The following is a 141974-nucleotide window of genomic DNA, read 5'->3' as shown; positions in this document are numbered from 1 at the left end:
ACTTGCCTTAATAGAAGGAACCATGAATTCTGCTCTGTATCAGAGAATTCTACAGGAGAATGTCAGACCATCCGTCTGTGAGCTGAAGCTGAAGCGCAGCTGGGTCATGCAGCAAGACAATGATCCAAAACACACAATCAAGCCTACATGAAAATTACTAAAAAGCAACAAATTTGAAGTTTTGGAATGGCCTAGTCAAAGTCCAGACCTAATCCCAATTGAGATGTTGTGGCAGGACTTGAAACGAGCAGTTCATGCTTGAAAACCCACATGTCACTGAGTTAAAGCAGTTCTGCATGGAAGAGTGGGCCAAAATTCCTCCACAGCGACGTGAGAGACTGATCAACAACTACAGGAAGCATTTGGTTGGAGTCATTGCAGCTAAAGGTGGCACAACCAGTTATTGAGTGTAAGGGGGCAATTACTTTTTCACACAGGGGAATTGGGTGTTGCGTAACTTTGTTTATGAAATAAATATGTAATTGTTGTGTTATTTGTTCACTTATGTTCCCTTTATCTAATATTAGGTTTTGGTTGAAGATCTGATAACATTCAGTATCACAAATATGCAAAAGTAGAGAAAATTAGAAAGGGGCAAATACTTTTTCATAGCACTGTATATATATATATATATATATATATATATATATATATATATATATATATATATATATATACAGTGGGGAAAAAAAGTATTTAGTCAGCCATCAATTGTGCAAGTTCTCCCACTTAAAAAGATGAGAGAGGCCTGTAATTTTCATCATAGGTACACGTCAACTATGACAGACATATTGAGAAAAAAATATCCAGAAGATCACATTGTAGGATTTGTTATGAATTTATTTGCAAATTATGGTGGAAAATAAGTATTTGGTCACCTACAAACAAGCAAGATTTCTGGCTCTCACAGACCTGTAACTTCTTTAAGAGGCTCCTCTGTCCTCCACTCGTTACCTATATTAATGGCACCTGTTTGAACTTGTTATCAGTATAAAAGACACCTGTCCACAACCTCAAACAGTCACACTCCAAACTCCACTATGGCCAAGACCAAAGAGCTGTCAAAGGACACCAGAAACAAAATTGTAGACCTGCACCAGGCTGGGAAGACTGAATCTGCAATAGGTAAGCAGCTTGGTTTGAAGAAATCAACTGTGGGAGTAATTATTAGGAAATGGAAGACATACAAGACCACTGATAATCTCCCTCGATCTGGGGCTACACGCAAGATCTCACCCCGTGGGGTCAAAATTATCACAAGAACGGTGAGCAAAAATCCCAGAACCACACGGGGGGACCTAGAGAATGACCTGCAGAGAGCTGGGACCAAAGTAACAAAGCCTACCATCAGTAACACACTACGCCGCCAGGGACTCAAATCCTGCAGTGCCAGACGTGTCCCCCTGCTTAAGCCAGTACATGTCCAGGCCCGTCTGAAGTTTGCTAGAGTGCATTTGGATGATCCAGAAGAGGATTGGGAGAATGTCAGATGGTCAGATGAAACCAAAATATAACTTTTTGGTAAAAACTCAACTCGTCGTGTTTGGAGGACAAAGAATGCTGAGTTGCATCCAAAGAACACCATACCTACTGTGAAGCATGGGGGTGGAAACATCATGCTTTGGGGCTGTTTTTCTGCAAAGGGACCAGGACGACTGATCCGTGTAAAGGAAAGAATGAATGGGGCCATGTATCGTGAGATTTTGAGTGAAAACCTCCTTCCATCAGCAAGGGCATTGAAGATGAAACGTGGCTGGGTCTTTCAGCATGACAATGATCCCAAAGACACCGCCCGGGCAACGAGGAGTGGCTTCGTAAGAAGCATTTCATGGTCCTGGAGTGGCCTAGCCAGTCTCCAGATCTCAACCCCATAGAACATCTTTGGAGGGAGTTGAAAGTCTGTGTTGCCCAGCGACAGCCCCAAAACATCACTGCTCTAGAGGAGATCTGCATGGAGGAATGGGCCAAAATACCAGCAACAGTGTGTGAAAACCTTGTGAAGACTTACAGAAAACGTTTGACCTGTGTCATTGCCAACAAAGGGTATATAACAAAGTATTGAGAAACTTTTGTTATTGACCAAATACTTATTTTCCACCATAATTTGCAAATAAATTCATTAAAAATCCTACAATGTGATTTTCTGGATAGTTTTTTCTCATTTTGTCTGTCATAGTTGACGTGTACCTATGATGAAAATTACAGGCCTCTCTCATCTTTTTAAGTGGGAGAACTTGCACAATTGGTGGCTGACTAAATACTTTTTTCCCCCACTGTATATATATATATATATTTTGGTCCTCCTGTAGCTCAGTTGGTAGAGCATGGCGCTTGCAACGCCAGGGTTGTGGGTTCGATTCCCACGGGGGGCCAGTATGAAAAATGTATGCACTCACTAACTGTAAGTCGCTCTGGATAAGAGCGTCTGCTAAATGACTAAAATGTAAAATGTAAAATATATGTTTCAGTAAGATTGTATTTTTAGCGTTTATAGCAATGGTTATTAATTGTAATGCAGGGATGGAACGCAAGTCGAAGAAAATTGTGGCTGTGTTGGCAACTGCAGAGAGATTTGGGTGTGCGAGACTTGACAGCAGAAGAGTTAAAGGGAGTGTTAAGTGGTGATGTCTCATCATTTCAGGATGAGGGCATGAGGTAGGAGTGAGTATATTTAAATAGTGGAGAAGGGTGGGGTTAATTATTAGTAATAGTTTTGAATTTGTAAGTGTAAGTGTAGTGTTAGATGGTAGGGTATTTCTTTGCTTTGTTTTATTTTTCAAGGAATAGATAAGGGAGTTGTACTCCAGTCTAGTAGGTGGCGGTAATGCAACAATTTGGATGCCAACCGCCGTTAAACCTCATAGGAGAAGAAGAAGATTGGCTATTTTGTGAACAGACGTAACCGGAAAACCAGGAAGTGCAGTGTGAAGGTTAGGCAAGCAACAGCGCAACATGGGGGTGAAAATAGAGGTGTTTCGTGTGAGTAAGATATGTTTGTTCAATCATAATGACTTGATAAATAGCATACACGAGGGTACAATGTATCGTTTGTAAATGATCCTAGCTGCAACAAGAAAAAAAGACGGCAAGCGAAATGCTCAATAGTGGTAGATATAGCTACACGTGGATCGTTACAGTAGCTAATTTGCTAGATATCCAGCAAAGTGGTGACGTAACATCATCCTCGTCAACACTGATGTTATTTTAGGGGACACAGTCTTTTAACACCACTTCGATAGTGATTTAAGCTAACCCTAACCCTTTTCCTAACCGTAACCTCAGTCTCATAACTGCAACGTTAATTCTGCTAACCTGCTGTGTAAGTTCTCCTAAATTAACCTGCTACGAAAAAGGAGGGATGTCAAACGTTCAGGCTGCTGCACAGACACTATGGAGGCTCTAGTCTTGAGCGCTGATTGACATAAATGTCATTCTTTCAATAGTGTGAGTCGGCAACATACTATCATCTTAAATGAACATTGTTAGTGTACACCTGTTGTTTACGAAGATTGTGACAAGTAACATTTTATTTGAATTATTTTGCTATATTAAATTATTGTATATTGTGCTAATTTCCCTAATGTGGACAGTTTACTACTTTACACAAGCTTGCATTTTCACCACTTTACATTTTGTGGAATTACACATCCTTCTTGCCTCAGATTGGTGATGTTAGTATAAAAGTTTATAGTCATCAGGATTACATAATATTGATTGCTTAAAGGTGCAATATGCAGAAATCGCTCTGCCATTTCCTGGTTGCTCAAATTCTAATAGGTTTCCTTATTTCAGTTTGTGACGAAACAGAGAATCATTCTACCATCTAAACCGCTGTTTTCAATAACCATAAATATTGAATTTCAGGCTGTTAAAAGCTGTTGTACAAAAACGAAACTTAAGAACTGGAAGCATAGAAATAGTGCACATAGAACAGATCTACAGCTTCTCATACCTGCATTCAATTAGAATGAGATCTATAACTCACATTTCTATGTTAATTTGGTAGGGTCCCGCAATAAGTTACATATTGCAGCTTTAAAACAGATCAGTGTCTTTGGTTTTGTACCATTGATTTTGTTACATACGCTGCGGCACGTAAAATTCGGTGCGGTCTCTATAAAAGTCGCAGGCCACAAACCAATACATGGATTTGACAGTCAAACTAGGACTTAAATAGCACCCAACCATTGTCACTGTTGATATCCTATGCCGCGTCGTGATTCGTTTAAGTTAACAGAAAAAGTGGTCTGTTCCCGTTTCCGTGATGGCAGCCTCCCGAAATCAACATCCGACACTCCAAAATATAGATATAAGCCTTCTACAAGTTCTCATCTAACCAACCATGTATAGGTTATTCCAAGTTTCCATGTGGCCTTTGAAAAGTGTTAGTTTAAACAGCGCTACACCCCAAACGTTTGCCCCCTGTTCTATTTATTTCAGCGTGATATCGATGGAAGTGATTAACTAAAAATGGTTACGTGGCCACCCACTTGACTCAAAATGCAACACTTCCAAATGTAGCTAGCTCTCTTCTACAAATTGTCCTCTAACCAGCAGGGCAGTAACCAGGGTTTGAGTTTAGTTGAGTTGGGGTTATTTGAAAGTTGAACCGCATTTACTGAATTTCTATACAATTAAACACATTTAAAAATGCTATTTGGAGAAAAGCATAAACAAGGAAAAATGACCCCAGCCATTATCACATTGGCTGCAGTAGGTTCATTCACTTCAGTTGATCTACAAACACATAGCCTAATAGCTATACAATTGTAATGTTATACCCCAGAAAGAGGGGAAATATGAGAAACGATTCACACTGACACATAACATCATTGACGAAATAAAAACGTATGACCTTTTTAGAACTGTATTGTTTGCATTTTAAGGTAGGCCTATAGCGAAGATAGACCATGTGGATAGGTTCATATCGAAATATATATATATACACAAACACACTACCAGGCAAAAGTTTGGACACCTACTCATTCGAGGGTTTTTCTTTATTTTTACTATTTTCTACATTGTAGTGAAGACATCAAAAATATGAAATAACACATATGGAATCATGTAGTAACCAAAAGTGTTAAAATATATTTTATATTTGAGATTCTTCAAATAGCCACCCTTTGCCTTGATGACAGCTTTGCACACTCTTGGCATTCTCTCAAACAGCTTCACCTGGAATTATTTTCCAACAGTCTTTAAGGAGTTCCCACATATGCTGAGCACTTGTTGGCTGCTTTTCCTTCACTCTGCTGTCCGACTCATCCCAAACCATCTCAGTTGGGTTGAGGTCGGGGGATTGTGGAGGCCAGGTCATCTGAAGCAGCACTCCATCACTCTCCTTCTTGGTAAAATAGCCCTTACACAGCCTGGAGGTGTGTTGGGTCATTGTCCTGTTGAAAAACAAATTATAGTCCCACTAAGTGCAAACCAGATGGGATGGCGTATCGCAGCAGAATGCTGTGGTAGCCATGCTGGTTAAGTGTGCCTTGAATTCTAAATAAATCAGTGTCACCAGCAAAGCACCCCCACTCCTCCTCCATGCTTTACGGTGGGAACAACACATGTGGAGATCATCCGTTCACCCACACCGCGTCTCACAAAGACATGGCGGTTGGAACCAAATATCCCCAATTTGGACTCTAGACCAAAGGACACATTTCCACCTGTCTAATGTCCACTGCTCGTATTTCTTGGCCCAAGCAGGTCTCTTCTTCTTATTGGTGTCCTTTAGTGGTTTCTTTGCAGCAATTTGACCATGAAGGCCTGATTCACACAGTCCCCTTTGAACAGTTGATGTTGAGATGTGTCTGGCTTGAACTCCTGTGTAGCTCAGTTGGTAGAGCATGGCGTTTGCAACGCCAGGGTTGTGGGTTCGTTTCCCACGGGGGACCAGTATTAATTCTTTTTTTTTTTCTTCAATGTATGCACTCAACTGTAAGTCGCTCTGGATAAATGACTAAAAAAAACCCTCTGTGAATCAATTATTTGGGCTGCAATTTCTGAGTCTGGTAACTTTTTAATTAACTTATCCTCTGCAGCAGAGGTAACTCTGGGTCTTCCATTCCTGTGGTGGTCCTCATGAGAGCCAGTTTCATCATAGTGGTTGATGGTTTTTGTGAAAGTTCTTAATGTTCCATATTGACTGACCTTCATGTCTTAAAGTAATGATGGACTGTCGTTTCTCTTTGCTTATTTGAGCTGTTCTTGCCATAATGTGGCCTTGAATGAGTAGGTGTGTCCATACTTTTGACTGGTAGTGTATATTTTTTGTTCCTAACTTGTTTGATAAGATTAGTACAGATTTTCTCAGGGGACCCCCCTCATGTGGCCCAGTCCTCACGTTTGGGAACCACAGTACCCTCCTCTATCTCCTCTGCTCCCTCCTGCATGCATTCAGCCTGCCTCAGCCTCACCACTGAGCACCACATCACTGTCTGTGTCAGTAGCCTACTCTCTGTAAAGCAAAGTTTGTAGCATATTTTTTGCTCCTGCTGAGGTAGGCTACGTTTAACGTTAGCTTCTTACGTCATCCTTCAAGCTGGTTAAGTAATACTAGCCAGAGCCCTTCAAAGTTACTGCAATAGAAGTCTGCCGGCAGCTAGCCATCTGAGTGACGGACAAATCTATATATAAGTGACTATTTACCAGTTGTGCACTCATTCTCAGAGAGTCTGTTTTTGTTTCTTTGGGGATGTCTGTAGAGTCGCTGGACAGTTTTAAAATGCCCTTTTGTCCGGCATCTCGCAAACACTGTCAGCAGCATCTCAAGTTGCCTACTGCGAGCTGGGGTAGTTCACCTCACGCCTCGATCACACCGACAGCGTTATTGCGCAAAATGGTCTGCAGCATCATCTGGATATGTGTGCAACAAAAGTTCAACATTCACCTTCTGCTACCATTTCTGTCAAGCCGTCTATGCATACAGTTTGATGCATACGTTCAATAAATCCAACGTATGCAACACACAGAATGCACTGCAACTGCCTCTCCAACGCAAACGCAGCGTTCGATTGGAAATGAATGTACTTCTGGTGTACCAAAATGCAATGACGCTATCGGTGTGATCGAGGCGTCAGGCCATCGGCCTGTGCCGCGAGAGGGCGGAGTTAGCCGTTTCAGAGAGTTGTGAATGTGCTGTTAAAAAGGCAAATCCGGGGAATGCAGGCTTACATAATGAACAAACCACTGTTCATGATTCCACTCGTTCGCAAAGAGGCAGGCGAGATTAGAACTCAGTCAGATCAATGTAAGCATTCTGAGTTTTGATCAACGCTGGGAGCAATATTTAGATGTTGACCCGTAAATACTTTTCTTTATTGTGTATAAATATATATTTTTCTAAATTAGAAAAAAATACAGAGGTCCGGACCTCTGTGTCCTCATATGTACACTGAACAAAAATATCAACGCAACAATTTCAACGATTTTACAGAGTTACAGTTCATATAAGGAAATCAGAATTGAAATAAATAAATTAGGCCCTAATCTATGGATTTCACATGACTGGGAATACAGATATGCAACTGTTGGTCACAGATACCTTAAAAAAAAAAAAAGGGGTGTGGGTCAGAAAAGCAGTCAGTATCTGGTGTGACCACCCTTTGCCTCTTGCAGCCCGTCACATCTCCTTCTTATAGAGTTGATCAGGCTGTTAATTGTGAAACACGCTGTCGTACACGTCGATCCAGATCATCCTAAACATGCATCAGTGGGTGACATGTCTGGTGAGTATGCAGGCCATGGAAGAACTGGGACATTTTCAGCTTCCAGGAACTGTGTACAGATCCTTGAGACAAGGGGCTGTGCATTATCATGCTGAAACATGAGGTGATGGTGGGGGATGAATCTCGTCACGGTATCTCTGTGCATTCAAATTGCCATTGATAAAATGCAATTGTGTTCGTTGTCCGTAGCTTATGCCTGCCCATACTATAACCCCACTGCCACCAGGGGGCACTCTGTTCACAACGTTGACATCAGCAAACCGCTCGCCCGCATGACTCCATACAAGCTGTCTGCCATCTGCCCAGTTCAGTTGAAACCGGGATTCATCAGCGTTCCAGTGGCTATCGAAGTTGAGCATTTGCAGCAGGAAGGTGAGCACCATCTGGTAGCCATGACTGCGGTAGATGGAACTGCATTAACCCCCTGAATGTTGGTTACGACGCCAAACTGCAGTCAGGTCAAGACCCTGGTGAGAGACGAAGAGCACGCAGATGAGCTTCCCTGAGATGGTTTCTGACAGTTTGTGCAGAAATTCTTCGGTTGTGCAAACCCACAATTTCATCAGCTGTCCAGGTGGCTGGTCTCAGACTATCTCGCAGGTGAAGAAGCCGGATGTGGAGCTCCTGGGCTGGCGTGGTTACACGTGGTCTGCTTTTTTTGGGGGGGGGGGGGGGGGGGAGCTCTGACTGGGAAACATCGTTTTGAACGGGCATCCAACTCAGAATTCCAAGACGGATACTCTGGCATCTTTCTAGAGTTCCGATGTTTCTACCTGAAGATCACTGACGTCATGATTTGACGTCGTTTTTTTTCTTCCTGAGGTCCCAGTTGTCTTGAAAGCAGCAACTGCCTGATTGTTGACTGATGACAGGAGTGGTAACTGATAAACAAATCAATGTAGCGATCTATTATATTGACTATCATGTGACATGTCTAACAAAGAGATGGTAGTGACTTGATATAGTCGTTTATTTTGTCTGTATTCTTTTGTGATCAGATGATGCTGTATCTGTCCTTCCCTGTGACCATGTTCTGGATCTCCAACCAAGCAGAGTACTTTGAGGAATATATTGTGAAGAGAAAGGTTAGTGTTGTCTTATCTGGATTGATTGGTTGATTGATTGATTTCTTTTATTTCATGATTAAAAGTGCATAGAACTAAGGTTGCTTCAGCCGGAGACAACAGTAGCTACATACAGTACATAACAATTGTTGAAGCTAATACACAATAAAGCCCAATGGCTTATTAGGCTCTGGTTCATTCTTTCAGTGCTTTAAACTTTGTTTAGGTTACATATTATTAGATTGTGTAGACAGTCTGAAAAGGTTGACAGTACGGTCTGGTAAACTAAAGCTAATTCTGACATTTTGTGTATGACCATATCATAAGTAGTTTTTACCTGTTCATTAATGTTAAACTTTCCTTTCCTCTTTCATGGTGATCTCTTCTACGACCTTCAGAGGGAGATTTTCCCACCCGATGAGAAGATGCATGTAAGTGTGTGAATAATGTCACGTTATTATGCCAACAGTTACACATTTCTCTTGATTTAGGAACAATGAGGTATGACATCAATGCCTACCAATAGTGACACTTTTGGAGGGGGAAGATTTGAGGTTAAAGGAATATCCCACTCCCAATACAATTGAACATAATATGGAATATCCCTTTTAAGAACTTTTGATTTGGTGGGAGATTGAAGGACTGGGGATGTTGTATTTGTTAATGTCTCTGTCCTCAAAGTTGAAAATCTATAAATAGTTTTTTTTTTTTTAACGGTTTTGATTGACAGTGGTAGATTATGACTGAATGATCTGTGTTACAGAGGAAAGAGCTGGAGGACTTCAAAGAGCGGATGCGAGACCGCAAGGAGCGGCGGCTACTGAAACGGATGGCCTTGGAGGAGGCAGAGAAGGAGTGAGGGGGACGATGACCCCAATACCCAATCAGCAGCCTGTTTTTTTCTACTTGTTGTTCCACAGGATGGGGGAGCAGTGTCTCTGTCAGGCCCGGGGACTGGAACATGTGCTGTGTCACAAAAGGCACCCTATTACCTATTTAGTATACTACTTTGACCATGGCCCATAGGGCTTTGGTAAAACGTAGTGCTCTATATAGGAAGAAGGGTGCCATTTGGGGTTGGAGGATTTTGAATGTCGTGGAGTATGAAGGCTATACTAGACACCCTTTGGGAGGGTGTGCTGTGCTTGAGGGCGACCTTCAAGTTACCCCTTTGAACTGAAAAGTCTCACTGAAAAGCTTTTTATGAAATGCTTTATTTCACTGCAATCAAACTACAACTTCACTGTTGAGGATCTGCTCTGCGATGGTGTTAATGTAAACCTTGGGTGTGTATGATTGTCTCATAAAAAAGATGTGTGAATGAAATATGAGGACAGAATCATGTGGCTTGGAATATTATTTATTTTTATGATTTAGAATGTCTTTTGTACATGGATGTTTCAACACTGTCCTTCATTAAAGTTAAAATGTGTCTTTGCTGAACATCTTCAGTTTGTTTTGTGATGACTTAGTTCGGAAGATGACCATTCTGGTCTAGAAACAGTATGATGTCACAAAGCCCCTGTGTTGTGATTTGGACCATGCTATGATGTCATTTTATGGCTGAGTTTAGAATCTGGCAGGTAATAGCTGAAAATATCCAATGAGAACACAGATTTTCATTTTCTGTCGTAAAACGTTTCACTACAGTTTGCGCTAAAGAACACAACCCTGCATGTAGTTACCTACTGTATCTGCCCTCTAATAAGTGAAGTTGTATAGAGGCCTGTGGAGACAGGACAATGGAGGCTAGTAGGCGTTTGGCAGCTCTCCTGCATACCCGCACAGTGCTCGGGAAACACTTCTGGACGCACAACTTCTCCGTCTCCCTACTTTTGGATGAGCTGGGCAATGTGCCACGAGTCACGGGGTTGATTTTCTGCAAAGTTCGCTTGCTTGATGGCTCCTTTACTGAGGAATCTCCAAGGTGAGCATGGAGGGGGGGTACAGCAGAAATATGGTGTTGTCACCAACTCGAGAGCAAGGGAGCTTGTAGTTAAATCTCAAGTCTTTCCTCGATTCCTCACGTTCTCTCGTCTCCTGAAAATGGAAGCAAGGACAGCATTAGAGTCAAACATCCAGCATTTGAAGAAAAACTTAAGATTCACCCACAGTTACAGAAATACTATTTCAAGGTGTGTTTGTGTGTAACCCACAGACTGGAAGTTCTGCACAACTCCGTGCAATGGGGAAAGATGTTTGAATTTGAGTGCAGAATTGCAGTCAACAGCTTGTCTGGAGTCTTGGATGACTGCATGTGTAGACTGTCAGTTCGCAAGGTTAGTTAACTTATCATAAATAAGAGGCTCTCCCTGGAAAACAGTGTATGTGTCCCCCAAATGGCACCCTATTCCCTATATAGTGCACTACATGGGGAATAGTGTGCCATTTAGGATGCATAATGGCAATTGTTACGAAGTGGAGTAAAATTAGATAAAATCTCCCATCTAGGTAAAACAGCATACAGTGAGGGAAAAAAGTATTTGATCCCCTGCTGATTTTGTACGTTTGCCCACTGACAAAGAAATGATCAGTCTATAATTTTAATGGTAGGTTTATTTGAACAGTGAGAGACAGAATAACAACAACAAAATCCAGAAAAACGCATGTCAAAAATGTTATGAATTGATTTGCATTTTAATGAGGGAAATAAGTATTTGACCCCCTATCAATCAGAAAGATTTCTGGCTCCCAGGTGTCTTTTATACAGGTAACGAGCTGAGATTAGGAGCACACTCTTAAAGGGAGTGCTCCTAATCTCAGCTTGTTACCTGTATAAAAGACACCTGTCCACAGAAGCAATCAATCAATCAGATTCCAAACTCTCCACCATGGCCAAGACCAAAGAGCTCTCCAAGGATGTCAGGGACAAGATTGTAGACCTACACAAGGCTGGAATGGGCTACAAGACCATCGCCAAGCAGCTTGGTGAGAAGGTGACAACAGTTGGTGCGATTATTTGCAAATGGAAGAAACACAATAGTACTGTCAGTCTCCCTCGTCCTGGGGCTCCATGCAAGATCTCACCTCGTGGAGTTGCAATGATCATGAGAATGGTGAGGAATCAGCCCAGAACTACACGGGAGGATCTTGTTAATGATCTCAAGGCAGCTGGGACCATAGTCACCAAGAAAACAATTGGTAACACACTACGCTGTGAAGGACTGAAATCCTGCAGCACCCACAAGGTCCCCCTGCTCAAGAAAGCACATATACAGGCCCGTCTGAAGTTTGCCAATGAACATCTGAACGGTTCAGAGGAGAACTGGGTGAAAGTGTTGCGGTCAGATGAGACCAAAATCGAGCTCTTTGGCATCAACTCAACTCGCCGTGTTTGGAGGAGGAGGAATGCTGCCTATGACCCCAAGAACACCATCCCCACCGTCAAACATGGAGGTGGAAACATTATACTTTGGGGATGTTTTTCTGCTAAGTGGACAGGACAACTTCACCGCATCAAAGAGACGATGGACGGGGCCATGTACCGTTAAATCTTGGGTGAGAACCTCCTTCCCTAAACCAGGGCATTGAAAATGGGTCGTGGATGGGTATTCCAGCATGACAATGACCCAAAACACACGGCCAAGGCAACAAAGGAGTGGCCCAAGAAGAAGCACATTAAGGTCCTGGAGTGGCCTAGCCAGTCTACAGACCTTAATCCCATAGAAAATCTGTGGAGGGAGCTGAAGGTTCGAGTTGCCAAACGTCAGCCTCGAAACCTTAATGACTTGGAGAAGATCTGCAAAGAGGAGTGGGACAAAATCCCTCCTGAGATGTGAAAACGTGGTGGCCAACTACAAGAAACGTCTGACCTCTGTGATTGCCAACATGGGTTTTGCCACCAAGTACTAAGTCATGTTTTGCAGAGGGGTCAAATACTTATTTCCCTCATTAAAATGCAAATCAATTTACAACATTTTTGACATGTGTTTTTCTGGATATGTTTGTTGTTATTCTGTCTCTCACTGTTCAAATAAACCTACCATTAAAATTATAGACTGATCATGTCTTTGTCAGTGGGCAAACGTACAAAATCAGCAGGGGATCAAATACTTTTTTCCCTCACTGTACATAAAATGAGACGTTCCAGTTCAGAATCTTATTCAAATGTGCTGAAGGAAAGATAAATTATGAAAAAGATGAAACAACCTGTTCTTCTCTTCATTCAGGACACAAAGGGAGGAAAGTCATACCAAAAGGTACGTTTGAGAGGAGAATGACCACTGTTCCACATGTTCATGGGCAAGCTCCCAACATACAGCATAGTAGGGGCTTGCTTACACTTATCCAGACCCTTTAGATGGGCAGATATGGAAGGTATAGATGCATGAGGGTTGTTTTTTCCGTAGTGCATCAGTTTTTCTCACACCTTCAGTCATAATATCGCCCCAATTTCCATGTTATTTGTATTAGGTGGGTTATGCCGACCTCAACCTGTCTGAGTATGCAGGCTCTGGGTATGTGACCCGACACTGCCTCCTAGAGGGATATATGAACAAGGACAACAAGCTGGACAACTCCCTTCTCAAGGTAAGTCAATTATTTAGGTCCAAATGGGACCCTACTCCCTTTATAGTGCACTCCTTTTGACCAGAGCCCCATAGTTCCTGGTCAAAAGTAGTGCACTATAAAGGTGAATAGGAAAAGTAGACAGTCCTTAGACAGCACTGCTTAAGTCATAGTGAAAGAAAAAAAGTGTGTGCTCTTAGAGAAATTGAAGTTTGCAGTTGATAAGTACATTTTGTGAAAACAAAGTCTTGCAACAAAACCAATCCTGTATAACATATTTGTAACTTATTGGTTACCTGTACAGGTGGGCCTACAGATGCAGCTGCTTCAGGGAGACCCATGTTTCAGAGTGTGAGGATATTATTAATTGCATTGATCAACTATTATTCACTAATACGGTATTATGGATGTTATTGTACATAAACTACCAATATTCAACCATCTTTTCATTTATATTAATTTCCCAACTTTGATTACAATATGCCGATTATAGTCTTTGTCATTCTCCTGTTTGTGCTCTCCTCAGTCCTACCCACCATTCACTTCCAAACGGAACTTTGTCATCTGAGAATGTTGAGCAGCCCAGAGAAAGCACATCCAGTCACTCTGAGCCTGGTATGTGTAACCAGCCAGGGTTTGGACCCGTGCTACAAGACTGTGTTAAGCTGCTGAGCTAAAGCCTAGGCATTAGCTCGGGAAGCTAACACAAATCTGTAGGTCTTAGACTTGTGTGGTTAACCTAACGACCTCTGTTTAATATGCTTGTACTTATCAGGCAAACACACCAACTCACAGAGATGCACCAATTAACTATCCTCATCAAACTGCAACCACCAAAGATCATTTGGCATTTGAAGTAAACCCCACAATGTATTTCACTCAGGTTAAAATCAAATCAAATGTTATTGGTCACATATATACGTGTTTAGCAGATGTTATTGCGGGTGTATCTCTGTAAGTCGCTCTGGATAAGAAAATGTAAATGTAAATGTAAATGTAGCGAAATGCTCATCAGAGGACACCCTGAGAAGGCAGCTGGCGATGAAGGGTGGGCTGCTGCTGGATTCCATGCCCAGTCAGAACCCGGAGGCGCAGGAGAGGGCCAGAGTTGCCGGTCAGTTGACTCGGGTCGGGAACACACGGGTGGATGCCAAGGATGTGGTTGAAAATCTCTGTCTGGAGAGCTTGGGCTCAGTATTTGAGCTCCCTGCTCCCATGGAAGGTACTTTGAACTTGATGCTGGTTTCAAGAACACAGATTAGTAAAAGCATGGCATACTACTCAATAGAGAATGCTAATGCTTAGTATCTATATCTATTACAGAAGCTGGACTTGCACTCTTTGTTGGTCAGGATGGCACCACAACCCTTGGTGTCAGTCACATACAGAACCGGTAGCCTATTGGAGATGGATCTCAACTGATCCTTGAAATGTCATATGTTGATTCTAATGTAATGAGATTACGATTCTTAATTGGATTTCTAGTGATGCCCCACTCTGTCTCAACAGGGACTCCCATGCTGGAAGTTTAGAGAATGTCATCATAATGAAATAAAGATGTTGAAATAAAGATGTTTCACACCCAAACAACAAGAAAATCGTATTTTCTTTGCGCCTACCCTATATCAGAGACCTACTGTAGATGACAATGTTTTAATGAAAATTAACTAATGAAGAATATGAATAACACTTTAGTCAAATTGGAATTCTAATTTACTTATTTATTTTGAGTGCATTTTAATGTACTTCTAACACTTTTCTATCTTTGAAAAACGAAGCGGACATGACGTAGGTGTTATGATGATGTTAGCCAGTTAAAATGTTTCATTGAAAAAGAATCGACAACACGGAAGTGTCAAGATGGCTCCAAGCGGACTGAAGGCGTTAGTCGGAGAGAGTAAGTGAAAAAACTTGTCAATTTTATAATTCTCAACTCTCTAATGTTCGACGTTCCGCGGTAGAAATCGTGCCTTTTTGATATCATCATGCTTTTAGTTTGTTGTCACTAAAATTAAGAACATAAAACATCCAAACAAACTGCCTGGCTAGTTAGCGATACACATAGCCTTCGTCACTCAAGCAAGTTGCTTCCTTAGTTGTACGCTAGTAATGCCTGGACATGGTATATTGCTTGCTGTCATTAGGCTATTTAAAATAGAAATATAAAATGTGACTGGGAAGGGTATGCCTCATCACTAGTAGTTGTATTTCAAGTAGGCTCTAAAACTTGAATGTTTTGCTGACTTTATCATGGAAGCTATGATGGGAACAATAGGGCAAGTTGGGTGTAGCTAGTTGATTGTGGGCTGTCTTGTGATCAACCATGCATGTGAACGAAGACAATGTGTACCTACTACCTGTGTAAGTTCATTTTCCTTAGCCTTTTACTACCCAATTAGTTACTGTTTGACACTGGCTAACAAACTCCATCTGGGTCAACTTTAAGAGATCTCTGTAAAATATGGAACCAGGAAAAAACAGATTCCAGACCCTAGACTACTATTGTCTATTAACTTATTTTTTGCCTCTTGCCAGGCCATCATTGTAAATAAAAATGTGTTCTTAATTGACCCCCCCCCCCCCCCAGGTAAAATAAACACCACTACTCATTCTAAATCTAAAATGTAACATATTTGTTGGACAAATTTCAGTTTTGTTACTGTAATATTTCATTCTTCCTCTCGTTCCTCATCTCTTAAGAAATCCTGAATGGAGTTATCAAAAGTGTGAAGAAGGATGGAGAATGGAAGGTATTGTAAAACATTTTTTTGCGTTGCTCTGAAAAGATTCAGGTCAAAATACATAATGTCTGACTCTGTCAAATTGTCAATCATAATAGCCTAAAGATCAATTGAATATTAATGAATAACGCACATCTCTGTTTGTCCAGGTGCTCATTGTGGACCACATCAGCATGCGAATCCTGTCCTCCTGCTGCAAGATGTCAGATATCATGGCAGAGGGGGTGACTAGTAAGTGTTGGGATGGCCAGTGGGCTAAGGCTACTTTTATTTGTCAATAACTATTTATTATATCAAGGGACACCCCAGGCATCGGTATACCTAAGTTCAAATGTAAGTATACCTGGGTTCAAACAGTATTTGTTTTCTTTCAAATACTTAAGCTGCGCTCGACTGAGATTGTCTGGTGCAATGGAATAAATAAATAAATACTATTTGAATCCAGGTATGGGTCAGAGTATGAGGAGGTGAGAGTCTGTGGAGATGTTCTTCAGTTAGGATGCACAGTCCCTAACTGATCTACCTTTTCCTACCCCAGTTGTGGAGGACATCAACAAGCGCAGGGAGCCCATTTCCAGCCTGGAGGCCATTTATCTGATCTCCCCTTCAAAGAAGGTGAGAAGTGTGTTTCCCCTGCCATTCCCCCTTTAACTATGTCATCAACTGCTATATCCTGTACTGCTGTAAAGCCATCTTACGCTCTTTGTCTTCTTCTTTTTCTCTCACCTGTGTGTGTGCGCGTGTGGAAATTCTCAGTCGGTTCATGCTCTTATCAACGACTTCAAAGAGACGGCTTTCACCTACAAAGCGGCGCACATCTTCTTCACAGACAGTAAGACCATTTGTTTTAAAGTGTTATAAAACTTCATCAAAACTATACTCTTCCATCGTCTGATACCAAAAAATGTGGTGTTTTGTCATTTTGGTCATGTCTCTCTTGAAAGGAGATTCTAAATCTTAATGAGATTAACCTTGTAAAATCTCTAAAAGCATGAATATATTTTAAAAGAATACAAAATAACAGTTGGTTTTGTGCCAATCACCTATCCTGCAGATTGCCCAGATGCTCTGTTTGCTGAGATTGGGAGGGCCAGAGTTGCCAGAGTCATCAAGACTCTGAAGGAGATCAACGTGGCTTTCCTGCCGTACGAGTCCCAGGTGGGTACCTACCTACAGCACCTTCTTTGAACTTCGCTCAACTCTGGTCCAATGGCCAAATTGCCGAAGGTCCAGTGAAGTATCCAGTGACATTGCCCAGTAATTGTAGTCTGGCTGAGGGAAGGAGGTTCTCACCCAAGATTTGACGGTACATGGCCCGTCCATCGTCCCTTTGATGCGGTGAAGTTGTCCTGTCCCCTTAGCAGAAAACCACCCCCAAAGCATAGTGTTTCCACCTCCATGTTTGACGGTGGGGATGGTGTTCTTGGGGACATAGGCAGCATTCCTCCTCCTCCAAACACGGCAAGTTGAGTTGATGCCAAAGAGCTCTATTTTGGTCTCATCTGACCACAACACTTTCACTCAGTTCTCCTCTGCATCATTCAGATGTTCATTGGCAAACTTCAGATGGGCATGTATATGTGCTTTCTTGAGCAGGGGGACCTTGCGGGCGCTGCAGGATTTCAGTCCTTCACGGCGTAGTGTGTTACCAATTGTTTTCTTGGTGACTATGGTCCCAGCTGCCTTGAGATCATTGACAAGATCCTCCTGTGTAGTTCTGGGCTGATTCCTCACCGTTCTCATGATCATTGCAACTCCACGAGGTGAGATCTTGCATGGAGCCCTAGGCTGAGGGAGATTGACAGTTATTTTGTGTTTCTTCCATTTGCGAATAATCGCACCAACTGTTGTCACCTTCTCACCAAGCTGCTTGGCGATGGTCTTGTAGCCCATTCCAGCCTTGTGTAGGTCTACAATCTTGTCCCTGACATCCTTGGAGAGCTCTTTGGTCTTGGCCATGGTGGAGAGTTTGGAATCTGATTGATTTATTGCTTCTGTGGACAGGTGTCTTTTATACAGGTAATAAACTGAGATTAGGAGCACTCCCTTTAAGAGTGTGCTCCTAGTCTCAGCTCGTTACCTGTATAAAAGACACCTGGGAGCCAGAAATCTTTCTGATTGAGAGGGGGTCAAATACTTATTTCCCTCATTAAAATGCAAATCAATTTATAACATTTTTTACATGCGTTTTTCTGGATTTTGTTGTTGTTATTCTATCTCTCACTGTTCAAATAAACCTACCATTAAAATTATAGACTGATCATTTCTTTGTCAGTGGGCAAACGTACAAAATCAGCAGGGGATCAAATACTTTTTTCCCTCACTGTATCTCTAATATGGTCATACATTTGGCAGGAGGTTAGGAAGTGCAGCTCAGTTTCCACCTCATTTTGTGGGCAGTGTGCACATAGCCTGTCTTCTCTTGAAAGCCAGGTCTGCCTACGGCGGCCTTTCTCAATAGCAAGACTATGCTCACTGAGTCTGTACATAGTCAAAGCTTTCCTTAAGTTTGGGTCAGTCACAGTGGTCAGGTATTCTGCCACTGTGTACTCTCTGTTTAGAGCCAAATAGCATTCTAGTTTGCTCTGTTTTTTTGTTAATTCTTTCCAATGTGTCAAGTAATTATCTTTTTGTTTTCTCATGGGTCTAGTTGTGTTGTTGTCTCGCTCTCTCTCTCTCTGTCTCACGCCCTTCCTGTTCCTTCTCTATTCTAGGTATTTTCCCTGGACGATCCCAGCTCCCTGCACTCGTTCTACAGTCCAGTTGGAGAGGGGAATAAAGACAGAATGATGGAGACTCTGGCAGAGCAGATCGCCACCCTCTGCGACACCCTGAAGGAGTACCCTGCCATCCGCTTCCACAGGTACCTATACACACCATACCCTAACTTACAGACAGGTCTGATAAATACAGGCATGAAGGTGCTACCAGAGGTTTCAGTGGGAGTTGGGTGCTCATCTGAGTAAATAGATACTTTTAGTCCTCCAATAGTGGGCAATACCCCAATAGTGGGCAACACCCCAAATTTGCACTGCCCCCCCACCCCATCCTTTTTACGCTGCTGCTACTCTGTTAAGTATTTATGCATAGTCACTTTAACTCTACCCACATGTACATATTACCTCAACTACCTCAACTAGCCGGTGCCCCCGCACATTGACTCTGCAACGGTACCCCCCTGTATATATAGCCTCCCTACTGTCACTTTATTTTACTTCTGCTCTTTTTTTTCTCAACACTTTTTTTGTTGTTTTATTTTTACTTTTTTTGTTTAAAATAAATGCACTGTTGGTTAAGGGCTGTAAGTAAGCATTTCACTGTAATGTCTGCACCTGTTGTATTCGGCGCATGTGACCAATACAATTTGATTTGATTTGAATTGACACTTTTAGACATGTCTTTTTCAAAGCTCATCACACAGGTCTTACATACAGAGCCTGTCTTCAATGATCACTTTCTCTTGGGTACTTGAGTGTCTTGCAAGTTATATGCCACTTACACTCTCTCTCTCTCTCCCTCTACCATAGCGGTCCTGAGGAGAATGCCAGACTGGCTGAGGAGGTGTATCAACGTCTGAACGCCCATAAAGCAGACAACCCCAGCATGGGAGAGGTGAGGAGAGGAGACGCCAACGCCTCACCACCTCTCACAATACACAACACTTCTTTACGGTACTAATAGTACCATGTCTGCTTGGCTCAAAATGACCGTTCACTCCCTACGCCAATTGAAAATACACTGCGTTGAATGACTTCTATCTGAAACCATCAAACGCTTTGTCTTTATGATACTAGGCTTATGATATGGTTATTGAAGCATTTTGAAAGTGTTACATCTATGGGAGTTTCTCATAGCTCCTTCTACTTTCTCACTTGATTTCCTGTAAATTATCTTTCACACTCTGCTGCTCGGCTACTTTTTCTCTCCTTTTCTGTCTTTCCTAGCTGGCATTTCCTTAAGCCTGTGTTGGACATCTGAAGGCATGTATTCATTTGATATAATTTATCTTTCTGATCTTATCTTCTCTATGGTCCTTCTGCCTCAGTACCCAGCACAGTAACACCATTTTCACACTATCGTGCAGAACCGTACTGTGCTGGCTCGGATATGTTTTTTTCACAACAAAATATCCACTGTGGTGGGTACATAAGCAGGCCAGCACAGTACAGTGTGAAAAGGGTATTAGAATACACATGGCATAGATATTTTCTTGTTATTGTGAGGGTACTTTAGGAAAAAAATTGAATGTGTAAATGGCTGGGGGAACAAAACTCTTCTGAATGTGGTAAAGTCTGATAGTGGCACTGACTGGGCGACTTCTTGGTAAAACCTGTTACCCAAAAGCATTCCTGACATTGTATTGTGGAGCTAGAGACAATAGATTTGATCTAAAACAATATGCCCTGTCTGCCAAAGCATTGAAGTGGTTAACTGGTCATTAGAAAGTGACATTTCTAGGTATAATTTCTTGCCCTGACGTGAAATGTCTGATGTATTTTCAGGGTCCTGACAAGGCCAGGTCTCAGCTGTTGATTGTGGACCGTGGCTTTGATCCCATCTCTCCCATTCTGCACGAGCTGACTTTCCAGGCCATGGTCTATGACCTTCTGGACATCAAACAGGACATCTACAAGTAGGCTTAGTTTGGCAACCTATTCCTAATATAGTGCACAACTTTTGACCAGGGCCCATGATGACCATATGGAAAATGCTAAACAGACACTCCTGCAAACGATACTTAATTTCAGAATTGGTAAAAATTACTTAAGGTTAAGGGTCAGTTTTACATTTTGGTTAGTCGTTTTATAGGTTAGGAGTGTCCTAATAACCTTTCTCCGACCATATTATTTGTGTTGTCAATGTAGCTATACATAGTACCAATGTATACTTACGTACCATACCATCAGTAGAAGAAGGTATCTGTCATATGGTATCCCTGTATAACGGCTGTTATTGTGTGTGTTCTAGATATCAGACGACTGGGATCGGGGACTCCAAGGAGAAGGAGGTTCTCCTGGACGAAGACGATGAGCTGTGGGTCCAGCTGAGACACATGCACATAGCTGACGTCACCAAGTAAGACACACTATCATTAAGATTACCTACAACAAGTGTTTTTAACTGATCTAACCTCTAATAAGAGATTACATGATCCAGAGTTGTTTGAGGTAAGTTTAGTGTTCTATTCAGTGAATTGTAAAAATGTAATATAATGAATTCTCTTTCTTGAATTGAACACTGAATTGAACCCAACCCTGGGATAGTCTCTGTCAGATGTTGCTCATTGTTCGTGTTCCAGGAAAGTGACGGAGCTGCTGCGTGTGTTCTGTGAGAGCAAGAGGATGTCCACTGATAAGGCTAATATCAAAGACCTGTCTCAGATGCTGAAGAAGATGCCACAGTACCAGAAGGAACTCAGCTTGGTGGGTGTTCCTTATCTTTCCATCTAAAATCAGTTGATTGGTTGAGATTGGCTTTCATGACATGTCTCTCCAGTGATCACATACTGTCAGCCTAAATGTAAACCGATGATGTATTCACTTTTATAGCATATAGATAAGCACCCAGATTTTTTGGCAAAGACGTGGGCCATGTTCCAATGTGGGCCATGTTTTCTCTCCCTGCTACGCTGAAAGCTTAGTGCAAGCTACTTTATCCTATTGTTCTCTGGAGTGAATTTTACGCTCAAGGGGCGCGAGCCTGATTTAATTGAAATGAATAGGAGCGTATTACCCTCTGCAAACGTTGCGCATCCAGTGTAGCAGGCCACTTATAATGCATGCCCAATACATTTCTTCATTCTACAGTGCCTTCAGAAAGTATTCACACCCCTTGACTTTTTCCACATTTTGTTGTGTTACAGCCTGAATTTAAAATGGATTAAATGTAGATTTTTTGTCTCTGGTCTACAGACAATACCCCATAATGTCAAAGTGGAATTATGTTTTTAGAAACTTTTACAAATTAATTAAAAATCAAACGCTGAAATGTCTTGAGTCAATAAGTATTCAACCCCGTGGTTATGGCAAGCCTAAATACGTTCAGGAGTAAAAATCTGCTTAACAAGTCGCATAATAAGTTGCATGGACTCACTTTGTGTGCAATAATAGTGTTTATCATGACTTTTGAATGACTACCTCATCTCTGTACCCCACACATACAATTATCTGTAAGGTCCCTCAGTCGAGCAGTGAATTTCAAACAGAGATCCAACCACAAAGACCAGGGTGATGTTCTAATGCCTCGCAAAGAAGGGCACCTATTGGTAGATTTAAAAATATATATATATACTTTAAAAAAAAAAATTTTTTTTAAAGCAGACACTGAATATCCCTTTGAGCATGGTGAAGTTATTAATTACACTTTGGATGGTGTATCAATACACCCAGTCACTACAAAAATACAGGCGTCCTTCCTAACTCAGTTGCCGGAGAGGAAGGAAACCGCTCAGGGATTTCACCATGTTACAGAGACTGTGATAGGAGAACTGAGGATGGATCAACAACATTGTAATTACTCCACAATACTAACGTAATTGACAGAGGGAGAAGAAGGAAGCCTGTACAGAACAAAAATATTCCAAAACATGCATCCTGTTTGGAACAAGTCACTAAAGTAATACTGCAAAACATTTTGCTAACCAATTTACTTTTTGTCCTGAATACAAAAAGTGTTATTTGGGGCAAATCCAATGCAACACATTACTGAGTACCACTCTCCATATTTTCAAGCATAGTGGTGGCTGCATCATGTTATGGGTATCCTTGTAATCGTTAAGGACTGGGGAATTTTTCAGGATTATAAAAGAAGCAGAATGGAGCAAAGCACAGGCAAAATCCTAGAGAAACTTGTTTCAGTCTGCTTTCCTCTAGACACTGGGAGATGAATTCACCTTTCAGCAGGACAATATCCTAAAACACAAGGCCAAATCTACACTGGAGAAGACGGTGAATGTTCCTGAGTGGCCAAGTTACAGTTTTGACTTAAATCTACTTGAAAATCTATGGCAAGACCTGAAAATGTTTGTCTAGCAATGATCAACTATCAATTTGACAGAGCTTGAAGAATTGTTTTAATAATAATGGGAAACTGTTGCACAATCCATGTGTGGAAAGCTCTGAGACTTACCCAGGAAGACTCACAGCTGTATAATCACTGCTAAAGGTACTTACATTTACGTCATTTAGCAGACGCTCTTATCCAGAGCGACTTACAAATTGGTGCATTCACCTTATGATAGCCAGTGGGACAACCACTTTACCAATTTTTTATTTTATTTGTTTGAGTATATTATAGTTTTATATAGTTTTTATATAGTTTTATATATATTATTATTATTTAAAAACAATTGTGGGGTGGGGGGGGGGGGTAGAATGATTATTTTATACTATCCCAGGTATTCCTTAAAGAGGTAGGGTTTCAAGTGTCTCCGGAAGGTGGTCAGTGACTCCGCTGTCCTGGCGTCGTGAGGGAGCTTGTTCCACCATTGGGGTGCCAGAGCAGCGAACAGTTTTGACTTCTACAAAGTATTTACTCAGGGGTGTGAATACTTGTGTAAATGAGATACTGTATTTCATTTTCCCAAAAAAATCCAAAATGTATAAAAACATGTTTTCATTGTGTCATTATGGGGTAGTGTGTGTAGATGGATGAGAACTGCAATTGAATCCATTTTGAATTCAGGCTGTAACAACAAAGTGGAGTATTATGATCGTGTGGAGTGATGACATCAACTTGTTAGAAGTTAATAAGTAATGCGTTTGTTTTGATTTGCAGTACTCCACTCACCTGCATCTGGCTGAGGCCTGCATGAAGAAATTCAAAGCCTCGGTTGACAAGCTGTGTGAGGTGGAACAGGTCAGTGTTGCTACAAAACAAGTCACAAATGGCAGCCTATTCTCTATGTAGTGCACTACTTTTGACCAAGGCCCATAGGGATCTGATCAAAAGTAGTGCGCTATATAGGGAATAGGGTGCCGTCAAGCTCCCTCCCTCTCTTATGAAACCATACGCAAATGACCTGGCAGGTACACCCAGGAGCATGTTTTTGATTCTCTGATGTGGAAACGCAGCCTGTTTTATTCAACCTTTATTTAACCAGCAAGACCCTTGAGATGAATCATCTGTTTTTCGAGAGCGACCTATAGCATTTTAATTATATGTTTGTAGGTTCTTTTGATTTTTATATGTTTGTGTTCTATGATTTTCCCATATTTCCTGACATCATCCTTTCTACAGTGAAATGTTTCTTTTCCCAAACCGATATCCTCCTCTTCCTTGTTTTCTATATAATATTTAATAATGTAATATTATCTTGAATAATCACATCCCTGGTTGTAAGCCTTAGGTGGTTAAACCATGAATGACCAGGTCACCATGATAATGTTGTGCTGTTGTGTAATATATTTTAATATGTAGGATTATCGTATCATATAATAAGACTCCCACTCCCGCATACTCACCCCATCTAGCCTCCACTGGGGTGCTGATCTCCCCACGCTCCCATCTCTGTTTTTACCACTCTGTTTCTCTTAAAAGCTTCATAGGCTTCTGCATCCCAAATGTCACCCTATTCACTAGTGCACTACTTTTGAACAGAGCCCTATGTGTCCTGGTCAAAAGTAGTGCACTATATAGGGAATAGGGTGCCATTTGAGACGCAGCCGTAGTGTGACGCTGTCTGGCGGCCTAGCCGGCATCCACTTCACTCGGCTATCTTTATGTAGTAATGTTGTGTAAAGGGCTTGAGATGAGGCGCATCTGGATCAACTGTCCCTCTCTGAACCTACAGTAATGCACAGGAAGCTGTTATTATGTCATACCTAGTCTTTTAAAGACCATTAATGTTGCCAGGCTGTTATTACTGCATCCATCCATCATTCCTACACCATAAGGCATCATACATCTCAGACTATAACCCTTTTCCCTTCCTTGTTCCCAGAACAGCTCCTACTTTCTCCCTCAACACATTTACTGCGTCCCAAATGGCACCCTATTCCCTAATTTAGTGCATTACTAATAGCGTGCCTTTTGGGATGCAAGCATTGTTTTGGTCTTAATGGTTCTAATAGCTCCGCTCAAGTTTGTTTCATAGTCTTTAATATAGTAGGTTTAGTGGTCGATCAGTTGAGACATACCTAGCATGTAGCATGTCCAGGAGTGATATAATCTGGGTATGCTTGCGGGGTAAGGATCTGAAGTGTTAATGCACTGATGTGTGACTGATGGGGAAGACCTAAAGGCATCATTCTATGAGTGTTGTTGATTGTTGTTTTTCCCCATATGTTTCTCAGGACCTGGCCATGGGGACTGATGTAGACGGGGAACCCCTGAAGGATGCCATGAAGAGCATCGTCCCCGTACTCCTCAACACCGACATCGACCCCTACGACAAGATCCGCATCATACTGCTCTATATCTTCCACAAGAAGAAGGGTAGGTCAACAGAATAGCGCTGGCTGCATGATCCCAATCTCTGCTTTCTGTCAATGCATGGTCAAGATCCACTCAGCAGGTACAGCTAAATGAGTGTTTCTAATATGATACCACACAGCTACTACCTAACTGCTATTGAAATGAAATGATAGCTTTCCTGAACAGCTCTATAAGATCAATGAACTTGATCAAATTTTTTGGTGTGGATGTATATGTTTGTGGATGTTGGCCTGAGGAGCAGATGGGGATATTTTAGGTTGAGAGCTTGTGGTTACTGTTGATCCCTGGGGGATGACAACAGGCTAGCTAATGAAGCAGTTTTGATTCGGGTAATTTGGTGATGAGTCGTCACTCATTCTCCAGGTCTACTCTGTATAATGGGGGTCTCGTAACACACAGGCATTGGAGAGGAGAACCTGACCAAGTTAATCCAGCATGCCAATGTGCAGGCAAACAGCAACATCATCACCAACCTACAGCACCTGGGCTGTCCCATCATCGCTGGGGTTAGTAAGGCTCTGTCTCTGTCCTGTGTCTGTCTCTGTCTGTTGCTCTCTCACACGTTTTTGGGCTGAACAAATGCCTCTCTTTACAGTGAAGCCTTTTTTCCCTTGTTATATTTGAAGGATGTGAAATGTTGTGTTTCAGGCTCCCAATGCTGGGAAAACACTGCCTGAGAAGAAAGAGCGCAAGGAGAGCACGTACCAGCTCTCCCGATGGACACCCACCATCAAAGACGTGATGGAGGTATGGAGGAGGAAATGGATAAACAGACAGTGTGGTAGAGGACAACCAGACCCGTTCCATATAGACCTGGTCGGACCCGGTCCGATCAGAGTGAGGGAAGCAGCAGAAAAGTACATGTTTAAGATCCTTTATTAACCGGAGCTGATAAAGCGTGAGGGAGAGAGAGGTGCCGCTCTAGCAGGGGCCGTGCTGTGTGTGTGTACTCTGAGAGGGAGGGAGGGACGCCAAGCAGACTCGTGCTATAGTAGACTAATAGCTGCCATAGCTAGGTTATTTATCATTCAATATGGTTACGTAGTACCTGTCTTGACTGCATCAAACCGGAAGCTAGTCTAATTGAGGCTGCATGCACTTCCTCGTCCTAACAACTCCATTCAGATTATTAAGTAGCAGCCTACCTGTTGGCTCTTGGTCATTGTAGCCTTTCGTTCTCCTTTAACAATTAATTTCATCATTTTAATTCCATTGATTAGATATCGCCTAACTTTTGACCGACACGGAGGCTCTGACTGTAGCTTATTGCTGCTTTGATGACTTATGATTGGCCAACAACAAGCTCCATGGGCCACTCTGGTGAAAAACAAGAGCAGCAGCATAAATGATACAATTTCTCCCTCCTGCAGCAGCCGCGTTCGGATCTGTACGGGTGCTTCTGGACAAGTCAGTTAAAATTGCATATACCCGTGACAATAATATCAGATAAGACCCGTGACATAATTTAGAATTCTGGATCCGTCTCGGGTATTTGGGTACAGGTGGATCCGTGAACAGCTGACTGAAGACAGGACGGCCGGGCATTCGTGCAGTTGAGTCTGTTTCGGCGGTGACATGGACTCTAAACAAAGTGATTGCTGAAACAAGCAACAAAAAACACCCCCCACAATGCAGCATCAGCACACATAGAAATAGAATGAATAGAAGTGGCTTGGAACATATAACCCTGGCAATTTGACTGGTAAACTCATGGGTACATTCGCAATGGCTTCCTGATATAGACCCAGTCGGTATTAGATTTATGTCGCAACCCTCCCCGTCTGTGGGAAAGACAACCTGTGGTTACTCCAGTGGCTCACAGCAAAAACGTGACCTTTTTCAACCACAATTTCCTTGTTTTAGTCAATTACAAAACTACATTTAAGAAAAGTACATATCTGAAGATTACTTTTCAACATTGACTGCTCTCTAGCGTTCTCACGACTTAGAAAAACATACGGCTTCCCACATCCCCCTTTTCCGTCATGACGATGCTAGCTAGCAGCCACGTGAGTGAGTGAGTGCTAGCTACTGACCAAAACATTAAGCTAGCCAAGACCAACAACACAAACAAACGGACTATACACAAATCACCACACATATTGATGGGTACACTTCCTGCTTTTACTTCCTGCTTTGCTTCTATGGGTACACTCACAATGGCTGCCAGTGTACCCATTATGCCATCATTGACTTAAATGGGGACACCCGTTCTATTCATTCTATTTCTATGGCAGCACATGCAGTCAGGAGAGGAGAAAATGTGCATCTAAAAAAAAAAAATGTATTTCATTAAATGTTTTACTATTTGAAAGGTTATTACGAAGACCGCGGTCATTTGGCTAGCCAATTACTGTCATCCAAAAATGACCGTCACAGCCCAAGTCTGACCAACCGTGTGTCTATTTTTTCCAGAATGCCATCGAGGACAAGCTGGACAGGAAGCAGTGGCCGTTCATCTCTGACCCTGCCCCCATCAACACCATGCAGACGACTGTCAGGTGTGTATTCTGGATACACCACGGGGTGGTGGAGCCACAGCATGGAAGGGGGTGGGGTCGGACCGGGGACAGAGAAGGGGCATGGCCTTATATGAGGCAGATGGATAACCAGGGTCACATACATTAACACTTTAGTCTCAGTTGTCATCTTGAAAATAGAGCTTTGCCGTAGTTACGTGTGCTGGTGAAAAGTTAAAGTTGATCCAAACTGCCTATTAGACAGCTTGTGAATAATCTCCCCCGCCACATACCAGGAGTTTTTTTTATTTTTAGTTTGTTGATATAGCTTGTTCATGTTGGACAGTGCATTCGGAAAGTATTCAGACCTCTGGACTTTTTCCACATTTTGTTACATTACAGCCTTATTCTAAAATGTATTATCAAAACGTTTTCCTCATCACACAATACCCCCATAAGGACAAAGCAAAAACAGGTTTTTAGATATGTAAAAAACAGAAATACCTTATTTACGTATGTATTCAGACCCCGAAATTGAGCTCAGGTGCATCCTGTTTCCATTGATCATTCTTGAGATGTTTCTACAACTTGATTGGAGTCCACCTGTGGTAAATTCTATTGATTGGACATGATTTGGAAAGGCACACACCTGTCTATATAAGGTCCCACAGTCGACAGTGCATGTCAGAGCAAAAACCAAGGAATTGTGCGGAGAGCTCTAAGACAGGATTGTGTCGAGGCACAGATCTGGGGAAGTGAACCAAGAATTATCTGCAGCATTGAAGGTCCCCAAGAATACAGTGTCCTCAATCATTCTTAAATGTAAGAAGTTTGGAACCACCAAGACTCTTCCTAGAGCTGGCCGCCCAGCCAAACTGAGCAATCGGGGGAGAAGGGCCTTGGTCAGGGAGGTGACCAAGAACCCAATGGTCACTCTGACAGAGCTCCAGAGTTCCTCTGTGGAGATGGGAGAACCTTCCAGAAGGACTACCATCTCTGCAGCACTCCACCAATCAGGCCTTTATGGTAGGGTGGCCACTCCTCAGTAAAAGGCACAGGACAGCCCGCTTGGAGTTTGCCAACAGGCACATAAAGGACTCAGACCATGAGAAACAAGATTCTCTGGTCTGATGAAACCAAGATTGAACTATTTGGCCTGAATGCCAAGCGTCACGTCTGGATAAACCTGGCACCATCCCTATGGTATAGCATAGTTGTGGCAGCATCATGCTGTGGGGATGTTTTTCAGCGGCAGGGACTGGGAGACTAGTCAGGATCGAGGGAAAGTACAGAGAGATTCTTGATGAAAACCTGCTCCAGAGCGCTCAGGAAAATAGCTGTGCAGCAACGCTCCCCATCCAACCTGACAGAGCTTGAGAGGATCTGCAGAGAAGAATGGGAGAAACTCCCCAAATACAGGTGTGCCAAGCTTGTAGCGTCATACCCAAGAAGACTTGAGGCTGTAATCACTGCCAAAGGTGCTTCAACAAAGTACTGAGTAAAGGGTCTGAATACTTATGTAAATGTATACATTTTTGTAAATATGCACTACCAGTCAAAAGTTTGGACATACCTACTCATTCAAGGGTTTTTCTTTGTTTTTACTATTTTTTACATTGTAGAATAATAGTGAAGACATCAAAACTATGAAATAACACATATGGAATCGTGTAGTAACCCAAAAAAAATTGCCACCCTTTTGCCTTGATGACAGCTTTGCACACTCTTGGCATTCTCTCAACCAGCTTCACCTGGAATGCTTTTCCAACAGTCTTGAGTTCCCACATGCTGAGCACTTGTTGGCTGCTTTTCCTTCACTCTGCGGTCCGACTAATCCCAAACCATCTCAATTGGGTTGAGGTCGGGGGATTGTGGAGGCCAGGTCATCTGATGCAGCACTCCATCACTCTCTCTCTTGGTAAAATAGCCCTTACACAGCCTGGAGGTGTGTTGGGTCATTTTCCTGTTGAAAAACAAATGATAGTCCCGCTAAGCCCAAACCAGATGGGATGGCGTATCGCTGCAGAATGCTGTGGTAGCCATGCTGGTTAAGTGTGCCTTGAATTCTAAATAAATCACAGACAGTGTCACCAGCAAAGCACCCCCACACCATAACACCACATCCTCTGTGCTTTACGGTGGAACTACACATGTGGAGATCATCCGTTCACCCTCACCGCGTCTCAGATGACACGGCGGTTGGATCCAAAAATCTCCAATTTCCACCTGTCTGATGTCCATTGCTTGTGTTTCTTGGCCCAAGCAGGTCTCTTATTCTTATTGGTGTCCTGTTAGTAGTGGTTTCTTTGCAGCAATTCCACCATGAAGGCCTGATTCACACAGTCCCCTCTGAACAGTTGATGTTGAGATGTGTCTGTTACTTGAACTCTGTGAAGCAGGTTGGTAACTCTAATGAACTTGTCCTCTGCAGCAGAGGTAACTCTGGGTCTTCCATTCATGTGGCAGTCCTCATGAGAGCCAGTTTCATCATAGCGCTTGGTTTTTGTGACTGCACTTGAAGAAACTTCCAAAGTTCTTGAATATTTCCGTATTGACTGACCATGTCTTAAAGTAATGATGGACTGTCATTTCTCTTTGCTTATTTGAGCTGTTCTTGCCTTAATATGGACTTAATATGGACGCATTAAGAAGGAAAGAAATTCCACAAATTAACTTTTAAGAAGGCACACTTGTTAATTGTAATGCATTCCAGGTGACCACCTCATGAAGCTGGTTGAGAGAATGCCAAGAGTGTGCAAAGCTGTCATCAAGGCAAAGGGTGGCTATTTGAAGAATCTCAAATATAAAATATATTTTTATTTGTTTAACACTGTTTTTGGTTACTACATGATTCCATGTGTTATTTCATAGTTTTGATGTCTTCACTATTATTCTACAATGTAGAAAATAGTATAAATTAAGAAAAACCCTTGAATGAGTATGTGGGTCCAAACTTTTGACTGGTGCTGTACATTTGCTAACATTTCTAAAAACCCGTTTTTGGTTTGTCCTTATGGGGTATTGTGTGTAGATTGATAAGGAAAAAATAACAATTTAATCCATTTTAGAATAAGGCTATAACGTAACAAAATGTGGAAAAAGTAAAGGGGTCTGAATACTTTCTGAATGCACTGTATAAGAGCTCATCTGAATCTCATCTATGGACATAATGGTGTCCCAAATGGCACCTTATTCCCTATATAGTGCACTACGTTTGACCAGAGCCACAGGGAATAGGGGTCGAAAGTTGTGCACCATAGGGTGCCGTTTGGGACGTACACAGACAACTTCCTTCCTGTTCCTGTTCATAGAGCAAAGCACTTTTTGAGGGCAGGGTTTAAGTTCTTGATAAATTATTTATACACACACATCTTCATGGATGCGTCCTAAATTGCACACTATTCCCTTTATAGTGCACTACTTTGGACCAGGGCCCATGGGGCATTGGTCAAAAGTAGAACACTATAGGAAATGGGGTCCCATTTGGGACACACCTATAAAGAAATATATGTTATAGAGCAAGGACATCAACAGCTGTTGTCATATTAATGGAATACAGAAGTGTTCATCTGGTGATGTAACTTTGAACGTATATCAACATCCGGCAGCTGTTCTTGTGTGTGTGTGTGTGTGTGTGTATGTATGTGTTATGCAGTTGCTTGGATTATTCACATAGTATAACTACATAGCCCCTCGTTGATTATCCCGTACATGTTATAGACTTTTTTTGGGGTTATAATATACTATGTTCTATTTAATTCTGTGCATTAACCCTGGCCAGCCATCTTGTCAAATCATATTGTCGTGAGGCTTACCACCACCCACGTTATCTATTATATAATCCATCATTGTGGGTAATTGATATATATATATATATATATATATATCAATTACCCACAATGATGGATTATATAATAGATAACGTGGGTGGTGGTAAGCCTCACGACAATATGATTTGACAAGATATATATACAAGATATATATATTAATTATTATGATTGTTGGATAACTACATAATTACCAATATACAGTACATCACAGGAGGCTGGTGAGCGGAAGAGGGGAGTGAATGGAATGGTATCAAACACATAAAAACGATGTGTTTGATATCGTTCCATGTATCCCGTTCGAGCTATTTACTATGAGCACGCCCTCTCCATTTAAAGTGCCACCAGTGATGAATATGTTTTATTTTACTGCAGCAGATCATTTATACATAATTAGGAATGTACGTGTTTTATTTTGTTTACATTTATATCATACTGCAGCAGTGCTCGGTTCGGACAATGGCACAAGAACAAGTCTCCAACGGAGTATCGTTCCGGCCCTCGGCTCATCATCTTCATGATCGGAGGCGTGTCCCACTCCGAGATGCGCTCCGCCTACGAGGTCACTCGAGCCACCGACGGAAAATGGGAGGTCCTGATTGGTAAGGAATACAATATTTGGACTGAACCTTAGTGTACACTTTTATATTTTATTTAACCTTTTCTTTAACCAGCAAGCCAGTTGAATTTTGTATTTATTTACAATGACGACACACCATGTACCCTCGTTTGGAATTCCCCTGCTGGTGGCGCTAAAAGATCCTACAGTTCCTTCAGAAAGTGTTCATACCCCTTGACTTATTCCACATTTTGTTGTTTTACAGCCGGAATTCAAAATGGATTACATGGATTTATTTTTCTCTAGGCACAATACCCCATAATGACAAGGTGAAAACATGTTTTCAGACATTTTCGCAAATGTATTGAAATTAAATGTATAGAAATATGTAATTTACGTAAGTATTCACACCCCTGAGTCAATACTTTGTAGAAGCACCTTACACCTCTGGGTAAGTCTCTAAGAGCTTTCCACACCTGGATTGTGCAACATTTGCCCATTTTTATTATTTTCAAATTCTTCAAGCTCTGTCAAATTGGTTGGTGATCATTGCTAGACAACCATTTTTAGGTCTTGCCATAGATTTTCAAGTAGATTTAAGTCAAAACTGTAACTCGGCCACTCCGGAACATTCACTGTCTTGGTAAGCAACTCCAGTGTAGATCTGGCTTTGTGTTTTAGGTTATTGTCCTGCTGTCAAGTTGAAGCAGACTGAACCAGGTTTTACACTAGGATTTTGCCTCCTGTTAGCTCCGTTTCTTTTTTTATTCTGAAAAACACCCCAGTCCTTAACTATTACAAGCATACCCATAACATGATGCAGCCACCATTATGCTTGAAAATATGGAGAGTTGTACTCAGTAATGTGTTGTATTGGATTTCCCCCAAACATAACACTTTTTGTATTCAGGACAAAAAGTTAATTGCTTTGCCACATTCTTTCCAGTATTACTTTAGTGTGTTGTTGTAAACAAGATGCATGTTTTGGAATATTTGTATTCTGTACAGGCTTCCTTCTTTTCACTCTGTCAATTAGGTTAGTATTGTGGAGTAACTATACTGAACAAAAATATAAAAGCAACATGTAAAGTGTTGGTCCCATATTTCATGAGCTGAAATAGAAGATCCCAGAAATGTTCCATATGCACAAAAAGCTTATTTCGCTAAACTTTTGTGCATAAATCTGTTTACACCCCTGTTAGTGAGCATTTCTCCTTTGCCAAGATAATCTATCCACCTGACAGATGTGGCATATCAAGAAGCTGATTAAACAGTATGATCATTACACATGTGCACCTTGTGCTGGGGACAATAAAATGCCACTAAAATGTGCAGTTTTGTCACACAACACAATGCCACGCATCTACAATTTTGAAGGAGCATGCAGTTGGCATGCTGACTGCAGGAATGTCCACCAGAGCTTTTGCCAGAGAATGCAATGTTCATTTCTCTACCATAAGCCGCCAACAACATCATTTTAGAGAATTTGTCAGTACGTCCAACCGGCCTCACAACCGCAGACCATGTGTAACCACGTCAGGACCTCCACATCCGGCTTCTTTATCTGCGGGATTGTCTGAGACCAGGCACCCTGACAGCTGATAAAACTGAGGAGCATTTCTGTCTCTAACAAAGCCCTTTTGTGGGGAAAAACTCATTCTGATTGGCTGGGCCTGGCTCCCAAGTGGGTGGGTCTATGCTCTCCCAGGCCCATCCATGGCTGCGCCCATGCCCTGTCGTGAAATCCATAGATTAGGGCCTAATTAATTTATTTCAATTGACTGATTTCCTTATATGAACTGTATCTCAGTAAAATCTTTGAAATTGTTGAATGTTGCGTTTATTTTTAATCAGTATACAATGTTGTTGTCTCTCCCGAGTGGCGCAGTGGTCTAAGGCACTGCATCGCAGTGCTAGCTGTGCCACTAGAGATCCTGGTTCGAATCCAGGCTCTGTCGTAGCCGGCCGCGACCGGGAGACCCATGGGGCGGCGCACAATTGGCCCAGCGTCGTCCAGGGTAGGGGAGGGAATGGCCGGCAGGGGATGTAGCTCAGTTGGTAGAGCATGGCGTTTGCAACGCCAGGGTTGTGGGTTCGATAAAATAATGTATGTGCTAACTGTAAGTCGCTCTGGATAAGAGCATCTCCTAAATGACTAAAATGTAATGTAAAATGTTGTTGATCCATCCTCAATTTTATCCTATCACAGCCATTCAACTCTAACTGTTTAAAGGTCACCATTGGCCTCATGGTGAAATTCCTGAGCGGTTTCCTTCCTCTTCGGCAACTGAATTAGGAAGGACGCCTTTATCTTTGTAGTGACTGGGTGTATTGATACACCATCCAAAGTGTAATTAATAACTTCACCATGCTCAAAGGGATCTCTGCTTTTAATTTTTTTACTCGTCTACCAATATGTCCCTTTCTTTGCGAGGCATTGGAGAACCTCCCTGGTCTTTGTGGTTGAATATGTGTTTGAAATTCACTGCTCGACTGAGGGACCTTACAGATAATTGTATGTGTGGGGTACAGAGATGAGGTAGTCATTCAAAAATCATGTTAAACACTATTGCACACAGTGTGAATCCATGCAACTTATTATGTGACTTGTTAAGCACATTTTTACTCCTGAACTTATTTAGGTTTTCCATAACAAAGGGGTTGAATACTTATTGACTCAAGACATTTAAGCTTAAATGTTTTTATTAATTTGTAAACATAAAAAAACATAATTCCACTTTGACATTATGGGGTATTGTCTGTAGACCAGTGACAAAAAATCTCTAAATTCAGACTGTAACACAACAAAATGTGGGAAAAGTCAATACTTTTTGAAGGCACTGTATATCCCCCAGCATGTATGTTTCTTTAATGTTGATGCGCTGCTAAGTCTGTCTCTCACCATACATTTTCATCATGAATCTTCACTGTGAATGTAAGCATCTTTGGGTTTCAGAAAAGCGCTATATAAGTACTATAGTATTTGTCTGTTCCTCTCCTCTCTATAGGTTCGTCTCACATTGTCACTCCCACCAGCTTCCTAAATGACCTGAAGAAGCTGGACCTGGTTCCAACTCCTGAAAGCTAGATATAACCCTCCCTTCTCTCCTCGGCCTGGAAGGGAGCTGGTCTGAGTCTGCTGGGAGAATGGCTCTGAACACAAACCTGGATTCAAATTGTGTTTTTTCTTTCAAATAAGTTGAGAGTTTTGATTAAGTCTGCCGGGAGTACCAGACCAGTGGGATTTGCAGTTTGTACTTTTAGGACTATTCCAGTGGTTCCATTGGGTTAGACAAGCTCAATTAAGCACACTTAAAGTATTTGAAAGAAAACAAATACTATTTGAACCCAGGTCTGCTCTTAACGGAGTTGTTCATTATGAGATGCTTGTGTACTCTTCTAATGTTGCACAGTTTGAGACAGCTGTAAAACATAAAGTGCCATTTTAAGATGTAGTCATCATTAAAGGATAGTATCTTGTATTTTCAGTCTTTTATCGAATTTATTTTATTTTAATTATGCTTGAAGCAAAAAAAAATATGTAGATACGTATTAATATAATGCTGTGATGGAAATTTTTTGCTCTGAATATTTAATTAAAACAGTCTATATTATGAAGATTATTTGAATCGGTCTCTGTCTTCTACTGTAATTGAGTTACAAATATGTGAATCATCATTATTATTTTTCTCAACATTTCCCTTTTCCCTTTTATCTGTTTATCTATGTAGTAGTACCATCCCTGTTCAACAATACTCGTCTACAACTTTATACCCAGAATTCATTACATATTTTGATATATTGCCTGTTCTTTCATTCTCCAGATCAGCATGAAGGTATTTTTTTTCTCCCCAATGCTTGTAGGTATATCTATGAAGGATGCAGGAAATTAGTGACTGCTGTACACCAAAGAACCTTGGGCTGCATCTCAACAGTCTCAGGTGGCTTCCTCTCCTTCTGTCCTGTCAGTGCAAATGAATGAAAGGAGATAAGGAGCAGTGGCCTCTTTAGACTATTGAGATGCAACCTTTGTGTTGGGACCATTAAATACTTGTGTGCCTTTCCCGAGTTACATTTATTGTTTTCATCTGTCTGAATGTCTTTACTACTGTAGTGTGTCTTCCTCTGAAATCATGCACTTTTATAATATACGTTTTTATAAAGGAAGGGATGAAGTGTGGTTGTTTGGGCCTTTGTTTTCATTGTATTTTGGTCAAAATTATGAATAAACAATATGCTTATCCTCACCTCTTAATACTGCATTATGTCTCAGTCTGAATAGCAAATATCTGTCCCCCTTCAAAAATAAATACGTGTTTTAATGTGTAAAGGCTTTGAGCATTCAGGAGGTCTTCATAAACACCACATAGATGCTCCACAACTCATTTATAGCATTTCATATTAGATAATGGTGAGATAACAGGCCCTTACGTCGGTCGTTACATCTGGCATTTTCTATGGTCCACTGTAGCTCAGTTGGTAGAGCATGGTGCTTGCAATGCCAGGATAGTGGGTTTGGTTCCTGGGACCACCCATACGTAAGATGTAAGCATGCACGACTAAGTCACTGGATAAAAGCGTCTGCTAAATGGCATTTATATAATGTAGTATTGCTTGTAAATGATTTATGCAGCCTCTATGTAGCCTTATAAAGGTATTATGAATGCTTCAGTAAGCAGTAAAGGTAATGTTTTGTTGAAGGTGGGACTCAAATACAGTATATATTATTTAATAATGACTGGAATTATTGGTCAAGATCATTTAGTGTGACACTGAAGACAAGACAAGTCTGTGACCTGCAGTCAGCCTCTGTACAGACTGTCTAACCCTGACTTCTGACCTGTCACCCTGCACGCCAACCCTTCACATGATGAGGATGTGGGCTCGACAAAACACAAACAACATGCATACATGGATAGGGCTTTAATGATGTCAACGTCAGCTGAATGCGACCAACAGCGAAAAGATCATCCTTCACTGTCTAGAGGATAATATATTTTATCTGGGATCACAGATGGTGATATTGAAGAGGGATGGAGGGGAGCAGGGAGGATGGAGGTTGACAGTGGCTGGGGCACTTAATGGGGAGGGGTTAATACTTAAGGGCTTATGTGATCCTTAAAAAGTGTTCCCTCTAGTCACAAGCTGCTTCTTATGCATTGGTACTGGCAATATCAAACCTCGCAAACTATTATTCGAAGATCATACTCTTTTTAATCAATTTGGAATTTCCTATTACTTCTGTAAGAGATATTGAGTCGTATGTGGTGTGTTCTCTCGCCAGAAGTAGTTGTTGTTGTGTAACATTTGCCACTTTTCTACACTTGTGATTTGCTCTGGTCGATCTGGATGATGACAGCTGCTGAAGTGGGAGGAAACAGTATCCTGCTGGTATGTCGTAGTGTCATTAATATTTTTGAAATTATATTTGTTTCATTTTACATCAGGATACACTTAAAATGACAATACTTAGTTATTTTTTATAGCAGGCCAATATAAAAAATGTGAATGCTTTTGAAATTTGTAAGAAAAATTCTAATGTGGTTGTATGGGTTTATTTCTTTGATCAAGAGGTTTTCATTGTACTGAACACTCACCATCATTCTCTGTTGTGTCACTAGCTACCTAACTATGTTCATGTTACTGCCAGACCTGCCTGGGTTCAAATACTATTTACGGTAGAAGCTGACTTCTTCACATGGGGGGACTTGATAAATAAAGTGCTTTCATTTATAAACTGTAAAACAGATATGTGTGAAAATACCCTCAAATTAAAGGTGACATTCTGTACTGTCGCCTCATATGAAACACTTCCAAATACAAAATGCTGGAGTATAGAGCCAAATAAAATGTTTTAGATTTACTGCCCAAATACATAAGGTGTGGACTCTATGGCTCAGGTCCTGTATTAAAAAATGGCACAAATACTGATCTAGGATCAGGTCCCCCCTGTACATATATATAATCTTATTCATAAGGATCTAAAAGGAAAAAGCGATCCTAGATCAGCACTCCTATTCTAAGAGACTGTATGAAATGTATATAGTATGTACAGTATAAGCTGGAAGTAGAAGCTTAAGAGTTGTTGTCCATTAGTTTACTCCAATTAGGGGAGGGATAGTAGGATTAGGGGAAAATAATAAAGGAAAATATATTTATTTTACATATATATTTACAAAACAATATATGGGGGATTGGAAATGATGCAGACAATTACATAGACGGAAGCCTCAATCTATCTGCAATATAAAAGCTGATCTACACACAATACCCCATTTTATAAATTAATTTTAAAAAATGTTAAACTGAAATGTGTTGAGCAATAATGTGGTTTAACATGATTTTTGAATGACTATCTCATCTATGTACCCCACACATACAATTATCTCTGTAAGGTCCCTCGAGCAGTGAATTCAAGCACAGATTCAAACACAAAGACCAGGGAAGTTCTCCAATGCTTCGCCAAGAAGGGCAGACATTGAATATCCCTTTGAGCATGGTGAAGTTATTAACTACACTTTGGATGGTGTATCAATTCACCCAGTCACTACAAAGATACTTGCGTCCTTCCTAAATCAGTTGCCGGAGAGGAAGGAAACCACTAAGTCCAATGGTGACTTTAAAACAGTTACAGAGTTTAATGGCTGTGATAGGAGAGAACTGAGGATAGACCGACAACATTGTAGGTACTCCACAGTACTAACCTAATTGACAGAGTGAAATGATGGAAGCCTGTACAGAATAAAAATATTCCAAAACGTTCATCCTGTTTGCAACAAGGCACTAAAGTAATACCACAAAAAATATAGCAAAGCAATTAACTTTTTTTTCTGAATACAAAGTTATGTTTCGGGAAAATCCAATACAACACATTACTGATTACCACTCTCCATATTTTCAAGCATATTTTTTTAACTAGGCAAGTCAGTTAAGAACAAATTCTTATTTACAATGACGGCCTACACTGGCCAAACCCGGACGACGCAGGGCCAATTGTGCGCCGCCCTATGGGACTCCCAATCACGGCCAGTTGTGATACAGCCTGGAATTGAACCAGGGGGTCTGTAGTGACACCTCAAGCACTGAAGTGCAGTGCCTTAGACCGCTGCGCCACTTGGGAGCCCAAGTGGTGGCTGCATGTTATGGGTATGCTTGTAATCGTTAAGGACTGGGTAGTTTTTCTGGATAAATAAGAAACCGAATGGAACTAAGCACATGCAAAATCCTAGAGGAAAACCTGGTTCAGGCTGCTTTCCAGCAGACACTGGAAGATGAATTCATCTTTCAGCAGGACAATAACCTTAAGCACGAGGCCAAATCTACATTGGAGTTTCTTAACAAGAAGACAATAAAAGTATCTGAGTGGCCGAGTTACAGTTTTGACTTAAATCTACTTGAAAATCTATGTCAAGACCTGAAAATGGTTGTCTAGCAATGATCAACAACCAATTAGACAAGAGCTTGAAGAATTCTGAAAAGAATAATGGGCAAATGTTGCACAATCCAGCTGTGGAAAGCTTTTAAGAGACTTACCCAGAAAGAGTCACAACTGTAATTGCTGCCAAAGCTGCTTCTACATGACTCAGCTGTGTGAACACTTACAGTATGTAAATGACATATTTCTGTATTTAATTTTCAAAGATTTCTAAACACGTTTCAACTTTGTCTTTATAGGGTTTTGTAGATGTGTGTGAAAAAAATATATTTAATCAATTTTGAATTCAGGCTGTAACCCCACAAAATGTGGAATAAGTCAAGGAAAAGTACTCAGACTCCTTGACTTTTTCCACATTTTGTTACATTACAGCCTTATTTTAAAATGAATTAAATTGTTTTTTTCCCCCCTCATCAAGCTACACACAATACCCCATAATGACAAAGCAAAAACAGGTTTTTAGACATTTTTGCAAATGTATTAGACATTTTTAACTTTTTGTTAATAAAATACTTTTTCTGCTAACAGATCCCTCTTTACGTATTAAATTATAGTTTTTTATCCTGGTGCTGAAGTTAATCTGTGTTAATGTGTAGCGGCTAATTGTATAGCTAATAGGCTATGTGTTTGTAGATCGACTGAGGTGAATGAAGCTACAGCAACCATTGTGATAATGGCTGGGGTGATTTTTGCTTGTTTTTGCTGTTCTCCAAATTGCATTTTAGAGTTTGTCCAGACCTCACTAAAACTCAGACGCTGGTTACGGCCCTGCACACACATCCACTGTTTGTTTGCTGTTGTATTTGTGCTGTTGCCGGTGTCTTCTGTCTGTGTTGTCCGTTTTGGGGTTTTTCTGTTTTTTTTATCCCAGCCCCCGTCCCCACAGGAGTCATTTCGCCTCTTGCCGTCATTGTAAATAATAATTTGTTCTTAGTTGACTTGCCTGGTTAAATTAAAAGGTTAAATAAAATGTCACTGTTCATCTTTATTGATGTGACAGTCATGTCATCTTAGCTGACCCCTGACCCCTGAACACTGACCCCTGTTCTGTTCACACAGGTCCAGAAGTTGACCAATTCTTCAGCCTCCTGGCCAACACTCAGAGTCGTCGCCTTGATGACCAGCGAGTGTCACTTCCTGGGTTGCCAGGGATACAGGTACAGCCTCTATTGGTGATCCCATTGGACAAGCAAGTGAAGCATGTCCGAATAGAGAATATATAAAAGTAGACCGTTTTTTTTTTCTTAAGTAGCACCAGAAAGGATATAAAACAGAAAATCTGTCTTATATTGAGATAAACATAAAAAGGCTCTGAAATAAACTGAAAAGAATATGGACCATAAAGTCTCTTCTTCTGTCTTGTAATCTGTCCAGGTTTCCAGGATGACTGTGCCTCTCCAGACCAGCCTCTCCTACCCACACCTCCCCTCAATCACACTCTCAAGTATGGAACATTATAATTATTACTTGTGTTATGTATAAAGTAAATAAGTAGCCTTGTCCGAGCCAGAACGGCCCATAGGGCAGGAGCCTATCTCCTGTTTCTGTAGTGTGAGGTAGCTTCATGTACACTCCCCTAGACAGGATGCTAGGGCCTTTCCAACATGAAAGAATACTATAGTATAAAGATAAATTGTTCCATAACCGGTAGGTAGGTAGGTAGGTAGGACTGGGGTCTGTTCAGCGTTTCTGTTCTTTTCTATAACCTGTAGGGAACACAATATGGTCTATACTTGGCATGTAGTGGTCCTCTGTAGCTCAGCTGGTAGAGCACGGCGCTTGAAACGCCAAGGTAGTGGGTTCGATCCCCGGGACCACCCATACACAAAAATGTATGCACGCATGACTGTAAGTCGCTTTGGATAAAAGCGTCTGCTAAATGGCATATTATTATTATATTATTATGTAGGTTTCTCAATTATGGGTGGCACAAATTAGGATACGGGGGAGGGGAATGGGCAGCGTATATGTAAATAAATACTGTAGTATTTACTATAGTATTCTACAGTATATTACAACATTCACATGAGTGTAGTATAGTATTCTACAGTAAGTACTGTAGTATTCTATAGTAAACTGTAGTATTTTTTTCATGTGGTTTGTTATGTACAGTCATTTGCATTATTATACCTTTGTCTGGATGAGTTGGATAAATCATGATTGATTATTGATATTAAATAATGAACCCTTTTTATATTTACCCATTGTTTAATATTAGTTATTATTTATATTTTATAGACGACAAGTATTTGAGGTAATCTGGCCTATTGTTATTTGTCTAACAGGAAGCAGCACCAGCTGAGCAGGACAAGTTCCTCGCCATGATCAGTGTAGCCGTATCGTATGGACGAGCAGCGCTGTGTCTTGAACCCTAACAGGAGCACCCCCTCTACCCCCAAACACACCCCCTCTAGTACCATCCCCTCAGGTAAGTCGTGCACTACTGCAAATACATGTACAGTGGATTGCGAAAGTATTCACCCCCCTTGGCATTTTTCCTATTTTGTTGCCTTACAACCTGGAATTAAAATTGATTTTTTGTGGGGTTTGTATCATTTGATTTACACAACATGCCTACCACTTTGAAGATGCAACATTTAAAAAAATTGTGAAACAAACAAGAAATAAGACAAAAAAACAGAAAACTTGAGCGTGCATAACTATTCACCCCCCCAAAGTCAATACTTTGTAGAGCCACCTTTTGCAGCAATTACAGCTGTAAGTTTCTTGGGGTATGTCTCTATAAGCTTGGCACATCTAGCCACTGGGATTTTTGCCCATTCTTCAAGGCAAAACTGCTCCAGCTCCTTCAAGTTGGATGGGTTCCGCTGGTGTACAGCAATCTTTAAGTCATACCACAGATTCTCAATTGGATTGAGGACTGGGCTTTAACTAGGCCATTCCAATACATTTAAATGTTTCCCCTTAAACCACCCGAGTGTTGCTTTAGCAGTATGCTTAGGGTCATTGTCCTGCTGGAAGGTGAACCTCCATCCCAGTCTCAAATCTCTGGAAGACTGAAACAGGTTTCCTTCAAGAATTTCCCTGTATTTAGCGCCATCCATCATTCCTTCAATTCTGACCAGTTTCCCAGTCCCTGCCGATGAAAAACATCCCCACAGCATGATGCTGCCACCACCATGCTTCACTGTGGGAATGGTGTTCTCGGGGTGATGAAAGGTGTTTGCGCCAGACATAGCATTTTTCTTGATGGCCAAAAAGCTCAATTTTAGTCTCATATGACCAGAGTACCATCTTCCATATGTTTGGGGAGTCTCCCACATGCCTTTTGGCGGACACCAAACGTGTTTGCTTATTTTTTTCTTTAAGCAATGGCTTTTTTTCTGGCGCACTTCCGTAAAGCTCTGTGGAGTGTACGGCTTAAAGTGGTCCTATGGACAGATACTCCAATCTCCACTGTGGAGCTTTGCAGCTCCTTCAGGGTTATCTTTGGTCTCTTTGTTGCCTCTCTGATTAATGCCCTCCTTGCCTGGTCTGTGAGTTTTGGTGGGAGACCCTCTCTTGGCAGGTTTGTTGTGGTGCCATATTCTTTCCATTTTTTAAATAATGGATTTAATTGTGCTCCGTGGGATGTTCAAAGTTTCTGATATTTTTTGATAACCCAACCCTGATCTGTACTTCTCCACAACTTTGCAGAGGTGTGGACTCGAGTCATGTGACTTGGACTCGAGTCAGACTCGAGTCATGAATTTGATGACTTCAGACTCGACTCGACAAAATGTACAAAGACTTGCAACTCGACTTTAACATCAATGACTCGTGACTTCACTTGGACTTGCGCCTTATGACTCGAAAAGACTTGCTACTTCCCATGAAAACTGGGGAAAAAATTTTTCACACGGCCGCGCCGCTCTCCGTTTATCTGCATCTGTGAAAAAAATGTGCACCATCCACCTGTATGCATACAGAGAGCGCGCGCTGCCTGCACGTTATCCAATCACTGTAGTCCCACGTTGTTTTGATTCGACAGCATCTAAGCAGGCACATTGCAAGACAACCAATGAAGCACATCAAGCAACAACGCGCCAGTTGTCAAAATGATACCGAAGATAGTTTGGTTTGGCTATAAAAATTACGAGGTAGTCGACAAAAAACGAGTTGCAATCTGCAAAACATGCGGATCGAAGATTACAGACGGAGCTGCCACAACGTCCAACTTTGTTCGACACCTGAAGTTGCACAAAGAAAGGTAAGTTTTGAACGAATGCTACGCACCTTATCGGATGTACCGTAACTTACTAGCTAGCTGCTTACTAGGACTTGAAATGACTCGAAACTAAAATGGTAGGACTTTGGACTCGACTTGAGACTTGATGGCTTTGACTTTTGACTCGACTTGGGACTTGCCTCATCTTTGACTCGACTTGACTCGGGACTCGAGGGCAAAGACTTGAGACTTACTTGTGACTTGCATAACAATGACTTTGTCCCACCTCTGCAACTTTGTCCCTGACATTTTTGGAGAACTCCTTGGTCTTTATGGTGCCAATTGCTTGGTGGTGCCCCTTGCTTAGTGGTGTTGCAGACTCTGGGGCCTTTCAGAACAGGTGTATATATACTGAGATCATGTGACAGATCATGTGACACTTAGATTGCACACAGGTGGACTTTATTTAACTAATTATGTAACTTCTGAAGGTAATTGGTTGCACCAGATCTTATTTATGGGATTCATAGCAAAGGGGGTGAATACATATGCACCCACCACTTTTCCGTTATTTATTCTTTAGAATTTTTTTTAACTAGTTATTTTTTCATTTCACTTCACCAATTCGGACTATTTTGTGTATGTCCATTACATGAATTCCAAATAAAAATCAATTTAAATGACAGGTTGTAATGCAACAAAATAGGAAAAACTCCAAGGGGAATGAATACTTTTGCAAGGCACTGTATATACAATAGCAGAAACGCATACTGTAACGTCCTATCCATCCTACCATGGGATGATTTACCATGGGATGATTCAACAATGCCTGGTACATCCGTTCATGTTCATGGATACAGACACCTGCATTTTTTCCATTGGTAAATCATCCCAGAACTACACAGTATATAAATATTAAATGGGTATTCACCGCCCCTCTCTCTCTTTCTCTTTCTCTTTCTCTTTCTCTTTCTCTTTCTCTTTCTCTTTCTCTTTCTCTCTCTCTCTCTCTCTCTCTCTCTCTCTCTCTCTCTCTCTCTCTCTCTCTCTCTCTCTCTCTCTCTCTCTCTCTCTCTCTCTCTCTCTCTCTCTCTCTCTCTCTCTCTCTCTCTCTCTCTCTCGCTCTTTCTCTGTCTTTCTCTCTGTCTCTCTCTCTTCGTCTCTATCTCTCTCTCTTGCCCTCCCCAGGGCCAGGTTCTGAACAGTTCTTTAAACTCCTGGCCAACAGTCAGGGTCGTCGTCTGGACGACCAGCGAGTGTCCCTCGTCTCGTTGCCACGGATATGGAACGGACTCCAGAGCCTCCTGAGTCCCGGGACCCAGGCTACTACCTCCAAAAAGAGCCAGTCCAGACCCGCCTCTCCAACCCCGGCTGACTGCCCAGAGCCGGGCTACTCCGGCAGGGGGCCTGCTAGATCAGCCTCCTTCACCCCTGGATCAGACAGAGAGAGGCCGGAGGTCTGTAACCATAGACATACTGTATATACAATACATCATTATCTGTAACGCTCCATCCTGACTCCTTATAACCTGTTAAACTCTGAACCCCTCTGGTACCAGAAACAATGTGACTACTACAGAGCCCGAGATACAGCAGACTTGAAAAATGTAATATATTTGTATTTTCTTCGGGGGGTAGTGGTCCCCCCAATTGTCCCCATGTTGGGGAATAAGAAATTTGAACGTCTAGTTTTGATATAGAATATGTCGCCAATTACTGTTCCAAAAGAAATGTCTGATCTTACAGACGCACAAATATCATACCTCCAAGACATGCTAACCTCTCACCATTACAACAACATGGGAGGTTACCATTTTTGGGGGGTATGATATTTATGAGTCTATAATTTTCTCACTCATCATTATTCACAATTCATTCAGGATTATCCGTAATCATTGTAACATCCACATACATGTAGTAGTGTTTAGAAACATATTCTATTCTTATTTACAATAAAAGTGATTCCAAAATGACACAATACATTATTTACCATTAATTTCTATTTGGCACAAAATAACAACTAAAACAAACAGAAAATGCAGCCAATAGGTTTGTAGAGTCACAAGCTTGATGTAGTCATTGCGTACTATGAATGTGGGACCAAATACTTCTTACTACTTTAATACACATATAAGTGAATTTGTCCCAATACTTTTGCTCCTCTAAAATAGGGGCACCGTGTACAAAAGGTTGTCTAGTTTCTAAACGGTTCACCTGATATGGATGAAAATACCCTATAATTCAAGCTGACAGTCTGCACTTTAACCTCATAATCATTGTTTGATTTCAAATCAAAACTTTTGAAGTATAGAGCCAAAATAATAAGTATTGAGCCAAAATAAATATGCTTCACTGTCCCAATAATTACTGAGGGCACTGTAAATTATCAAATCAAATCAAATTTTACAGGTGTAGACCTTACAGTGAAATGCTTACTTACAAGCCCTTAACTGACAATGCAGTTTTAAGAAAAATAAGTGTTAAGTAAAAAATTGATAGGTAAAAGCTACAAATACAAAATAATTAAAGAGCAGCAGTAAAATAACAGTAGTGAGGCTATATACAGGGGGTACCGGTACAGAGTCAATGTACGGGGGCACAGGTTAGTCGAGGTAACCTGTACGGGGGGGGGGGGGGGCAATGCAAATAGTCAAGGTAGCCATTTGATTAGCTGTTCAGGAGTCTTATGGCTTGGGGGTAGAAACTGTTAAGAAGCTTTTTGGACCTAAACTTGGCGCTCTGGTACCACTTGCCGTGCGGTAGCAGAGAGAACAGTCTATGACTAGGGTGGCTGGATTCTTTGACAATTTTTAGGGCCTTCCTCTGACACCGCCTGGTATAGATGGATGGCAGGAAGCTTGGCCCCAGTGATGAACTGGGCCGTACCCACTACCCTCTGTAGTGCCTTGCGGTCGGAGGCCGAGCAGTTGCCATACCAGGCAGGGATGCAACCAGTCAGCATGCTCTCGATAGTGCAGCTGTAGAACGTTTTGAGGATCTGAGGACCCATGCCAAATCTTATCAGTCTCCTGAGAGGGAATAGGCTTTGTCGTGCCCTCTTCACGACTGTCTTGGTGTGTTTGGACCATGATAGTTTGTTGGTGATGTGGACACCAAGGAACTTGAGGCTCACAACCTGCTTCACTACAGCCCCGTCGATGAGAATGAGGGCGTGCTCGGTCCTCTTTTTCCTGTAGTCCACAATCATCTCCTTTGTCTTGATCACGTTGAGGGAGAGGTTGTTATCCTGGCACTACATGGCCAGGTCTCTGACCTCCTCCGTATAGGCTGTCTCAACGTTGTTGGTGATCAGGCCTACCACTGTTGTGCCGTCGGCAAACTTAATGATGGTGTTGGAGTTGTGCCTGGCCATGCAGTCATGGGTGAACAGGGAGTAGAGGAGGGGACTGAGCACGCACCCCTGAGAGGCCCCCGTATTGAGGATCAGCGTGGCAGATGTGTTGTTACCTACCCTTATGTCCTCTGTCTGATTCGCAGTTCTTCCACTAGATAGCAGTAGAAGATCACATGACGTCGCTTGGCCGCTTGAAACCAGGTGCGTCTGGTTTGGGTAGTGAGTCACTGTGACAAAATGGCTGAACAGATTTTCAAGCCTGACATTTTAAAATGACCTTAGCAATCAGGGCTTTGAAGTGATGGATATTTTTTACATAAGACACAGACAAGTGAAAAAGCTTCAAACTTATTTTCCCATTCACTTTTCCTATTGTAAACGATGAGCTAGCTAAACGACGCATGTGGAAGATGCATACAAGGTAATGTGGATGGAGAAGGAAATGCATTTATTTACAATGACCACCAGGGTGTACCCTTTCCATGCATACTAAATGTTGGCACTTGACCTACATTGCATACTCTATGAATATGTCCATGGCGCATGATTTATGGCCTTTATGGGTGAGGGGGGGGGGGGGGGGGGGGGGCTTCTTATTATACTGAACAAAAATATAAAGGCAACATGAAACAATTTCAAGATTTTACTGAGTTACAGTTCATATAAGGAAATCAGTCAATTGAAATAAAGTCATTAGGCCCTAATCTATGGATTTCACATGACTGGGAATACAGATATTAATCTGTTGGTCACAGATACCTTAAAAAAAGGTAGGGGCGTGGATCGGAAAATCAATCAGTATCTGGTGTGACCACTGACCATTTGCCTCATGCAGCATGACACATCTCCTTCGCATAGAGTTGATCAGGCTCTTGATTGTGGCCTGTTGTACCAATGGCTGTGCAAAGTTTCTGGATATTGGCGGGAACTGGAAAACGCTGTCGTACACGTCGATCCAGAGCATCCCAAACATGCTCCATGGGTGACATATCTGGTGAGTATGCAGGCCATGGACGAACTGGGACATTTTCAGCTTCCAGGAATTGTGTACAGATCCTTGCGTCAAGGATGAATGGCACGACAGTGGGCCTCAGGATCTCGTCACGGTATCTCTGTGCATTGAAATGGCCATCGATAAAGTGCAATTGTGTTCATTGTCCGTAGCTTATCCCTGCCCATACCATAACCCCACCGTCACCATGAGGCACACAATGTTGACATCAGCAAACTGCTCGCCCACACGACGCCATACACATGGTCTGCGGTTGTGAGGCCGGTTGGACGTACTGACATTCTCTAAAACAACGTTGGAGGCTGCTTATGGTAGAGAAATGAACAATAAATTATCTGGCAACAGCTCTGGTGGACATTCCTGCAGTCAGCATGCCAACTGCATGCTCCCTCAAAACTTGAGACATGTGTAGCATTGTGTTGTGTGACAAAACCGCACAAGTTAGAGTGGCAATTCATTGTCCCCAGCATAAGGTGCACCTGTGTAATGATCATGCTGTTTAATCAGCTTCTTGATATGCCACACCTGTCAGGTAGATGGATTATCTTGGCAAAGGAAAATGCTCACTAACAGGGATGTAAACAAATTTGTGCACAACATTTGAGAGAAATAAGCTTTCTGTGCGTATGGATCATTTCTGGGATCTTTTCTTTCAGCCCATGAAACATGGGACTAACACTTTACATGTTGCATTTATATTTTTAAGATTTGAGTTTGATTTCCAAAAAGACAAGACCTGTAGCTTTCAAATGATATGTCACTTTCAATTTTTTTAGGGGGGTACCCCCCAAACTCAACAACCTCTCAGAGTTTAAAAGGTTAATTGGTCGGCAGGCCCAAGCGGATTATTGTTGTTCAGTTGGCGACACACGTGTGCTTATCAAGGCTTTACAAGACTTCCTAGCAGAGCACCTGACCAGGTTGCTTGTGCCCCCTTGGGATTGAGTGTGGAGGTGGTAGTGTAGTGTCTAATTACGCTCCTAAGACCCTAAACTACCTAACCTATTCCACAAAAACACTAACTAACTAACAAACTATAGATCACAGGAGGCAGCTGAGAGGCTCATAATAAGGGCCGGAACGAAGCAAATGGAATGGCATCAAACACCTGGAAACCATATATTTGGTGTAATTAATACCATTCCACTGATTCCGCTCCAGTCATTACCACGAGCCCATCCTCCCCAATTAAGGTGCCACCAACCTCCTGTGGTATAGATGCAGTATTTTTCTTGAGCGCACAACAGCATGCCACACAATGCCTGGGTCAAAATTGCCTGGGGAAAAATATTTGACTGCATTACATATCAATAACAAATGCCCCATGTCCTTATCATCACCAAGGCAATTATATTATTTTGTGTAGGCTTGACTGTGTTTGATCACTTCTGCGCACTGGCTTTCTCTCACAGATTTTGAACCTAGTGAGTGCTGCATGCTGTGCTGTGAGGCTATTTAACAATTTAATCTGTGTTATTGTTATTATTGTCCAATAGGAGAGCAGGGCAAGTTCCTCACCATGATGAGTCACGCCCAACGCTGTCGTATGGAAGAGCAGCGCTGTGTCTTGAACGGTACCAGGACCACTCCCTCTTTCCCTAACAATGGAGTTAGTGAAACTACAGCTGGATAGGATTGTTACATGGTTTCCAAGGTCCAGGTAGGTCTCAGATATTACAGATCTGCTATCTTCATTTGATCACTCTGTTGTCGCAGATAATTTCCCTGCGCAGCAGAAAATGCAAATTGTAGTGAATTCAAGGTTTTAAAAGGCTTCTAAAGTTTGTCATTTCCACTTTAAAATGTCATACTTGATTTGCCCTAACGGAATATGTATTAACCCCTACAAAAATGTCCATTAATTATATAATCCAAATAATAATTCACATTTCCTGTTGGTGCAGGATTATTTTCCTGCTGTGAGAAGCAGGGTCTAATTAAGATCTGTATCAGAGGGACATATTCAAGTTGAAACAGTCTTCAGTCAAAAGTACTGCACTCGGGTGCCATTTCGGACTCTATATCTGCCAGCATGTATCAGTATTTAGCCTATCAGTAGTACCAAATTGTGATGATGAAAAGGTTCATATTGATATTGTTCATATATACAAAATAATAAATATTATTTATAACATATGTTTTCTTTAAGGGTTCCCGGATGGATGAACAGAGGTGTTCTGCCCCTCACATCCTCCAGAGCCTTGGTTCCCTTGCTCCCCCGAGGAGGGCCTACTCCAGACCTCACTCCCCCACCCCACCCCTCCCTGGGTCAGCCCAGAGGTCTCCCTCCCTCACCCCAGCCTCCACACAGGTCAGTCAGGGTCAAACAGTAAATACCTATCTAACTAACTCCATTATGATAATAGTGGTTTATTGTCCATTGAAACAGATTTTTTTTGTTGTTGCTGTAAATTATTCTTAGTAACCCCGCGACATGCATGCGTGCACACACACACACACACACACACACACACACACACACACACACACACACAATATTTTGCTCACTCTATGACTGTTTTCCCTCTATAGGAGATTGCACCAGCTGAGCAGGACAAGTTCCTCACCGTGATGAGTCACGCCCAACGTGGTCATATGGAAGAGCAACGCTGTGTCTTGAACCCTACCGGGACCACTCCCCCAAACACACCACTACTATACCCTCAGGTCAGTACTGTACTAACCTAACGTAGCAGGCATTAAAGAAATGTCTGAGCGGGGTCCTCACATCTGGTTTTCAGGGGGAAATGAAGCTAGGTTGAAGATACTCTATCACTGAAAACCGGATGTTTCTGGGGTTTTATGATGCCGTTAAGGGTGGTACTGTACTGAAAATGCAGAAACAGTGCATTCGGAAAGTATTCAGACCCCTTGACTTTTTCCACATTTTGTTACGTTACAGCCTTATTCTAAAATTGATTCAATTGTTTTTTTCCCTCATCAATCTACACACAATACCCCATAATGACGAAGTAAAAACAGGTTTTTAGAAATGTTTGTACTGTTTAACCATACAATTGTCCCCAGAAAAAACAACATGAAAAACCTGTCCAATCCTCTCACATACACAGGAGTGCCAAGGGAGTAGGTGCTATGCTTCATTTGGAATTCTGCAACAATCTAGAACTTACTCTGTAGAGCAGGGGCTCTTTTCCCCCCAGGAACCATATTATATACACCACCAAAAAATTATGTCTAGACCCGATTTCCCCAAATGTTTTTCCACTACCAAATATGTTTTATTATGACAATTTACATGAACCCTCAATTTAATTATACATATTCTCTTTTACAGAAAAAATGTCTGACCCCTAGGTTAGAGCATAAAGCAACAGCAGTGATGTGTTAATGATGTAATCCATCCTCTGTATTTTCTGTCAGGGCTCCAAGGTAGATGTGCCACCGTGGTGTTCCACACCCCATAAAATACCCCCCCAAAATAAAAGATCATCCTGACTGAAGGGACTCCACTCACACTTAGGAAGGCCTACTCTAGACCAGATTCTCCCACCCAGGCCATTCCTGAACCAGCAGACTCCCAGAGAGATCCACCAAGATCAGCCTCCTTCAGCCCTGGCTCTGACTACAAGACCATGCAGGATCCCCCAGCTCAAGTAAATATATTCACTTGAAATGTTTATTGCTTTTGTGGGTTAACATCACATGAAGGAAAAACATACAAATTTGAAACAAAAAAGAAAACAGATACAGAGGTATTCATATGTGTGGTAGGTAGGCAAGTCACTATGCAACAGCTGAGCTCAAATAAATATATTCATGTTTTCTTATAATAATAATATGCCATTTAGCAGACGCTTTTATCCAAAGCGACTTACAGTCATGTGTGCATACATTTTCACGTATGGGTGGTCACGGGGATCGAACCCACTACCCTGGCGTTACAAGCGCCATGCTCTACCAATTGAGCTACAGAGGACCACAATATTTTATATTTCATTTTCATTATATATTTTCATTCTCATTTTGATAAACAGATGTCTATTGATTATGGATGCATGTTCATTTGTTCACTTGGCTTCTTATACATTCCTACCATCAGGCGCTTGTATTTTTAAAGCATGATTAAATCAGTTTGTTCTATGCTTGCTTTATTCAACACTTGAACTCTGAAAGAATAGCTGTATTGTTGTCTGTATTGTTTTTTAATGACAACAACAGTGATATTTTCTCCCTGAAGGTAACATTGAGGTTGTACATGTGCTTCACTCCACAACAGGTAAGCTTATGCATGATGTTGGTGACAGTCTGCTTGATAGAAGAGTGTGGTCATACAGTATGTCAGTATTGTGGTCAACAAGTAAAACGTCACCCAACAAGACTGTGTTGATTACTCATTTGGGAACTCATAAAGGCAGTTACAGAATGCAATTATAAAACTAAGAATGCAATAGAATTCACATTACAATTCGTTTTCAGTTTCTGTCACTCAGGGACGCAAGGCCGACAACCAACTGCCATGCTCCTTACCAGAAATGTTCCTCGATTTGGGACCCCCAGGAGAAGCTCTGGTGGTCACTCTGAGCCTAACCCCAGGAAGACCCCTATCCCACAACCTCAACCTGGTCCCCAAGGAGGACTATATCTCTGGACCCTCATCCCCTCACTGGGATTCCCCTAGGCAGCCCCACTCCAGACCCTCCTCTCCTAACCCAGCTGGAGGATCCAGACAGCCACACTCCAGACTGGCCACACCTCACATGGGAGCACAGAGAGATCCTCAACCAAGACCGGTGTCTCCTCATCGGGGAGCACAGAGGCACCAGTCCCCTAGCCGTTCGCCTCCCGTGACCAGCCCCATAAGCCCAGATGAAGACTATTTCTACCTGATCCAGAGCCGACAGTGCACAACTCCAAAAGGGTCTGGGACTAGCGGGGGAGAAGGGGAGAGGAGATCTAGGGAAGGGAATGGGAAAAGAGGATCAAGGAAGGGGGATGGAAGTAAAGACAGGAAGGAGGGAGACAGGAAAAGATAGTTGGCGATCAAAAATGTGGAATATCTGGAGATGCAATAGGTTGAGCTGCAGTACAGAGATGACAGATTGCAAGTTGTTTTTGCAGGGGTTGATATAAATACAATCTTTGTTCATAGTTTTTTGTTGTTTATTTATCATTGTCTGTTATTGTTGTTTCTGTTTGTCTTTGTGTGAAAGTGAAATGAGCCAAGCAATTCCTGACAACTTTGTCATGCTCAGGGAGGTGAAGTTAGTGTGGAAAATGGGTCCGTTCCAGGTCGTGTTTATTGCAGTCATGTTGCACAGATGATCAGATCTCATAAAGCCTGGTGAAGTGTTCCTATGTGTTTTTATCTTCCGAGATGTGCATCCCCATTGATAAAACGGAATACCTGGAACAGCACCACCGTATCAGAATCTCAAATCTCTTGCAAATGTTGTATGTAATATGTGATATACTGTATAGTCATATTTTTCAGCCAATTTATGTATTTTATACTGAGCTGCAGGCGAGAATGCAGCATTATGTGAAACTTCTTGTTTTGAACAGCACGAAGTTGTCAGTGTAATTCTTGTTAATAGCTATCCAATAAAAAATACATGATTGGTTGAAATTATATTGCTTCTCGTTGATGAATTTTGAATTCATGCCGAGTCCTTTTTGAAGAATGGCCTAGAATGTATTCAGTCATGTCAAATGTTCAGAACCTTGCAGATAGTAGCTTAGGTTCAGTCTGCAGCATCACAGTCAAAGGCCAAACATACCATGGAAGTCTCTCAATCACCAATGGGAATGGAGAAAAGCAGAATAGCACACAAATGAACGACTAGTTGAGATTGAGAACAAAAATGCAAACTTTATTGTTGAGAAGATTATTTTCATTCCAATCATAACAGGTCAACATTAGATCTAATCTATACAGATCAGTTCTGTGGTCGGGTTTGCACAGGCCTGGATTTGGGTTAGGCCGGATCCAGTCTGCCAGTCAATTAAATGCGTCCCACGGTGGATTTAGTAAGCTCGGCTGTCAACAAGTTACAGAATCTGCTGCTTTATAAAACACAGGCACATAAATTACCTCTGATGTCTGCTATTTGCGGTTGGTAAACGAACTAACGGCTAATGGTAACTAACAAGTAACGGTAACTACTGCGCTGATTCCATAATGCAATGCATCTGTCCTGAAGGGCTGTTCTCCTGTCCAATGGCAGTTACAATTTGGTTAGAATGTGCCTCCATCTACTATCTGTTACCGTAACCCATACAAGGCACTGTCATGTTGTAGTCTCCTTCTTGTTGTGAACACTCTTCATGTGCCTTCTTTGGGATTCAAGCGCTTTGAAGCGCATACCGCAATCAGTGCACACATATGGTCGTTCCTCATTGTGCATTGTCTGGTGCTTATTCAGGGAAGTTAACGTGGCAAAACATTTGTAGCATTCAGAACACATATACGGTCTCTCCCATGTGTGAACTCTCATATGCACTTTCAGGTTATCTCGTCTGTTAAAACCACGGTGGCAAACCGGGCAAGGAAATAGTTTGTCCCCTGTGTGAATCCTCCTATGCTTTGTCAGACAATCACTCGACCTGAAGCCTTTGCCACAGTCACTGCACCGATGGGGTCTTTCCCCTGTGTGAATCATCATATGTCTTTTCAGATTACTAGTCCAGTTGAAACATTGACCACATAAGTGACAAAAAATATTTTTCATGTGAGTTTGGAGATGGTCTATCAGAATTTCTTTGGACTCAAAGTGTTTTCCACAGACACCGCAAAGGCAATCTAGGTCTATATCCTCTGTGTGTTCTTGTGTATGTTTTATTAAAAAACTCACAGAGTAACATTTATTTCCACACACACCACACCAACAGGGAGTAGTAAGGCTTTGACTGTGTGGGTTCAGATGGGATGACTGTGGATTTCCTTCCTTTTTTCCAGATACCGGAGCTTTGGCTTGTTATTTTCTGTGCTTTCTTTGATTTGAGTGCTTTAAACCTAATCCAAGGTTATTTTTCCTCTTCATTGACACCTTCCCTGTATTCACTTGGGGTTGGAGAACAGTCTGGATTTACTGCAGAGAGGGGCTGAGAGTCACTCCTTAGTTCTAATACTATGTAGCCCTCTACATCAGGTTCAGCTTTGATCTGTTCCAATTAGGTGCTAGGTAGAGAGGCTCCCTGTTCATATTCCTCACTTTGGGTTTGGTAAAGATGTGAGGGCTGACATGAGTCCTCTTCCTGATCATAGTCACTTTTCACACGGTCATTTGACCTAATTATGAAGAAGTAATTATGAAACTCTTCCTCCTGACTGGTCCTGTGTTGCTCCTGTTGTTGCTCTTTAATCTATTTGGGCTCTGGGTCTTCTTGCCCCAGACTGGGGCTCCACTCCTGCTCACAGTGTTGCTGCTCAGGGGGAACCTCCTCTTCGAAGACAGTGAGAGAGAGCTGATGGAGGTCTGGAGAGAAGGAGAAACGATTAAACCAAAATATCAAAGCTGACATGATGAGAAAATAATTACATTTATATGAATGAAACATAATACAAAATATGTCTTTCAGCAAGACATGATGTGTTTCGTGCTCAAATTTAATAAAATAAGATTGCCAATGTCGCATAATATTAACGTAAACAGGTCAAACGTAATAGCTAGTGACAAACCTGTCCTATGTAATTGTATTTGGTGGTTTGAACACGATATCAAGCTGCCTCTGTAGACGGCCATTCTCCTATTTTGAACGATAAACTTCTTCCTGGTACTCTGCTATCGTTTTCGCAACAGCCCCAAATTTCTCCTCTGCGGCTGCTGTTAAACGCTGGTTGAGAAACACTCTCAACAACTGTATTTTAGCCATTTTAGAGAATCCAAGTAACCTACGAGGCTGGCTGGCTAGCTGGCTAGCTAGCTAGCTAGCGTGTTTGTCGGCGTTTTGGTAACCTTTCACCTTAGTTTTGGCCATGCACGAGCCTATCACATTTTGCACTGTCGCCACCTGCTGGGCTGGAACATAAAGTGTTGTCTTCGATGACTAATGATCTGTTAAGTGACGGTTGTACTACCCAATGATATTTCCACAAGGGGCGGGATGTAGTGTATTCTACGTTCTGAACACGTTGGAGGAGTCAGGAAGTTTAGTAACGATACATACATTTGTGGGAACCTTTGACACTGCGTTGTTTTGGTCTTTAAAACAAAAATGCCGTCTCTAAATGGGAAACCGGACGTCCTGTTTGTAAGTTATTTCATGAATATTGATATTTTGTTGTAGAATTGTTCTCAGCATGTTGTAATATTTCCGCGGCCTCCTCGGCTGTGTCGATTTGAATTCCCGACAATCCATATCTATCTGACAACATATCTAGATTATCGTTCCTTGAGATACTGTACAGGCTACTGTTTGTGAATTTACAGCCTCTCGTAGCCCTTTCTATCCTTCGAACAATGTTGCACTAGTTCTGAGAATAGTGTAACGTTTTTCGAAGGAGAGAAAAGTGTGTAAGGTTGTTCGAAGGAGAGGAGGCTACTGTTAGGCCTCCTGTTGACCGTTTTGCTGTGTTGGTGGTGGGCTTTTTCAGGAGGAAGATGACCTGCCTTATGAGGAGGAGATCATCAGGAATCCGTACTCGGTCAAGTGCTGGATGCGCTACATCGAATTCAAACAGAACGGCGCCAAGTCCATCCTCAACATGATCTATGAACGAGCTCTGAAAGAGCTACCTGGCAGGTAGAAGCAACGTTTCTACATCTAGCTAGATGCAGTGTTTCCCAATCATGGTCCTGGGGAACCAAAGGGGTGCCGTGCATAGTTTTGTTTTTGCCCAAAAATACACCCCCCTGGGTCCCCAGGGCCAGGATAGGAAAACACTGCTAAAGGTTCATGGAAAATACTGTAGTGTCCCAGACGTGTTCACAGACAGTTACTGTTGCACATATAGGGCCGGTGGAAGACTCCTCTCTAGTCTCTAACATGTAGGCTCACTTTTTGTGAACAGTCCCATCACAAGTCAGACTGTTGAATAAACTTCATTTGAACGTACTTTACCTGTTGTCTGCTGATTTTGTCCTAGTGTAGAAGGTAATCTGAGACAAAATATCCACAGAGGAGTGTTATTAACCCGACTTTCAGTATGCTGGTCTGTATGTCGGTTTGTATTTTCAATGCTGACACAATTTGCACAAGACTTACACAATATGTCAACAATGGCCGAGTTTAACAGACGCACAGACCAAACGTTGTCCCACGCAAACAGCTGGCAAATTTCAAAAGCGCTTCCAGCTGATTGCGAGGGAATGCGCTTTGGTCGACAACATTCGGTTACATTCGGCTATTGTTGACATATTGTGAGTTGTGAAATGCCGCAAAAAGTCAGGTAAACAACACTTTCCTGTGGTTACCCGATCTCCACTTCCTACCGCCAAAATAACCAACAGCATGGACGACCAGTAAAGTATCTTTAAATATCATTGTATTCAACATTTCAGACTGATATCCATGGAGCAACCATGGTAACAGTCTGATGTTTAGACAAATCTTAAACCTAGTCCTGGACTAAAAACCTTTGTCAATCAGTCTCTGGGAAACCGGCCCATAATCTAGGCTTATTTGAAAACCGTAGACTGGTTGTTATTGAATAGCATACCAGTGTCTGGGCTAGGTTTTTTTTGGCAATGCTAAATGTCATGACTGTGTGTTCACGGATTGTTCATACGTGACCTTGCAGTTACAAGTTATGGTACAACTATCTGAGAGAGAGACGGAAACAGGTCAAAGGGAAGTGCATCACGGAGCCAGCCTACGAGGAGATCAACAACTGCCATGAAAGAGCACTGGTTTTCATGCACAAGGTAGACTAATACTTATTAACCTACATTTCCTGTTGTCCGTCCATCCCCTATTAAGATAAAATACTCCCACAAACTCTGGGGAATATCATTGGCACTGGGTACCACTGTTAAGAGACAGACTATCACAGAGTGCATTTATGTGTGAGAGTATTTTCACTTGGAAGTAGATTTTGTGGTCTGAGATTGTAGGAACAGTATCCCACATAACTTGTTCTTCCCCTGGCTGTCCTAGATGCCGAGGATATGGCTGGACTACTGCCAGTTCCTGGTGTCTCAATGTAAGATCACCAGGAGCAGACGCACGTTTGACCGAGCACTCCGAGCCCTGCCCGTCACTCAGCACCCTCGCATCTGGCCCCTGTACCTCCGCTTTGCCCGGAACCTGCCCCTGCCTGAGACCGCCATCCGTGTCTATCGCAGGTACCTCAAGGTAAGGGGACATTTTGAGAAGATTTGCTCCTCTGTGATTGAGCTACTTTCAAAGCTGAAGCCTCTCTTTATGGAAGATGGTCACAGGATTAAAAAAATAATTGAAACAAATCAGAATTCAGATTAATAAACACTTTATTTATTTTCAACAATGGTGATAAGAATGTCTTTGGTATGAGATTATAACAACAACACATCCCATCAGAATCCTACAAGATATCACTTAACATAGAAGGTAGGCCTGAATTAGATGACAGTGCTACCAATAAATGTGTGAAACTGGATACTGCTGTGAAAGTAGGCTATATGCCGCTCACACGTGTGCATTGGCCCTTAGGCGTATGTAGACCTGATCTCCCACCTCCAGCTGTAGACTGACTGCATTACCCCTGTTATCTGCTGTATCAGTACTAGACTTGTGATCAGATGTGATAGCCATACACTCTCCATTCTTGAATAGGGATGTGTGGGAGGCTTCAGATCCTCCAGCATGAAAGAAGAAGCTGAAGTAGTAGACCCTTCTTACAGGGGCTGTAAACACTCCATAGGCTCTGCCAATGTTAGTGATGACCTTGCTGTAGGTCAGGGGAGTTTCTTGGCTGAAGGGCCCTATTTTTCCAGTCTCTCCCAGGACAGTGGAGAAGAGCACCTTTATCTTCTCTTTATTTCTCCGTTCCTCAAGCTGGCTCACACTGACTTTTAGCTTGGTTTCCATGGCTCCTAGTTTTTCCACCGTGGTTTGCAGTTTTTCCACCGTGGTTTGCAGTTTCTCCTCCACGACTCCGAATTCTGTAATCAGGGTCGACATGTAGCAGGAGTTCTGTAGTTCTGTAGCACATGCCACCTCATGTTCAGTCATGGGGGTGTCCTGCTGTGCCACAGACAGACAGCCGCACAGGGACACCAGCAGAAATACAGTATTCTTCATTCTTCACCTGGGTTCTGATACCTCTCTGAGTAACCTGGATTGGTTCTGAGTAGGCCTAACCTGTTTTGATTCCAGAGTTTTCTCTGCTTATTTTTATACAGCCAGGTTTGACACGATCCAGTTCACTGGAAGTTAGTCCTTGTATTGTTGGTTTTATAGTTATTTATTCAACCGTATAGTCCATAAGTCAGACCCCCACATTTGATCTGTCGGTACCATCTGGGGCCACAATGTCTCAGTGATTTTGTACCTAGAGTGGGCTGTTCTGGCTTGGACAAAGCTTACTTACTGGCCGTGTCCTTAGATTTGCATGATGTGGGATATTGTGCAGCAATGGTAGCTTTGTGTGTGCTATCTACAAATCATATATCATTAGAAATCTGAAACATTTTAGGAAAATGTGGGTCAAGAGACCTCTGACCTCTAGGGTTCATATTAGAATGACCTGTATACATTACCCTGATAACCCTAGAGATGTATTTAGTCCTTGTAATTATTTGAAGGACACGGACAGTACAATATACATGGGTTCAATACATTTTCTCTCTGCTTAATACGTTTTCTAGTCTTCTACACAAGCAGCAGTGTGGTATTCCAGAATTATTACATACATGGTTGATTAAGAAAGCTACATTTATATATTGGTTGTCAAGTACATTTTACCGTGCCAAAAGTCTATATTTCTCAAAATGATGACGTTATTTCTGGAACAGCCACATGGTTTTGACTCTCTCCCTCTCTTTCTCTGCAGCTGTCCCCAGAGAATGCAGAGGAGTACATAGATTACCTGCATTCCTGCGGTAAGCTGGATGAAGCTGCAGTGCGTCTGGCAGCCGTTGTCAACGATGAGAGTTTTGTGTCCAAGGAGGGCAAGTCTAACTACCAGGTAAGGCCACGTCTGGCTCATCCTCCTTATCCCCATGTTGTAGTGTGGTTAATATCTAACGTTATCCCCATGTTGTAGTGTGGTTGATATCTAACGTTATCCCCATGTTGTAGTGTGGTTGATATCTAACGTTATCCCCATGTTGTTGTGTGGTTGATATCTAACATTATCCCCATGTTGTTGTGTGGTTGATATCTAACGTTATCCCCATGTTGTTGTGTGGTTGATATCTAACGTTATCCCCATGTTGTAGTGTGGTTGATATCTAACGTTATCCCCATGTTGTATGGTTAATATCTAACAGCTATGGCACGAGCTGTGTGACCTGATCTCTCAGAACCCAGACAAGGTGAACTCTCTGAATGTTGGGGCCATCATCCGTGGAGGCCTCACTCGCTTCACAGACCAGCTGGGCAAACTCTGGTGCTCCCTGGCTGACTACTACATCCGCAGTGGACATTTTGAAAAGGTACTGGTCTGGATTGATGCGTCCCAAATGGCACCCTATTCTCTTTGTAGTGCACTACTTTTGACCAGAGCCCTATAGACAATGTGGTCTTTATAGTCCACTTTTGACTTTGTCGTCATGCATCAGGGTCATTAGAAGTGATGGAGGATTATAGGGTAACTCACCACCATAACGTTGTCATAATATATATTTGACAAGTTTTGACTAGCTATCATGCATGTTATGAAACTTTACGACGTCGTTATGTAGTTCAAGTAAAGTGTTACCAAATATATTCAGCGTTTTTGGGATGCACACACACACAGACTAATTTGAGTGCTTGTGTGTTGTGGCCCACCAGGCTCGTGATGTGTATGAGGAGGCCATCTTGACGGTGGTGACGGTGAGAGATTTCACCCAGGTGTTCGACAGCTACGCCCAGTTTGAGGAGAGCATGATCGCTGCCAAGATGGAGACTACCTCCGAGCTGGGGAAAGATGAAGAAGGTGGGTGCATCTCAATAGTCTAAAGGTCTCACTCTCCTCGTCTCCTGCTCGGATCTCAAATAACTGTATTAAGGGAAATCGATTCCTGGCCTAGGCATCCATGTTACTGTTTTCCCAATCCTGGCTGCGACTGAGTAAAAAATCAAACTAAATCAAATGTTATTCGTCACATACACAGTTTACAGCCGGTATAAAAGGTGCAGCGAAATGCTTGTGCGCTAGTTCCTTCAACATAACACAACATGAATGTAACTGAAGGAAAGTAGTCTAGGGAAGCAATCCCTTTTAGAGTATTGAGATGCACCCAGTGTGTCACAGCCGTAAGTGAATGCTTTGCCGTCATGCTCAACTTGTTTTCCCTCTCAGAGGACATAGACCTGGAGCTGCGTCTGGCCCGCTTTGAGCAGCTGATCGCCCGCAGGCCCCTCCTGCTGAACAGTGTGCTGCTGAGACAGAACCCCCACAACGTCCACGAGTGGCATAAGAGGGTCAAACTGTACGAGGGGAAACCACGACAGGTAGCAGAAGACACCAGAAGTGGGCATGTAGTAGGAGTGCTGATCCAGGATCAATTTCACCTTTTAGATACTGAATGTGATTTTATATGAACAGATGGGACCAGATCCTAGATCAGCACTCCTACTCTGAGACCCTTTGTGGATACAGGCCCTGAGCTCTTAGCCCAAGTCTGACTCTGTGCCATCTTTCTGGCTCTGTCTCTAATACCCATTTTATACTACTGAACCGAGGTGTACTGCGCTGGCCTGGTTCCGCATCCACTGTTGTAGCTGGAACCGTGATGTGAAATGAAAATATCCGAGCCAGCGCAGTACGGTTCAGGCCGGCATGATAATGTGAAAGGGTTTGAGAAAGAATCCTGGGAAAACATTTCTTTACCGAGCTAGTTTACATCTGTATTATTGGTAGAGAGTAGCGATTTAATACATGTTTACAGATTTCACATTTAACATTGTTTCTTAGTCTTTCTAGCCGGCAATAGGTACCTTGCATGCTCTTCCTCACATACATGTACAGTGTATAGAATGTGTGTCGTAACCTCTCTTTCAGATCATCAACACCTACACAGAGGCAGTTCAGACTGTGGACCCTATGAAGGCTACAGGGAAACCCAGCTCTCTCTGGGTCTCCTTCGCCAAGTTCTACGAGGAGAACGAGCAGCTAGACGACGTGAGTCTCAAACTAAGGTTCCCCCATCACGTCTCAAACTAAGGTTCTCCATCATGTCTCAAACTAAGGTTCCCCCATCACGTCTCAAACTAAGGTTTCCCCATCACGTCTCAAACTAAGGTTTCCCCATCACGTCTCAAACTAAGGTTTCCCCATCACGTCTCAAACTAAGGTTTCCCCATCACGTCTCAAACTAAGGTTTCCCCATCACGTCTCAAACTAAGGTTTCCCCATCACGTCTCAAACTAAGGTTTCCCCATCACGTCTCAAACTAAGGTTTCCCCATCACGTCTCAAACTAAGGTTTCCCCATCACGTCTCAAACTAAGGTTCCCCCATCACACGTGGGTTGAAATCGTATTTTAAATCTTTCAAATACTTAGTGTTCATTTGAGCATGCCTGGCGTGCCAGATGGGTAGAATTGGCTCTTTTGGGATTATTCCATTGGTTCCATTGCAAGCTCGCCAAGCAAGCTCAATCAAGGCCAGGTTTTCTCCCTACTTAGTGTAACAACAACATAGATTTACTCCTTGAACCCAAGAAGTTAAGTTAGATATTTATTTTTGTAATGTTCTTTTTCCACTTTTCCCCACCATCAGGCACGGACCATCTTTGAGAAGGCCACCAAGGTGAACTACAAGCAGGTTGACGACCTGGCTGGCGTGTGGTGTGAATACGGAGAGATGGAGCTACGCCATGAGAACTACGAACAGGCGCTACGTATACTGAGGGTGAGAAGGAGACACAGGCACAACAAATACTGACCCACTATCTGCCACACACTCCAAAGACACTTACATCTTTTACTTTTCTGTCATCCTGAATGATTTTTAATGCGCTTACAACTGCTAGACATTTCTGTGTGGGCGGCTGACCTGTACTTGCGTTTTTAATTTATCTATTTAATAACTTCAATCAATCAATGAATACCCTCATCTAATCTCAAATTCTGTGATGCAGACTGCTCGTCTCAGGGTTTCAAATATTCTGTCTATAGATGCTAATTATTTATGTATTTTTATTTTACCCTTATTTTACCAGTTAGGTTGACTGAACACATTCTCATTTACAGCAACGATCTGGGGAATAGTTACGGGGGGATGAAAAAATACTGGATGCATGTCTGTGTAAATATCCCTTGACTTTCTCTCTTTCCAAATGTGTAGAAAGCAACTGCCATCCCGTCCAAAAGGGCAGAGTACTTTGACGTGTCAGAGCCAGTGCAGAACAGAGTGTACAAGTCTCTGAAGGTCTGGTCCATGTTGGCTGACCTGGAGGAGAGTATGGGAACCTTCCAGGTACTTTCTTCGTGTTTCCCTCTACTGTGTCTGTCTTCGTTGTGTTGCATTGGTTTAGAAAGGAAAATGAAGGTAGCTTTGATGCAACACATCAGGCAGCCCAAATCGGATCTTTTGCCCCATTATTGGCAAAAGATCTGATCTTATTGGTCAAAATATTAGAATTGGGCTGACTGTGTATACGCAGCCTAATAATAGTCAACCAACATTTCGGCAGCAAGCAGCCTTCATCATGGTTTCTGGATTGGAATGATTAACATTGTTTCGGTTTACACGGTTGGTGTATTCCATGAGCTCTTCTTCTCTCAGATGAAATCTTGTTAGAATAGGAGAAACTGAAAATGCGTTTTGTGCATAGTGATTACCTAGTTTAAGGGACCAAACAATGAAACAACCAAAACATGTAACAACAACGACCATACGATGTAACTAACGACCCTACCTTTTGTCTTGGTCGTTTTTTCCCCGTCAGTCCACCAAGGCGGTGTACGACCGCATCATTGACCTGCGCATTGCCACGCCCCAGATAATCATCAACTACGCCATGTTCCTGGAGGAGCACAACTACTTTGAGGAGAGTTTCAAGGTGACACCACCCACCTGCCCTGCTGAACACATCTCACTAGCCTGGTCCCAGTTCTGTTGTGCTGTCTTGACAACTCTTATGGTCATTGTCACGATGCCTGAACTGGGACCAGTCTTAACATTTCACAGCCTAGCATAACAACAGTAACTCATACTGCATTCAAACTGTTACTTTATAACTGGGTCATGTTCGGGGCCGAGTGCCCTACTGAACACGACCCTGACCATGCCTTCACCCTTAAAACTACAGCATTTTGATCAGTTGTAAATCCCTGTTGCTGACGGTCTCCATGCGCTCTCTGCAGGCGTACGAGCGTGGCATCGCCCTCTTCAGGTGGCCCAACGTCTATGACATCTGGAACACGTACCTTACCAAGTTCATCGACCGCTACGGGGGCACGAAGCTGGAGAGGGCCCGGGACCTGTTTGAGCAGGCGCTGGACGGCTGTCCAGCCAAGTTCGCCAAGAGTAAGGGACATTGTTGTCTACGTGACTTCTGTATTTCTTATGCATGTTTGTGACGTGTTGCATGTCTGTCTAAGCTGACATGCTGTACGATGCAAAAATAATTTTCAGACGGATACAGTAAAGTCATCGTCATCATGGTTGCTTTGTAGCCACTGAGAAGCACCAAGGAAAATACTATCCTTTTCACACTACCAAGCCAAACTGGACTGTATTGTGCTGGCCTGGTTACCCATCCACCACAGTTGCTGGAACCGTGCTGGGAAGGACAGATGTTAAAAGACCATGACCGAGCTCAGTACGGTTCAGGTTGGCATTATAGTATGAAAAGGGTGTTCAAGGATCTTTCAGCCTCAGTTAGTTTTTATAATCAGTTTGCTGCTGGTTTCTATTTGTAATAAGGGCCTCTTATTGATGTGGTACTATCCCCCCCAGCTACAGGAATGACGAGCGATACGTGAACTATTTTCTGTTGTGATTGACAGCCATATACCTGCTGTACGCCAAACTGGAGGAGGAGTTTGGGTTGGCGCGTCACGCAATGGCGGTGTACGAGAGAGCCACGCAGGCGGTGGACAAAACGGAGAGGCATCACATGTTCAACATCTACATCAAGAGGGCTGCAGAGATCTACGGAGTTACCTACACCAGAGCTATCTACCAGAAAGCCATCGAGGTAAGAGGCTCATATTGAGATGCACCTGTGTGTGGATGTGTGCATCTCAATAGTCTAAATCAGGGGCCCGCGAGGGGCGTCCAATCCGGTCCGCGGGTGGTTTGAGTAAAAAAACTAAAATATATATACAGTGCCTTCGGAAAGTATTCAGACCCTTGACTTTTTCCACATTTTGTTACGTTACAGCCTTATTCTTAAATGGATTAAATTGTTTTTTCCCCCTCAATCTACACACAATACCCCATAATGACAAAGCATAAACCGGTTTTTATCAATCTTTGCACATAAAAAAAGAGAAGACAAAAAACGGAATCACATTTACATAAGTATTCAGACCCTTTACTCAGTACTTTGTTGAAGCACCTTTGGCAGCGATTACAGCCTAGTCCTCTTGGGTATGACGCTACAAGCTTGGCACACCTGTATTTGGGGAGTTTCTCCCATTCTTCTCTGCAGATCCTCTCAAGCTCTGTCAGGTTGGATGAGGAGCGTTGCTGCACAGCTATTTTCAGGTCTTTCAAGAGATGGTCGAATGGGTTCGGGCTCTGGCTGGGCCACTCAAGGACATTCAGAGACTTGTCCCAAAGCAACTCCTGCGTTGTCTTGGCTGTGTGCTTAGGGTCGTTGTCCTGTTGGAAGGTGAACCTTCGCCCCAGTCAAGGATCTCTCTGTACTTTGCTCCGTTCATCTTTCCCTCGATCCTGACTAGTCTCCCAGTCCCTGCCACTGAAAAACACTCCCACAGCATGATGCTGCCTCCACCATGCTTCACCGTAGGGAAGGTGCCAGGTTTCCTCCAGATGTGACGCTTGGCATTCAGGCCAAAGACTTGAATCTTGGTTTCATCAGACCAGAGAATCTTGGTCTGATGGTCTGAGAGTCTTTAGGTGCCTTTTGGCAAACTCCAAGCGGGCTGTCATGTGCCTTTTACTGTGGAGTGTCTTCTGTCTGGTCACTCTACCATAATGGCCTGATAGGTGGAGTGCTGCAGAGATGGTTGTCCTTCTGGAAAGTTCTCCCATCTCCACAGAGGAACTTTAGAGCTCTGTCAGAGTGACCATCGGGTTCTTGATCACCTCCCTGACCAAGGCCCTTCTCCCCCGATTGCTCAGTTTGGCCTGGCAGCCAGCTCTAGGAAGATCCTTGGTGGCTCCAAACTTCTTCCATTTAAGAATGATGGAGTCCACTGTGTTCTTGGGGACCTTCAATGCTACATAAATGTTTTGGTACCCTTCCCCAGACCTGTGCCTCGACACAATCCTGTCTCGGAACTCTACGGATAATTCCTTCGACCTCATGGCTTGGTTTTTGCTCTGACATGCATTGTCAACTGTGGGACCTTATATAGATAGGTGTGTGCCTTTCCAAATAATTTCCATTCAATTGAATTTACCACAGGTGGACCTCAATCAAGTTGTAGAAACATCTCAAGGATGATCAATTGAAACAGGATGCACCTGAGCTCAATTTCAAGTCTCATAGCAAGAGGTCTGAATAGTTATGTAAATAAGGTATTTCTGTTTTTATTTGTCATAATTTAGCAAACATTTTAAAAAATCGGTTTTCGCTTTGTCATTATGGGGTATTGTGTGTAGATTACTGAGAATTTTTCAAACATTTAATCCATTTTAGAATAAGGCTGTAACGTAGCAAAATGTGGAAAAGGTCAAGGGGCTTGAATACTTTCCGAAGGCACTGCATATATATATATATATATATATATATATATATATATATATATATATATTACTTGGAAATGTCCTTGTTTTCAAAAGAAAAGGAATTTTTTCATCCATTAAAATAACATCAAATTGATCAGAAATACAGTGTGGACATTGTTAATGTTGTAAATGGCTATTGTAGCTGGAAACGGCTGATTTGTAATTGAATATCTACCTAGGCGTACAGAGGCCCATTATCAGCAACCATCAGTCCTGTGTTCCAATGGTACGTTGTGTTTGATAATCCAAGTTTATCATTTTAAAAGGCTAATTGATCATTAGAAAGCCCTTTTGCAATTATGTTAGCACAGCTGAAAACTGTTGTGCTGATTAAAGAAGCAATAAAACTGGCCTTCTTGAGACTAGTTGAGTATCTGGAGCATCAGCAATTGTGGGTTCGATTTACAGGCTCAAAATGGCCAGAAACAAATAACTTTCTTCTCAAACTCGTCAGTCTATTCTTGTTCTGAGAAATTAAGGCTATTCCATGCGAGAAATTGCCAAGGAACTCAAGATCTCATACAACGCTGTGTAATACTCCCTTCACAGAACAGCACAAACTGGCTCTAACCAGAATAGAAAGAGGAGTGGGAGGCCCCGGTGCACAACTGAGCAAGAGGACAAATACATTAGTGTCTAGTTTGAGAAACAGACGCCTCACTGGTCCTCAACTGCCAGCTTCATTAAATAGTACCCGCAAAACACCAGTCTCAACGTCAACAGTGAAGATGTGACTCCGGGATGCTGACCTTCTAGGCAGTGTTGCAAAGAAAAAGCCATATCTCAGACTGGCCAATAAAAAAGAAAATATTAAGATGGGCAAAAGAACACAGACACTGGACAGAGGAAGATTGGAAAAAAGTGTTATGGACAGACGAATCGAAGTTTGAGGTGTTCGGATCACAAAGAAGAACATTTGTGAGACGCAGACCAAATGAAAAGATGCTGGAGGAGTGCTTGATGCCATCTGTCAAGCATGGTGGAGGCAATGTGATGGTCTGGGGGTGCTTTGGTGGTGGTAAAGTGGGATATTTGTACAGGGTAAAAGTGATCTTGAAGAAGGAAGGATATCACTCCATTTTGCAATGCCATGCCATACCCTGTGGACGGCGCTTGATTGGAGCCAATTTCCTCCTACAACAGGACAGTGACCCAAAGCACAGCTCCGAACTATTTAGGGAAGAAGCAGTCAGCTGGTATTCTGTCTATAATGGAGTGAGCAGCACAGTCACCGGATCTCAAACCTATTGAGCTGTTGTGGGAGCAGCTTGACCGTATGGTACGTAAGAAGTACCCATCAAGCCAATCCAACTTTTGGGAGGTGCTTCAGGAAGCATGGGGTGAAATCTCTTCAGATTACCTCAACAAATTGACAACTAGAATGCCAAAGGTCTGCAAGGCTGTAATTGCTGCAAATGGAGGATTCTTTGACGAAAGCAAAGTTTGAAGGACACAATTATTATTTCAATTAAATCATTATTCCTAACCTTGTCAATGACTACATTTCCTATGCATTTTGCTATATTTCCTATTCTAACTCATTTAATGTATGTTTTCATGGAAAACAAGGACATTTCTAAGTGACCCCAAACATTTGAACGGCAGTTATGTGTGTGTGTGTGTGTATATGTATATATATATATATATATATATATATATATATATATATATATATATATATATATATATATATATATATATATATATATATATATATGGTGTGGGGTGGCATTTCTTTGGGGGGCCGCACAGCCCTCCATGTGCTCGCCAGAGGTAGCCTGACTGCCATTAGGTACCGAGATGAGATCCTCAGACCACTTGTGAGACCATATGCTGGTGCGGTTGGCCCTGGGTTCCTCCTAATGCAAGACAATGCTAGACCTCATGTGGCTGGAGTGTGTCAGCAGTTCCTGCAAGAGGAAGGCATTGATGCTATGGACTGGCCCGCCCGTTCCCCAGACCTGAATCCAATTGAGCACATCTGGGACATCATGTCTCGCTCCATCCACCAACGCCACGTTGCACCACAGACTGTCTAGGAGTTGGCGGATGCTTTAGTCCAGGTCTGGAAGGAGATCCCTCAGGAGACCATCCGCCACCTCATCAGGAGCATGCCCAGGCGTTGTAGGGAGGTCATACAGGCACGTGGAGGCCACACACACTACTGAGCCTCATTTTGACTTGTTTTAAGGACATTACATCAAAGTTGGATCAGCCTGTAGTGTGGTTTTCCACTTTAATTTTGAGGGTGACTCCAAATCCAGACCTCCATGGGTTGATACATTTGATTTCCATTGATAATTTTTGTGTGATTTTGTTGTCAGCACATTCAACTATGTAAAGAAAAAAGTATTTAATAAGATTATTTCATTCATTCAGATCTAGGATGTGTTATTTTAGTGTTCCCTTAATTTTTTTGAGCAGTGTATATTATATATAATAATTATTATTTATTTTTTTACTGGGTGGGAAACAAACTCAATATACTTTAAAATGACTAAAACCAAATAGAAACGGTGTAAAAATTATAAGGGACCTACATTCATCTCCAGCTCACTAATAATCACCTAAATTAAAGCTAGATGGATATTGGACAATTCTTTGCTAATTCTAACGGCGAGGAAATACAACACATTTTCAGTGCGGCCCTCCGGACCTCGTTGAAGAACGAATGCAGCCCCTGTGTCAAAATGAGTTTGACACTCCTAAATGAATCATGTGATTTTTATTTATTGAGATGGTGTATATGGTTATGCAATTAATATATTCCAATATATAATATCATATGTTTTCTTCCAGGTGCTTCCAGACGAACACTCCAGGGACATGTGCCTGCGCTTCGCTGACATGGAGAGCAAACTGGGCGAGATCGACCGGGCCAGAGCCATCTACTCCTACTGCTCCCAGATCTGTGACCCCAGGGTGAGCCCTCACACTCTGACCCATGGTCCTGTTCATTAGTGCATACTAGAGCTGGGGAATATGGACAAAAATCCGTATTGGCGGCAGGTAACTTAGTGGGTAAGAGCGTTGTGCCAGTACCCGAAAGGTCGCTGGTTCTAATCCCCGAGCCGACTAGGTGAAAAATCTGTCGATGTGCCCTTGAGCAAGGCACTTAACCCTAATTGCTTCTGTAAGTCGCTCTGGATAAGAGCGTCTGCTAAATGACTAAAATGTAATGTAAAAATGTATTGCAAAAAATTGCCTGAATTGATGCGATAAACAATAAGAGCGATACATTTATAACATTTTAATGTGCTACCACTAGTTTGATGGTTGTAGCCATCAATTGTCCCATTAACAATCACTCAGCAAACGTATTTCATTTCAAACTTCACAGGCTACTTATTGTAATTAATGATATAAGCAAAATGCCTGCGATAAGTTATTGGAATGGTCGGTGTCGATCATTTCTGGTTTATCGTCCCAGCTGTAACGCACACTGTAGGAAAACGTTATTGAACGGAAAACGAGCTGTTCTTATTGGACAATCCACGTAGTCCTTCCCTGTTTCAGTTCGTTTTCCTCAATTTGGTGGAAACACAGGTTCGTGTTCAGTAGCGATAAAACGTTTTACTCCCTGTGTGTGTGTGTGTTTGCTTCAGATGACGGCCACGTTCTGGCAGACATGGAAGGAGTTTGAGATCCGCCACGGGAACGAAGACACGATCCGTGAGATGCTGAGGATCAAGCGCAGCGTCCAGGCCACGTACAACACACAGGTCAACTTCATGTCCTCACAGATGATGAAGGCCACTACCAACGCCACCGGCACCAGTAAGAACGTACACACGCGCATGCATACAAACACACACACACACACACACCTTCCCACACCTTCGGTCTCTAATGATGACACACAACCTTGTTATCAAGCATGATATGTTTTTCCTATAAAAGATTGATTAATCTCCCATGTTGATTCGAACATGATTTTGAAGTGTCGTGCTTACAGCTGTAGATGTTTTTCATGAAAAACACAATCCAGATGGGGGTAGGTTAGGGCTAATTCAGGGTTAGGGTGTACCTCTGTATCTAACGCTCTTCTTCTATGTGTGTGCAGTCTCAGACCTTGCCCCGGGCCAGATGGGGCTGGATGATATGAAGCTGTTGGAGCAGCAGGCCCAACAGCTGGCCGCCGAGGCTGAACAGGACAAACCCAAACTCAAAGAGAAGATCCTCTTCGTCAGGTCTGTCATTCACCCATCCACCCACACATTTAGCATCCTTTCCACTGACCTCTGAAAAACCCAACTGCAGACCAGGGCCCGAATCCACAAAGCGTCTCAGAATAGGAGTACTGATGTAGGATTTTAAATCATAATGAATAAGATGATATGGACAGATCCTAGATCAGCACTCCTGCTTTGAGACGCTTTGTGGATACGGGCCCAGGAAGTGGCCAGCCATTTAATATAAACACAACGATGCAGAAATACTGGTCTTAACCACTGTGTATCATTGTGTATCTGTTTGTTTAGGAGTGACACGTCTCGCAGCGAGCTGGCTGAACTGGCCAAACAAGCCAACCCTGATGAGATTGATATTGATGATGAGGATGGTGATGGTGATGATGAAGACCAGGGCCCAGAGGGTAAGTTACAACACCACCGGGGGGGGGGGAGCAACGCTATAGAAGATTCACATAGAAATGGACTGTGTAGATACAGAAGGTTATTCTGTCATAGAATATAGAAACATTGCCAACTCTATACATTACATTTCTATCTGCAATGTTTTGAATGTTTCACTTGATTGAATATGTTCCAGCTGTTTTCTTGAAAATCCTAATAATAATAAATACAAAATAAATATCTATACAGTACCAGTCAAAAGTTTGGACACACCTACTCATTCAAGGGTTTTTCTTTATTTTCACTATTTCCTACATTGTAGAATAATAGTGAAGACATCAAAACTATGAAATAACACATGGAATCATGTAGTAACCAAAAACGTGTTAAATATATTTTATATTCTTCAAATAGCCACCCTTTGCTTTGATGACAGCTTTGCACACTCTTGGCATTCTCTCGACAAGCTTCACCAGGAATGCTTTTCCAACAGTCTTGAAGGAGTTCCCACATATGCTGAACACTTGTTGGCTGCTTTTCCTTCACTCTGCGGTCCGACTCATCCCAAACCATCTAAATTGGGTTGAGGTCGGGGGATTGTGGAGGCCAGGTCATCTGATGCAGAACTCAATCACTCTCCTTCTTGGTAAAATAGCCCTTACACAGCCTGGAGGTGTGTTGGGTCATTGTCCTGTTGAAAAATAAATGATAGTCCCACTAAGCCCAAACCAGATGGGATGGCGTATCGCTGCAGAATGCTGTGGTAGCCTTGCTGGTTAAGTGTGCCTTGAATTCTAAATAAATCACAGACAGTGTCACCAGCAAAGCACCCCCACACCATAACACCACCTCCTCCATGCTTTACGGTGGGAACTACACATGCAGAGATAATCCGTTCACCCACACCACGTCTCACAAAGACACAGCGGTTGGAACCAAAAACTCCAGACCAAAGGATAAATTTCCACCAGTCTAATGTCCATTGCTCGTGTTTCTTGGCCCAAGCAGGTCTCTTCTTATTTTTGGTGTCCTTTAGTAGTGGTTTCTTTGCAGCAATTCGACCATGAAGGCCTGATTCACACAGTCCCCTCTGAACAGTTGATGTTGAGATGTGTCTGTGACTTGAACTCTGAAGCATTTATTTGGGCTGCAATTTCTGAGGCTGGTAACTCTAATGAACTTATCCTCTGCAGCAGAGGTAACTCTGGGTCTTCCATTCCTGTGGCGGTCCTCATGAGAGCCAGCTTCATCATAGCGCTTGATGGTTTTTGCGACTGCACTTGAAGAAACTTTCAAAGTTCTTGAAATGTTCCATATTGACTGACCTTCATGTCTTAAAGTAATGATGGACTGTTGTTTCTCTTTGCTTATTTGAGCTGTTCTTGCCATAATATGGACTTGGTCTTTTACCATAGGGCTATCTTCTGTATACCCCCCCTACCTTGTCACAACACAACTGATTGGCTCAAATGCATTAAGAAGGAAAGAAATTCCACAAATTAGCTTTTTAAGAAGGCACACCTGTTAATTGAAATGCATTCCAGGTGATTTACCTCATGAAGCTGGTTGAGAGAATGCCAAGTTTGCAAAGCTGTCATCAAGGCAAAGGGTGGCTATTTTAAGAATCTCAAATTGTTAAAATATATTTTGATTTTTTAATAGATTTTTGGTTACTACATGATTCCATATGTGTTATTTCATAGTTTTGATGTCTTCACTATTATTCTACAATATAAAAAAAATTGTAAAAATAAAGACAAACCCTTGAATGTGTCCAAACTTTTGACTGGTAGTGTGTGTGTGTATATATATATACAGTGGGGAGAACAAGTATTTGATACACTTCCGATTTTGCAGGTTTTCCTACTTTCAAAGCATGTAGAGGTCTGTAATTTTTATCATAGGTACACGTCAAATGTGAGAGATGGAATCTAAAACAAAAATACTTAAAATCACATTGTATGATTTTTAAGTAATTCATTTGCATTTTATTGCATGACATAAGTATTTGATACATCAGAAAAGCAGAACTTAATATTTGGTACAGAAACCTTTGTTTGCAATTACAGAGATCATAAATTTCCCGTAGGTCTTGACCAGGTTTGCACACACTGCAGCAGGGATTTTGGCCCACTCCTCCATACAGACCTTCTCCAGATCCTTCAGGTTTCGGGGCTGTCGCTGGGCAATACGGACTTTCAGCTCCCTCCAAAGATGTTCTATTGGGTTCAGGTCTGAAGACTGGCTAGGCCACTCCAGGACCTTGAGATGCTTCTTACGGAGCCACTCCTTAGTTGCCCTGGCTGTGTGTTTCGGGTCGTTGTCATGCTGGAAGACCCAGCCACGACCCATCTTCAATGCTCTTACTGAGGGAAGGAGGTTGTTGGCCAAGATCTCGCGATACATGGACCCATCCATCCTTCCCTCAATACGGTGCAGTCGTCCTGTCCCCTTTGCAGAAAAGCATCCCCAAAGAATGATGTTTCCACCTCCATGCTTCACGGTTGGGATGGTGTTCTTGGGGTTGTACTCATCCTTCTTCTTCCTCCAAACACGGCGAGTGGAGTTTAGACCAAAAAGCTCTATTTTTGTCTCATCAGACCACATGACCTTCTCCCATTCCTCCTCTGGATCATCCAGATGGTCATTGGCAAACTTCAGACGGGCCTGGACATGCGCTGACTTGAGCAGGGGGACCTTGCGTGCGCTGCTGGATTTTAATCCATGACGGCGTAGTGTGTTACTAATGGTTTTCTTTGAGACTGTGGTCCCAGCTCTCTTCAGGTCATTGACCAGGTCCTGCCATGTAATTCTGGGCTGATCCCTCACCTTTCTCATGATCATTGATGTCCCACGAGGTGAGATCTTGCATGGAGCCCCAGACCGAGGGTGATTGACCGTCATCTTGAACTTCTTCCATTTTCTAATAATTGCACCAACAGTTGTTGCCTTCTCACCAAGCTGCTTGCCTATTGTCCTGTAGTCCATCCCAGCCTTGTGCAGGTCTACAATTGTATCCCTGATGTCCTTACACAGCTCTCTGGTCTTGGCCATTGTGGAGAGGTTGGAGTCTGTTTGATTGAGTGTGTGGACAGGTGTCTTTTATACAGGTAACGAGTTCAAACAGGTGCAGTTAATACAGGTAATGAGTGGAGAACAGGAGGGCTTCTTAAAGAAAAACTAACAGGTCTGTGAGAGCCGGAATTCTTACTGGTTGGTAGGTGATCAAATACTTATGTCATGCAATACAATGCAAATGAATTACTTAAAAATCATACAATGTGATTTTCTGGATTTTTGTTTTAGATTACGTCTCTCACAGTTGAAGTGTACCTATGATAAAAATTACAGACCTCTACATGCTTTGTAAGTAGGAAAACCTGCAAAATCGGCAGTGTATCAAATACTTGTTCTCCCCACTGTATATATATACACACACACACAAAGGTATGTGGACACCCCTTCAAATTAGTGGATTTGGTTATTTCAGCCACACCCGTTGCTGACAGGTGTATAAAATCAAGCATACAGCCATGCAATCTCCATAGACAAACTTTGGCAGTAGAATGGCTTTACTGAAAATCTCTGACTTTCAACGTGACACTGTCATAGGATGCCACCTTTCCAACAAGTCAGTTTGTCAAATTTCTGCCCAGCTAGAGCTGCCCGTTCAATTGTAAGTGCTGTTATTGTGAAGTGGAATCGTCTAGAAGCAACAACGGCTCAGCCGCAAAGTGCTAGGCCACACAAGCACACAGAACGGGACCGCCAAGTGCTGATGCGTGTAGCGCTTAAAAATGTGTCTGTCCTCAGTTGCAACACTCACTACCGAGTTCCAAACTGCCTCTGGAAGCAACGTCAGCACAAGAACTCTTTGTCGGGAGCTTAATGATCACCATTTTCAATGCCAAGCGTCGGCTGGAGTGGTGTAAAGCTCGCCGCCATTGAACTCTGGAGCAGTGGAAATGCATTCTCTGGAGTGATGAATCACGCTTCACCATTTGGCAGTTCGACGGACTAATCTGGGTTTGGCGGGTGCCAGGAGAACGCTACCTGCCCCAATGCATAGTGCCAACTGTAAAGGTTGGTGGAGGAGGAATAATGGTCTGGGGCTGTTTTTCATGGTTCGGGCTAGGCCCCTTGGTTCCAGTGAAGGGAAATCTTAACACTACAGCATACAATGACATTCTAGACAATTCTGTGCTTCCAATGTTGTGTCAACAGTTTGGGGAAGGCCCTTTCCTGTTTCAGCATTACAATGCCCTCGTGCACATAGCAAGGTCCATACAGAAATGGTTTGTCGAGATCGGTGTGGAAGCACTTGACTGGCCTGCACAGAGCCCTGACCTCAACCCCATCGAACACCTTTGGGATTAATTGGAACAGCGACTGCGAGCCAGGCCTAATCGCCCAACATCAGTGTTCGCAGCAATGTTCCAACATCTAGTGGAGAGCCTTCCCAGAAGAGTAGAGGCTGTTATAGCAGCAGAGGGGGGACCCACTCCATATTAATGCCCACGATTTTGGAATGAGATGTTTGACGAGCCGGTGTCCACATACTTTGAGAGAGCGAGAGATGCCTTGCAGCACAGCATGATGGCTGCAACAAGCCTGTGACCTGTTTACTTAGAGTGGTGTCTGTGTCCAAAATGGCACCCTATCCCCTATATAGTGCACTACTTTTGAACTGGTCAAAGGTGGATAGGGGGCCATTTGAGACGCAGCCATGGTGTTCATGTAAATGTGTGTTTTTGATTATGTTTGTCTCTCTCTACAGAGGTGCAGCTGGAACAGAAGAGCGTCCCCACTGCTGTCTTTGGAGGGCTGAAAGAAGGGGAAGATTGAATACAGGATGATATCTGTCCCACAGATGTGACATCACAGATGAGCTCCCTGGTCCACTGATGGAGTCTTTTCAACCCCTGTAAAATGTATGATGAGAATAGAATGTGAACTTTGTCGACTGTAAGGGTTCTTGCTCTACATTCATAGATTGTCAAGTCTGCACCAGATCAGTGAATAAAAATGAGATTTGTGAATAAAATGTAAATGCTCCTTATTCTAAAAACAATTGAAATGCTCCTTTTCCTTCTAAACATGAGGACCAAGGCATGCTTCATAAAGATAAAATGTTTAAATTACGATGGCACGCTCAATAGAACAAAATCGTAAAAATCTCTGAAGTGTTTTGGGATGACTTTTGTCAGGTAGTTAAGATTTTGTTCTATTGAACATGCTACAGTATCATAATAAAGAGGGCCTTGGTCCTCCTGGTTATTTATTTAAAATTAACCCCTTAACCAAAGAGCGCCTTTGACCTACAAAGATCTACTAGTAGTGTATCCTAGCAGCGCTTCCTGTTATTTATTTCTACATTTTTACATTTTTAGTCATTTAGCAGACGCTCTTATCCAGAGCGACTTACAGGAGCAATTAGGGTTAAGTGCCTTGCTCAAGGGCACATCGACAGATTGTTCACCTAGTCGGCTCGGGGATTAGAACCAGCGACCTTTCGGTTACTGACACAACGCTCTTAACCACTAAGCTACCTGCCTGCCGCCCCTTCTACAAATGCTCCTTGATGTAGTAATGCATTAAAGCAAAACTAGCATTGGTGGCACTCTTTCTAAAGTTAATCACTGTTTGCTACAGTGTTGTATGTCTTTTTCTTGATGTCAAGTTTGGCGTTGCGATTATTTCAACCCGCATGACATGAATCTGTTCACAGTGGTTCTATGAAATTGATGTGTAAACTGCTGACATAACTCTTACTGTAAGTCCAACACCATGACTGACAGGTCTGTGCAGCAGTGCTTTGCTGCAGAAAGAGAAAGGGGAGTTTCCTGCCCTAGAAAAACAGGGAGGAGTTATGCTGGGTGAATAGGGAATATTTCATTGATACTGGAGCTGGGAGTTGTAGTAAGCAACAAGAGCCACATTATACATGCTCCCTGGCTTATTGTTTCGATTTTGAAAACTGTTTAGCACTCACTCTAGCTGGCGTTCAACGATTCTTAGGAATTAGGAACACACATACGTGGCATCCTAGACTGGATCTGAGCAGTATATTGTGTATTATAGCCTGAAGTGATATAATTTACACTTCCAGCTAAACTAACCCTTAAACCAGTTTTTTACTGATAGATTAGTTTGTATTGTTATTCAGAGAAATGAATAACCCTGGAACAGAAACGAAATAGGCCTTAACGTTCTCTTCCATAATTAGATTAAAACAGTTGAGAGGTAATCCTCTCAGGGTTCGTCCCAAATGACACCCTATCCCCTACATAGTGTATTACTTTTGATCAGAGCCTTATAGGGTACCATTTGGGACACAGCAACCACAATGTTACTGCTGAGGGACGCTGAGAGAGCTCTTGGAACTTTCAAGGCCATCATGTGATGTGATTGGGAGATCTGTGTGCCTGCTGAGAATTCTGTTTTTTCTGTAAAAAGTCTCCTAGTCTCCTATTTCACGTTTATTTTTGTACAATTTGGGGGTTTGTGGCAGTCCATGTCTTTTATGTTGATAAAAGTTGCTTATAATTTGGTGGGCTACTTTTTGTTTTTTGGAGACAAGTGTATGGAAACCACCTGTAGGCTATTTGCTCAACCCAACACGGCAATTTCCACCTACCTAATGCACCTGTCTTGAGAGCTGTCATCATACCTCAACCTGCTGGTCGCGTTCACACGACTGAGATCCCGCCCCTTCACTCTTCCTCAAACACAATTGGCCAGTCGGCTGAGTAAGTGATGCCATTGTGGAGCACCTGGGAATCAGTCATCTGCGGGGCTCTGTAGCCTACTGTAGAGCGCTAACCAAACGTTAGCAATGCGGACGGCGAAACGGGAATTAATACGCCTTTATTTTTTTTTATAACCCGATGTGTTGGGGGATTCTGTAGGGTTTTAAGACCGCGCTCCTTCATCGTATGCCCATTTTTTTGGGTGTGGAATCAGGAGAGAAACGGGATATATCCTGAGCTGGGGCCCATAGTGTCTGGATATTTCCTGAGAACTCTTACCCGCATCCGTGTTCCTCGCCCCCAGTGTTATGGAATAGGAAAAATAAAAGAATGAAGGCTTGATTTGAAGCTTCTTCTTTCGCCACCAACTATTTTCTAGGTCTCTATCCCCTCCCGTTATCACGGCCTGTCTGCGGACTTGCTATGGTGGACTCCAACGCGATGAGGAAGACTTTTGTAGTCCCGGACATAAAACCTTTGGATCTGTATGATTGTACCAGGGCAAAAATATGCGCAAGTGTAGGATGGCTCTTGGCTAAATCTTACGGCAATGCAGGTATGTCGCCTAGGCTATTGTAGCCAAACGTTTATGTTTTGTTCTGTGTTTTTCCCACATTCCCCTCCCTCCCATGTATTCCAGCATTGTTCCCTTACTGTCAGTGTAATGAAAAGCGCATGCATGAAGGTGAACTGACTGCGCGTTGTGTAAACTCAGCGATTTTGGGCACACAAAGAGTAGCCTACAGAACGTGAGAGGTGGAACATCCTAAAAACAGACGCACTGTTGTTTTGTCTGGATCACAGCAGCCTATTTCATTTACAGTAGTTGACTTAAGCCGATTTAAGATCCAACTCGCTGCTTGCCAAATTCGACTGGTGCATTGAGGCCCCCCTAGCGAATGGTGACGAGGCATCGGTTTTGACAGCTTGCCTAATTGCAATCACCAATAATGGATCGAACCAATTTCATTTTGGCTGGCGAGTAACTCGGGGACTATAAAATATCCTGACCTGAACCGAGTGTTCACCACTGACAAACACATAGGCTATTGTCAGGTCAGCTGCTGAACAAATAGCGTGAGATTTGATAAATGTATCCAAATATAATATAATACGAGGGTCTATTTCTCTGTAATAATACTAATGGTAGTAGACTGAACGCTCAGGGGTCGCGTGGAGGCTACTGAAACCACCCTTGCTCTTTCGATGACGCGCATACACACCCACTTAAATATAATCCGTTTGTATATACGCCCACAACACAATTTAAATCGAAACCCGTTTTAGTTTCATGATGTTTTATATAGGCCGCCTACCCTCCCCAGTTGAATGAACATCTATACTGAACAAAAATATAAACGCAACAATTTAAACGATTTTACTGAGTTACAGTTCATATAAGGAAATCGGTCAATTCAAATAAATTCATTAGGCCCTAATATATGGATTTCACATGACTGGGCAGGGGCGCAGCCATGGGTAGGTCTGGGAGGGCATAGACCCACCCACTTGAGAGCCAGACCCACCCACTGGGTAGCCAGGCCCAGCCAATCAGAATGAGTTTTTCCCCACAAAAGGGCTTTATTACAGACAGAAATACTCCTCAGTTTCATCAGCTGTCCGGGTGGCTGGCCTCAGACAATCCCGCAGGTAAAGAAGCCGGATATGGAGGTCCTGGGCTGGCGTGGTTACACATGGTCTGTCGTTCTGAGGCCCGTTAGAAGTACTGCTTATTCTCTAAAACGACGGCTTATGGTAGAGAAATGAACATACAATTATCTGGCAACAGCTCTGGTGGATATTCCTGCAGTCAGAAGGCCAATTGCATCCTCCCTCAACTTGAGACATCATGTGCATTGTGTTGTGACAAAACAGCAAATTTTAGAGGCCTTTTACTGTCCCCAGCACAAGGTGCACATGTGTAATGATCATACTGTTTAATCAGTTTCTTGATATGCCACACCTGTCAGGTGGATGGATTATTTTGGCAAAGGAGACATGCTCACTAACAGGGATGTAAACAAATTTGAGAGCAATAAGCTTTAAGAACATTTCTGGGATCTTTTATTCCAGCTCATGAAACATGGGACCAACACTTTACATGTTGCGTTTTATATTTTTGTTCGGTATAGATGGAAAAAGACAGAACCAATAACCAACCACCATACACCTGCACATCAAAATGTTTGTATTGCTTATAATAGGAGGATATGGAGTCCTCTTACCAAGTGCTCTCTTACAATACATAAGCTCTCTTATTAGTCAACCCTAGCCACAGTCCAGAACACTTGATTAATGCATAAAGCATAGTCCTACTGCACACAAGACATTCTACTAAACATAGTAAACGGTGAAGAACCAGGCCCATCTTGGTCAAAAAGGGCTTCATTTGGAAACCCTGAAATAATAACAAAGGTTCCCGGCTAGCAAGGGATAATGAAATGAGCTTGGGACCACACACACACACACACACACACACACACACACACACACACACAGAGGGTTTACATTTTGTTACGGTATGACACACACAAGCTCGATTGTACTTTAGCAACGTGGCTTATGTGTCATGTGTTATGCAATCTGTGTCCATGGGTACAGGTTGAAGCTCCTGCTGCACTGTTCTGTTTGTCTTTGTGCCCCCTCTCCGTGCATCAACAGCCAGCCTGCTCAACCAACCAGCCACGCCCTCCCACCCTCCGGTCAAAGTCACACACACGCACTCCCAAGCCAGGCTGAAGGAATAAGAGCAGTAAAAACTGACAGCAGATGTGTGTGTATGTATGTGTCTGCGCGCGCACATTTTTGTCTGTGTGTTGGCCTGTGTCCCTCTGGCCAGTGATCCTGCTAAGCCAGGAGGACTGCAGTTATCTTTCTTCTTGACCAGGCTGGGTGACATCATCAGTTTTTTTCCCAGAAGCCCTGTAGTGTAGAAGGACAGTGATGCGCAGGGGGAGGGGGGGGGCGTGATGTTCCCCAATGCTGAAAGGGGGGCCTGAGTGAAACAGTTTGGGAACCCCTGACTAAACCTGCTGATTGGTAGAAAGGCTCTTCTGACTCAGTGATCACCCAATGGTGGCTCAAGTTTGTGTGTGTGTGTGTGTGTGTGTGGAAGCAAGCAAGCAAGCAGCTGAGGTGTGACGAGTCCATAATCCCCAACGTACCCTGACTGAATTCACGCCAATAAACAAACAAACAAACAAACACACACACACTAAGATGTCTCTAGTTTTGTCAGACATCAAGCAGACAGACTATTGATATCTGTTCTCTGTAAAAGTCTAATAAAAAAACAACTAAATGAGTTTGTGTACACAGGGGTCCACTACAAGTCATAGCATACAAGAGAGAGTCTTTCATATCTATGTCAAACTCAATGTTTGAGTTGGTTAAATAAGGAATTAATGGAAATATTGATTAGCCTACTTCTCTCTCTGACAATTCCTGAGATAAAACAGAGTTCCCAGTGAACAAAGGTTATAAAAACATATCTTGTTTGTTCAGTGTGCCTGAAACCTGTCGCTGCTTTTTTAGCTCCATAGCTCCACCTTGCTAGAGCTGGGTTCTGTTCATAATTATGACTCATGTTCTTCTCTTCATCAGTGTGTCTTGGGTTGGGTGAGAGACTGAGTCAATAGGTGAGGAGGACCTAAGGAGGATCTAGCGCTGCATCCCGACTCTCTGCCCTAAGTGTGCACTTGTTCATCTCCCTTTGTGGATTTAAAAGGAAATTAATGGTATAAGAAATATAGTGGAAACTACCTCTAGCTAGCTAGCACATGCTTACACCATGTAAATGCAGGGTTGTGTTCAGTAAGGTTGAAAACGTTTTCAAATGGAATAAACCAAGGAGGTGCTACTACCTGAACTTGGCCAAACAGACTGATTTTCATTTTCCGTTGCAAAACGTTTTGCTACAGTGTGCCTTACTGAACGTAACCCTGGTGTATGATGGGGAGGGTATTCATGTAGAAGCTGAGGATGTCCTATTATACTGTGGCTCTGTGGACATTTATATGTCAGAAGGGAATCCCTGCTGTGCTCTGTTCTGGGATGGCCCCTGATCCACCAAAGTCCCTCTTTCTTTCTGTCTCTGTCTCTGTTTGAGAGGTAACTGTCGCACACAGATGGTAGAATCAGGACCACCTACCTACCCGTTTTACAGATCCTTCATGAGCTATACAAAATCAGGTCATAGCAGATGCTTTTATCCAACTTACTGAACTGCTGACATTGACACTATATGTATGTCTCATAACTGATGCTTTCAAAGTTTGGGGGATGTATATCAAAATGATGTTATACTCTAACCGCAAATTTAATATTTCCTTTCCATTAATAGTTTTTAAATGTTTTTTTAAATTGTTTTTTTATTCCTTATTTAACCAGAGAAGTCACATTGAGTTTGACATAGAGCATGGCATATGCAATGCCAGGATAGTGGGTTCGATTCCCAGGACCACCCATGCGTAAAATGTCTGCACTCATGACTGTAAGTCCCTTTTGGATAACAGCATCTGTTAAATTTCATATTATTATCTTTTTCAGTACGCCCTAGTTCTAACAATAGACAAGAATGCTGGTAACCCATGATGTCTGTGTTTAGTTAACCTCAACCTGTAGACATCAAGGCCCTGAGGCCTGTAGTTATTTCGAGGGGTGTTTCAGGCGATCGGCATATCAACCTGAACCAGAGAGAGAGATGTGGAACATTCACCTAGGCAACAGGATAACATCATATTCACCATTAGTTACCAGTCTTAAAACAAGACCTGTCTTTGTCCTAAAAGCAGAGTATGTAATCAGCCTGCTAGGTCTCTGCTACCGTATGATGACGGTTTTGATATCCCTCCATAGCATGTTCACAGGAATATCACCACAGCGACAACAATGGATCAGCAATTGTCGACTACATGTTGATTTATGTTATATAATAATAATAATAATAATAATATGCCATTTAGCAGACGCTTTTATCCAAAGCGACTTACAGTCATGCGTGCATACATTATTATTTTTTTTGTGTATGGGTGGTCCCGGGGATCGAACCCACTACCCTGGCGTTACAAGCGCTGTGCTCTACCAGCTGAGCTACAGAGGACCATGAATGATTTTGATATGTTATAAATGATTTTGATATGTTCTAGGATAATTGTTGTAAGTACATCTTATTTGATCATAGATACTAATTTGGATGTTCTCACTTAAAGCAGAAATTTGAGCCTGTGCTTTCTCCCTCCCTCCCTCTCAGTGCATACCTTGCACAGTTGAGCATATCAGAGTTCTTTCTGAATTATTTAAGGTGCGTACATTTTCCTGAAGGGTCTTCGCAGTTCAGCCTGAGTACACCGGGCCCCGGCCCTAATCAGGAAATGTATGGGCTCTGTCTGTTTCTGGCAGCTCCTTCGCTCGGCCCTTAATTAAAACAAAGTGGTCTTAATGTGTTCACTGTTCCCATGACAACCCTTCTGAAATGTAATTCTGGTCAGATAGCCAGACAGCTAGCTAGTCAGTCAGTCAGCCAGTCAGTCAGCCAGTCAGTCAGTCAGTCAGTCAGTCAGTCAGTCAGCCAGTCAGCCAGTCAGTCAGCTAGTCAGTCAGTCAGCCAGTCAGTCAGTCAGTGCTCTACCTCGTCTACAGTAAACTGGAATGGAGAGGGACAGAATTGATCCTTACAGAATCTTACCCATAATGATGGTTGGATTGAAACTAGGCCCAGCCTCTGTGTGTAGTCCTATTTCAGCGTTTTCGGTTTGTGTCTGTCCATTTGTGACGGCCACGTCTGATGTTTTATTACAAGACTGACCGAGGCGGGCTAAGTCAATCGATCAATTATGAATAGGGCCACATGGCCTCTGCTCTGGTGCATCCCCCTGCCACCTCCAGTCAGTAGGGGGGTTGGGGGCAGAGCGGGAGTGCAGTCGACAACACACAGAGCAGAGCTCTTTTTATATTCTACTCCATCAGTACCTTTACACTGCCTCCATTTACCTTAGTCTATTCACTTATGGTGCTTGTGTAAATAGGTATATCACTTGTATCATGCTTAAATAAATGAATACAATAAAATATAGTAGCTCCATTTGACTGTTATTGACATTTATGGATACAATTTAGGCATCAAGTTGTTTGAGCCTTTGTGTATTACTCACCACATTTGCATAACGTTTTGTTACAACCCAGCTCCCACAATTCTCTCGGTGTGCAGCACGTGTATGACCTTTGACCGCTCACCTAGACCAATAGATATGCCCTAACTCCTGACCTGTCATAGTGGTAGTTGAGAGGCAGTTTCCTTGGCCCCAGTGGCCCCATTAATACACTCACTCACTCACTCACTCACTCACTCACTCACTCACTCACTCACTCAGTTTACACACAGTCATCAAAATACTTTCCTCTTGAGGGGTTATGGATATCAATGTCCTGGTGACATTGTTATCCTCCATTTACTACTGACTCATTACCCTGTTCCTGCTTTCCACTCTCGCGCTCTTCTTTTCAAACAAAGTGTGAATGGCTGTGTTTTGCTACTTGAAAGAGAGCAGGTGAGCTGCAGGCCTTTTTAAAACTGCGGTTCCCAATACCTGAAATCCCATTTGCAAAATGTCTATTTCCAGCCACCGCTGCTTCCCTGTCTGTCTGTTTCAACCTGGTGATGTGTGTGTGACACAGACAGGTCATTCATCCTTCTGGACCGTCCCACAGGGAAATGTTGCTTGTATCGACTGCATCCATCTTGCTTTGCATCCTACTTTGCATTATTTTGTAATAAAAAAAATTCACGTCCTATAGGGAAAAGCCTGAAAACCATTATTATTCCATATGCAGTGTCTGAAAACGCCTTGTGTGTTCCATGCGGTATTTTACGTTGCATTTCAATAGTCTAGCAACTTGGCGGGTCGATGTGCTTGCTTCCATCAGTCCAGTTCTTTTGAATCAGAGTGGATGAGGGAAAGGAGATGAGGAAAGGTAAACTGCTTTAGACTATTGAGATGCACCCGTAGTTTGACCTCCCTCACTTGATCACTGTCAGTTTGCCTGAAACGTTTACTGCTAACATTTACATTTACATTTTAGTCATTTAGCAGACGCTCTTATCCAGAGCGACTTACAGTTAGTGAGTGCATACATTTTTCAAACATGTGGTAATACTGCCACTTGAAGCTTTTAAACATCTGTTAATAACAAAAACAAGTCAATATACACAAACACTATAAGTGTTCAACATTTCAACACCACAAACCATACTAAAATCATGTTTTTTTCCTATGTCTTAGCTATGATTTAACTAGCATTATTGTGAGTAAAATTAACCTTCTTAGAAGTTTACAGACATGAATATGTAGTCTTAAATCTGGACTTGTTTAACATTGGAAGTTAGCAAGAAATTAATCAAAATCGTCCTCACCAGCATTCCCCATGTCATTGTCTCCATTCTAAGAGGAGATTATGGAAAAGGACATAAGTTATTAGAAAACACAACAGAAAGGAGTAGGCCAACTACATGAAAGCAAAGTGAAAGAAAAACCTCAACAGGGAATGCCCACTGTTTAACTTTGAGGAAATGTTAACATGGGAAAATCCAGATTCGTCCCCAGCACACACAAACACAGCGTTGAGCCATCTCACCCCGGCATTGGAGTCTTCATGATTGTTGGAGGAGGACTGGGCAGCACATCTCCTCAGTGGGGCCGAGGGCTCTCCACACAGCACTCCAGTTGGCTTCCCACCAGGTGGGTTGTTCCTCCATGCCTTGTGGTTTAAATACAGTGGAACATTCACACACCCCAATGTAATCTTTCTCTGTTTGACATACTAGTATTCTACACCTGGGTTGTGTTCAGTTGGGAGAAAACGTTTGATAAACGGAGTGGTACTTCATGAACTTGTCCCATAAGAACACAGATTATTGTTTTGTTTTCTGTTGCAAGACGTTGTAGTTGTGAAAGTACAGAAAGATGGAGAGAGGTAAATGGAATGTTGTTTTTGGGATAGGCGTCTCATGCTATTGTGCGCCTTTAAATAGAACCATTAACTTAATTCAAGGAACCCTAATGACAAAACAACAACATGGTCGGGCGACTCTCTTTATCCTTCAATCTCCTCTGATCTTCTCATGAGTTGGAGTTCACCACTGAGAGAGCCATGTGATGCCCCTTTAAATCTCCTTTTAGATACTAACCTAACTGTTCTTTTTAAATTGGTTTCAGCCTTCCAACTGTTTACCGTAGGTTTTGAAAACGGGTCTGTGGCTACGTTTACTGTCCACGAATAGGCCTAATGGGCCATGTGGGTCTCATCTAGGCCTGTGGCAGTCATAAAATTTTGTCAGCCGGTGATTGCCAAGTAAATAACTGCCGGTCTCACGGTAATTGACCGTTAATTAACATAAACACATTTAGAATCGCCTGGCTTCCGCGCATAGCGTACAAGCCACTGATGCAGACCTTTGGAACATCTACATTAAAAAAGTCTAAATCCATATGATATAGCCTACACCATCACAATAAATCAATGTATTTATTTTAGACAGGTCTAAAGAAACATGATATGAAGAAAATGTAGTCTATTTTAGAAGAACAGAATAGCATATGCTGAGTTGTCCTTATGTTAGGTCCTGATCTGGCTATGCCATATGGCTGTGGGCTACACTAGTTAATTTAGCAGACAAGATTTGCTTAGAATTCCTTGGCATTATTTTATATTATTTTATAGTATGAAGAATACAATTGAACAATGCTGAATAAAATAGAAAGGATATTTTCTCCAAACGATTTGAGGGAGTGTGCACATGTGGCTATTCTGTGTTGAGCGGTTAACAAAGAAATAGGTACTCCTATATGCTTAATTTAGAATTATTAATGTAACTTTAGTTGTTCTACAAACGTTGGGCTATATGTTTTGATTTTTAATACATTCTAAGGCTGTATGATGGGACTCTAATGATGATTAGAAAAAAGTCGCATGAAAGGCATGAGCTCTGCTTAGTTTTTTGCGCAGGCTGTACACACTTCATCAGTCTCTCATTCACAATTTGACAAGCACTTGATAATGCCTCGAATTTCCCGGCTGCATCCCCTTTGTGTGGCTGTAATGCCCCCTAAAATTCAATTTCCAAGGCCCACATTGAAGATATTGGAAGAACTGTCCACATTTACTTTTCGTCAGCCTACAAGATGAGTAGGCCTAACGAACAGCAAAAGCACTAGCCTATGTCAATCTACTATCCCCCATAGTACAAAAGTTGACCTATTCTGTGCGAGAAATAAATATTCCAAACATAGTCTGGGACAGTTGTGGGATGCGATAGATCCCAAATTAATACAACCACTAGCATCAAAAAAACGTTTTAAGCTAAACATTCTGATCTGTTGCGTCAGCCTCATTGCTTAAAAATGTTGATAAACTATTCAGCTATTTCTACACATTATAAGCACAGCAATGCGCACACGGCAGTAGGTTATAAGGGTGAATGTTCCATAATGCAATCAATTAGTGGGAAAACACCATTCTCAAAAGTGACCGCAAATGTGATTATGCATTATGCAGAGCGACTTACAGTTAGTGAGTGCATACATTTTCATACTGGCCCCCCGTGGGAAACGAACCCACAACCCTGCCGTTGCAAGCGTCATGCTCTACCAACTGAGCTACACAGGGCTTTTTAAAAGAAGCCATTACTCTGTTCTCTCACACAGCCTATGGAAATGTTGCGGAACATGAGCTCTTGGGCTCTCATGAAGTGTTTGATTAGATTTTCGATTACATTTGCATTGATGTCAGAGTGATTAGAGGGACAATAGAGTGCTGAGTGCCAGGTAGTTAGCAAGTTTGGTAGGCTACTAATGACCATCAGCAGCATCAGAGCTTTGAGAAGCCTAATTACCGTGACTAAACGGTCACGTGGAATTTGACTGCCGTCATGACTCGTGACCACCGGTGTGGCGGTAATACGGTCACCGTAACAGCCCTAGTCTCATCCACTCTGGATACTGCTAAACCAGTTTGTTAAGAGGGTGTGTCGGACGTGGGATTTCAGTTTCATGTTTGTATGGGGTTTTGTGTGGGTGTGGGGTGTGTGTGTGTCGTATTTTACTGAAAACCAGTCCAAGCGCTTTCTCTCCAAGTACTGTTTACTTAGTGCTCTTCACCATTTTGTGCTTCACATCATGTGCTCCGCTACCAGGACTTGGCTTCCTACATGGTAGAAACCGTGTCTCCGCCCCAAATGGCACCCTATTCCCCTTATAGTGTACTAATTAGTCAAAAGTAGTGCACTATAAAGGGAATATGGTGCCATTTGGGACGCATCCAGTGTTTTGGTTTGCCCTTTCACAAGGTTAAGGTTACTTTCTTGTCCGAGCTGCTCTGTAAGAAATGTGCCACAAAGCATAGGTTCCTGTCAACTCTGTTGAGAAGTCGCCTTAAAGATAATTTCCCACAGAGATTACCTTCAGCTAAAAATAAAACACCAGGGTCGTGTTCATCGAGGCACACAATGAAAAACGAAATTAGTTTTTCTTAATGGATAGGCCAAGGTAGTCCTTTTCTTCTTTTGATGCCTAATGAACACAACCCTGGTTATCTATCAATACCACAGGGCTCTGTCTGGTAATTCTCAGATGTTAACTGCTAACACTAATGACACTGTCACTATGAGACCTGAACTGCTGAACGAACATTTAGACAGGGAAATGGAGGGAGGCGTTGATACTAGCCCCCAGAAAAAATTCAATTGTAACCAGTGTATCGTGCCTGTCTCTGTAACCTTGTCTGTCTCCTGCAGGCCCTATGATTGGCTGGCTGGATTTGCTGTGAAAAACACAACACTGAGACGCACGGCACACACAAACACACACGCATGCAGGCCTTCGTTTAACCCCTGTTCAGCCCATTCACTCAAATGCAGCGTAGTCTATCCATATCTAACTATACCCATAGTACAGCCAAGGTAGCCAAACGCTATACCTTCATTATACACTGTGTACAAAACATTAGGAACACCTTCCTAATATTGAGTTGTATCCCCTTTTGCCCTCAGAACAGCCTCAATTCGTCGGGGAATGGACTCCACAAGGTGTCGAAAGCATTCCACGGGGATGCTGGCCCATGTTGACTCCAATGCTTCCCACAGTTGTGTCAAGTTGGTTGGATGTCCTTTGGGTGGTGGACCATTCTTGATACACACGGGAAACTGTTGAGCATGAAAAACCCAGCAGCTATGCAGTTCTTGACACAAACCGGTGCGCCTGGCACCTACTAACATAACTTGTTTAAAGGCACTTAAATATTTTGTCTTGCCCATTCACCCACTGAATGGCACACATACACAATCCATGTCTCAATTGTCTCAAGTCTTAAAAATCCTTCTTTAACCTGTCTCCTCCCCTTCATCTACACTGATTGAAGTGGATTTAACAAGTGACATCAATAAGGGATTCACCTGGTCAGTCTATGTCATAGAAAATGTTTATATACTCAGTGTATAATTGATGAGGAAACACCCACTTCTTTAAGTTTGTTTCTATTAGAAACTAAGAGATAAACAGAATGTGTGTTTATCTGACAATAGGACTTTAAACTGTGTTTTGTCAATGTTATGTTAGGACTTTTTGAACGGCATGTTTTGTTGATGTTCGGTGTAACCTATTTCCTGTCCTATATCCAGAACACACTGCTGAGAGATTGTGGCTGAAATGAAATGGCACCCTATTCTGAAATGGCACCCTATTCCTTTTTAAAGTGCTCTGGTATTAGGGTTGTGAAAGTTTAAACGTTAAAACAAATTTGGGATCCATAACGTTAAGAAAAATCCCTAACCGATTTTTCTTTTTGTATTTTGTAAAATAAACAGCATAGTTGGTCAATTTCCACAACTACTAAGAACATTGGTGCCCTGGCTACCACGCTGTAAACAGCGTGACGCGAACCAATGCACATGCACAGATACTTTGAGAGCGAAGTGTTGCATCTCACTCATTTCAATATCCTAGCCTATTCATTGATGCTAGGCCCTGCTTTACTGAAGTTGCGAGACATGGCAAGCCAAGAAATTTGCGAGATTCAGTATGCCATTGTGAGATACAGCTTTTGATTGCCAATAATCCACGGTTCTGACTCTGTCTGGGAGCCGACATGCCTATTAAGGCCAGTATGATACCAGTATCGCAATATTTTTTCCATGTAAATTTTTTTAACACGAAGCAGATCAAACTATTTGGTCCTTTAAAAACGAAATGTGACTCTATATGACAACATAATGATGTTTGTTTCCAACATTACGGCTGAGTGGAGGTTGTTATAGCAGCAAAGGAGGGACCAACTCCATATTAATGCCCATGATTTTGGAGTGATGTGTTCGACGAGCAGGTGTCCACATACTTTTGGTCATGTAGTGTATATACTGTGCCCCTCACCTCTCTCGCCGTCCCTCGCTAGCGCGCTATGAAAGATGCAAGTGTTTGATTAGTTGCCGTACTTCCGAGAACAGTCTCTTCCGTTCCAAAAATATTAAATCCTACCGGAATCGAATCTTGACACTCAGAAATGGGTGTCGACGTGCAAGGAGTCCACTCTCCACCACTACTTCATCGTTGTTACAGTTGGAAATGTGGCAGGGAAAGGCAAACGACAGCAGCAAAGTCCTGTATGGCAATATTTTAGTTTTTTAAATGTTGTTTATAATTATATATTTTTTTAATTAGGGGGTAGATCAGCTTTAATATTGCAGATTGTAACTTCCATCAATGTAATTGTCTGCATCACTTCCAATCCCTGTTTTTCTTTTTTCTTGCATATATATATATATATATATATATATATATATATATATATATTATATTATACATATACATATCCTTTAAAAAAATATATTTCCCTTTATTACTTTCCAACCCCACCACCCCTTCCCTAATTGGAGTAAACTAGTGAACAACAATGCTTAGGCCTCTACTTCCAGCTTATACATACTAAATATATTTTATGGACACAGTCAATTTTACAATAATTTTTTTGTTTTGTTTTTACTCCTGAACTTCCTCTACCCTCAACCTCTCCGATAATTTTCATGATGTCCATCCGGTTTGCTTCTATATGCCATATCTTTCGAACTGTGCTCTTTCACAAAAGCTCTCAACCTATAACCTATATACTTATTATGGACACAGTATGCTTACATTATTAGTTATCTTGTTGTTAGTTGTTGTTATTAGTCCCATCCTTCAACTCCATTCAACACCACACATCTATCTCTTAGCACCATCCATATTGGATTTCTATTTGCCATATATTTTTCAACTGTACTGTGATGTTTTACAAAAGTTCTGAACCTTTCTATTCTCATTGTTTCTACAGATTGTAAATTGAAAATAAACATTTTTGCTAAAAGTATTATTATATTATTGATCGATTGACTGACTTTTCAGATCACCCAGTAATACTATCTGTAAGGTTAGCTCCAGGTAAATATTGCAATCCTTTAGCCATTCCTGGACCTGTGTCCAAAAACAAGCTACAAATGGACAGTACCAAAACAAATGATCTAATGATTCTGTCTCTTTGCAGCAAAATCTACAGAGCTGGGAAGATTGTATCCCCCATATAAATAACATTCTATTGGTAGCAAGAATTTTATATAATAATTTAAATTGAAAAATTCTAAGTTTTGAATCCCGCGTCGTTTTGCGTATCAGTTCATAAACACTATTTTTTATTTTATTTATTTCACCTTTATTTAACCAGGTAAGCCAGTTGAGAACAAGTTCTCATTTACAACTGCGACCTGGCCAAGATAAAGCAAAGCAGTGCGATAAAAACAACACAGAGTTACATATGGGGTAAAACAAAACAATGTCAAAAATACAACAGAAATAAGTGTATATATACAGTGTGTGCAAATGTAGCAAGTTATGGAGGTAAGACAATAAATAGGCTATAGTGCAAAATAATTACAATTAACATTAACATTGGAATGATAGATGTGCAAGAGATGATGTGCAAATAGAGATACTGGGGTACAAATGAGCAAAATAAATAACAATATAGGGATGAGGTAGTTGGGCGGGCTAATTTCAGATGGGCTGTGTACAGGTGCAGTGATCGGTAAGGTGCTCTGACAACTGATGCTTAAAGTTAGTGAGGGAGATAAGTGTCTCCAGCTTCAGAGATTTTTGCAATTTGTTCCAGTCATTGGCAGCAGAGAACTGGAAGGAATGGCGGCCAAAGGAGGTGTTGGCTTTGGGGATGACCAGTGAGATATACCTGCTGGAGCGCATACTACTGGTGGGTGTTGCTATGGTGACCAATGAGCTAAGATAAGGCGGGGATTTGCCTAGCAGTGATTTTATAGATGGCCTGGAGCCAGTGGGTTTGGCGACGAATATGTAGTGAGGACCAGCCAACAAGAGCGTACAGGTCACAGTGGTGGGTATGTCATGGGATCAGTACGTCAAAAATCTCTTCCCAACTATTTTGCAATCTATATGGGACGGCTGTCAATCCTTTGGTCCTTAAATGAAACTGGTATACTTTTTTAATTATCACAGTTTTCTTTAACCAATTTATGTTCTTTAATGCAAGGCCGACAGACACGTTCCTTACTTTTTCCCCCTTCCACTTTCCTCTTCCATTTTTGCGGTAATGCTGCAATTATTTGGTTGTAATTATGGGTAGAGCAGACATGTTTTTGTTAGCTGCATGTGTGACATAACTTCACCAGTCCTACCGATGATATCATTTACGAAGATTATACCTTTTTTTAAAACATTTTGTCAAAAAAAAGAAGTGTTTTTATCAATTAGTATATTTGAGTTTAACCACAATATTTGTTGCATTATTTGTTCTGTAGTTTCTGGAGGATTAAATTGAAATTGCAACCAACTTTCTATGGCTTGTTTTAGAAATAGTGATATTTGGGAGATGATTTCCTTTTCAAATAACTGAAAGTGAGAGGTTGTAATCTGAATAAAGGGAAGAAGGCCATTCTTGAACATTGGGTGAGACAATCTTACTAATTTGCTAGAGAACCAGTTCGGATTTAAGTATAACTTTTGTATGACTGAAGCTTTTAGTGATAGGTCTAATGCTTTAATATTTAATCATTTCTGTCCTCCGAATTCATATTCATTATATAAATTGGCCCGTTTAATTTTGTCTGGCTTGCCGTTCCAAATAAAATGGAATATTTTTTTCTCATATAATTTTAAAAACAGTTCGCTAGGCTTAGGCAAGACCATAAGCAAATAGGTAAACTGGGATAATACTAAAGAGTTAATCAGGGTCATTTTTCCTCAAATTGACAGGTATTTACCTTTCCATGGTAGCAAGATCTTATCTATTTTTGCTAACTTTCTATTAAAATTTATTGGAGTGAGATCATTTATTTCATTTGGGTTATGTATTCCGAGTATATCCACATCACCATCAGACCATTTTATTGGTAAACTACATGGTAATGTAGCTCAGTCGGTAGAGCATTGCGTTTGCAACGCCAGGGTTGTGGGTTCGATTCCCACGGGGGGCCAGTATAAAAATGTATGCACTCACTAACTGTAAGTCGCTCTGGATAAGAGCGTCTGCTAAATGACTCAAATGTAATGTAAATATTTTATTTTGAGTGATCCAATGCGTAATATAGTACATTTATCATAATTTGGTTGTAATCCAGAGAGGTTAGAAAATGTATCTAGATTCTCTATGAGCCTGTGGAGGGATTCATGTTGTGGATTTAAAAGAAAACATGAATCATCAGCGTACAATGACACCTTTGTTTTTAAGCCCTGGATTTCTAATCCCTTGATATTATTGTTGGAACTGATTTTAATAGCTAACGTCTCGATGGCCATAATAAATAGATATGCCAATAGTGGACAACCTTGTTTCACTCCTCTTGACAGTTTAAAACTTTTTGAGAAATTGCCATTATTTACTATTTTACACCTAGGGGTTACTATACATGATTTTAACCCATTTTTTAAGAGATTCTCCAAAATTGAAATGCTCCAGGCATTTATATATAAACCCCAGTTGTACTTTATCAAATGCCTTTTCGAAGTCTGCTATGAATGGCAGGCCTGGTTTCCCAGATTTTTTTATAATGTTCTATTGTTTCCAGTACTTGCCATATATTATCTCCAATGTATCTTCCATGTAAAATACCTGTCTGATTTAGAATGAATAATGTCCGACAATACCTTTTTAATTCTATGCGCTATACATTTTGCTAGAATTTTTTCATCACAACACTGAAGTGTAAGGGGCCTCCAATTTTTTAAATGGACTGGATCTTTATATTTTCCACTTGTATCCTGTTTCAGTAATAATGAAATCAGACCTTCTTCTTGAGTGTCTGATAATCTACCATTTACATAGGAGTGGTTAAAACATGCTAATAACGGTCCTCTGAGTATATCAAAAAAGGTTTGGTATACCTCGACTGGTATGCCATCCAACCCTGGAGTTTTCCCGGACTTAAAGTCTTTAATTGCATCCAGAAGTACCTTCTCTGTAATTTCACCTTCACATGAGTCTTTCTGTATGGCTGTTAATTTTACATTATCAATAGAAAAAAAATCTCTACAATTAGCTTCAGTTAGAGGAGATGGAGGTGACTGAAACGAAAACATATGCTTAAAGTACTTTGTTTCCTCCTTCAAAATATAATTTGGTGAATCATGACTCCGTCATTTGTAACTAGTTTCAGTAAATTCTTTTTGGTAGCATTCCTATTTTGAAGATTGTCCCTCTTCTCTGTCCGTAGAGCACGTTCCAGTGGAGTTGCGGGAGCCCTTCTACTGTGACCAGTACGAGCAGGAGCACCTGAAGCCCCCCGTCACACGCCTCCTGCTCTCCTCTGAACTCTACTGCCGCACCTACGGTCTGCTGCAGGGGGGACAGGGGGGGTCAGGGGCCCCAAAAGACAACGCCACCCTGCTGAAGCTCCTCGCCAACAGGGACGTGGCCCCCAAAGATCAAGATGTCCCTGTGACCGACGCGGATCTCCGGCATAAACCTATCAAAATGGTAAGAGAGGGGTGTGGGTGTGGCATATGGGGCGTATGACGTGTTGACATAGTTTAGTCCATTGTGATTTCGGGTAAACTTGGCGCCTAGAGCCAAGTTTCTTGTTATGTTTCGTCTGCCACAAGAGGCTATGTTTTGAGTTATGGAAATATGTAAATAGAGTAAGAGTTCTGTTATGCTGTTGGCCACCAGTCTTTGTCTCCCAGTATTAGTAATGCCCCTGGGATGGGTTTGTGGTGACTAGGGACGACTGCCACAATACAGAGGTTCAATTGAGGGAAGATCGAAGCTGCACTGGAAACTGCCACTGGACTGGTCCTGTTGTCATAATAATCCATCCAGCAGAGATCGATCTGGTTGTCTGGGCATACAGTCTGCTTCATAGGGGGACACAGGCATTGTCTGGTCACCCTCAGCCACGACTGCTGGCCCAGGGGGAGCGGGAGTGGGGATGTTGAAGCTGTGGAGGGGGATTGGGGTGTGTAGGGTGTGCATGTACGGGGAGGGGTTGGGTTGCACAGGAAGGGACTTGTTTATGCTTTGACCCATTCCTTGGTCCTTCCCTCCTTCCCAACCCCCCACCATCACCCAAGCCGATCCCCTGAAGATGAGTGGATCCAGCTGTGAGGACCAGGGGGACATCAGGGCAACTCCAGGGGGGATTCAGTCTTAATTCTGGGGGTAGCATGGGAGAGGTGGACGGGTGGGACTGGGAGGGAGGGCTGGGAGACCTGGAGAAGATAGTGTTTACTAGACAATAGATGGCTCTGACTTAGATTAGAACAATAGGCAAACTGTGCAGCACCAGTGAGGAGAACACGTTGGGCTCTCTGTATTACGAGCTGGTAGCTGGCTCTCTACACAGCTTCTGAAGCAAGAGGAACTGGTTTGTCCTCTCTAGTCATTCCCAATGAATATGACTGCCGTTTGACAAATATTCTATCCATAGTAATCTCATCATGTAGACTAGCCTACCCGCACTGTGTCTGTAAGCCGTTGGCTAGAGCGCACGTGCCAAGGCCAGAGTAGAGTTGAAAATGCGATGTTACATGAAAACGTAAGCGAAAAATGACATTTTGTGTGCACTATGTCATCACGCACTACTTTTATGCATGAAAATATGTCGCCAATTGGATGGAAACCTAGCTATTGTCTGTCTGTCTGTCTCTCTCTCTCTCTCTCATTGTTATGTGGCCATCGATGCTTGAGCATGTCTACTCTGTCTGAGAACCATATTCCCATTCAATTGGCCAAATGATACCTTCTCAGCAGCAAATTTAGAAGAAGGGGAACCCACATGGTTCCGGAGGCCTCAGCGTGTTCAAATAGAAACAGATGTATTACAGCTTCATTTCTCTTCTTTCACTGTGACCTACTTTTTTTACGACCCAGTCTGTAATGTTACACAGTCGTAACTAATGAAATATTATACCTCCTTGATTTTTAGGGAAATGTGACTTCTAAATATCTTAATGAGATGTAGAAGACTTTGTAAACAATTTATGGAATTCCAACTTGCGTTGAACCTCAGCCCTTGAGCACTACAGACATAGAATTCTCATTCTACATCACGGAAGTGCTATAGTCACAGGCTACATTCTGGCTGCATGAGTATACTTTGACGTTCTGCAAATTTTTATAATATAATAATAATAATATGCCATTTAGCAGACGCTTTTATCCAAAGCGACTTAGTCATCTGCGCATACATTTTTACGTATGGGTGGTCCCGGGGATCGAACCCACTACCCAGGCGTTACAAGCGCCATGCTCTACCAATTGTGCTACAGAGGACCATTTTACAATGTGGTTTTAACCAGATTACTCCCCGCTATATATAATCTTCACTATGTTCTCACCCCCAGCCAGCCCAGCTCCTCTAGCAGACACCGGCTCTGTTTTGAATGCCTGGAAGTCTAGCCGGAGTCAGGTGTGTTTCCCTCATAGTCAGTCAGGTGAAAGTAGAACGCTCCATTACCCCTGCCTCCACCTCTGTCTCAACCTCTGTCTCTGTCTCTCTCTTTCTCGGCTTCTACCTCTACCTCTCTGCCTGTGCCCCTGTCTGCCTCTGCCACTGACTCTGCCTGGTGCGTCTAACAGGGGAGCTACACTGGGCCGTCGAGCCACTTTATCCCGGCCGTGAGCAATTCTTGAAAATAGAACCAGAGTGTAATGTTACGCTGAGCAGCGCGAGCCTCTCGCGGAGCTACCTGGAGCTCTCTACCTGGTGGCCAGGGCACCAGGTGGTGTGTCGCTGTCTGCAGGTCCTTGTGCTAATTGGACCAGTGGTGTGTGAGGGGAGGGGAGCGGTGTGCTGTGCTGTCTCATCCAGACCTGGGTTCAAATAGTATTGACTTTCTTTCAAACACTTAAGCTGCGGTCGATTGAGCTTGCCTGGCTGGCGCAATGGAACCAATGGAATAGTGAAGGTGAGAGTTGTGCTCCGCTGTGTTCAGGTAGGACTGTCTGTGCTGTGTTCTCTGCTCAGCTCATACTGTTCTGTGCTCCGCTAGTGCTGTCTGTGCTGTGCTCAGCTGGTGCTGTCTCATCTCCATGGTGGTAATGGTGTTGCTGTCATGCCACCAGGCCTGGAGCTGATAGTGAGACTCCCCACTTGGCTGCCACTGTTAGGCTGCCACTGTTAGGCTGCCACTGCTGCTACTCAACTTGCACTTGTAGTGCTCTCTGAGCTTGAGCTGTAGACAGGGCTGCTGTCTGAGCTCGGCCGCCGCTGCCTGGCTCTGTCGGGGGAAAGTGGGTCATGCAACACGCACCCACAGCATTAGGAGGATGGAGCAGTGCAGCAATGGGGGCCTTGGCCAGTAAACGGCTTTGGTGCAACAGCAATCTGCTGCTGTAGTTCTGTGCTGCTTTATATTAAAGCTCATCTGTGTGATACACGCATGCATGCAGTCACACACACACACACACACACACACACACACACACAGCGTGTTCACACACCAACCAAAGCACACATACAAACAGACGTAACAGTATTGCTTCGTCTCTCTCCTTGCCCCCAACCTGGGCTCGAACCAGGGACCCTGTGAACACATCAACCACTGCCTCCCAAGATGCATCGTTATCTAGCGCTCCACAAAAGCCGCGGCCCTTGCCGAGCAAGGGAGACGACTACTTTGAGGTCTCAGAGCGAGTGACGTCACTGATTTGAAACGCTACTAGCGCGCACCGCTAACTAGCTAACCATTTCACACCGGACACACACACACTCACACACACACTCACACACAGCAAGGGTAAACAGAAATATATGATTGTTTACAAACAGCTAACATCTGTATTGCCTTTAAAGCTGTTACACTGTGTGATATTGACCACTCTTCTCTCTGGCTGTGTCCCAAATACCAAATAGAACCCTATTTCCTATGGGCCCTGGTCAAAAGTAGTGCACTATGGAGGGAATAGGGTGTAATTTGGGAGGTTACCTCTGTTATCAATAACCTCACAGCTTACATCATCAGCTCCAAATGAGGCTGGGCCAAAAAAAGCTAAATGAAATGCCTGCCACCCGCAGTATAGATATTCTAAATATGATACTTTCTCCAGCGGCCCACCCTAGAACGGCGCTGTCACTGAAGCCCTCTAGATCACTCAGCCTGTCCTGCTATCCTACACCTGGTCTTGGGCTATGTCCCAAATGACACCCTATTCCTTATGTCCCTCAAACTCAACTCTGGACCTCAAAGCCAGTTTCACTGCGTTTTTTAATTGTTCCCCTCTTTGGTGGGTGCAATTTAATGATCAGGTAGAACAGAAAACCAGCAGGCTCCGGACCTCGTAGGGTAAGAGTTGAATACCCCTGCTCTACTTTTGACCTGATTTGACTCATACCACACACACTATATATTATCTAGCATCATCAGGGGTGTATTCAGTGAGCTGAAACATTTCAGAATGTTGCAGATAGAAATATACTGAATAGAGCTCTACCTGACAGACAATTGTGTCTGTTCTACACAACATATTTCTATTTGAACATTCTGTAACATAACGTTGCACCCTCCTGAACAGACCCCAGATATCGTGCACTGTGATATTTATTATGCATTACTAATAGCCATACTCTGTATTTCATATGTAGTTGCTGTGTATCATTCACAGAGAAGTGTTTTAAATGGAATCCTTGCCTATGTTACAGTTACACGTTGTTCATTTAGCAGACACTCTTATCCAGTGTGACTTACAATCAGTGAAGTTCATTCAAATGTTATGTAGCCTACATATGACAAAGGAATGAATGTACTTTGGGGGAGCAGTGGGGGCGGTCGGAGGATAGCCCTGTTCCAGAAATCCCTGCCTGTGTCTATGGTTGGTTTAGGTTAGTGAGTCGCTGACCCGTTGACTTAACTCATACTGCTGTGTAAGCAAGTTTTCGCTCAAGTTAGCATCCGTCTAGAGCTCAGTAGGATTTAGAAGTGGCACAGGATGCGTCCCAAACGACACCCTATTCCATATTTAGTGCACTACTTTTGACCAGGGCCTAGTAGTGCACCCATAGGGCTCTGGTCAAAAGTAGTGCTCTATATAGGGGATAGGGTGTCATTTGTGACACAGACACACGTTATCCCCTGGATCAGGAATGCTGCTGAACATTGTCTCGCAACATTTGGACCGTCACGGGACCTCCCAGGCCTGCCAATGGGGGAAATAACATTTAGTTGTATTTTCTTCCTTTTGTCACAGAGAAGAGTCAAAGCTGCCAGGGATTGCAACATTGATCTTGTAATGTGTTTTTTGTGGGGGGCTCCGGGGACGGGGGACGGGGGACGGGGGGGACGACGACAGTGTTATCCAGATGGTAGGGTTGCATAAAGCTGGCAGAGCACAGATTGGTGTGGTTTTGCTGCTGCTTCAGTATTTAGTATCTAGCTAGGCATGTAATACTCAGGGAGCCATGTGCTGTTTCTGTCAGAGGGGCGGAGGGGTGCCGGTTAGTGCACCAGGCCCACCGAACCCCACCGCACTGCACCCCCCACTGATCCTCACACCGACAAGAGCACTCCGCACCCACCGACCCCACTGATCCCCCAGACCTGGCTGGCTGCCTGATCCTTCTGTTTGTCCCTCTGTCTAACCCTGGATTTCATGGGGACGGGGGCTGTGGCTGGGGGGGATGGGTTGAGAGGGTTAAGTCATATTTCCGACATAATCAGATTTCACCTTTATCCGCCATAATCGCTCTTAACGATCTGCAAGATGAATTTTCTGTTTATTGTTTTCCTCATGTTGTTATTGTTGACATGGATGATAGTCGCAGTATTCCCAAAGCAGAGATGAATGATTTCCTTATGGACAGGTTAATATATAGCTTAATATTATATGATTTCATATATTGGAGGATATATTATGTCAGGTCGGCTCAGTAGGATTCTGAGCAGAGCAAGCCGGTGTTAAGCCAGTGGAGTAGAGCACCACCGCCACGCTCAGGATTGTGGGTGGTGAGGAGCATTGTGGGTCAGATTGTTGGTTGTTATGGCGATTTGGCAGGCAGACTGTTCGCTATGTTCCAGGTTTGCGCCTCTCTCTCCCCCCTCTCCCTTCTCATTAGGGTGAACTTGTGATTTGGCTTAGCGTGCTCCGCAGGGTCAGGACGGGAAATCTGCAAATTGCTACTGAAAACGTTGGTATAATTCACCGGGGAGTTGAGATGTTGAGCTGTTTTATATGGAAGCCCATTCCCACCACCCAAAATAAAATGCATATAGATCTTACCTATAGGTTATGTTTCTTCATTTGTAGCATTGTGTGGCGATTTCCATCTATCCACATTGCTGAGATCAGCACAGCAGGGCCGCCGGTAAACATGTGGTAACCTGGCATTTGCCCCAGCACTTTGGATTTGGTTTAATACAAAATATTGACACAAAAGCATTGAAAAGAGGGACAAAGTACTGTGGTTTAGACTGATTCACCTCATGATTTGTTTGACAGGATATAAACGTTTTTTACAGCTGATTTATTACTATGTCATACCCAGAGTTACACCTGGTTAGGTTAGCCTACCAGATCAAGGAAAACAATTCACCCCACTGCTCTGGGACCTGTGGTGCCACCTCTAAAATCACCACACAATGTTACAAAAGAAAAAACTGTTATTCTATTTGTATGATCTATCTCAAAAATGTTGATTTGATGTAGTTTAGACTTACATATCTCACCACATAGTATTCTTTTTTTTATGGTGGTGGGAATATGCTTCCATAGTTTTATGTGGCTCAGCAGGCGGCAGCTACTGCGACAATTTCAGAATGTAACAGGCAATTTAAGATAAAAACTCAATAAAACAAGTCTCAAATATAAGGAAAATGTCTACATTTCAGCCGTTTCAAAAACATTGCTTGGCTATTACCATTGATACTGTAGGAGTGTTGAGCTCAACGAGACAATTCTGTTTACACTGCCCTGCTCAGAGGGGGGCAACTGTCAGGCGCGACCTTCGAAGGTAGTGCTCGAGACGTGATAAGTATTGGCTCTCGAATCGATACCTCTCGAAAATGTCCCTTTGCTATCGTCAATGTGAAACCGGCCTCCGTTTCCTCCTACCCTCCTCTCACTAGTTCTGTCACTCTCACATTCCTCTCCACTGTCAGTCTTTCTTTCTTTCATACTCAGACTCTCTAATTTCTCTCATTTTAACATGAACATTAAGTTAATGGTGTAGTAACTAAATAATGATGCTAATTATGCTGTGAGAACAAGGAAATCCGCTGACACTGTACTTTGATTATAAAGGTTTATTATATATCAAAGGATTTCAGTGTAAATTTACAGATATCTGCAGACATCTGGAGAACAACGGACCCGATCTAATATGTTGTTACTCCCCGTCTCTTTGTTTTAACCGTGGTATTTATATCCTATGCCCTATGTAACATAATATGGGTGTTTTCCCATAAACCAATCCCAGGAGGCCACCTAACAGACTTCCTCTAACACACCATTTGCAAACATCAACAAAGTCATAAACTGTTTAGACACTACAATGGCTCCCCATGTGTGTCCACGCCATTGCTCTACTTTTGACCAGGCCCCATTTGGTCTTTGGTCGAAAGTAGTGCACTATATAGGGAATAGTGTGTCATTTGGGACTGAAACAGGGATAATGGAGACAGGGGGCTGTGGTTAGCCAATAGAGAGAAGGGAGGAGGCATGCTGCTGCTGTGTGGATTCATGTCAGGCACAGCGTGTGTCACAAATGAAACCCTATTCCCTATAAAATGCACTACTTTTACTATTCCCTATATAGTGCACTATACCTTATACCTGGGCGGTATACCGTATTTTACCATATAACGGTATTGATGCACGGACCGGTTTGGGTTTTTACTTGACCTTCTATAACGCTATTTCAATGTTGTTTTTTTTTAAACGTTATTCGCAACTCTGGCGCGTAATGCCCGTTATTATAGTTTACTCCGTTTGATACTTGAGTCGTCTTTCTCCTTCACCTCCTGCTGTATGCGGCTTCCCCTACACCAAACCCTGCCCCCTGTCATGCAAGGAGAGAGCAGTTGCTCGACCACGGAGTCACAAGCACTTTCTTGCCGTTCACTCTAGCGTTCTATAACACTACTAGTTTGTGTATTTTACTGTCTGCAAACTACTGTCTGCTAGTTTGTCTTTTCTTAGCAAGCTGTGGCTAAAATAAATTGTTATCCTCTAATGCTAATCGCTAGTTAGCTGGCTAACGTTAGCTAGCTTGCTAATGAACTAAGAGTCAGAGCAAACACAGATAACTAATACAGCCTGGGACCAGTGCTGGTGCAGGCCTAGCATGTTGTTTGTGCAACGGTATATTCTAAATCAGAGAGGAATAGGTGAAGCATGAATATATGATAACAAAAGTGGAGAAATTGTAGAAAATGCGGAAAATATTTATTGTTTGAAGTTGGATTGAACAGTATAAAACCATTTGAATGGAGAAAGACCCATTTGAAATCACTTATAACGTATGTGTTGCAACCCTAGGGTCATGAACTACTCATAAAGCATAATTAGAACTTTTACTATTCAAAAACATCAAAAATGTGAAAATATTGTGATATGATATTTTGGCCATATAGCCCAGCCCTAGGTCAAAAGCAGTGCACTTTTTAGGGAATAGGGTACCATTTTGGGATGATTTTGAGGTGAGTTATGTGAAACTGACACTGATAGTTGGGGAGACAAAGATAGAATCATCATTGCTAAGAGTGGTAGATTCATGTACAAGGGGCAGACGAGAAGCAACTGTTACAGTGTAGAACAAGCACAGGTGAGTAAATGACCGCAGTACAGTCGTGGTCAAAAGTTTTGAGAATGACACAAATACTAATTTTCACAAAGTCTGCTGCCTCAGTTTTGATGATGGCAATTTGCATATAATCCAGAATGTCATGAAGAGTGATCAGATGAATTGCAATTAATTGCAAAGTCCCTCTTTGCCATGAAAATGAACTTAATCCCCCAAAAAACATTTTCACTGCATTTCAGCCCTGCCACAAAAGGACCAGCTGCCATCATGTCAGTGATTCTCTCGTTAACACAGCTGAGAGTGTTGAAGAGGACAAGGCTGGATATCTCTGTCATGCTGATTGAGTTAGAATAGCAGACTGGAAGCTTTAAAAGGAGGGTGGTGCTTGAAATCATTGTTCTTCCTCTGTTCATCAAGAACTTCAAGGAGAGAGGTTCAATTGTGGTGAAGAAGGCGTCAGGGCGCCCAAGAAAGTCCAGCAAGCGCCAGGACCGTCTCCTAAAGTTGATTCAGCTGCGGGATCGGGGCACCACCAGTGCAGAGCTTGCTCAGGAATGGCAGCAGGCAGGTGTGAGTGCATCTGCACGAACAGTGAGGCGAAGACTTTTGGAGGATGGCCTGGTGTCAAGAAGGGCAGCAAAGAAGCCACTTCTCTCCAGGAAAAACATCAGGGACAGACTGATATTCTGCAAAAGGTACAGGGATTGGACTGCTGAGGACTGGGGTAAAGTCATTTTCTCTGATGAATCCCCTTTACGATTGTTTGGGGCATCCGGAAAACACCTTGTCCGGAGAAGACAAGGTGAGCGCTACCATCAGTCCTGTGTCATGCCAACAGTAAAGCATCCTGAGACCATTCATGTGTGGTGTTGCTTCTCAGCCAAGGGAGTGGGCTCACTCACAATTTTTCCTAAGAACACAGCCATGAATAAAGAATGGTACCAACACATCCTCCGAGAGCAACTTCTCCCAACCATCCAAGAACAGTTTGGTGACGACCAATGCCTTTTCCAGCATGATGGAGCACCTTGCCATAAGGCAAAAGTGATAACTAAGTGGCTCGGGAACAAAACTTCGAAATTCTGGGTCCATTGCCAGGAAACTCCCCAGACCTTAATCCCATTGAGAACTTGTGGTCGATCCTCAAGAGGCGGGTGGACAAACAAAAACCCACAAATTCTGACAAACTCCAAGCATTGATTATACAAGAATGGGCTGCCATCAGTCAGGATGTGGCCCAGAAGTTAATTGACAGCATGCCAGGGCGGATTGCAGAGGTCTTGGAAAAAGAAGGGTCAACACTGCAAATATTGACTCTTTGCATAAACTTAATGTAATTGTCAATAAAAGCCTTTGACACTTATGGAATGCTTGTAATTATACTTCAGTATACCATAGTAACATCTGACAAAAATATCTTATAACACTGAAGCAGCGAACTTTGTGAAGACCAATAATTGTGTCATTCTCAAAACTTTTGACCACGACTGTACAATTATCTTAGCTACACATTAGTCCTCAGCCCATCTCTGTCTCTGCCCCCATCCCCTGTCTCTGCCCCCATCCCCTGTCTCTGCCCCCATCCCCTGTCTCTGCCCCAGCCGCTGTCTCTGCCCCCAGCCGCTGTCTCTGCCCCCAGCCGCTGTCTCTGCCCCCAGCCGCTGTCTCTGCCCCCAGCCGCTGTCTCTGCCCCCAGCCGCTGTCTCTGCCCCCAGCCCCGGTCTCTGTCCTCAGCCAAGGTCTCTGTCTCTGCAGTGATGTGGATCCTTAGAATGAGCATATACCTGGCAATAAAGGCTAAACTGACCCTAGATCAGCACTCCTGCTCTGAAACACTTCATGAAACAGGCCTTCAGGGCAGGAGCCCCTGGTGTCGTTCAGTTGGACAACTAGGACAAAGGAAACCTAACCTGGATAAAACCAGACTGAACGCTGCGCTTACCAGGCTAGACGAACATTGCCTGCCTGGCTGTCTGTCTGCACACTGAACGGTCTGTTTTTCTGTCTGTCCGTTTTTCTGTCTGTCTGCCTGCCCTGCTGTCTGTTTGCCCTGCTGTCTGTTTGCCCAGCTATCTGTCGGCCCTGCTATCTGTCTGTTTAGTTTTCTGTCTTTGTCCTTGAAACCTACTGAAAACCATAAGAGCACTTATTTAAAACAACCCTCCAGACTCACTAATTTATGTTGTCCTTCACTGCATGGCCTTGGTTTGGTGTGTCTATGAACAGTTCTAGACTTTCCTAACTGGGTCAAAGGCTGTTGTAGTCTCCGGTGGGGAGTAGTGGAGGTTACATGTACCTGTAGGCCCAGTTCTCAGAACCTGCTGTGTGTTCATGCGTGGGTGCCACTAAAAATGTTTATTAAAGAACATTTGTGGGGGCAGCACCTGGTGTCTGTCAGTTGGACAGCCAGTCCAAAGGAAAGCAAGCCTGGTTAAACCAAACTAAAAGAACACTTATGGGAGCAGCTAACAGTAAGCAGGCAGTACCTTATTGCTTTAGTTGTTTGTTTTGTCCAATTTGAACGTTCATAAATACTCTTACCTCACTCCTCCTCAGCCCCACCGGTATATGCCTGAAGGCAGAGATCAGTCTTTCCCCTAGTTTTTATAATGTTAAGGGAAACACTGTATGTTCCAGTCACAGTGTGCAGGTGTAGACTTAGAGCAGGGATGGGCAACTGGCGGCCTTTTGAAGGTCCTCTGATCAATTTCCCCAAAATATCAGTCAGTCACCAATAGTCAGTCAATTAGCCCATGTCAGTTAAACATTTTCAGATTGCTAAATTAGATTAGCGGCCAGCTACTTCTTATCATGGTTGAATTACCGGTTGGGGGGCCCCCCATTGATTTTGTTAGTCTCACACAGATATCATATAAAAAACTACAAACATTTCTCTCCACCCTATTGCAAAATTAGTAGAATTGCATGAAATGAGTTATAAAATTGCTAAATCTTCTCTCCGCCCCATGGCAGAATGTGTAGAATTGCACGAAATTAACTCTAAAACATGGGGGGGGGGGGGGTGATGTGGGTACGCAGACCCCTCATGATGAGTTCAGATTCTTTGGGTCCCCCACCCTATCAAAGGTGCCCAACCCTGACCTAGCCCCATGGCAACAGGGAGGCAACAGTAGACCGATAACGAGCTTAACCTCTTATGGGAGCTAACGAGCGCTGATCATGTTGTTGGTGTGTTTTAATGGGCTCGGGGTATGAGAACGCAATGTAATGGGTTTGGCCATGAGAAAGCCAAACCTATTAGAGCCTTTAGGTATGAGAAAAGGTACTGGGGCTTTAGCTAGCTTTGAGAAAAGGCACTGTCATGATTTTGGGCTATGAGAGAAAGAGAGGAACAATGGGCCCTGCGCTGGGGGGTTGGCTGGAAATACCCTAGTTTCAGTTTGGGAAAGCTATTGTTGTGCCCTTTTCTGTTGTGTAAATTGATACAGTATGTTGTGTTGGTGTGAAAGAAGGGGTTTTGAGTGTATAGTTTTACACACACATTCTAGTTCCTCTGTGTGTGTATACACACACACACACACACACTGCGCCACAGGATTCCTGGGGTTTGTGGTGCTCTCTCACTGATCCATCCCTAGTGAGTTGATTACAGAACAATGCTGTACAGAACCAAACTGTATCCTGCACAGCCCTAGACACAACGGTATCCTGCAACCTGTCATCCATGAGTCATGCTGCCCTATCTTATAGCAGAGAGGAGGAAGAGGGAGAAACGAGGCATACACACACAATGATTAGAAGGAAGACGAGGGATTGACTAGGAGGAGGAGGAAGAAAGAGAGAAAGTATACAGTGAAGGGGCAGAGAGGAGAAAGTATACAGAGTAAAAGTGCTGTTATTGTGATAGCACAGATGTCCCAAAGTTCACTCAGACAAGCTCTCTCACTTCTTTCAATTTTTTTTTGTTGCTTTCTCTCTCCCTCTCTCTCTCTCTCTCCCTCTCTGCTCTCTCTCTCCCTCTCTGCTCTCTCTCTCCCTCTCTCTCTCTCTCTCTCTCTCTCTCTCTCTCTCTCTCTCTCTCTCTCTCTCCCCCTCCCTCCCTCCCTCCCTCTCTGCTCTCTCTCCCTCTCTGCTCCCTCTCCCTCTCTGCTCCCTCTCCCTTTCTGCTCTCTCTCCCTCTCTGCTCTCCCTCTCCCTCTCCCTCTCTGCTCTCCCTCTCCCTCTCTGCTCTCCCTCTCCCTCTCTGCTCTCCCTCTCTGCTCTCCCTCTCTTCTCTCTCTCTCTCTCTCTCTCTCTCTCTCTCTCTCTCTCTTTCTCTCTTCTCTCTTCTCTCTCTGGTGTGGTCACCACCACACTTTCTGCTGACTCAGAGCTGTGGTTCTTGGAGTCCCCTAGTGGCTGGATGTGGTATTGACCTGAGAACCTGCCATACTGCAGCCTGGCGTGATCTCGTCTCACTAGCTCTGCCACATTAACATGGACCATGCTCTTTTCAGAGCAGTCTGAGGCTGTGTCCCAAATGGCACCCTATTCCCTACATAGTGCACTACATTGAACAGGGCCTTTGATACAACCCTATGGGCTCTGGTCAAAAGTAGTGCACGATATAAGGAACAGGGTGTAATTTGGGGGACACCCTGAATGTCAGTGCTGCTGCCCACCATTATTGCATTAGCCATAATTGATGGATGCTGTAATAAATGTTGTCTGGGTTTGGTTGCCGGCCAGCCAATCCCGCAGCTACCTCCCCTGACTTTTCCAATGCTGACGGTTTCCTGTTCTCTTTGCTGTGATTGGTGCAGAGTGCCCACCTGGCGGTGATGGATGCCCTGATGTCGGTGGGCGCCATGGAGACGGTGAACGCAGTGAGGATGTCCGGTGCAGCGGCGGGGGAGGAGCTTCTGGGTGGAGTGGGAGGAGCTAGCTGGGAGAACACCCTGCTCCACTGGGTGAACGGGGTAAGGATACGGACAGGGAGGACTCGCTCTCTGTCTGGATCTGTCTCTGTCTCTTTGTCTCTCTGTCGCTGAATCATGATTTCATAACCAAATGTATATGTGAGTACATAATATACATACTTTTAACATGTGGCTTTCCACCACCCCATTTCCCCCCCAGTTGAATCAGAGGCTGCGAGAGCAAACAGAGGGTGCACAGGGTGACCCATCTCAGGACAGCACAGAGCCACAGCCTGTCCAGCCTTCAGTAAGTATTACACTACACAGTGTCTGTCCAGAATGGCACCCTATTCCCTATATAGTGCATCTATATAGAGCCCTATGGGCCATTTAGTGCCATTTAGGATGCATACAGTATTTATGTCAACAGCTCTCACGTTACACAACACATTGTGTAATACATGTACATTCATCTCATGGATTACATACAATTAAAACACTCTGACGTAAACATTTCCTGTGAACAAGCATGTTTTATACAGTGTGTGTGCATGTAAGATATGTATACTTTGTCTTGACAGATACGTTTATAGGGTTGGGTTAAATGCGGAGGAGACATTTCAGTTGAATGCGTTCAGTTGTACAACTGACTAGGTATCCCCCATTTCCTTCCCTTTATACATGCAATCTCCCTATTACCCTGGTCCTTGTACAGGTAACTACCTAAATAAAGGAAACACGGCGTTGAGCCGCCAAAACAGCTTCAATGCGCCTAGGCATAGATCCTAGAAGTTTGGAGGGATGCGACACCATTCTTCCACAAGAAATTCCATCATTTGGTGTTTTGTTGATGCTGGTGGAAAACGCTGTCTCAGGCGCCGCTCCAGAATCTCCCATAAGTGTTCAATTGGGTTGAGATCTGGTGACTGAGACACACCCTTTAAACCCCCTATGTTCCTTTGAGACCCCTCTTTCAAAGTCACTGAGATATACTTCTAGCCATGATAGCCAAAATAGTGGGCAACTGGGCATTTTTATACATGACCCTAAGCATGATGGGATGTTTTAATTGCTTAATTAACTCAGGAACCACACCTGTGTGGAAGCACCTGCTTTCGTATCCCTAATTTACTTGTGTTTCCTTTATTTTGGCAGTTACCTGTATCTCAACATTTTACTGGTTGTATCATTTTTAGGCAATATACAGCTGCGGAAAAAATTAAGAGACCACTGCAAAATTATAATTTTCTCTGGTTTTACTATTTATTGGTATGTGTTTGGGTAAAAATAACATTTTTGTTTTATTCTATAAACTACTGACAACATTTCTCCCAAATTCCAAATAACAATATTGTCATTTAGAGCATTTATTTGCAGAAAATTACAACTGGTCTAAATAACAAAAAATATGCAGTGTTGTCAGACCTCGAATAATGCAAAGAAAATACAGTGAGGGGAAAAAGGTATTTGATCCCCTGCTGATTTTGTACGTTTGCCCACTGACAAAGAAATGATCGGTCTATAATTTTAATGGTAGGTTTATTTGAACAGCGAGAGACAGAATAACAAAAAAAAAAAATCATCCAGAAAAACGCATGTAAAAAATGTTATAAATTGATTTGCATTTTAATGAGGGAAATTAGTATTTGACCCCCTCTCAATCATAAAGATTTCTGGCTCCCAGGTGTCTTTTATACAGGTAACAAGCTGAGATTAGGAGCACACTCTTAAAGGGAGTGCTCCTAATCTCAGTTTGTTACCTGTATAAAAGACACCTGTCCACAGAAGCAATCAATCAATCAGATTCCAAACTCTCCACCATGGCCAAGACAAAAGAGCTCTCCAAGGATGTCAGGGACAAGATTGTAGACCTACACAAGGCTGGAATGGGCTACAAGACCATCGCCAAGCAGCTTGGTGAGAAGGTGATAACAGTTGGTGCGATTATTCGCAAATGGAAGAAACACAAAAGACCTGTCAATCTCCCTCGGCCTGGGGCTCCATGCAAGATCTCACCTCGTGGAGTTGCAATGATCATGAGAACGGTGAGGAATCAGCCCAGAATTACACGGGAGGATCTTGTCAATGATCTCAAAGCAGCTGGGACCATAGTCACCAAGAAAACAATTGGTAACACACTACGTCGTGAAGGACTGAAATCCTGCAGTGCCCGCAAGGTCCCCCTGCTCAAGAAAGCACATATACATGCCTGTCTGAAGTTTGCCAATGAACATCTGAATGATTCAGAGGAGAACTGGGTGAAAGTGTTGTGGTCAGATGAGACCAAAATGGAGCTCTTTGGCATCAACTCAACTCGCTGTGTTTGGAGGAGGAGGAATGCTGCCTATGACCCCAAGAACACCATCCCCACCGTCAAACATGGAGGTGGAAACATTATGCTTTGGGGGTGTTTTTCTGCTAAGGGGACAGGACAACTTCACCGCATCAAAGGGACGATGGACGGGGCCATGTACCGTCAAATCTTGGGTGAGAACCTCCTTCCCTCAGCCAGGGCATTGAAAATGGGTCGTGAATGGGTATTCCAGCATGACAATGACCCAAAACACACGGCCAAGGCAACAAAGGAGTGGCTCAAGAAGAAGCACATTAAGGTCCTGGAGTGGCCTAGCCAGTCTCCAGACCTTAATCCCATAGAAAATCTGTGGAGGGAGCTGAAGGTTCGAGTTGCCAAACGTCAGCCTCGAAACCTTAATGACTTGGAGAAGATCTGCAAAGAGGAGTGGGACAAAATCCCTCCTGAGATGTGTGCAAACCTGGTGGCCAACTACAAGAAATGTCTGACCTCTGTGATTGCCAACAAGGGTTTTGCCACCTAGTACTAAGTCATGTTTTGCAGAGGGGTGAAATACTTATTTCTCTCATTAAAATGCAAATCAATTTATAATTTTTTTTACATGCGTTTTTCTGGATTTTGTTGTTGTTATTCTGTCTCTCACTGTTCAAATAAACCTACCATTTAAAATTATAGACTGATCATTTCTTTGTCAGTGGGCAAACGTACAAAATCAGCAGGGGATCAAATACTTTTTTCCCTCACTGTAAGTTAATGTTCATTTTTAAACAACACAATAGTAATGTTTTAACTTAGGAAGAGTTCAGAAATCAATATTTGGTGGAATAACCCTGATTTTCAATCACAGCTTTCATGCATCTTGGCATCACCAGTCTTTCACATTGATGTTGGGTGACTTTATGCCACTCCTTGCGCAAAAATTCAAGCAGCTTGGCTTTGTTTGATGGCTTGTGACCACCCATCTTCCTCTTGATCACATTCCAGAAGTTGTCAATGGGGTTCAGGTCTGGAGATTGGGCTGGCCATGACAGGATCTTGATCTGGTGGTCCTCCATCCACCCTTTGATTGACCTGGCTGTGTGGCATGGCACATTGTCCTGCTGGAAAAACCAATCCTCAGAGTTGGGGAACAATGTCAGAGCAAAAGGAACCTTGTACGTGGCTTGATTCATGCGTCCTTCACAAACACAAATCTGCCGATCATCACCGATCCTCCACCAAATTTCACAGTGGGTGCGAGACACTGTGGCTTGTAGGCCTCTCTGTCTAACCATTAGACGACCAGGTGTTGGGCAAAGCTGAAAATTGGACTCATCAGAGAAGATGACCTTACTCCAGTCCTCTACGGTCCAATCCTTATGGTCTTTTGCAAACCTCAGCCTGGCTCTTCTTTGCTTCTCATTGATGAAGGGCTTTTTTCTAGCTTTGCACGACTTCAGCCCTGCCCCTAGGAGCCTGTTTCGAACCGTCCTCGCCGTGCACTTCACCCCAGCTGCCGTTTGCCATTCTTTTTGTAGGTCACTTGATGTCATCCTACGGTGGTTGAGTGACATTCGAATGTGTTGGCGGTCATCCCGGTCAGTAGAGAGTCGTTTTCGCCCTCTGCCGGTCTGTAGCTTTGTTGTCCCCAATGTCTGCTGCTTGACCTTGTTCTTATGAACCGCCATCTTTGAAATTTTAAGGATGGAAGCAACCTGACGCTCACTGTATCCCTCTGCCAGTAAAGCCAGAATTGAACCTTTCTTTTCCTCACTCAAAACTTTCCTTTTCAACTCTTTTGGCATGGTCAATAGTTCTTTTTTGATATTACTTTTGAGGTACTATTAGCACTGTTTTTGCCATCCAGCTGGTCCTATTGCAAGAGGATAGTGATGACCACAGCAGTGGTTTTTATACTTTTCCTTGTTAAATAAGATTTGGTTCAGGTGATCACCTAATCAGTACCTAATTCAGTAGAATGAGGTGTGCCTGTGTAGGAATTCAACAGACACTGGAATGGATGTAGAGATGCTGATTTATGAAGAATTTGCAGTGGTCTCTTAATTTTTTCCAGAGCTGTATATATATATATATATATATATATATATATATATATATATATATATACATATACCCTTTTCAAAACTGTATTTTTCCTCTTAACTATCCTACTAAAGTAGCCTTAATACCGACAGTATCCTCTCCTCCTGTCTTCTCCTTTCCCACTTTCCTCTCTTTCTCTGTCCTCCTTTCCTTCCTTCCCTCCTTCCTCCTCTCTGACAGTGTCCCACTCGCTGGTACTGGAAACTTGTCCCTGTAAGTTCCTCCTCTTTCTCCTCCTCTGTTGCATCATTCCTTCCTCATATTTCTCTCCATCCTTCTCTTCATATTCTCTCTCTTATTAGATTTTCAAATTAAAGATCTGTTCTGTTTTTCTCTCTCTGCCTCTCCCCCTGTTGGTGCAATATATGAATGCAGACATACTGCTGCTCTGCTCTGCACTAGGACTATACGCTGTACATTTCCTTGGGCTGATGTCACAGGAGGGTGAAGGGTAGGGTGTTGTTGTTGGACGTAAATCACATCACACTCAGGAATCTAGAAATGTGAAAAAACATTAATACTAGAAACCAGTCCCTCTAGTCGGCTCTGTCTTAAAAATGACCTTTTGTGAGGGAGGTTTTAGTTTCTAGCCACTAGCCAGTCACTGTCTTGAGTCCCAAATGGCACCGTATTCCCTATTTGTTGGATTACTTTTAGCCAGGGCCCATAGATTAAGAAGTAATGAGCTTGAGGTGTAGGCCTTTTATGTGAGGTGAAACAGCCTACATTATGAACAGTGCAAATAGATCTGACATAGATTCCCAATTCTAACATGGCGTATAGTCATAGCTGTTTTACGTTATACGTTTTTATCTGATTTGGGACTGTTGTGTAACATTACACTCTCTTGAACAGACCCCAGGTATTACAGTCTGCCGATAGTGTTGACACTGTGCTGGCTGTGTTCAGTTCAGTCATTGTCTAAAACTTGAGTAGTCTCAACCTGAATAGTCTCACCTGCGTAAGGTTGGGTTAAATATCCTCCTCCGATGAGACTCTCTCTCCTGGCCTACTTTCCACTGACAAAGCCCTCGCTGTCTCTGGATTCATTCTATGGTTACGTCCAAAATGGCACCCTATTATATTCCCTTTGAACAGAGCCCTAGTCAAGAGTAGTGCACTATATAGGGAGTAGGGTGCCATTTGGGACGCAGATTTCTCTCTCTCCCCATGGCTTCTGCTGACTGATTGGCTGCACCTTTCTCTTCACTTCCATGGCATGTTATCTGTTCTCTCTCTCTCTCTCTCTCTCTCTCTCTCTCTCTCTCTCTCTCTCTCTCTCTCTCTCTCTCTCTCTCTCTCTCTCTCTCTCTCTCTCTCTCTCTCTCCCCACCCCTCTCTCTCTCTCTCTCTCTCTCTCCCCACCCCTTTATTCTGTATTTTCTCTAGGAGCACGTTGTTGGTCATGTTATCCTCCAGCCTGATGGGTGTTGTTTGTATGGATGTCTGTATGTACTGTTTGCGGTGTATGTCCACCTGTGTTTTTGAAGAACATTGGCCTTGTACGAGCTCTCCAAATGCAAACATCAAAGTCGCTCTGGATAAGAGCGTCTGCTAAAATGACTCAAATGTAAACATTTCAAAATGTATTGCATTGAACTGTAAAGCCTGGACATCTCCCCAACTCTCCCATACTCACTCAATGACGTCTCTCTCTTTTCTCTCCCCCCCCCCCCCCCCTCTTTCTTACCCCTTCTAAGATCCGCTACAGAAAGGACAAGACACTTTCTAAACAGAAGCCTACGTTTCCGGTGGTGACTGAAGTCAAAGACCTCTCCAATGGTTGTGCCATCGCTGCTGTTATACACTACTATTGCCCCGGCCTGTTGCGACTAGAGGGTAAAACCACATGATAAAAATACATTACAGTATTTGATATGCAAATACAAATGAAAAACACTGGACTAGTGTACAAAAGTGTATAAAAGCCTAGCTTACTATGTCACACAAGGTTCCATTTAGGTTTAAACCACACTAGCTTTAATACAGTAAAATACTGTATTACTGTGTGCAGTGTGTCATTCCACTTCCTGTACTACCTGCTCATTGTCCTGTGTTAGATGTTTATATGAAATAATCCATGGCCTGACTACCTGCTCATTGTACCATTCCTGTGTTAAATGGGTGCCACAATATGGCTTCCCTCTGCTCTAGCCTCCAACCTGTATGTGTGACGTTCGGAAGGGTTGGGATAAAGCGAAAGTCGAATGATCATCGGACCGCCATGTATTTTTGGACAATAAAGTCATCCTTGTTTTCTTCTTCAGATGTGTGTATGAAGGAGTCCATGGCGGTGGCAGACAGCCTGTACAACCTGCAGCTGATCCGAGAGTTCTGTGACAGCTGTCTGAAGAGCTGCTGCCCCCTGGTGTTGGAGGACCTTCTCTACACCCCACAGGAGCTCCAGGTACTACATCCCCATATAGCCACATCTACACCAACCCTTTTGACGGAGCGCTACCCTCCTGTAGGTTTTTGCTCCAACCCCAGTTGTAACTAACCTGATTCATTTAGCTTATTATTAGGTGCGCTAGACTAGGGTTGGAGTGAAAACCTACAGGATGGTAGTGCTCCAGTAACAGGGTTGGAGAGCCCTGATCTACACAGTGTCTTGCCCTCTGAGCCATTTATTTAGAAATATATGGCTAAATATATGGCTCTGCCTAGACTGTCTTATACAGAGAGTGTTTGGCCAAATGGAGCTGGATGCTGTACATGTAATACACCTATTAGAGCATGTAACTTTATTGATACCCTGGAATGATTTGTTATGGAGATCGAAACGGCATTACAGGGGTCCTTTTTAACTGTTTCTCTGGTATGTTCAGGTCAACATGATTAGTTTCCTAGCAGAGCTGCTGGGTTGGTTCGAGGTACGGAGGCCAGAGTTTGTTCAGCCACTGAACCCCACTGGTAAGTGTTGGGCCCTGTTCAGGAGGATGCAATATTACAAAACATTCACATAGAAATGTGTCCTATAGAACAAATATGATGGTTTGTCAAGTAGAATAAGGAATTATGTCAGCTCTAGTTATTACATTTCTATCTGCAATATTCTGAGCGTTTCGCCTCACTGAATACACCCCTGGGCCTATATTCATATAGCGACTCAGAGTAGGAGTGCTGATCTAGGATCAGGTCCTCCCTGTCCATATAATCTTATTTGTTGTGATCTAAAAGGCTAAACTGATCCTAAATCAGCACTCCTACTTTTCAGATGCTTGATACATTCAAGTCCTAGTCTGATATGTGATATGTGATTCCTGCATAGGCCTAAATGGCAGTATCAATGTTTGACTCATGAGACTGTTTATTTTATTCCAGATGCTTCTGCACCGATCAAGCCAACCAGTTTGAGCAATAACAGGTACAGCAGCTCGCACGGTCATAATCACTAACATCACCACTGATCTGTTATAGAAAATAAAAAGTGATTTCAGGAATGGTATCTTTTGAGTGAAAGTTTTTTTATTGTGAGAGCTCTGGTGAGTGAGAGTAGATTTCCAATGTACCGTATTTATTACATATGGCAAATCCACTTAAACTTGAAACTTGATCTTGAAACTTGATCTTGAAACTCGATCTTGAAACAAGTGTTTGTCTGTATTTCAGCGGCTCTCCTTCCATCTTCAAGAAGCCGTTCCTGCCCATCTCCTCGCCAGGGCCTGTGCCAGGTGAGAGCAGGGCAATGCCATCCCATAATTTACGTCTGTCCCACTTCTGTTCTCTGGGTTCAAATAGTATTTGTTTTATTTACAACACTGTAGCTGTGCTTGATTGATTGACACAGTGAAAGCAATGGAAATAAATGGAATAGTCCCAAAAGTGCAAACCCCATTCATCTGAGACTCCAGGCAGGCATGCTCAATCAAACACTCCTCAAAGTATTTGAGGGAAAACAGATACTTGAGTTTGCACCCAGGTCTAGTGAGGTTGCCATTGCGTCTTTTATAACTCTGTTGTCCGCGTTTGTTTACCAGTGGGTCCACGTAAAGGTTTTTCTGTCTGTCTTTTTTTAATCTGTGTGTTTGTGCATCTTTGCATGCCCTGACTTGTGTCTTTGTGCTGTCTGTCTGTGTGTGTGTCTGTCTCTCTCTGTCTGTGTTGATTACTGTGTGAATGTGTGCAGGGTCTCTGACTCAGTCTGCCTCCATGTCTCATGTAGAGGGATTTGGGAGAACAAAGACCAAGAAGCCTTTCAGGTAGGCCCCATCTGTCTCTCTGTCTGTCTCTTCGTGTGTGTTGTTAGCTCCATATTTCAGTTGTATCTCAATACAAAGTTTGGAGTCAATTCTATTTCAATTAAGTCATTCAGGAAGTAAACTCTCTCACTGTCTCCCTCCTTCTCCATCTATCTCCGTCCGTCTCTCTGTCTCTGTCCAGTCGTCCCCTGTCCTCGGCCGTGTCCTTTAGCATTCCCTTCGGCCTGGACAGCGACGTGGACATCGTGATGGGCGGCGCCATCACCCGCTCGGTCAGCTCTGACAACGTGGCCCCTGGCCAGACCATGACCCGCGTGCCCTACACCCCCCCAGAGGACCTTAGCCACCTGCTCGGCAAGCCTCCCGCCACCCCCGGCTCCCACAGACCCTCCTGGGCCACCCAGAGCTCCTCCGTGGTGCCCATGCTGCTGAAGGAGAACGGCCTGGGAGAGGGAGAGGGAGAGGGAGAGGGAGAGGGAGAGGGGGAGGGGGAGGGGGAGCTGCCCACCATCGAGGAGGCCCTGCAGATCATCCACAACGAGGGCAAGATGGAACCCCGGCTGCACCCCGATGGGGCAGCCGACGGATTCTTCCTGCACTCGCCCGATGACCCGGCCAGCGCCAGACACAATGGCCGCGCCCCTCGCCCCTCCCACCCGCTTAACCCCGTACCCCTCAGCTGCTCCGCCCCGTCCCGCTCTGGGATGATGTACCACCCCCACCTCCCCATGGGTGGCAAGATGCAGGCACCCAGGGAGCAGCCCTCCTCCACCCCCTCCTCCCGCACCCGACACACCTCAGAGGGCTCGCGGGACGACGACTCGGTGCTGAGGGACGGGAGCGTGGACTCTGACGCCTCTGAGGACCTCCTCCTCCTCCCCAATGCCCAGTCCACCCCTGCCACGCCTGCTGTCCACACCAGAGGCCGAGGAGGGGGGGACGACGCCCAGGACAGCGGCGTGAGGATGACCAGCTTTGCTGAGCGCAAGAAGAAACCGTCGACAGTGGGCGAATCACCTAAAAGCGACGGCGCCAGCAGCAGTGAACCAGTCGCCCCGGCGGCGACGGCTCCGATGACCAGCTGGGCGGCCCAGCCACAGAAGTCGACGCAGGAGAGCCCCAGTAAGAGCCCTGGACTGACCACTGAGATGTCCGAGCTGGGAGCCCGGCTGGAGGAGAAGAGGAAGGCCATCGAGGCCCAGAAGAAACGTATTGAGGCCATCTTCGCTAAGCACCGCCAGAAACTGGGCAAGAGTGCCTTCCTGCAGCTGAAGAAGGAGCAGGGAGAGGGAGAGGAGGAGGAGGGCCAGGTCAGCGCCTCCTCCACAGAGGAGGACCTCAGGGGGCTGACGCTAGAGGAAAGGCTGGCTCACATGGAGGACGAGGAGCAGCAGGAGAACCGGCGCCCCTCAGTGGAGCAGGAGGGGAACGTCAAACCTTCATCATACCTGGACAACAAACAGGCCTCCTTACCCAAGGACAGGGCGGGTAGAGAAGGTGTGCAGAGAGAGAAGGGTGCAGGGGCGGCAGGGTCAGGAGGACAGAAGGCCGGGGTGGTAGTGCATCAGCCAGCGCCCTTGGGGGACTACAACAACGCTGTATCAAAGCTGAACGCGGCGCTAAGCTCTCTGCAGAGCGACATGCAGCGCCTCTCAGAACAACAAAACCAACTCATCAGGAAGAAGCCTGCCACTCCCGCCGGCAACAAGTCCTGGGTGATCCCGCCCAGTCTCAAATCCTCAGCCCCTCCTCCGATCCGCATGTCCCGCGCGTCCACCCCTCGCGACCTCGCCTCCGCCTCCTCTTCCCCCTCGTCGTCCCGCCGCAACGCCGCCAGTCCCGCCAGAACGCCCAAGTCGCCCCAGGTCCAGCGCCGGGCCCAGTCGGTGCCTCCCAAGAGCCCCAAGCACCAGGCCACCCACTACCACCACGCCCGCCCCCAGGACCTCAAAGTGCCGGGCCTGTCGCGCGTGCTCACTCCCCCGCAGAACGTGGACACTATCCCCCACCTGCGCCGCGCCTCCCCCTGGCAGTGCCGAGACCAGAACTCCTCCACCTTCAACATCAGCTCTGCCCCCAGCCCTGCCTCCACCCCAACCCCCATCTCCTCCCCAACCCCCACACCCCGGGCCCTGTCACTGGCCCTGGATGACAACATGTCAGACACCGGCTCGAACGAGGACCAGAGCATCTTCAGCATGGACCTGGATGCCGCCACATCTAAGGCCTCGGAGAGAAAGGAGCGTGGGGGTGGTGGGAGCTCGGGGGCGCCCTCGGAGTGCTCGTTTGAAAGTGACGTTCCGGCGGCAGGGGTGTTTAATGGCAAGCGCAGCAGCCTGATCGAGATTTCTCTATCGGCCTTGCGCGGGGACGGGGACGAAGAAGACCTGAGTGTCATGGACGACTCCATGAGCGACGTGACCGATCCCGAGATGAAGGGCGGGGTCGGCTTCTTCTTTAAGGTTAGTCGACTGTGTGTGTTTGTCTGTCTGTGTCTGTTTGTCTGTGTATGTGGTTACGCCGGACTAATCCTGTATCTGTGTGTGTGTGTCCGTCATCAGGATGACAAGGTGCGGCCGGAGGACGAGATGGCCCAGAGGAAAGCAGCCCTGATGCAGAAACAGCAGAAGAGGGCGGAGGAGATGAAGAGACGCAGGCTGGAGCAGGAGGAGAAGAAGGAGAAAGAGCATGCGATGTGCGTTGCGTTTTCAATCCACTTACAGTACTGCGTTGTCCAACAGCCGACTCTCTGAATCAACTAATGGAGCTGCTTATGTTTCTTGTTGTTGTGTAATAATGTGATTGATTTGAATAATTCATTGATTTGATTGATTCATTGGTTAACCCCCCCCTCCTCCCCTCTCTCTATACCTATAGCCGACCCGAGTGGTTTAACATCGAGGGCTGGGGAGACAAGAGTGGTGGTGGTGGTGGTGGTGAGGACCGGCCCCGGACCCCCGGTACCCCCACTTCAGATAGCACGACCCAGCGAAGAGACACCTTCACCAGGCAGGAGTACGAGAGGAGGCAGCAGCTGAAGATCATGGAGGATCTGGACAAGGTATTGCGGCAGAAGCCCACCACGGTGCGCGGCGTGAAGAAGCAGAGACCCAAGACCATGTTCCGGGACGACTCTGTGCTTTCCCGCAGCCCCGCCAAGGGATTCATGGGTAAGTATAAACTCCACCCCCATCTCTCCCATCGCTGAGTCAGTCTGGGGGCGTTCCAGGTCAGGTTTCTTTTGCAGTTGTGCTGTGTATCTCAGAAGATTGCTATGTCATATTAATGTGGTTTTCTCTGTGTATTTGTTTCTCTCTCTCACTCTCTCACTCACTCTCTCACTCACTCTCTCTCTCTCAATCACTCACTCTCACTAGGCTCCAAACTCAACAAGGTATATTCCCACTCTACCATGAACCTGTCCTCAATGGCTAACGACACCGGCAACAGCGGGACGCTGACCGTCAGGAAATCTCCCAGGTAACTGTCAACAATAACGAGCTGTATTTTACCGCGCAGGTAACTGTACCGCACAGGTAGCCATGGTAACTGAAACGAGCTGTATTTCCACCGCACAGGTAGCTATGGTTAACCATAATGAGTTGTATTTCCCCCGCACAGGGACCTGTAGCTACTGAATTCATCATCAAATACAGCTGCCCGACTATGCCCCGCTTCCGTCCTCATTATTGGCCTATTTTTAAAACAAATGTGTGATTCAATGTCTGTCTATGCTTTCCCTACAGCCGATCTCACTCCCCCTCGAGGCTGATGTCACCAGGACGAATGGCCAATCAGAACGGAGAGAAGGACTGGGAGAACGCCTCCATGGCCTCGTCTCCCGCCTCCATCCCAGAATACACCGGTACGTTTACCTTTAACCCTACGTTACAGCTCACTGTTAACCATCTCTCTGGGTCCATGACTGTGACGTAATCTCTAGTTCGCTCTTGTTCCAATATTCCTGTTCCAATAATATCCACACTAGCATTCATCACTAATCTCACTTAACCCAGAACTAAAGTCTAGGGTAATTTGTCAGATGCTAGATTAAGTTCTAGGTCCGTACGAGAAGAGCTAGAACGAGAACTGTAATGAAGAGCTCCACCCACTCTCTTTGCAAGTTACGGGCCCAATGTCCCCTATCCGTCCGAATTTCGAAAGATGCTAAGACCTGCAAAATCGGGATTTGTCCAAAGCACTGGAACTAATGCTGCTCGCTGTCGCACGCATCCCGTCGACGGGACCATTTATGTTTACGTAGTCTGTCCACAAGAGATGACTTCATCATAAGTGGAATGCTAGTGTGGATATTGGAACAGAGCCTATACTGAGAATACGATGTCATCATAAGTATCTGTTTGAACCAATCCACCACATGTTAACAGAAAGTCCATATGGGAACGTACTTGGTCTTTGATCTATGGCATGTTATTTGTGTAGATTTGTGATATTTGTGTTGGCTTCCAGGACCCAAGCTGTACAAGGAGCCCAGCTTCAAGTCCAACAAGTTCATCATCCACAACGCCATCTCCCGCTGCTGCCTTGCCGGCAAGGTCAACGAACCGCAGAAAAACAAGATTGTAGAGGTCAGAACTCTTTAAATCAACAACTCCCCTTAGATCCTTTTAAATCAATGTGGGCATCCCAAATGGCACCACCATATTCCGTTATAGTGCACTACAAAAGGAATAGGGTGCCATTTGAGATGCAAATGCCTTTAAATGCCTTTAAATCAACAACCTTGCTAACCCCCGCTCCGCTCCGCTGGCTGGCTAGGCTGGACTGGCTGTCACAGTCTACCTGGTTGGAGCCTCCCCACTGCCACTGTTCATATCCCGTTCACCTCTCTCGCTCTCGTTCTCTCGCTCTCGCTCGCTATCTCTCTCTTTCTATTTCTCTGTCTCTCTCTCAATCTCTTTCTATCTCTCTTTCTGTTTCTCGCTCTCTGTCTCTCACTCTCTCTTTGTCACTCTCTCTCTCAATTCACTTCAATTCAAAGGGCTTTATTGGCATGGGAAACATATGTTTACATTGCCAAAGCTCTCTCACTCTTTCTAATGTGGATTTGTATTGAATTGTGTCATTGTTAAAGCCTTTCTAACATTGCTTTACCTCCCCCTCTCCTTCTATGGTTCAGGAGATGGAGAAGTGCCAGGCCAACCACTTCCTCATCCTCTTCCGTGACTCCAGCTGTCAGTTCCGGGCCGTCTACACCATGGACCTAGAGACCGAGGAGATGGTGCGCCTCACGGGCATTGGGCCGCGCGTCATCAGCCCCGCCATGGTGGAGTCCATCTACAAGTATAGCTCGGACCGCAAACAGTTCACCACCATCCCGTCCAAGACCATGTCTATGAGCGTCGATGCCTTCACCATCCCCGGGCACCTGTGGCAGAGCAAACGCCCGGGCACCCCCAAGAAGCTGGGGACCCCCAAATAATAACGAGAACATCTCAATGATGGAGGAGGTGGTGGGCGGGGGGGGAGGAAGTTCGCGGACATATGTAAATCAGGGGCCCCTCCTCTCCCCCAGTCAACCCCCACCACCCTCTTCCCCCCTCCCTTCTCTTATATTAGCACTGTCCAGTGTTCGCTGTTGATTTGGAGACTGCTTTAGTTCAGTAGGCTGGTCAGGTAGACCAGTGGAGGGATCTGAAAGGAATAAATGACACTGGTGCCAGACATATACAAACCGCCTGCCCCTTTAAGCCTGTCCAACCGGATGGTCTCTGCCCCTTTAAGACCAACCTGGGTCGTATTCACTTGGAAGCAAACTGACCAAAACAGGGAGGGATTACCTGAATGTGTCCAATAAGAAACGCTTGTTTTTCATTGCAAAATGTTTTGCTACAGTGTGCACGAATGAATATGACCCTTATCAGCTCTGTGGTACATGTCATGTGACAAGGGGGCCAGCTACAGATAATCACTACTACTAAAGCCATTCATAGGGCCCTGTCTGTCACACACTATACACCATAGGGGCCTCTGATTGGCCCCCCGGACTGATCTACCTAGATTGTAAAATAATACGAATGTTGCGATAGGACTGGAATGAACATGGGTTCTTCCCACCCTACTGGGCCTCTCGCCTCAGGGCCTGGCTCCCCAGCCTCCTACTGCCTTCCCTTCTCCCCCAGGCCTCCCCACCTCCCTCTGACTCCCCCTTGCCTTACCCCTGCCTTCCCACTGCCTCCCCTTGACTAACCCCGTCCACAGTCATCCATTGTGACTTTAAGCACTCAGTGGTGAGCGTGAGAGGGAACATCTCACACACTGCCGCAGCTCTCTGAACAGAACATGGGGGGGACAGACTCGCAATCTCCCTCTCTCTTTCTCTCTCTTTTTTCTTTCTTTCATCTGACCTTCTTTCTTTTTCTTTAATTCCAGGGCTCTTTCTCCTCCCGTCTGCTGCCTCTCCGTGCAGATGGGACAGAAGAACCCAAGCTGAAAGAAATCAGACTTAGCAAACTGCTCTCTCATGAATGTAGGGCGCACCCGAACCACTCGGCTCCCCCGGGTGTGTTTTCATTGGCCAGTCGAGGACTGGGAGGTACTGTATTGGGCGGGTCCACCGAGGGCTCTAGCACTCTTGAGGGGCTGCCGTGGCTGTCAGTCAGAGCGTTATGAAGGACTCCGCCCAGCTCCAACTCTACTTCAGCTGTAGACATCTGGATGTTTTTTTTACACCACTACTTTTGACATGTGCTGAGTGAATCGCTTCGGCCTGCGCGAAATGAGAACTGAACTTTATTTTTATTTTTCTCTTGCTTGCTTTATATGAAAATACATGATTATCTTGATGAATGATACTGGAAAAAATGAAGGAGGACTTTATACTCTGTTTAGCGTTACCCTGGATTCACATTGAGAGAAAAAAACTCAAATGAATGACAATTTAATATATATGAATGCTGTTTATTGCTGATTACTTTCATTTTTGACAATGATTTGTACAAACAAGTTAAACTATTATTAAGCTAGCCTGCTGCTTTACCATTAGTGAGGTGTGTGTGTTTGAGAGAAGAGCGGCCAGTGAGTGAAAGAGCGAGCGAATGAGAGGAAAAACTGTCTGACGAGACTTAGCGAACTCTCCACAATCTGAAAAATAAACCTAGAAGGACAAAATGAACAAGCTGTGTCATTTGAGATACACACACATACACGAACACAGTATATGTTACCTGTGAATGAAGGATAACAGGACTGTATCAGTCCTAATTCGGTCCCTCTGCAGGGTATGGTGTGGTACTATATGGGGTTTTGGGGAAACCTAGGCCTAGACCACATGACCCCATAGGGTGCCATTTGGAACACAAACCATGTTGTTTCTGGTGTAACCTGTAGGAACTAGTGGGTTCTGATCTCATCTTGGCTTCATTTAGCATTACATCAGCTGATGTAGGCCAATCAGCTGTCATCTCTCCTGTCTTGTTTCAAATCACAAACTGCCTCCAACAACAACAACAACAAAACGTTCCTGTCGTTATGACAGAGATTTAAAATGGAGATCTGATTAAAAATGTGTCTCTCTAAAGCAGCATTTATGAAATGAAAGCGTGACAATGGGTTTGTACGTTCGGTGTGTATGGCAAGGAGTGTGAGATTAATGGACCTGTGTGACACTGTGTTGGTGTAATGTGTATATCTGTTTGTAAAGGAGAGAATGTATGTGATAGTCGAACTTTAACTGGAGTCTGTGCAATTCTCCTGTAGACAGACAGTCAGTCAGTCATTTAACCCCAAGTTGTATTTATTGGGTAAAGATTAGAAGGATTATTTGATTATTTAAATTTTATTTTTTTCCATTAAAGTGGTGATTCACATGTTCATTTCATAGAAGTCATGTCCGACATGTCGTGTATGTTGTCTTTTTTTATTTTGCTCTGTTACCACCGTGTCGATGTGGGCAGAGTATTTGTGTTCCTCTCACAAAATTGTTCATGATTACAGATCTATCCCAGGTAACTGGACCAGGCTAATAAAATCATTTAAAAAATCACCATTAACCCTTTAATTTCTGTCATGCTCATCCTTAGTGTTTCTGGACCCACCTTAAATGAACAACTTTAAAGGCTTAACAAAGCCTTCATGAACCCATTATAGGGCTACATACAGTAGGTGCTTCACAAATCATTTAAAAGCAGATTTGTACTATATAAAAAAATAGTTATAATATACAGTGCATTCGGAAAGTATTCAGACCCCTTGACCTTTTCCACATTTTGTTACGTTACAGCCTTATTCTAAAATAGATTAAATTGTTTTTTCCCCTCATCAATCTACACACAATACCCCATAATGACAAAGCAAAAACAGGTTTTTATAAATTTTTACAAATGTATAAAAAAAAGAAACTGAAATATCACATTTACTCAGTACTTTGTTGAAGCACCTTTGGCAGCGATTACAGCCTCCAATCTTCTTGGGTATGACGCTACAAGCTTGGCATACCTGTATTTGTGGAGTTTCTCCCATTATTCTCTGCAGATCCTCTCAAGCTCTGTCAGGTGGGTGGGGAGCGTCGCTGCACAGCTATTTTCAGGTCTCCAGAGATGTTCGATCGGGTTCAAGTCCGGGCTCTGGCTGGGTCACTCAAGGACATTCAGAGACTTGTCCCAAAGCCACTCCTGTGTTGTCTTGTCTGTGTGCTTAGGGTCATTGTCCTGTTGGAAGGTGAACCTTCACCCCAGTCTGAGGTCCTGAGTGCTCTGGAGCAGGTTTTCATCAAGGATCTCGCTGTACTTTGCTCAATTCATCTTTCTCTCTCCTGATTAGTCTCCCAGTCGCTGCTGCTGAAAAACATCCCCACAGCAAGATGCTGCCAACACCATGCTTCACCAAATGGATGGTGCCAGGTTTCCTCCAGACGTGACACTTGGCATTCAGGCCAAAGAGTTCAATCTTGGTTTCATCAGACCAGAAAATCTGGTTTCTCATGGTCAGAGTCCTTTAGGTGCCTTTTGGCAAACTCCCAAGTGGGATGTCATGTGCCTTTTACTGAGGAGTGGCTTCCGTCTGGCAACTCTACCATAATGGCCTGATTGGTGGAGTGCTGCAGAGATGGTTGTCCTTCTGGAAGGTTCTCCCATCTCCACAGAGGAACTCTGGAGCTCTGTCAGAGTGACCATCAGGTTCTTGTTCACCTCCTTGACCAAAGCCCTTCTCCCCTGATTGCTCAGTTTGGCTGGTTTGGCTGGTTCCAAACTTCTTCCATTTAAGAATGATGGAGGCCACTGTGTTCTTGGGGACCTTCAATGCTGCAGACATTTTATGGTACCTTTCCTCAGATCGGTGCTTCGACACAATCCTGTCTCGGAGCTCTACGGACAATTCCTTCGACCTTATGGCTTGGTTTTTGCTCTGACATGCACTGTCAACTGTGGGTGTGTGCCTTTCCAAATCATGTCCAATCAATTCAATTTACAACAGGTGGACTCCAATCAAGTTGTAGAAACGTCTCAAGGATGATCAATGGAAACAGGATGCACCGGAGCTCAATTTCGAGTCTCATAGCAAAGGGTCTGAATCCCTTTAAGGTATTTCTGTTTCGCATTGTCATTATGGGGTATTGTGTGTAGATTGATGAGGATTTGTATTTATTTGTATTTATTTAATCCATTTTAGAATAAGGCTGTAACGTAACAAAATGTGGAACAAGTCAAGGGGCCTTAATACTTTCCGAATGCACTGTACGTTAACATCTAGCGCTTTTCCAAATGTGGCATAGCTCTTTTTTCACCCTTTATGCATACAGAATGGTATTTGCTTATAAATGATTTCTAAAGCGTCTACCGTATGGAGGCCTTATAGAGTGTTTATGAAACACTCTAAGTTGTTTGTTTAAAGTTACATTGCCTATCGGTTCCACGTTTTTAACGTTTGAGAGAATTTCTTTCCTTTTCATGGTCTCTTTTTCCCCTCACTTCATTTTGATTTTTAGTTGAAGTCCATACTATCACTGTCAGCATAAGCAGAGTTGCACTGTGACTAGCTCAGAAGACTGTTTGCTAAATACCATGTGTGGAACTGAAACTCATACGCTCTATGGTCCAAGTCAACAAAAAAAGAGTGTGAGGAAATGAAAGTATATTAAGTACAGGTTGAGCGCATTCTTGTTCACACACACACACACACGAGGCTTCCACTTTTCACAATTCTTGTTTATAGGGGTGTCATGCACCCCAAAAATCTGAGGGGGAACAAAGTGAGTGAGGATGACTGGGGGGGGGGGGTTCGGAGGTGGGCTAGGTCCCCTGTCCGGAAGTTGGCAAATTTATAATTTTTCAAACACCTGAAACAGCTTTTTTCGCCATATCAATGCATAGACCTCTTGAGCAGTCTGTATCCTCCTGACTGGTAGTTCTTTTTTTAAAGAAACTAAATATGCTTCTCTGCATCTCTGCAAAAATCTGGGTACAAGATTAAAGGAATGTGAATCTTATTCAGTACATTTAGTAATTGCTTGCTTTTCTAAGTCTACCAACCTTGCCAGCTGGCATGCCAACTCAGACAAGCTAGCTACTCTAACTTGATTGATAGCCTGAAATGGCTTCTGGGTAGCTAGTTATGAGGTTGGGAAATTAAGAACCTATCTGGGCTAGCTAAAGCCAACTTCATAAAATTGCTAGGTGGCGTGTAGTATTACAGAGAAGTAACAACATTTTAAATTATTATTCTTTTATTTTATTTTTCAGGACAAATCTGAGGCGGCACATGACACCTCTGCTTGTTTATTTCAAACAGGTCTTGTGGTAAAGGGATGACATAATTAAAACTGATACACATAATTTGACAAGACAATGTGATGTATATGTCGTTTGCATAATGGGTGTACAGGAGAAGAGGAGAGAGCATATGGCAGTGTTTTGGTTCCTACTCCCATCTGACTGAATACTAACTAGTTAACTCAGGGTTTCAAACAAATGATCAATTGGAGATGAGTTTGAATAATGTAATACTGATCCGAATAACCGGTAATGATTACTTGGGAGGAAGCACACAAAGTAGATGGATGTTGTTACTAACCACAGGTCCTGGATTAGATGTTAATGTCTTATCCGCTTATTGGTTATGGTTAGGAATGGGGGTCGGGTCATCTGGGCACAACTTTTCAAAAATGTATTTCAGCTATCGGATACGATTAAATGCATATAAATAATATATAGAACAGGAGTCCCCATTCAAGTCAATGATTCGTCCGTTTTATTCATTCTATTTCTAGGGATTTAATCTTATTCGATAGGAGAAATCCAGATAGATAACTGTTAAAAAACTGGGCCCTGATCTTAGATATGTGGTTAGGGACAATGTCTACCTTTGAGCAAAGATTAGTCTTGGTGGGCATATTACAGGCTCATTGGCAGTTCATCAAGTCCTGGGCACCAGGGTGATGTTCAGTATAGAGAAAATGTTTTCAAATGCAGTGAAACAGGGAGGTAATACCTATATTTGTCCTATGTTTGCTTTCCGCTGCAAAATGTTTTGCTACCGTGTGCCCTATTGAACAGACCCCTGGGTCGTGTTCATCATGCTACACCTTGGCAAAAACGTTTTACAATGGAATGCAAAAAGTAGCCTATCCCTGTGCCAAATGAACACACCCTAGGTGATAGAGGGAACCCACCAGCCTAGTCCAGCAGGCAGCCTTCCAGCAGGTAGTTGTTCAGCTGTGCATAGCAATCAGCATCTCTGTGAGTGGAGCAGGGTGTGCGTCCCAAATGGCACCCTATTCACTTTACTCTATGGGCCCTGGTTAAAAGTAGTACACCATGTAGGGAATAGGTTGCCATTTGGGACAAGCCCAGGGTGTTGTTCAACTGTGTTTAGTGTTCAGCATCTCTGTTAGCAGGGCAAGGTGGTATTCAGCTGTGTTTAGCGTGCAGCATCTCTGTGAGCAATGAGTTGCAGGGCAGATCGCCCAGTAGGTGGCGCTGGTACAGATACTCCTCCACCTGCAGGCTGATGCTGCGAATCTCAGGAAGCCGTAGCAGCAGTTGGCCAAACTTGTCGGAGTGACCCGGGTGGGTGTAGAGGGTGTGGTCCATCAGGGTGTGGTTCACCCTTTCCTGGGTCCGCTCCACCTGCCGGCGGTCCTGCACCGACTTCACGTCTGCAGGGTCAAGAGGGACAGGTAGAGACAGTTAGTAGATAGTTAGTGCATAGCTAATGGATAGTTAGTTGAATATCTATAAACCATCTGTAGGGGACTATCCAAACGGACTTCACGTCTGCAGTGTGGAAAAGACCGGCAGAGACAGTTAGAATATTTGACTATCAAACAATTGGGAAGTGTCTACTATGAGATTGTCTAATTCAAAACCCAATCAAGTTGTCAGTTTCCAGTGGAGATCCCTTGGCTGAGAATCAGTCAACCAGGGACCAAAACCGGAACCAGTGACCTAGAGCAGAGGTACATCAGAGCAAAGTAACATTCAGTGTAGGACCGGAGGACTCACTCACCAGGGTTGAAGAGGACCAGGTATTTGAGACACACAAACTCCTGTGTGTCCAGGTGGAGGGCCTTGAGTTTGACCACCAGGTCCTGAGTCCTTGACACCAGACTGGTCAGAGTGACCCCTGCCTGGGTCAGGATGTTCGACACCTCAATCTGCATCAGAGAGACAGGACTATATAGGACTTCCAGACTTGACAGCTTACAGACTATTCAAAACTAAAACAATTTACGACTTTCAGACTATTCACTTTTAGACTATCTAGATTTTTGTGTGTGTGTATGACCATTTTTTTCTCTCTCTCTTTATACTGAACAAAAATATAAATGCAACCTGCAACAATTTCAAAGATTTTACTGAGTTACAGTTCATATAAGGAACTCTCTCAATTGAAATTAATTAATTAGGCCCTAATCTATGGATTTCATGTGACTGGAAATACAGGTATGCATCTGTTGGTCACAGATACCTTAAAAAAAGGTAAGGGCGTGGATCAGAAAAACAGTCAGTATCAGGTGTGACCACCATTTGCCTCATGCAGCACGACACATCTCCTTCGCATAGAGTTGATCAGGCTGTTGATTTTGGCCTGTGGAATGTTGTCCCACTCTTCTTCAATGGCTGCTGGGTATTGGCGGGAACTCGCTGTCATATATATGTCGATCCGGAGCATCCCAAACATGCTCAATGGGTGACATGTCTGGTGAGTATGCAGGCCATGGAAGAACTGGCACATTTTCAGATTCCAAGAATTGTGTACAGATCCTTGCGACATGGGGCCTCGCATTATCATGCCGAAACATGAGGTGATGGCGGCGGATGAATGGCACAACAATGGGCCTCAGGATCTCATCACGGTATCTCTATGCATTCAAATTGCCATCGATAAAATTCAATTGTGTTCGTTGTTCATAGCTTACGCCTGCCCATTCCATAACCCCACCGCCACCATGGGGCACTCTGTTCACAATGTTGACATCAACAAACCGCTCGCCCACACAATAGCATACACATTGTCTGCGGTTGTGAGGCCGGTTGGACGTACTGACAAATTCTCTAAAACGACATTGGAGGCAGCTTACGACATTGGAGGCAGCTTAAATTCTCGGGGAACAGCTCTGGTGGACATTCCTGTAGTCAGCATACCAATTGCACACTCCCTTAAAACTTGAGACATCTGTGCCATTGTGTTGTGTGACAAAACTGCACATTTTAAAGTGGCCGTTTATTGTCCCCAGCACAAGGTGCACCTGTGTAATGATTATGCTGTTTAATCAGCTTCTTGATATGCCACACTTGTCAGGTGGATGGATTATCTTGGCAAAGGATAAACTCTCACTAACAGGGATGTAAACAAATGTGTGCGCAAAATGTTAGAGAAATAAGCTTTTTGTGCGTATGGAACATTTTGGGGATCTTTTATTTCAGTTCATGAGACCTTTACATGTTGCGTTTACATTTTTTCAGTGTACATTTTAGTCATTTAGCAGACGTTCTTATCCAGAGTGACTTACAGTTAGTGCAGTCATCTTAAAATCGCTAGGTAGGACAACCACATATCACAGTCATTGTAAGTACATTTTCCTCAAAAAAGTAGCTGTTAGCAAAGTCAGAGCTAGTAAGAAAAAAAATGTAAGTAAAGTGCGAGTGTTAGTTCACGAAAGGCACTATTGTTTTGGGGGGGTGGGGGCAAGTACCGTGGTCTTGTAGTGGATGCGAGCTTCGACTGGAAGCCATTTGAGTGTGCGGAGGAGCGGGGTGAAATGGGAGAACTTGGGATGGTTGAACACCAGGCTGGCTGCAGCGTTCTGGATAAGTTGCAGGGGTTTGATAGCACAAGCGGGGAGCCCAGCCAACAGCGAGTTGCAGTAGACCAGACAAGAGATGACAAGTCCCTGGATTAGGACCTGTAGGAGCGAGTCACTGCTTTGATGTTTCCAGAGAACGACAGGGTGTTGTCCAGCTCCGTCTTGTTGAGGTTGAGCTTGAGGTGGTGGCCGACATCCAAACTGAGATATCTGCCAGGCACACAGAGATGGTTGTTGCCACCTGGGTGTCAGAAGGGGGAAAGGTGAAAAGTAGTTGAGTGTCATTGCCTAGCAATGATAGTAGAGACCATGTGAGGATATGACGGAGCCGAGTGACTTGGTGTATAGAGAGAAGAGGAGAGGGCCTAGAACCGAGCCCTGGGGGACACCAGTCGTGAGAGTAAGTGGTGCAGACACAGATCCTCTCCACGTCACCTGGTATAAGCGGCCTGCCAGGTAGGATGCAATCCAAGAGTGTGCAGAGCCTGAGACGCCCAGCCCTGAGAGGATGGAGAGGAGGATATGATGGTTCACGATGTCGAAGGTATCGGATAGATCTAGGAGGATGAAAACAGAGGATAGAGATTTAGCTTTGACAGTGCGGAGAGCCTCCGTGACACAGAGAAGAGCAGTCTCGGTTGAGTGACACGTCTTGAAGCCTGACTGGTTAGTTTCAAAAATATAATTCTGAGAGAGATAGCAAGAGAGTTGGTCAGAGATGGCACCCTCAAGTGTTTTGGAAAGAAAAGAAAGAAGGGATACCAGTCTGTAATTTTTGACGTCAGAGGAGTCAAGTGACTCTGTACCGGTACCCCCTGTATATAGCCTCCCTACTGTTATTTTATTTTACTGCTGCTCTTTAATTATTTGTTATTTATATTTTTTACTTATCTATTTTTTTCCTTAACACTTATTTTTCTTAAAACTGCATTGTTGGTTAAGGGCTTGTAAGTAAGCATTTCACTGTAAGGTCTACACCTGTTGTATTCGGTGCATGTGGCAAATAAAATGGGATTTTATTTGATTTGAAGTGTTGGTTTCTTGGGGAAGGGAGTGACACAGGCCATTTTGAAGTCAGAGGGGAAGCAGCTTGTGGTAAGGGATGAGTTGATGAGGGAAGTGAGGAATGGGAGAAGGTGTCCAGAGATGGTCTGGAGAAGGGAGGAAGGGATGGGGTCGAGCGGGCAGGTTGTCGGGCGGCTGGACCTCGCTGGTCGCAGGATTTCATCTGGAGAGAGAGGGGAGAAAGAGGTCAAGGCGTAGGGTAGTTCTGTGTGAGTGGGACCAGTGGACTCAATAGGCTGAGTGAATGAGTAGCGGATGTCTTCAACCTTCTTTTCAAAGTGGTTGACAGAGTCGTCTGCAGAGAGGCAGAATGGAGGGGGTGGAGGATTAAGTAGGGAGGAGAAGGTGGAAAATAGTTTCCTAGGGTTAGCGGCAGAAGCTTGAAATTTAGAGTGATAGAAAGTGGCTTTAGCAGCGGATAGAGAGGAAGAGAAGGTAGAGAGGAGGGAGTGGAAGGATAATAGGTCCTCTGGAAGTTTAGTTTTCCTTCATTTTCGCTCAGCTGCCCGCAGCCCTGTTCTGTAAGCTCGCAATGAGTCACTCAGCCACGGAGCAGGAGGGGAGGGCCGAGCCAACTGGGAGGAAAAGGGACAGTGCAAGTCATAGGATGCGGAAAGGGAGGAGAGTAGGGCTGAAGAGGCAGAATCAGGAGACAGGAGGGAGAAGGATTTAGCAGAAGGGAGAAATGATAGGACAGAAGAGGAGAAAGTAGTGGGAGAGAGAGAGCAACGATTGCAACAGCGCATGACCATCTGAGTAGGGGCTGAGTGGTTAGGATTGGAGGAAATGGAGACCGAAAAGGAAACAAAGTAGTGATCAGAGACTTGGAGGGGGGTTGCAGTGAGATTAGTAGGCAAACAGCCTCTAGTAAAGATGAGGTCAAGCGTATTGCCTGCCTTGTGAGTGGGAGGGGACTGAGAAAGGGGGAGGTCAAAAGAGGCAAGGAGGGGAAAGAGAGATTTGGAAAGAAATTAATCGAAGGCAGACGTTGCAAGGTTGAAGTCGGCAAATACGAACAGCGGTGAGCCATCAGCAGGAAATTCGTTTATCAAGGTGCCAAGCTCATTGAGGAACTCTCTAAGGGCACCTGGTGGGTGATAGATGACAACCATGTTTAGCTTGAGTGGACAAGTGACAGTGACAGCATGGAATTCAAATGAGAAGAAGAGAGTGCAGCTGGAGTAGCAGTGTTCTCTGGGGTGATCCATGTCTCCATCAGGGCCAAAACGTAAAGTGACTGAAGGGCAGCATAGACTGAGATGAACTCGGCATCCTTGACCGCAGATCAGCAGTTCCAAACGTTGCCAGAGACAAGGAATTCCACATGGGTTTTGTGTGCAGGGTACACTAAATTAGAAGGGTTGCAGCCAAGGGCTGTGGAGCGTCTGTAAAGCCTACAGGGAGAGCAGCAGGCTGGGATAGAAAACACACATAGTTGCCAAAGCTACAACAGAGCAAAACTAGATAATCTGAAAATAACTAGGTAAGATACTCAAGTGAGAGAGTGGTGTGGAGCCTTCCTCTCACACTATTCAGACTACACAGGACGTTCAGACTGTTCAAACTAGTTGGGACTTTCGGCCCTACAGTGTTATTCAGGCAATACATTATAGTATGAGCTGATCGAGGAGGAGGAGGAGGAGATGGAAAGAGTGAGGAGGAAAGGGTGAGGAAGAGGAAGAGGATGAACATGAGGACAAGTACAAGGATGACTACAAGGAGGAGGAGGAGGAGGAAGGGAAGGAGGACAGTGATTGGAGGTGGTAGCTACCTGTTGTCCTGTGACCAGATAGATGCAGCCTTCTCTGCTGTAGGCCACCTGTCGACACAGGTGATCCAGCACCAGCAGCTCACTCCAACAGCTCTGCAGCAGCACCATCTGGTCCTCCACCTAAAGGAGCCACCACCAGGACCACACACAGGTCAGTTCACCTCTCAATGCAGTCGATTCAGGAAGTGAATTGAAAATGTCCCATTGTTTTCTATGAGGATAATTTTTTATGTGTGTGTGTATGACCTTGAGCTCCTTGAAGAGAGCACTGTTCCTGGCCCATTCCACGAGCCCGAACAGAGTCTGGTCAGCCATTTTACACATGATACTGAAGGTGTTGAGGCGGTCGTGTTTCCCGCGGCTTGCCTTCTCTCTCTGCAGGCTGGCCAGCACCTTGGCACACAGCTGGCTCTCATCCGGCTCACCCTCCAGAAGCTGGGCCAGGAAGCTAGGTGTGGGAGCAGTCAATATGGAGGTTGGGGTCGGGGTGGAGCTTGGAGTGGAGCTCGGGGTGGTTGTGGGCGTGGTGAGTGGGGTGAGTAACCCGTTAGGTATTGGCGGGGTTGGAGGTGCCGGGCCGTAGCTGTAAGGCATCATCTCACTTTTCTCCTGGGGGTATCCTGATCCCCCTACATGGAAGGAACGGTGGTACAGTCCAGGGTAAGCCAGGGATGGGGGAGGAGCTAGAGCCCCCCTGTCCCGGTTCATGGTGCAGTCCAGAAGCATGGGGGGGAGCTCCGAATGGCCCATATTGGAGGGGTAGGCCTGTGATTGGTGGAAATTGCCAGAGGGCAAGGGTGCCGATGTGTGACTGGACATCAGGTGAATGTCGTTTGAAACGGAAGGCTGGTGTGTTTGTGCACTTTCCAGTTTGATCCTGTAGGGGGTGGTGTTGTGCTGCTGGTGGTGGTAGACCCCTCTCTGCTGTTTCATCTGCCTGTCTCGTCGATACAGAGGGCCAAACTTGTTCCGGCCACCTCTCATTCGGTCTGCCCTTACCGCTGTAGGACCAGAGAGTAACATACAGTACAGGTGTGAGTATACTGACACTTTAATGAAGAGAGAGTAACATGAGTACATTGAAACTATATTTAAACAAAGAAGACAAAGTTACATGTGGTCCTCTGTAGCTCAGCTGGTAGAGCACGGCGCTTGTAACGCCAAGGTAGTGGGTTCGATCCCCGGGACCACCCATACACAAAAAAAATGTGTGCACGCATGACTGTACGTCGCTTTGGATAAAAGCGTCTGCTAAATGGCATATTATTATTTATTATTACATATGAGTGTATTGACACTATAACAAATGAAGAGAGAGTAACAGGAGTAACAATCCTGCCAGGGTTTGCATTTGTTCGGGGACTATTCTAATGGTTCCTACACCCATTGTGCCAGCACTGCCAGGTAAGCTCAATCAAACTCAGCAAAATTATTTGAAAAGACAAACCAATACTACTTGAACCCAGGTCTGATGTCAGTTTTAGTGTACAGTATCTGGGTCAGTTCTGGTTTATGAGTCCACAGATAAGTCATATGAGGGGAACAACATGGAAGGGTGTCAATGGAATGAGAGGTAAGGCATTGTGCAAGCGAGCACAGAGGAGATTTCTACAGGTAACCCAGAGCCATATACTACATACAGGTAATTGCCAAAATAATGGAAACACTTCAGTACATGAGACAAAGTATATTGAAAGTAGGTGCTTTCACACAGCTGTGGTTCCTGAATTAATTAATTAAGCAATTAACATCCCATCATGCTTCCGGTCATATATAATAATGCTGGGCAGGCCATTATTTTGGACATTACTTTGGCTACAATGGCTATGCCCCCATAGGATGACAATGCCCCCATCCACAGGCCACGAGTGGTCACTGAATGGTTTGATGAGCATGAAATATTGTAAACCATATGCCATGGCCTTCTCAGTCACCAGATCTCAACCCAATTGAACACTTATGGGAGATTCTGGAGCGGCGCCTGAGACAGCGTTTTCCACCACCATCAACAAAACACCAAATGATGGAATTTCGCGTTTGTCGCATCCCTCCAATCTAATCTAATCTATGCCAAGGTGCATTGAAGCTTTTCTGGATCGTGGTGGCCCAACGGCCTATTAAGACACTTTATATTGGTGTCCTTTATTTTGGCTGTTACCTGTTTACTGTATATCAGGGATGGGCAACTTTGATGGGGGTGGGGGCCACAGAAATCTGAACTCATCATGAGGGGCCACAGTTGCTCACGGGTCTGCATATCCACATCCATACCCCCCTCCCTTTTTTGGGGAAATTGATCAGAGGACCTTCAAAAGGGGCCCACCAGTTGCCCATCCCTGCTTTATATGGTTCTGAGTCCCACAGGTCTGTCCTTGTGCTGGGTCTCAAGTATTGTTTTGAGGACCCACGTTGATTGTTTTGTGTGTGTATGCACACGGGTGTGTGTATGCATGTGTTTGAGTGTGTGTTAATGCATTTGGTTTAAGTGTGTGTGTGTGTGTGTCTGTGTGTGTGTGTGTGTGTGTGTGTGTGCCGTACCCTCTCTCTTCATGCCCACGGCCAGGCACTTCTGAAAGCGGCAGTAGGGGCAGCGTTTCCTCTGGGAGCGGTTCATGGGACAGCTCTGTCTCTCTGCACAGGTGTAACACTTGTTGTTCTGCACCGAACGCTTGAAGAAACCCTGCAGATAGAGACAGAGAGACAGAGAGAGAGGGGTGGGGGAGAGAGGGGGGAGTATGTCAACAAGTATGTCATCGAAAACAAGTGTGTCATCGATCACGCTGGGCCTACAGTACCTTGCAGCTCTCGCAGGTGAGCAGTCCATAGTGGTAGCCAGACACTTTGTCTCCACAGACTGGACAGCCCTCAGCCTGATCTGGCCTGGTCTCTGGCTCTGTCTTCAGCTCCTGAGCTGGGGAGTGGGAGATGGGAAGGTTTAGCTGTTTAGGATCCCCATTAGCTGTTTCGCATGCAGCAGCTACTCTTCCTGGGGTCCACAAGGTGTTGGGGTGTCATGCATTGGCAGGGATTAATGGCAGGGATTAAAGAGACCTCTCTCTATCTGTCTGCTTGTTATTAGGTGGCTGACCAAGGTCTGACTAAGGGCTAGATTCAATCCGATTTTAAAGGTAATGTTTCCGTGTTCGTGGAGACCTCATCACAGTAAACACTGCATAAGTCGGTTGGCTCAATCGGAAATTACCTTTAAATGTCAATCACGCTATAACGCGGATCTTCTGCGGTCCGGATTGAATCTAGGCCTAAGTTAGTAGTCAAGTCAAGTTCTTGTACTTATACTTGCTCTACCAACTGCAAAACCAAACTGATCCTAGATCAGCACTCCTACAATGAGACGCTTTATGAACACGAGCCCTGGTTTATTGTTCAGTAGATGAGAGGTGGTGACCTCTGAACAGCCATCGTGTTACATATACAGTGTTCTTATCACTCAGACCGATAGGCTAAAACTATAAACTGTCTTATCATGACACTTACGTAATTCATATTGATCATGTTTTTTTGTGAATTAACCCAGAGGAGTTAGTTATTATTATGGTTTAGAATGATATCTTCAGCATACACATCTATTCCCACAGATTTGGACAATAAGAAAGTACGTTTGGCAATGGAAATGATGATATTACGAGGAAATTCATCAATGTCAATATTTGATCAATAGTGGGCGATTTAAAGAAAGTTCCCTCTCCCTGAAGCTGTCTTCACACCCTTCATTCAACTGATGTATCAAAGTACTGTGATCACTAGCCTGGTTCTACACTGTATAGTTGTATCCAACTCTTCTTTCCTTGTAATGCCATCGAACAGAGAGAGGAGTTGGCCAAAGCACAAACAGGCTGGACCAGTATTTCCCAAACCCGGTCCTGGGGACCCCAAGGGGTGCACATTTTCAAGTTTTGATTATTATAATCATCTATGTAGTGCTAGGGCAAAACATTAAAAGTGCACCCGTTCGGGTCCCCAGGACCGAGTTTGGAAAACGCTGGACTGGACCATCAGGTTATATGATCACACCTTTTGTGTCACAAACAAAACATTCTGAGAGGCACCTAGTAGCTTGTAGCTATATCTTAAACCTAATGCTAGCCAAGGCAGCTAGAACAGTAACAGTAACAGTTATAGTCCAGGTCAGTAACAGCAACCGTAATAACAGTACCAGCAAGATTACCAGTCCAGGTCAGTAGCAGTACTTACATGTTGACGATCCCTCCGAAGACAACAGATCCAGAGGCTGGCCCTGGCGTAGGGCCTGGCCTTGGTCCGCATGGTAGTGGCCCTGGGGTACGTTCATTTTGGAAGAAGAGGAAGAGGGGATAGCCTACTCACCCTAACTAGTTCCTCATAGCCGGAGGAAGCAGGAGCCCAGACAGACAGACGGACAGACAGAGACAGAGAGGCAGGCAGCCACAGCAGGACCTCTGCAGTCTGTCTAAGGACCCACTATTGGACTGTGCTCCATAGTGGACTTTGGATTTTGCTCCATAGTGGCGGTGCAATAAAACCCTGTCCTGACGTACTGGCACTCCTACCACAGCCAGTGGAGTGAAGACCTTCTCGGAGGAATTCCTGTGCAGTAAGTAGGTGCTGTAGGTAGGCAGGCATGTAGGCAGGTAGGTAGACAGATAGGTAGACAGATAGGTAGGCAGCCAAGTAGGTAGACAGATAGGTAGGCAGGTAAGTAGGTAGGTAAGCAGGTAGGTTGGAAGGTAGAAAGGTACACTGTAACAAATTGCTGTAAATTTACTGCAAAATATATACAGTTAGCTATATAATTATATATTACAGTACAGTACTGTAAAGAACAATGCATTATGGGGACTCAATGGCATTCCGCTATACTGCTGTAAAATTACAGCAATTGCAATTAATACAATACAATTAATAATATATTTTACAGTAAAGTATTACCTGTTTTGCTGTATATTTACAGCAGCATACTGTGAATTATGGTGCGTTGTGGGAAAATGTTGTGGGTGGGGAAAGAATGTCTGGCTATTTAACATATTTTGAGCCGTGCCTTTGTTGCACCCATTAGTGAGAATGCTGTACCCACAAAATACAGTACCATACCGTATTTTGGAAATCTAGAAACCACCAAATGTATAGAATTGCAACAAAATTAGCTTTAAAACTGCAAAATGTTCTCTGCCCCACATGACAAAATGGGTAGAATTGCAGGAAATAAGCTTCAAACCTGCAAAATATTCTCTCCACCAACAAGAGGGGTGCGAACAGTTTGTGTCCTGAACAGTGCTTGTGCCCATAGAAATAGATGTGGCGCGCGCAAGATGTTCCCCAATGCTGAAAGGGGGGCCTGAGTAAAAATGTTTAGCAGACACTCTTATCCAGAGTGACGTACAGGAGCAATTAGGGTTAAGTGCCTTGCTCAAGGGCACATCAACATATTTTGCCCCTGGTCGGCTCGGGAATTAGAACCAGCGACCTTTCGGTTACTGGCCCAACGCTCTTTAACCACTAAGCTCCCTGCCGTAGACTACAGTACTGTACTGTGTTTTTTTAAATCTAAAAACCTTTTCCTGTTAATTGACAGTAATTTAGTGGCTACTGCACTGCCAGTAATTTCGTGTAATTAGGTAAAACCCTACAGAATACAGTACCATACCATATTTTTGGAGCGCCAAAATTATTTTGAACACTAGTGGGTGCATGTTATTGTTGTTTCTGGCTCATTAACATATGTTGAGGCGTGCCTTGTAAGAGGCAATATTTTTTGCACCCGTTAGTGAGAATGCCGTACCAATTGAACTGATATGTGGTAGTAGTGCCCTAACAATTTAATGTGTATAGGGACAGGTCAGAGTGGCAGCAAGTCTTAAACCTTTACTGGTTGAGTGTTTTGCCAAGTCCTTTTGGTCTGTTTTGCCCTGTAATCACGGCCATTTTGGAAGCCTTTGTTTAGTCTTCTAGAAGTGGAATATTCATAAATATGCTGTAATATACAAATACAGTGGGGAAAAAAAGTATTTAGTCAGCCGCCAATTGTGCAAGTTCTCCCACATAAAAAGATGAGAGAGGCCTGTAATTTCCATCATAGGTACACGTCAACTATGACAGACAAATTGAGGAAAAAAAATCCAGAAAATCACATTGTAGGATTTTTAATGAATTTATATGCAAATTATGGTGGAAAATAAGTATTTGATCACCTACAAACAAGCAACATTTCTGGCTCTCACAGACCTGTAACTTCTTCTTTAAGAGGCTCCTCTGTCCTCCACTCGTTACCTGTATTAATGGCACCTGTTTGAACTTGTTATCAGTATAAAATACACCTGTCCACAACCTCAAACAGTCACACTCCAAACTCCACTATGGCCAAGACCAAAGAGCTGTCAAAGGACACCAGAAACAAAATTGTAGACCTGCACCAGGCTGGGAAGACTGAATCTGCAATAGGTAAGCAGCTTGGTTTGAAGAAATCAACTGTGGGAGCAATTATTAGGAAATGGAAGACATACAAGACCACTGATAATCTCCCTCGATCTGGGGCTCCACGCAAGATCTCACCCCGTGGGGTCAAAATGATCACAAGAACGGTGAGCAAAAATCCCAGAACCACACGGGGGGACCTAGTGAATGACCTGCAGAGAGCTGGGACCAAAGTAACAAAGCCTACCATCAGTAACACACTACGCCGCCAGGGACTCAAATCCTGCAGTGCCAGACGTGTCCCCCTGCTTAAGCCAGTACATGTCCAGGCCCGTCTGAAGTTTGCTAGAGTGCATTTGGATGATCCAGAAGAGGATTGGGAGAATGTCATATGGTCAGATGAAACGAAAATATAACTTTTTGGTAAAAACTCATCTCGTCGTGTTTGGAGGACAAAGAATGCTGAGTTGCATCCAAAGAACACCATACCTACTGTGAAGCATGGGGGTGGAAACATCATGCTTTGGGGCTGTTCTTCTGCAAAGGGACCAGGACGACTGATCCGTGTAAAGGAAAGAATGAATGGGGCCATGTATCGTGAGATTTTGAGTGAAAACCTCCTTCCATCAGCAAGGGCATTGAAGATGAAAGGTGGCTGGGTCTTTCAGCATGACAATGATCCCAAACACACCGCCCGGGCAATGAAGGAGTGGCTTCGTAAGAAGCATTTCAAGGTCCTGGAGTGGCCTAGCCAGTCTCCAGATCTCAACCCCATAGAAAATCTTTGGAGGGAGTTGAAAGTCCGTGTTGCCCAGCGACAGCCCCAAAACATCACTGCTCTAGAGGAGATCTGCATGGAGGAATGGGGCAAAATACCAGCAACAGTGAGTGAAAACCTTGTGAAGACTTACAGAAAACGTTTGACCTGTGTCATTGCCAACAAAGGGTATATAACAAAGTATTGAGAAACTTTTGTTATTGACCAAATACTTATTTTCCACCATAATTTGCAAATAAATTCATTAAAAATCCTACAATGTGATTTTCTGGATTTATTTTTCTCATTTTGTCTGTCATAGTTGACGTGTACCTATGATGAAAATTACAGGCCTCTCTCATCTTTTTAAGTGGGAGAACTTGCACAATTGGTGGCTGAC

The 141974-nt window shown here is 43.6% G+C and overlaps 5 protein-coding genes and 1 pseudogene across 9 annotated transcripts; 4 read left to right on the top strand and 2 right to left on the bottom strand.

The window, feature by feature from the left end:
* Positions 1-2677: 2677 nt before the first annotated feature.
* pet100 (PET100 cytochrome c oxidase chaperone) lies at positions 2678-10237 on the top strand. The gene is made up of 4 exons (XM_084145789.1): positions 2678-2979; positions 8729-8815; positions 9193-9225; positions 9558-10237. Exons 1-4 carry the CDS (start codon positions 2953-2955, stop codon positions 9651-9653), a joined length of 243 nt encoding a protein of 80 aa, XP_084001915.1. The 5' UTR covers positions 2678-2952; the 3' UTR covers positions 9654-10237.
* Positions 10238-15138: 4901 nt separating this feature from the next.
* On the top strand, positions 15139-36579 carry stxbp2 (syntaxin binding protein 2). Of its 2 annotated transcripts, none has more exons than XM_084145764.1 (18): positions 15139-15200; positions 16004-16053; positions 16194-16275; positions 16583-16659; positions 16801-16876; positions 17099-17202; positions 18759-18907; positions 19572-19656; positions 20547-20677; positions 21013-21120; positions 21344-21467; positions 23821-23901; positions 25338-25479; positions 25879-25985; positions 26128-26226; positions 27895-27980; positions 32207-32367; positions 35333-36579. In XM_084145764.1, the coding sequence occupies exons 1-18, from the start codon at positions 15164-15166 to the stop codon at positions 35410-35412; spliced, it is 1779 nt and encodes a 592-aa protein (XP_084001890.1). In that variant the 5' UTR covers positions 15139-15163; the 3' UTR covers positions 35413-36579. The 2 variants fall into 2 exon arrangements, with proteins under 2 accessions (XP_084001890.1, XP_084001891.1); XM_084145765.1 differs by having other exon boundaries at positions 15153-15200; positions 32210-32367.
* A 17525-nt stretch (positions 36580-54104) lies between these two features.
* On the bottom strand, positions 54105-56168 carry LOC311104099 (annotated as a pseudogene). The gene is made up of 2 exons (XR_014615789.1): positions 55934-56168; positions 54105-55730 (listed from the first exon to the last, which is right to left on the bottom strand). The product of XR_014615789.1 is annotated as an uncharacterized misc_RNA (transcript).
* Positions 56169-56365: 197 nt separating this feature from the next.
* Positions 56366-76982, top strand: LOC311104093 (pre-mRNA-splicing factor SYF1-like). Its single transcript, XM_084145761.1, has 19 exons — positions 56366-56505; positions 56849-56997; positions 57995-58118; positions 58351-58548; positions 60227-60361; positions 60666-60830; positions 61171-61315; positions 61682-61833; positions 62384-62503; positions 63103-63234; positions 63670-63801; positions 64274-64387; positions 64692-64854; positions 65337-65527; positions 70048-70170; positions 70854-71025; positions 71312-71438; positions 71730-71842; positions 76600-76982. The coding sequence occupies exons 1-19, from the start codon at positions 56470-56472 to the stop codon at positions 76665-76667; spliced, it is 2559 nt and encodes an 852-aa protein (XP_084001887.1). The 5' UTR covers positions 56366-56469; the 3' UTR covers positions 76668-76982.
* A 1595-nt stretch (positions 76983-78577) lies between these two features.
* On the top strand, positions 78578-125312 carry camsap3 (calmodulin regulated spectrin-associated protein family, member 3). 2 transcript variants are annotated; one of them, XM_084144831.1, is made up of 17 exons: positions 78578-79127; positions 95331-95593; positions 108614-108769; positions 108930-109016; positions 114806-114944; positions 115373-115512; positions 115934-116018; positions 116430-116472; positions 116718-116779; positions 117271-117307; positions 117489-119769; positions 119869-120002; positions 120185-120477; positions 120685-120787; positions 121054-121172; positions 121778-121896; positions 122448-125312. In XM_084144831.1, exons 1-17 carry the CDS (start codon positions 78995-78997, stop codon positions 122748-122750), a joined length of 4497 nt encoding a protein of 1498 aa, XP_084000957.1. In that variant the 5' UTR covers positions 78578-78994; the 3' UTR covers positions 122751-125312. The 2 variants fall into 2 exon arrangements, with proteins under 2 accessions (XP_084000957.1, XP_084000956.1); XM_084144830.1 differs by having other exon boundaries at positions 117235-117307.
* A 2357-nt stretch (positions 125313-127669) lies between these two features.
* On the bottom strand, positions 127670-138870 carry nr5a5 (nuclear receptor subfamily 5, group A, member 5). 2 transcript variants are annotated; one of them, XM_084146225.1, is made up of 7 exons: positions 138622-138870; positions 137205-137320; positions 136948-137089; positions 134656-135410; positions 134410-134529; positions 129773-129920; positions 127670-129422 (listed from the first exon to the last, which is right to left on the bottom strand). In XM_084146225.1, the coding sequence occupies exons 1-7, from the start codon at positions 138716-138718 to the stop codon at positions 129175-129177; spliced, it is 1626 nt and encodes a 541-aa protein (XP_084002351.1). In that variant the 5' UTR covers positions 138719-138870; the 3' UTR covers positions 127670-129174. The 2 variants fall into 2 exon arrangements, with proteins under 2 accessions (XP_084002351.1, XP_084002352.1); XM_084146226.1 differs by having other exon boundaries at positions 138754-138870.
* Positions 138871-141974: the final 3104 nt, after the last annotated feature.

Source organism: Coregonus lavaretus (assembly GCF_964263955.1).
Source record: "Coregonus lavaretus genome assembly, chromosome: 28".
Taxonomy (NCBI): Eukaryota; Metazoa; Chordata; class Actinopteri; order Salmoniformes; family Salmonidae; genus Coregonus; species Coregonus lavaretus.
Note: the sequence above shows the minus strand (reverse complement) of the source record. Positions and strands in the feature narration are given on the sequence as shown.

Excerpts from the sequence above, each read along its gene's own strand:
- LOC311104093 (XM_084145761.1), top strand. The coding sequence starts at position 56,470 with ATGCCGTCTCTAAATGGGAAACCGGACGTCCTGTTT. Across the intron at positions 58,119-58,350 it reads CACTGGTTTTCATGCACAAG|ATGCCGAGGATATGGCTGGA; the intron begins GTAGACTAATAC and ends TGGCTGTCCTAG. Across the intron at positions 61,834-62,383 it reads ACGAGGGGAAACCACGACAG|ATCATCAACACCTACACAGA; the intron begins GTAGCAGAAGAC and ends CCTCTCTTTCAG.
- nr5a5 (XM_084146225.1), bottom strand. The coding sequence starts at position 138,718 with ATGAACGTACCCCAGGGCCACTACCATGCGGACCAAGGCCAGGCCCTA. Across the intron at positions 135,411-136,947 it reads CGTGGGCATGAAGAGAGAGG|CGGTAAGGGCAGACCGAATG; the intron begins GTACGGCACACA and ends CTGGTCCTACAG. Across the intron at positions 134,530-134,655 it reads CTCTCTTCAAGGAGCTCAAG|GTGGAGGACCAGATGGTGCT; the intron begins GTCATACACACA and ends TGGCTCCTTTAG.
- pet100 (XM_084145789.1), top strand. The coding sequence starts at position 2,953 with ATGGGGGTGAAAATAGAGGTGTTTCGT. Across the intron at positions 2,980-8,728 it reads TGAAAATAGAGGTGTTTCGT|ATGATGCTGTATCTGTCCTT; the intron begins GTGAGTAAGATA and ends TTTTGTGATCAG. Across the intron at positions 9,226-9,557 it reads CACCCGATGAGAAGATGCAT|AGGAAAGAGCTGGAGGACTT; the intron begins GTAAGTGTGTGA and ends TCTGTGTTACAG.
- stxbp2 (XM_084145764.1), top strand. The coding sequence starts at position 15,164 with ATGGCTCCAAGCGGACTGAAGGCGTTAGTCGGAGAGA. Across the intron at positions 16,276-16,582 it reads CATGGCAGAGGGGGTGACTA|TTGTGGAGGACATCAACAAG; the intron begins GTAAGTGTTGGG and ends TTCCTACCCCAG. Across the intron at positions 20,678-21,012 it reads ATCAAACAGGACATCTACAA|ATATCAGACGACTGGGATCG; the intron begins GTAGGCTTAGTT and ends TGTGTGTTCTAG.
- camsap3 (XM_084144830.1), top strand. The coding sequence starts at position 78,995 with ATGGTGGACTCCAACGCGATGAGGAAGACTTTTGTAGTCCCGGACATA. Across the intron at positions 95,594-108,613 it reads GGCATAAACCTATCAAAATG|AGTGCCCACCTGGCGGTGAT; the intron begins GTAAGAGAGGGG and ends TGATTGGTGCAG. Across the intron at positions 121,173-121,777 it reads CTCCATCCCAGAATACACCG|GACCCAAGCTGTACAAGGAG; the intron begins GTACGTTTACCT and ends GTTGGCTTCCAG.